The following is a 144,179-nucleotide window of genomic DNA, read 5'->3' as shown; positions in this document are numbered from 1 at the left end:
AGTTCCACTGGACCAGTCAGACCAGTATAATTTTAACTGGTAACTCTGGAAATTGGAACATCAGTTTACTGGTCTAACTGTCATACTGGTCCAGTTAAAATTTTACTGGTCCAGTTAAAAATTAAACTGGTCTTTAATTAAACTGGTCTGGTGGTTGTTACTGGTCTCACTGGTCTTCATACTGATCTAATTGGTCCTCAAACTGGTCGAACTGGTCCTCGTACTGGTCTCACCTGGATCAGTTTATGTTGTTGTTGTTGTTATTTTGAAAAGGCAAACTAGTCAGTTTTGACTATTGTTGCCTTATAAATATGCTTTTCTTTTTTTCAAAAATATGATAATTTCTTTGTTCAAATTATGTCAGTTTGAAAAGTAAAAGAAAGAAAGGAAAGAAAAGTTCCCAGGAAATTGTGCAAGACCACCTCTCCTGCCCTGTATTAGTACGTTATCCTGACAAGCCCGCTCGAGGTGCATTTCGAGGGCGTCTCAGGAGTACAAAAAATTGTATTCCCTATGTCTCTCAAACGTGAGCAGGGGGCGCTCTATCCAATACCTCGTGGAACTTGATTTAAATTCCGCAGGTGCAAATTTATGTCAAATCGATCGGAACCATATCAACATTATTATTTTTTTTTTAAACGAAAACATTTATAGTAGAGTAAATACTGACATTTAAGGGCCATGTGATAAAGTGAAAGTGACAATAAAGGTGCACACATAGATTAATTCGGTGAAAACATCATAAAGAATTACCCCCGAAAAATATGAATAATTATAAAAACTTTGCTCAGCAAGGTATTCTGGTCACGAAAGTAATAATTTGCTAAAGTTTAGAACTCTTTACTCTTGACTACACCCTGTTAAGATGGTTGCCATCCGGGCAGCCAATTTGAAATCTATGAGTCCTTTTGAAATATCTGATTAGAGCACTTTGTGTCTTAAGTGTGAGATTCTCCACTTTACGTTCCGCATCAGGGATATTGTTAACATTTAATTCAGCAAGTAATAGGGCTCGTTGAATAATAAATTTAGGGCAAACATATAAGAAATGGTATATCATTTCTCTTTCATTACAAAATTCACACAATCCAGTCGTGTGTCTTCCCTTCTTAAAAAGGAAGTCATTTAAACCCAAACCTCCCAAACGTAATCTGTGGATCATTTTTTCACCTCTTTTATCTGTGCAGAGATAATCAAAGGGAGTTTTTTCGGAGACAGCTTTCTGGTATTTTTTTAATTCTGAAGTTGACTCGTCCCATCTCTTCTGCCATTCCTTTCTTGCAAGAACTCTTACAATCTTTTTTGTTTCTTGGATATTCAAACCATTATTAATCTCTATTTCTTGTTTTAGGGCTGCCTTTGCATAGAAGTCAGCCGTTTCGTTTCCACAAATGGAATCCACCGGGAATCCACTCAATGCAAATTAATATACCTTTATATTTTAGACAAGTAGCGGTAATAATGATTTCTCTAACGAAATTATCCTCATTGTTTTCCTTCACCGCTTCAATAGCACTTAAAGAATCGGTAAAAATTACCACTTTATTATAAACGTTCAAATTTTCCAACCACTGCAGTGCCAAGACTATGGCGACCAATTCCGATCTATACGATGAAGTAAAATTTTGCATTCTTTTACTTTCGATTACCCGCATAGCAGGCACGTAAAAACAAGCAGAGGCATTGCCGTGCGCCGGGTCTCTAGAACCATCAGTGTAAATATGGAGATTCTCTTTCCAAGTTGTATTAATATACTCCACAGTTGTGTTGTATTGATAAAAAATGTTGTCACTTTTGGACACAAGCTCATGCAGCTTCAATGACACTTCTGGTGGAGAGAGATGCCAAGGAGGCATGGGAGTATAAGACTGATTCAGTTGTGTAGAGTATCTCATCTTCCAAAACTCTTAATCCAAAAGGTTTTCGTGCTTTCTTATTTTTTTCGTATTCAAATTGCCAACAGTTCTTCAATGATGATTGGAGTGGATGTTTGGCGTTTTGTCTTATTTTTGCTTTGTATACCTTGCTAAGCATATATCTTCTCAGATCAAGTGGTAATTCACCAGTATCTACCTGTAAGGATTCCAGGGAGGTGCCCGGCAACGCCCCTGTGCACAGTTTGGTTTGTTATATACCATGGCCAGTGAAATGTGATGGAAAAGATGGTTAGTAAATTAATCTTTCTGCTGTTATTTTGAATGTGATGTATAAAATTACACATTTTCATTGTGAATTAGTTCACACAATTATTTTGAAGGTTTTCAAACAACAATGAGTGCTATTGCAAAGATATTTCATTATAAATCCTTATTTTTCTTAAAAAAACAGGAAATATGCAAATGAGGTAAACCACGTGATCAGCATCATCAGAATTACTGGTCTTGACCAGTTTAATTTCAAACATTGAATTACTTTAGACCAGTTGACTATATATCAGAGGAATACATCTTGCTTTGATCTTAATCATGATTAGAGGAAATAATTATTTTAATGATAATATCAATAATTGATAATTATGATAATATTAATAATAATAATTACAATATCAATAACAATAACAGTAATAAGAATGATTACAAGAATGATCATAATAACAATAATTGTGATAAAAAATATGAGCAATGATGATAACAAAGATAAATGATAACGATAATAACTTTCTCTGAATTGCAAGATTAATTTTTCATAATTTGTTAAATGATCTGACTTGAAAGCCATTATTTATTGGACCAGTAACCAGAATGCAATGTTTGAACTGGTCTCCAGTTCATTTTTACTGGTCTAGTTAAAAATCAACTGGTCCTGTAAACATATACTGGAAACCAGAAAAATCTACTGGAAATCATTTATTGGACCAGTAACACCAGTTTAATGAAAAACAATTTAACTGGTATTACTAATTGCTTTAACTGGAATGAAATTGTTGGAACTGGTCTCCAGTTAATTTTTACTGGTCCAGTTAAAAATCAACTGGCCCAGTAAAAATATACTGGAAACCAGTAAAAAAAATTACTGGTCTAACTGTTTTTTCCTTCTGGGGCCGCGGAGGGGACCCCCATTTTTACACTCAAATTTCAGTTCCAAGGCATAGCATTTTTGCCTTGTTGAGAAAAAGAACAAAGAAAGCCGCTCCAAGGCATAGCATTTTCTTCTTATCGAGAAAAAAGAAGAGAGAAATCCGCTCCAAAGCATCGCATATTTTCGTTACGCCGCTCCGTTCGCATTGAATGAGCTGCAATTTTGGTGAAAAGCGGCCGCAGAGCTCCACCGGCGGAGGCCGCGCTATCTGCATCATGCACGCATGACCGTTCCATAGGGATGCATACGCACTCACACGCAGGCGATCCGTTCCAAGGACCCCCGTTTTCACAAACATTTGTCGTTCCGAAGCCCGTTCCGAGGACCCTCCTTTTTACAATAAGCCCGCTCCAAGGCCCCCGTTTTTTGTCTCGCCCGCGGCACACCCCCACCACTTTTTTGGTCGAGTGCCCCCCCCCCCGGAGTATCGTTTTGTTTTCAATACTTGTTAAGGGTAGGGTTTCACACGCCAATACTTGTTCAGGGGTGCATTTTCATAATATGGAAATTACGTGTTTAGGGTGCTTTTCCAGACCCCATGGTCGCGCATGGTATCCACTCGTGAATGGAAGTGGCCCCCCCCCCCGGGTTTTGAGGTCGATAAAATGTCTTATATGGGGAAATACTAAATTAAGAGCTACTTCATGAGTTCATGCAAGAAATTGTTTCAGTTTAAGGTTGAAATTCCCTAAAAATATTTATATCTAAATAAATAAGAGTAAAATTCACAAAGCAAAATACTGAAAATTTGATCAAAATCGGATGATAAATAACGAAGTTATTGAATTTTAAAATTTATCAATATTTTCTGAAGTCAGTTATATGCATATCGTCATAAATATTCTTTAGTTGGGCTGATTCCCTGATTATGTCACATCTTCACTTTCCATTTTCTTATGTTATTACATGAAATCATAAATAATTCATTTAAAAATGATTCATTTTTTCATGCATTGTGTAAATGATGTGTCTCCATTCTGATGAAATAAATGGCGGCAGTAAATAACTAATGCACTTAATCAGTTGTCAATCCAATTGTTACTAGTTCTTGGTAGATTTTTTTTAAAAAAACCTAATTTCATATAATAAAATGCAAAAGAACAAGTGGGGATATGACATCATCACCCACACTAATAAATATTCATAAAGACATGTCTAGATCTGTTTCACCGGAATAATGCAAATCTTAAAAAATCTTTTTGTGAATCTTACTCTATTTAGAGAGATATCTCCAGCCTGGACCATCCCTTAAACATACAAAGGATTTTTCAATCCGTATCAGTGACAAATTCCCAGAGTGGTCAACTCATCCTAGCCCAGCTTAGGTTTTAAAAAATCCTCATGGGCAAGGGGCCGCGGAAGCGGGGGGGGGGCTTCAACCACTCCCTTTTTCAAAACCGTATAAAAATGACCATATACAGTGGCGGACCATAACCCGGAGGAGACAAAGCATTAGGGGGCACACAGCATTCACAGTAAGCTCCAATCATTTGTCTCCTTCGAGTCACGGTCCATCACTGTCTGACCATGATTGTGATTGTTTGCATGGTCATGGGGGAAGGGAATTTGGGGCCATATGGCCACAAGCGAAAAAAATCCACAAGAAAAAGGGAGAAATTTAAAGAAAAGGAAAGATAAACGTTTACGTGAAATAAAATTAGTTTTTAAACATGTCAAAATCAATCACAAAATTAGTTCTTCGTGAAAAACTGTCTAAATTTTTGTCCCATGATTTTTATTTTTGGGCTCATAATGTCCACTGGAAATAGAAAGGGGTAATTAGCTCTTTTCAGAGATATTTTTGGTTTACAAAATCATCTTCCCAACTATCAATCAGGATTATTTTGCGAGCTCTCCCAAAAATCTATTAAGGGGCATCATGTCGCTGTCTTTCCTTAATTCCTATAAAGCCCGTTATTACAGGTTCGGTGTGCAATTGATCTGTAAGTATATTCGCTTATTTTCCATAAACTAAAGTTCTGTTATATTATAACATTATTATCTAAACTTCCTGTCTTATAAACACATGACCGTTATCCCGGGAGGGGCACTTCCATTCACGAGTGGATACCATGCGCGACCATTGGGTCTCGAAAAGCACCCTAAACACGTAATTTCCATATTCTGAAAATGCACCCCTGAACAAGTATTGGAAACAAAACGATACTCTTGGCAATTATTCCCTGAAATGAACCCCTAAACAAGTACAGGAATGTATTATTGTTCCGGGTCCTTCGGTCGTCGGCTTTACAGTAGTTTGGTTTAGTACGATCCCACCTTCTACACCTCGCGCAAATCGGACTCTAAACACGAAGTGTTGGGGCAAAAAGGACATCCTTTATGAAACATTTCAATTTTGTTTCATCATCCCCGGAAATTCGACCCTAAACACGTAATTTTCCTAGCGAAATAGATACCCTTTTTTCATTATTTTTGTGTTTTTGATACCCTTATCACGTTACGTACGTAACGTGCCTTATCGTGAAAAAGACATCCTTTTTACGTGTTTTTTTTTGGTCGCGCATGGTATCCACTCGTCAATGTAAGTGCCCCCCCCCCCCCGGACCGTTATATATATTTTTTCAAACCCAAATGGAGAATTCACGCTGGGGATTCATTTTGATTTTGACTGAGTTGCTCCCTCTATCGTAAAGGTTTGCTTATAGAATTGCCCATATAAATTACCTATATGAAAAGTTATATAAGAAAGCTTTAAAAAATACATTTTATGCTTATTAAGTGATTTTTACCAGAAATAAATAGATATGCACAACTATTTTTTCTTCTTATTTTCATTGTGGGTATAATTATAGTAAAAGACCTGTCATTATTGTCTCTCAATGAATATGATAATAATACTGACACATTAATGATGATCCGGGGGGGGGGCGTCAAATAGATTGCTGTGCACATGTGTGACAAAAAAGTGTTTAATGGGTATTTTTTCAGTTTTGGACGAGGGCCACGCGTGTACTCATTAAGGGGATCAAAAACATTGATTTAAATGGTGGTTTTGAAAGACTGGTCAATGGTCAATCGCAGGGTCAAACATGTATTTAGGGTATGTTTTTTCCAAAAATCTTTTACCCGGGACTTTTTCCTCCTCGTTTCTGAAAACGTGTTCGGGTTATTCCCGATTGTAATCAATGACCCTGGGAAACGGGGAAAATTGTTTGGGGCCAAAATGTGTAAATGTAAAAAGGTGTAAAAACTTGTTTTGGTGTTATTTAGCACACAGAGAAAAACTTGTTTAGGGGGTGTTTGGAAATAATTCGGTCATGCATGTGTACATATATTTGACTGTAAATGATAAAGTGCTTATATTAAAAAAAATAGTCTCTATTAAGCATTTAAAAGGTGTCAATGAATTTAACATGATATAAAGACATGTAATCATAATCATAAGTAGGCCTATATAATATTCATTAAAACTTTATTTTATGGTGAAGAGATGACCATGGCCCTGTGAAGCGGGGGACGCTGTTAGCACCCCAAAACTTGGGGGTGCTGTTTGTACTATTCTCCATATAGGCAGCACCCCCAGGTATTCTGGAAGATGTGTAAAAGGGCCGGGGAAAATGTAACCAAAATTACGTTCAGTTTGTAGTAAAATACTCCCCCTTTTTTTTGGGGGGGGGGCTTTCGAATTTCTTACGAGCAATTCTATCTCCATTTTGTAGTGATGAAAACCATTTTTTTTTTGGTTTGTTTTTCAAATTTTCATCAGCACCCCCTGTAAAAAAATGTTACCGTGGCCCTGAAGATGACATACTTTGAGTGACTATTCTGGACTATCATTATCACCTCGAGGTCATCCTGCCCCTCTAAAAAAAAATATCTGGCATAGACCAGACCCCCTCATCCTAACAAAAAACCCAGTATTTCACTCAAATAATGTTCACATATGTACAATGAAATAGAACAAGCCAGAATGGATAGAAAATTAATTCTTTGACATATCTAATGCAGATTTGTCTCCTGAACAAGATGGAAAACAAGTAATATCACCTTTTTTAATATACAGTGCGTCCCAGAAAAAAACAAAACCGAGATTTATCGATCATTTATCATTATTTAATCATAAATAAAATAGACAAATGACCTACCAATTTAAAGCTTAGAATCTCCTCTTTCATCTGATATTACTTAGATTATTTATCATTCACGCATGAGTGAGCAAATGCAATTTGAAGAAAGGATATCAAAAACTCATTTGGCGGGGGGTATCTGGGTTTCAAAAAGAAAACCACATTTTTGAAAAGTTCAATATCTCCTCTTTAATTTGATACCTAAATTACAGAAAATGATCACGAAATAACAAAGTTCTGGTCATTTGAAATAAGGCTTGAATTTCAATAATTTCATAAAATGAAGAGTTTCTCCAGGATGGCTTTCAAACTCTCTCGACACTCTGTTTTGTTGACGATCAGCCATGCATTAAATCTTTTGTTCACCATGCGAAAGCTTCTGTGGAAAACCGGTGAAAACACGTTTATCTCATGAAATTATGTAAATACAAGCCTTATTTCAAATGAACAGGACTTTTTTATTTCTTGACCATTTTTTGTAATTTTGGTACCAAATTAAAGAGCAGATATTGAACTTTTCAGAAATGTGGTTTTCTTTTTGAAACCCAGATAACCCCCGCCAAATGAGTTTTTGGTATCCTTTCTTCAAATTGTTTTTGCTCACTGATGCGTGAATATGAAATAAGCTAAGTAATATCAGATGAAAGGGGAGATTCTAAGATTTAAATTGGTAGGTCATTTGTCTATTCTATTTATGATTAAGTTATGATAAATGATCGCTAAATCTCGGTTTCGTTTATTCTGGGACGCACTGTATATATTCTGTTGGAGACAGGGACAGGTTTTACTTTAAAAATTTTCGAGTAATAAGAAAAAAAAAAGAATGGAAAAGAAGGAAAAATAATGAGTGTAAAAAACAAGACATATGAAGAGCTTGATTCCAAAAGGGGCTAAATCTACTTTGCGCCAAAATTGATTTTTTGATAGAAATATATGTATCTTAGACGTGAGAATCATATCGCATTTGAAAAAAAATGGAAAGGTTGGTAAAAATTGATCACAAATTTGAGTTTTGTTCCAAAAGGAGCTAAATCCAAAACAGTTTTGTTCCAAAATGAGCTAAATCCACTATACGGTTATCTAAAATTGGTTATCTTTCCTATTTTACATTAAGTTATGCATTCATTTTTTTTAGATACATGTTATGGATACACATTCGCACCATCAGTGCAATTTTTGGTGAAAATAACATAGTTTTTCAATTTTATAAATACTTTTTTGAATTAGCTCCTTTTGGAATAAGATATCGAAAAATTACCGTCCTTAGAAAAAGATGACAAAATATCCTTTTTTTTGGTAATTTTCAGTGGATAAACATCAGAAAAGATGTGGAATCTACTCTGCTAGCCATACTTACGTTTTTCATGTTCAGTTTCCAATATCAAACATGTTTAAATTGGCTAAAATTTACATTTTACTAAGTTTTGTTCCAAAAGGAGCTAAATCCATGAAAAATGAAATTTCAAAAGTTGTTTAGAAATTGATAATGCTCGATTTTTGAAATCGTTATTTAATTAATCTAAGATGCTAGCACTATCATATATATCAAAGTAGAACAGCAGTGGCTAAGGGAAAGTGGTGAATTAAAAAACCTTGATTTACAGAAAAATACCAAAAGTGGATCTAGCTCCTTTTGGAACAAAACTCTTCATATGACCCACGTTATTCCATTATTGTTTTTAAATTAAAAAATCCTCTGTTCACATGGACATCCCTATCAAAATCTCCCCCCCCCCCTCTCTCTCTCTCTCTTTATACCCCTCATCTGCACCCCCTTCTTTCTTTCTTTAATACTAAATTAAAACAATGCGACTTTACTAATTTCTTTTCAAATTCAATCAGGACAACACTGCACAGAAAACAATGACTGCATTCATTTGACTTGCCACTTCAAACACATTTAATTACAAATCTTTGAAATTGATCATGCATGATCAATTGAAAATGTCACTTCTTATCTTTTAAGTTCAATGACATCAAAATACTTTTCTCTTAGAATTACTATGCGCTATACACATTTGATGACGTTTTCTATTACCATATCAATACCAGATACCAACAAACAATGTTTCCACTTTGTATTCATGATTAAATGTAAATCTGAAAATTAAAGTGCGTCAAGTAATCTCCACCAAAACATCTTTACAATGGAAAAACTGCTTCAAACATCACACTGCAAGTTTAACGTCATAAAACACAATACCTTTGCTATTAATGGTTTCTTAGTCCAGTTCAAAATCAATGAGTTTTTACTCTGTAATGGTGTCATCCACATCAACATGAATAAATAAATCAATAATAAATAGAATAAAGTCCCCAGTTTTCTGTACATAACAGAATAAAAATCAGAGAATACAGAAAGAATACAGAATTCATGGAATTTTCAAAGAAAACACATATTTTCCAAGCCCAAAATTTTGAGAATCACAAAACCCAGAAAAACAAAAGAGAATTAAATGAATCAAAAGTGTGCATAAGTGACAGATTTGCCAATCAAACATTGCCAATCATACAGATTGGTTTATTTTTGCAAAGCTTAATCTGCACAGAAAACTTAGCATTTCTCAGATTTCATCAAATTACAAATTGCTCTACCCTATGAAGAGCATGGAAAGTAATGTTTACAACACCAGAGCACACAGAATTTGCTTTCTTGAAAAACAGAAAACTGGGGTCCCTATTAATGAGAACAATGTTTAGTGTCAGAGTTCATGACATTATATTGCATTCTAATGAGAATATTTCACAGGGTGGTCTCATTCTCGTAAAGCAGTTTGTAAGGTTACATACAATCTTATAAACAAATGGAGAGTGGTAGAAGAAATTAGTGTCTCAGTCTCATATTGCAATGGAAAGAGGGTGAGTAGTGGAAGCTGCATGTGGGCGATTCCATACGTGTCGTACGGGACATTTTGTCAACAATTTCTAGTCTCTTAGCCGATTGCTTGAGCGATAAAAATTATTTTTGGTCAATCATAAAGTTATAGTGGGTAGTCATGTGAAAAATTGATTTTCAACAAAAAATATTTGATTATGGCTAAATTAAGGGCAAAAATGTGTGTCGTACAGGACTCAGAAATGTCCCGTACGATGCGCAACATTTTCACCTATAATTCCCCCATGGACAGCATATTTTTGTTGGTTGCCAATTTTTCATATGTCTATCCAGTAGTACTCTATTATTACCACAAAAAAAATTGAAGTTCTTTGTTTTTTTGGACAATAGGTTGAAAAATATTGCGAATATAGCTGATTTTTCTAGCATGGAATCGCCCATGTATGGGATAGGTTCAGAAATACATTAAATACATAACAAGCAATAAATACATTTTCACAGGATTGATTTAGATACTGGATGCAAGGTGGAATGTAAATTAACCATTTCTGTCAGAAATGTTGAAATGATAATGGATTAATCACACTTTATTACGACTATGGATACAACGCACATCATGGTGATTCCAAGTCTATAGAAAAAGAACAATATACTGGAGCTAATACACTGTTGGAAAATTTATCCTGAAATTAAAAGAAGTTCCTGCAGCAGTCTCGAGAACACCTGTAATCTTACCAAATTGCGTAATCTTATAGGAAATTGGTATTTGGTGTATGGAACCTTACAAATTTCCTTTAATCAAACACCCTTTTCCCCTTTTTAAATTGCAGAAAAATTCCTGTTTTATGAATTTACAGAATGACTCTGTTATTGCTTTCTACAAAATCTTTTTTCTGTAAAATCAGGGTCTTTTTAACAGAGTAAAAGATGAAAGTGGATTTATCCTGAGACAACCAAAAATATTATCATCTTGGAAAAGAAATATTTTGATCAATTGTGAGTACACTATCAATACAGAATATATTTTTCAAAACATCTTTAATGGTAAATGATTATAATACCTGTGTCACATTGATGTCTTATGAATACTGAGCATAATTGTGCTTTGGTCTGTGGCAAGAAACACATATTATTTCTAAAATGTATACAATTGTGCAATACAAGAACAAACAAAAAAACAAGTGGAATGCCTCTGGCCGTCTCACCTGCATCACGCGGTTCAATATAGCAGCAGTGCTCACTTTGAATACTACTCTAACTCGCACAAGATGTTCAGTGATACATGGTTACTCTTATTTCCCTTTTTTATGAACTAGACCAATAAACTTACAGAGATATGATGGTTATTCAACAAAAAAACCCAACATGGCCAAAGTTCATTGACCTTACATGACCTTTGACCTTGATCATGTGACCTGAAACTCGAACAGGATGTTCAGTGATACTTGATTACTCTTATGTACAAGTTTCATGAATCAGATCCATAAACTTTCAAAGTTATGATGGTAATTCAACAGATACACCCAATTCGGCCAAAGTTCATTGACCTTTGACCTTGATCATGTGACCTGAAACGCGCACAGGATGTTCAGTGATACTTGATTACTCTAATGTCCAAGTTTAATGAACTAGACCAATAAACTTTCAAAGTTATGATGGTAATTCAACAGATACCCCCGATTCGGCCAAAGTTCATTGACCCCAAATGACCTTTGACCTTAATCATGAGACCTGAAACTTGCACAAAATTTTTAGTGATGCTTGATTACTATTATGTCCAAGTTTCATGAATCAGATCCATAAACTTTCAAAGTTATGATGGGAATTCAACAGATATCCCCAATTCGGCCAAAGTTCATTGACCCTAAATGACCTTTGACCTTGGTCATGTGACGTGAAACTCATGCAGGATGTTCAGTGATACTTGATTAACCTTATGTCCAAGTTTCATGAACTAGGTCCATATATTTTCTAAGTTATGATGACATTTCAAAAACTTAACCTCAGGTTAAGATTTCGATGTTGATTCCTCCAACATGGTCTAAGTTCATTGACCCTAAATGACCTTTGACCTTGGTCATGTGACATGAAACTCTGATAGGATATTCAGTAATACTTGATTAACCTTATGGCCAAGTTTTATTAACTAGGTCCATATACTTTCTAAGTTATGACATCATTTCAAAAACTTAACCTCAGGTTAAGATTTGATGTTGACGCCGCCGCCGCCGCCGCCGTCGGAAAAGCGGCGCCTATAGTCTCACTTTGCTTCGCAGGTGAGACAAAAATGGGAAATGGAATTTAAGAGTTTTAAGACCTTCAAAAATAATATTTCAGTTTACATACAATTATGTATTTCTATGAAGTTATGGAGGAGAATAAAAAAAATATATATTCACTCAAGAAAAAAAATGGTTTGTGGGGTTTTATTTCCTAGTTTTTCTATACTTCAGGAGTCTTAAGTAAACATTACAAAACGAATATAAAAGCAATACTGCAATGGAATTATCAGATTGTTATCAAAGAGTATTAAAATTCAATAAATTTCAGGCAAAGTTCCCGGAAGTTATAGTAACAGATAACTGTACTCCATTACATAATATTGCATCACTCTAAAAGATTGCCAAGATAATGAGTAAAAACAAAAGAGAAAAATGTTTCTTAAAAATCTTATTCTTTCATATAAGCAAATAAATGAAAGGTATTGACAGAAAACAAAACAATAGTAAAGTACTGAAAGGGAACACTTAATGATGATCTCCCACCCCCACCAAGAAAATAAGTGAAAAAAATTATATTTTATACACCTGTCTTTTCTGCATTTAAACATCCATCCCTTAACCATTTAAACCTCGTTTTGCATCTAGATTGTCTAAAAGCCATTACATATCAGGGCCTAGTCTCACAAAGAGTTGCGATTGATCCAATCGACCACAACTATGGAAAGCCAGCAATTTCAACATCTAAAATGCATGTTTGTTCCAAACATTTTCTAGATATGGTGTACAATCAAACATTCATGTTTTTTTTTAATATTCAGTTTGCTTCTCTTTGTTTACAAGGACATTTCCTGAACAAATATTTACGCCACTGATGGATTTCCATATAGTAGCGGTTTATCGGATCAATCATAACTCTTTGTTAGATGGGGTCCTGCACAGTGTGTTTTAGTTAATTAATATTTCTGTCCATTACTTTGCTGATTCCCCGGAGAAGGTTACTCCGCGGAGTCGTCTGTACTCCTTCAGCCTGCAGGGGAAACAATCATAAAATATTAATTGAAAAGACTAATTCAATGCATGTTAAACATAATTTTGTGCAATTCTACATGAGGATTTTCCTCCATTTGAATAAGCCTGTTCACGGTTGTAAACTGCGCATTGAGCAGAAAAAGGTCATTTGAGATAAACCATGAAGCAGGCTTTCAAATTCACTGACATAGGCATTTGTGATTTGATGATTATTCATGTATTCCTTTCAAAATATTCATTTTATCACATCCAAGCTGAAGAGTAATAAATATAGCCTTCATAATCACTGGTATTCGACAGTAGCCTAAACAATAGTGAAATGTGCCAAAGGCAGACAGATTCAAAACTTTCCTTTCCAACTTTCCAAACTTTATCCCTGATGCACTATTCTAGTCACCTGGTCTATACAATGCCTTTTGTTCTTAGAATTTGAATACACTCTTACCAGTAAAGCTTACGCAACATCTACATTTGAAAATGATAGTGCTTATCCTAATGAAAAATCAAAAAGGTCATTTGAGAAAAGTTGATCATAAGCTAACCGTGAACTGGCTTATTGCACTTTTGTGTTTATACAGGACATAGATATATCTTAAAATAAGTAGAATGATATTTTTCTATACTTAGTTTTCATGCAGGCAGAACTTAAGTGAGAGATTTTCACAAATTTACGCAAGATGATTGCGATAGCATTTGCAAAGCCACTTTTATTTGGTGCACAACTCTGTGATACAGAGCCGACTTGGAAAAGAACACAGTTAAGACAAGAGAAAGGAAACAGGGTTTTCTAATCTCATACTTTGATGCAAAACTTGCGGATATTTCATGAAAGTTGTCAGCCCCAGGGACCCGTTGCAGAAAGAGTTGCGTTTAAACGTAAGTAAAAAAATAAATTGCAAGTCCCAAATGCGTGCTGTTGATTGGTTGAATATCAAGTTGCGCATGGTTTTTAGAGTTGCGATTGATTGCAACTCTTTCTGCAACGGGCCCCTGACCACTTCAGTGAAATCCTTAGTCCTGATTGGCTGAAAACACTGGTCTCTGAATGTTACTATGGTAACTGTCAAAGCTGAAAATTTAGTCAGTGCTGACAATCTTCATGAAACACCCCCGGGGGGGGGGGGGTCTAGAAAAATCTTAATAGAATGGATCTCTGCCTTACCTGACTGCATTGACCTTGATGAATCCTAGAGCATCCACCGGCTCATAGTCTCCTTTTACATCCATACTGTCAAGTGAAGAGATGATCAAGTATAAGTTAAAACAAAGATGTCACAGAGACATCACTCAAAATGATTCAGAGAGCAACTCCACCTACTTTTCATTTGGAACTGTTTTTGTTCTCTCCTTTTTTTTCTTTGATATAGAAAAACGACCCACCTCTTCTATGTGATGTGGTGATTTTTTTAAACCTGATTACTACGAGAGCATGAATGATTGCTTGTATTATAGGGAACGCAAGTCCAGAACCATGACGATATTGAATCGTACAAAATTTGCAATAGGCTAATTTTCTTACACATAATTTTTTTCATTTTTTTTTCAAGATTTATTAAAAACATGTGATCGCAGCTTAAAAGCTGAATTGATAGATGATTTACAATTAAAAAACAACAATGAAATTAACAAATAAGGAATATAACAAAACAATCAAGAAATTTACAGAAATTACAATATGAATTATAAATATCATGGTATCCTCAAGGTAATAGTGGTAATGTAAGATAATTTTTGAAAAAACAACTGTGAGAAGATGCATATTAACTAAAGATGTGAAAGACAGTCTGAGAAGTTTGAGCAGAACTTCAATAAGAAATTATCATGATGCCAAATCTGTTTGATAAAAGACAGAAGACCGAACTCAGGATGGTCATTTACTTCTCAACAATCCCAAGTTACAGTCTTTACAGGTCTCATATGTTAAAGCCAACAACCATGTTGAGGGGAAAACTTATTTTATTTCTTGCTGACCCGGCTAGTTGGTGAGAATATCATCTAATCCTTCCCACACACTACTCGAGATATACCAATGCCAATTATGAAAAAAAAACCTTAAGGCTTCATCTGGGGTCTATGTGTGATTGCTCTTCAGACTTATCACAGCGCAAAATTTGAATGGTAATGATGTCACTTGCATAGATTATTTTTGTACCGAATATAATCTGAGTAATGCCTGCGTATTCCCCCCATGACTCCTTGCAGTTTGGTTGTGTTCAGGTGGGCTACCAGAGGACCTCTCAGTGGCACCAGCTAATGAGGATACATGGTTTACCAAAGGACTTGGTACTTTAACCTTGTCACCAGATAATCATCACTCTTGCAAACAAGCTATTGCTCTCCTTGGCAAAGTCTTTGTGGAATACCCGTGAACCCCCTTTTAATGCCCTTGATCCACATGAATTTGAATCATACCTGACCCCTGAAGACGGACAGTCAACCTGTCTGAAACGTAGAGTCTCTCTACAACTCATCATCTCTACTCGCCGACTCAAGCCAGCATCTCCTCATCAGCTCTACTACTCAAGCTGTTCTCACTCAACATTCCTTCTGGTTTACAGTCCTTTTCAGGACTACTTTCAAGAAAGAATACTCTTCTCTCAAATCTCCACTTTCTCACCTATCCACTTTTTCTCTTCTTCTATCCACTGTTTCTATAACACTCCTCACATGGTGTACCGTAAACCACATCAGCAATCATACCTGACAAGTTCCTCATTGTAGAGACTCCGAGCTGACTCTCTGGCGTTGATGTAGACATGGCCTCTGTAAACAGTCACTGTCACCTTGCCTTCCACACACTCCTGGCTGCGAGCTATGCAGTCTCGGGTGAATTCACATTCTGGGCTGTACCAGAAGCCTAGGTATCAAACAAAATAAAACAAACAACACAATCATCGCTGCTCAGCTTGAAGATGTGGAATGCAAATGTTATGAATTCAGGAATGGCACTTTCCAGTCAGTAAAGGGGGAGAGGGAATTGAGAAAATAAACAAAACAGCTCCACAACCAAGCATTTTCCTAATTTATGCCATATTTTTCATAATCTTGGCAACAAGTGCGTGTGACACACACACACACACACTCTCTCTCTTCATCTCTTTTTTCTTTTCCTTATTCCCTTCTCTCCCATACTAATTTCTGGTTAGTCAGCACTCATTGTTTTTATGTTATATGGCCGTATGTATTTTCAATGTTGGTTTTTCATGATGGGGATTCATGTCATAAATTTAATACATCCGTCCCCAACATGATGATCAACCTTCATATGTGTTTTAATGTTTCATATGATGTAGAATTTGTGTAAATTGAAGTTTTTTATTTGATGTTGAATGTATTTCATGTAAATGTTTGTAAAGGGTAATGCAATTTGACTTTTCAGCCGCTATAGATACCCTTGTTGTAATAAACCGTTTTAAATAAATATCAATAACGAGTGGTACACCTCTGGCAATCTCGCCTGCATTACGCAATTCGATATAGCAGCAGTGCTGCCTCTGAAAACAGCTAATGAATAATTATTCATAGAAGAAAACACTACATATGATAATAAAATATGTCCATTCACCCAAAATGACTTTTGACCATGATCATGTGACCTAAGATGTGCAAAACAATCATTCATACTTGATTACCCTTATGTCGATGTTTCATGAGCTAGATCCATAAACTGATGCCAATTCAACACATACCGGTACTCCCAACACGGCCAGAGGTCATTAACATTTAAATGACCTTTGATCTTGGCCATGTTCCTGACATGCTCAAAGGGTATTCAGGGATACATTGCTGCTCTTATGTCCAAGTTTCATGAACTAGATCCATAAACTTTTAAAGTTATGACAATACCACAAATACCCCCAACATTACCAAAGTTTGTTGACCCTAAATGCCCTTTGACCTTTGTCATATGACCTGAAACTCGCACAGGGTGTTCAAGGATACTTGATTGCTCTTATGTCCAAGTTTCATGAACTAGATCCATAAAATTTTAAAATTATGACAAATTCCTCAAATACCCCTAACATGGCTAAAGTTTGTTGACCCTTAGTGACCTTTGACCTTGATCATGTGACCTGACACTCACACATGATATTCAGGATTATTATTCATACAGACAATTTTAGAGCCCAAATACAAGTGTTATTTTGTTGATGCACTCGACCCACTTAAAAAGTTTGTTGAACTCGCCTAATATTTTTTTCCGAGGTGACACAATATTGAAAATATTGGACGACTAGAAGGGGAATCCCCGAAGTTTGTATGGTAGGGGGTCCTAAAGCTACGCACCACTCATCGCGCGCGCATGCAGTTTTCAATGGCAAATGCGCACTCTGTGTGTGGAACTGTGACTGCAGAGTGATGAACAATTCCTATTAAATTTTTTCTACAGAGGCTGCAGTAAATCTCTAAATGCAGAGAAAACCAACAACTGTTAGGAAGTTTGGAGTTATATTCGCTTTAATTTCATTTTATCCTATAATAATTTGAATATATTTTAGAAATTGAGGCACAGGAAATACTATTTTTTTGCATGATAAATCGAGTGCGTAGCTTTAGGACCCCTTCTACATCGGGCGGCGAAATCAAGAGGTGTTCGAAAAACACGACAGGATTTTCGTATTAGTGAGTTTTGTGATATTTTCTACTTGGTTAATGATCTTTAGAATGTTTGCCACAAATTAGTGAAATATAATTTGTTAATTATTAAAATATTAAAATTGGGTCAGTTTTAATTGTTTGAAAACAAAGTGCGTAGCTTTAGGTCCCCCCATCATACAGCAGAGTCAGAGTCTCAGGGCGGGAGGGTAAGTTAAAAATTATTTGCTAAAATTCTCTGTATGAATAATAATCATAATACTGGATGTCCCATTTTTCGGTCAATACAAGGAAATATAGGACTCGCTTTGCAAAATATTTCCTTGTATTAACCTCAAGGCCATCCAATATTAAATAAATATTTGATTGCTCTTATGTCCAAGTTTCATGAACAACATCCATAAAATTTCAAAGTTATGACAATTCCTCAAATACCCTTAACATGGCTACAGTTTGTTGACCCTGAGTGACCTTCGACCTTGGTCATGTGACCTGACACTCACACATGATATTCAGGGATACATGGTTGCTCTTATGTCCAAGTTTCATGAACTAGATCCGTAAACTTTTAAGTTATAACAATTCCTTTAAAAAAAAACATGGCCAAAGTTTGTTGACCCTAAGTGACCTTTGACCTTAAACATGTGACCTAAAACCCAGGCAGGATCTAAAGTGATACATTATTATTACCCTTATGTCTAAGTTTTATGAACTAGGTCCATATACTTTTGAAGTTATGACAACATTTCAAAAACTTAACATTGGTTAAGATCTCAATGTTGACGACGACGCCGTCGCAGCCGGAAAAATCGGCTCTGCTATGCAGGCAAGACAAAAACAAAGACTGAAAAGAAAAAAATATTAGTTCAATGGTAAGTGAGGCAATTGTGTGACAATCAGGGACGTCATGCTGGGATGGGGGGCTGAGGATCAACAACCGACTGTCCAGTTGGTAAGGATTAAAGGGGAAGTTCACCCTGAAGAAAGGTTATGTGGTCTAATGCTCACTTAATCTTCTATCATCTGGCAATCAGTATGATGTCCAAGAGGTCTAATTTTCACTTCACCTACTCCATATTTTGCATTTCTGTCAAATGAAAATTAGTTTATAAACAGTCAATCTTATCCTACAGACAAAAGTGAAGTTAGACCAAGTGGATATTAGATGCAATGGGCATAGCCGAACTGGAAATAAGGCGAGATTGTTAAAGGACAAGTCCACCCCAACAAAAACTTGATTTGAATCAATAGAGAAAAAATCAACAAGCATAACACTGAAAATTTCATCAAAATCGGATGTAAAATAAGAAAGTTATGACATCTCAAAGTTTCGCTTATTTTCAAAAAAAAATAGTTATATGAACGAGCCAGTTACATCCAAATGAGAGAGTCGATGATGTCACTCACTATTTCTTTTGTTTTTTATTGTTTGAATTATACAATATTTCCATTTTTACGAATTTGACGATTAGGACCTCCTTGCCTGAAGCACAAAATGTTAAAATAATGGAATTCCACGTGTTCAGGGAGGAATGAAACTTCGTTTCACATGACAATGACGAGAAAATAAAAATATTTCATATAATAATATACAAAGAAATAGTGAGTGATGTCATCAACTCTCTCATTTGGATGTAACTGGCTCGTTCATATAACTATTTCGTTGAAAATAAGCGAAACTTTAAAATGCCATAACTTTCTTATTTTACATCCGATTTTGATGAAATTTTCAGTGTTATGCTTGTTGAATTTTTCTCTTTTTATTCAAATCAAGTTGGGGTGGACTTGTCCTTTAAAAGATGAACTGGTTGTAGATGGACTAGTATTAGACCAAACGAGATGAGACCAAATGGACGAAGTGGGTGCAGAACAAAGTGGCATTTTAACGCCTTTTGATGACAATGTCAATACAAACATATTGAAATACCTTCATAGCACTGCTCTGAGAAGCGTAGAGACAAGGTCTGCTTGATGCGACGGACAGCCTACAAAGAAAGACAAATTATTTCTTATTACATAAAAGTAGCAATCTGGATCCTAATAAAAATGATTGGATGAAATTCATCACATATCCAGTCATTAATTTCAGCTCAAAAGAAAATTTGCTGGTATTTATGACTAAAAGACCCATATCACTACCTAATATTACATATCATTTTGCTCGAGTATATGAAATAATTAAGTATACCAAATAATTAAGAGAGACAATATTTGGGTGTTTATGATTAAGAGAGACAATATTTGGGTGTTTATGATGGAGAGACAGCATTTGGGTGTTTATGATTAAGAGAGACAATTTTGGGGGTGTTTATAATTAAGAGAGACAATATTTGGGTGTTTGCAATTAAGAGAGACAGTATTTGGGTATTTATGATTAAGAGAGACAGTATTTGGGTATTTATGATTACGAGAGACAATATTTGGTTGTTTATGATTGAGAGAAAATATTTGGGTGTTTATGATTGAGAGAGACAATATTTGGGTGTTTATGATTAAGAGAGACAATATTTGGGTGTTTATGATAAAGAGAGACAATATATGGGGGTTTATGATTAAGAGAGACAATATTTGGGTGTTTATGATAGAGAGAGACAATATTTGGGTGTTTATGATTAAGAGAGACAGTATTTGGGTATTTATGATTAAGAGAGACAATATTTGGGTGTTTATGATTACGAGAGACAATATTTGGTTGTTTATGATTAAGAGAGACAATATTTGGGTGTTTATGATTGAGAGAGACAATATTTGGGTGTTTACAATTAAGAGAGACAATATTTGGGTGTTTATGATTAAGAGAGACAGTATTTGGGTATTTATGATTAAGAGAGACAGTATTTGGGTATTTATGATTACGAGAGACAATATTTGGTTGTTTATGATTGAGAGAAAATATTTGGGTGTTTATGATTGAGACAATATTTGGGTGTTTGCAATTAAGAGAGACAATATTTGGGTGTTTATGATTAAGAGAGACAATATTTGGGTGTTTATGATTAAGAGAGACAATATTTGGGTGTTTATGATTAAGAGAGACAATATTTGGGTGTTTATGATTAAGAGAGACAATATTTGGGTGTTTACAATTGAGAGAGACAATATTTGGGTGTTTATGATTAAGAGAGACAATATCTGGGTGTTTACAATTGAGAGAGACAATATTTGGGTGTTTATGATAAAGAGAGACAATATTTGGGTGTTTATGATTAAGAGAGACAATATCTGGGTGTTTACAATTGAGAGAGACAATATTTGGGTGTTTATGATTAAGAGAGACAATATTTGGGTGTTTATGATTAAGAGAGACAATATTTGGGTGTTTACAATTAAGAGAGACAATATTTGGGTGTTTATGATTAAGAGAGACAATATTTGGGTGTTTGCAATTAAGAGAGACAATATTTGAGTGTTTATGATTAAGAGAGACAATATTTGGGTGTTTGCAATTAAGAGAGACAATATTTGGGTGTTTATGATAAAGAGAGACAATATTTGGGTGTTTACGATTCAGATTTTATTTACACATACAAAATATACATTTCACTATCAAAAGATGATAATTTTAAATACGAAAATACAATCATAATTATCTGACCTTATCCATAGTAAAGTTTTCAATATCCATGTGAGCTGTAATTAGAATCTCCCCTGCTGGACACTCATAAACACCTGTTGAAAGAAGAAAAAAATATATACAGTATATCAACCTGTTGTCTACTGAATTATATAAATCCCATATAGTTTGTACATGGATCACCTGGTTCAAGTAGGCAGTGGGTTAAAGGTAAATGCCAGTTTTGGTAAGGATCTCAAAATGACTTTTTACAGAATCCAATTACCACCCAAGTGTCTGTTTATATGAATAAAAAATATGTGCCGGAGGATTCTGGAAAAATTGTGTAACTGCTGAGAAATAAGCAAAATAAGTGCGGATTCGGGCACTTCCATCGGGTCTTTATTCCAGCAATATAATATACACTGTCCCACGTGTGCCTATCTGTGTTGGTGATCTTCAGTGTGATTGATTTTCAGCTTAGATTTAATGATTTCCCAAAGTTCAGTTTATGTAACTGTACCAGATCAAGATCGACGATGATATAGTAATACTTAACCTTTGTTTTACAGGCTTTCTCACGAAATCAGTGTTTTACTGCAACTACTGTAATTTAGCTTTAACGGTCAACTATTGACTAAAAAATAATAATTTCATTTGTTTAATAATAATAATAATACGACGTTGCTTGTGTAGCACATATCACTACCTATGGGCATCTCTATGCGCTTATGTATTGCCTCACACTGTTTCTTTTCAGAAGTTCCTAAGCACTCGATATTCATGTAGCATAATTTTCCAGCTGTAGATGGGCAGCCAATAAGCGCTCAGCATTTCAAGGAATAGATTCCTGTCAGGTATCCAGTTAAATCTTAAGCAGAGTAGCTGTTACATGCTTGGCATTCCAAGGAATAGATTCCTGGATTATTATATTGCTAAAAGAAATTTGCAACAAACATTCATTCTAATGATAAAATGTGGGTACAATGCCAAGAAAAACATCAGTTGTATGTTTCCTAATGGAAGACAAACTTGTCTAATGGACAATGAATACATTCAACTAAATTTATTCCCTTTCTTTACAAATACAATATTCAAAACCGGGAGATAGTTTTAGATAAATAGGAGTAAAAAAATCTTTCCTGTAGTTCTACAGCAGAAATTACATAGAAGACATCTTAACTGACCTCTTGACTTCATCCCGATATATCTATTCTCAACGATGTCAATCCTTCCAACACCTTGCCTTCCACTAGAAAATAAAAATAAAAACATTGAGATCAAATAGTATGAATGATTGTTTGATTGAATTTTAAAAAGAGTTAAGACATAGTGTAGTAGGTTTCACGGTAACCTATGTATCTTTCTTGGGCAAATGTTGGTCCTGAAAAGGACCACCCAATTTTGACGTTTCGACAAGTGTGTTCTTGTCGTCCTCACGAGAATGAGCAAAGTTTGTAAAAGCAGGCCTTATATACTCTGTCGAAGTGCCGTACGCACGGTATCTCACAGGGTACATGTGTCTGATTGGCTAGATAAGTCACATGACATCCACATATGTGGATGTGGGTGACAACACACAAAATTGGGCGCGCAAAACCAACGACAACCGTAAATGCCGTCAGTTATCATTCCCGCTAGGATTAGTATGAATGACAAAAGCCACCACTTCCGCCCGTGCACTGCAGTGCTAACACGTGTGTGGAAAGTCCCGGTAGGCTAATTAGGCAAATTAGCCTCTTTGTCTAGAACGGTAAGCCAGATATTGCTGAGTTGGAGGCCGCTGTCTTGAAGAACAGTCTCCAACGCTTCTCTGACTTTCCGCTGATGCCAGTAGGGGACACGGGTGACCAGTCTACTCTCATCCCAAAGGATCCGGTGATCATGCGTATGAGCATGTTAAGTTAAGACATCTTTATCAAAAGTCAGGGTTGCATCTTTCATGCAGGAATCACAAAAGCAGCTTATTGTTGCTGACCTTCAACATCATTTAAGTCAAAAGCCACTTTGCAAGATCAACAGCAACTGTTTTGCATGACTCAAATGCAGCAAGCGTCTTTTACAGCAGCTTTCCGCCATTCCCCATTGCTTTGTCTACGTGAAATGTGAGGATTAGCGATGAATAGATGCTCGTGGGACTCCTGCAGGTAAGAAGCAGCTCTAACTTTTGGTAGGACAAAGACTCTTCACTGCAATGTAGACTTACTCTTCTCAAAGGTGATTTTTTATTTGTTATTAATAATACATTGCAACATTTGTCATTTTACAAGTTACCTGGCATTGGCAAATTTTCACTTCTTTTGTATGTTCTAGTGGATTTAAGTATATGGGCTTATCAGAAAATTTAGGCGATATTACACCCAAGAGATAAAAAATAAACTTCTTTATAATTATATTCCATCATTTCTTGAATCCTGGACACGCCCTAGTTCCATGACATCAGCCTTAAACTGATCTCAACATGCACACCTCACTGTATTTCCATGATTTATAAATTCAAGCTGTGATAACAATGTAACAAGTGGAATGCCTCTGGCCGTCTCACCTGCATCACGCGGTTCAATATAGCAGCAGTGCTGACTTTGAATACTACTCTAACTCGCACAAGATGTTCAGTGATACATGGTTACTCTTATGTCCACTTTTTATGAACTAGACCAATAAACTTACAGAGATATGATGGTTATTCAACAAACAAGTGGAATGCCTCTGGCCGTCTCACCTGCATCACGCGGTTCAATATAGCAGCAGTGCTGACTTTGAATACTACTCTAACTCGCACAAGATGTTCAGTGATACATGGTTACTCTTATGTCCACTTTTTATGAACTAGACCAATAAACTTACAGAGATATGATGGTTATTCACCAAAAAACCCCAACATGGCCAAAGTTCATTGACCTTACATGACCTTTGACCATGATCATGTGACGTGAAACTCAAACAGGATATTCAGTGATACTTGATTACTCTTATGTACAAGTTTCATGAATGAGATCCATAAACTTTCAAAGTTATGATGGTAATTCAACAGATACACCCAATTCGGCCAAAGTTCATTGACCTTTGACCTTGGTCATGTGACCTGAAATGTGCACAGGATGTTCAGTGATACTTGATTACTCTAATGTCCAAGTTTAATGAACTAGCCCAATAAACTTCCAAAGTTATGATGGTAATTCAACAGATACCCCCGATTCGGCCAAAGTTCATTGACTCTAATGACCTTTGACCTTAATCATGAGACCTGAAACTTGCACAAAATTTTCAGTGATGCTTGATTACTATTATGTCCAAGTTTCATGAATCAGATCCATAAATTTTCAAAGTTATGATGGGAATTCAACAGATATCTCCAATTCGGCCAAAGTTCATTGACCCTAAATGACCTTTGACCTTGGTCATGTGACGTGAAACTCATGCAGGATGTTCAGTGATACTTGATTAACCTTATGTCCAAGTTTCATGAACTAGGTCCATATATTTTCTAAGTTATGATGACATTTCAAAAACTTAACCACAGGTTAAGATTTCGATGTTGATTCCTCCAACATGGTCTAAGTTCATTGACCCTAAATGACCTTTGACCTTGGTCATGTGACATGAAACTCTAATAGGATGTTCAGTAATACTTGATTAACCTTATGGCCAAGTTTCATGAACTAGGTCCATATACTTTCTAAGTTATGATGTCATTTCAAAAACTTAACCTCAGGTTAAGATTTGATGTTGACGCCGCCGCCGCCGCCGTCGGAAAAGCGGCGCCTATAGTCTCACTTTGCTTCGCAGGTGAGACAAAAACCCCAACATGGCCAAAGTTCATTGACCTAACATGACCTTTGACAATGATCATGTGACCTTTGACAATGATCATGTGACCTGAAACTCGAACAGGATGTTCAGTGATACTTGATTACTCTTATGTACAAGTTTCATGAATCAGATCCATAAACTTTCAAAGTTATGATGGTAATTCAACAGATACACCCAATTCAGCCAAGGTTCATTGACCTTTGACCTTGGTCATGTGACGTGAAACTCATGCAGGATGTTCAGTGATACTTGATTAACCTTATGTCCAAGTTTCATGAACTAGGTCCATATATTTTCTAAGTTATGATGACATTTCAAAAACTTAACCTCAGGTTAAGATTTCGATGTTGATTCCTCCAACATGGTCTAAGTTCATTGACCCTAAATGACCTTTGACCTTGGTCATGTGACATGAAACTCTAATAGGATGTTCAGTAATACTTGATTAACCTTATGGCCAAGTTTTATTAACTAGGTCCATATACTTTCTAAGTTATGACGTCATTTCAAAAACTTAACCTCAGGTTAAGATTTGATGTTGACGCCGCCGCCGCTGTCGGAAAAGCGGCGCCTATAGTCTCACTCTGCTTCGCAGGTGAGACAAAAATGAGTTCAATTAGAATCCAATTAAGTGATCACCAAAATCTTTGTATTAGTAGGGAAAATATATGTGGCAAATGATTCTTGTAGAAAATGTGTAATTGCTGAGAAAAAAACAAAATAAACACATTCCATCAAAGTGCTGGTTATGATGAGTATACACTGTCCCAAAGTACTTTAATCTGATACGAGATCTTCAGTGCAATATATTTTTTTAGCTTAGATTTCATGATTTCACAGAGTCAGTTTTATGTAAATGAACCACATCTAGATTGACACCGATATGGTGACAATTGACCTTGATTTTTTGAAGACTTTCCCATGAAATCATTGTATGCTGCGAGTATAGGTACTGAGTTTTAACCTTACCCAATCTCATTGAGGTATAAGTAACCTTACCCAATCTCATTGAGGTATAAGTAACCTTACCCAATCTCATTGAGGTATAAGTAACCTTACCAAATCTCATTGAGGTATAAGTAACCTTACCCAATCTCATTGAGGTATAAGTAACCTTACCCAATCTCATTGAGGTATAAGTAACCTTACCCAATCTCATTGAGGTATAAGTAGAGTTCTAAAGGATCTGTCTTCTCTGTGCTGTCACCTAGATGTTTCACCCGGACAGGAATACCTTTTGAAAATAAAAACACAAATTGAGAGAAAAAAGTTAATATTAAATACACAAAAAGGGTCATTTAATAATAATACCCAATATTCATAATGCACTTTTCCAAAATGGCCCAAATGGGTGTCTCACAAAGAGTATGTATGACTTAGAATCAAGGTTAAATGCTGATGCACACATGATATGCAACAGGTAATCTTATTGATAAGTACACAGTAATGCACATCAACTAAGTATGATTTTACCAATGCGGTGATGCCTTTTATACCTCGTGCAACTGGGAATTAAGTAATAATAATAATAAGTAATAATCCACGTAAATCAGATTGAAAGACAAGATTCTTAACTAGACCACGACGCCCCCACACAGGGTGGCTCTAAGTCACGCTTGAAACTTTGTGCAATACCCCAAGGCATTCATTTTGCCAATCACGTAACTTCATCAATGACCGGTGGTTCTGAGCAGTCATAAGTGACTGTTATTGTTTTGAGATGAGGATGGTATACTGAAATAACCAATACCCACATCACTAACTTGTATATAATAAATATCCTTTCAAATGAGCTTTAGTATAATACCAACATTCTTAACCTTTGAATCAGCTAAAGGTACATCATATATGTAGTTCCTACTGCTGGTTTGGCTTTACAGGTAGTCACAGAGTACATGCACTACATAGATCTGGGCCCCGTCTTACAAAGAGTTACGACTGATCCAATCGTAACTCTATGGAAATCCATCAGTGTCATAACTTTTTCTACAGGAAATTTGCAAAATGTCCTTTGTAAACAAAGGAAAACAAACCAAATTGTAAAGAAATTTATGGATATACATTCATATCTAGAATTTTTTTTTACAAACATGCATTTTATTTGTTGACTTTGCTGGCTTTTCATAGCTGCGATAGATTGGATCAATCACAACACTTTGTCAGATGGGGCCCTGTGTATAGTTCATTGATGCACTTGACTCTTAATCATCAGACAGGTACAGTAAATCAGAACAGAATTTTCAGAATGAGTTTTACAAAAGGTGTTTGTGTGGCTTACCTTTCTTGAATTCAATTTCCAGTTTGTCCGGTTTGCTAGAGTTGTCTGGGTCAGAGGTCATCTGGTAGATATCCACGGGAGCTTCACACTGTACGTCATAGTAGAGAAGACATGTAAGTTGTTTGCCGAAAGAAAATTACCAAAATTACCAATGATGAGCTTTGCACTGTATGCATCAAAGAAGATATTCATGGCAGTTCAGAGTAAATGCTCATGCTTACCAATGTAATCAATGGTAGATCATGCATTTTATAATGCATGCACAAAATCTGCAACGTTATTGTGATGTCATTCTCTCTCGTTAATCTGGAGAGATCGGTCTACTAAATTGTACTCAATAATGCAAATTTATCAATGTTTCTCTTTTGAAGTAATCACAAACCTAATTTAAACACAAACACTAGTTTTGCAAGGATTCCACTGCTTGTTCTACCGATTAATCCTTTTTCTATCAGCACCATTTCTTTTGTATTTTATGACGTAAAATATAGAATATTTTAATTTTTCAGATTTAAAAGGAAAGGCTTCATCATTGAATCATAGTTAGTCATGGCAATGGCAATTCCAGATTCATTTTGCATCCAATTTTGATGAAATCTATAGTGTTATGCTTTCTTATTTTTCTATATGTTTTTTTCAAATCAACCTTTGTTATGGTGGACTTCCCCTAATAATGACAATTTACTCATGAGATAGAGTGACTGAACTGTGGCTAAATGACCAGAAATAGTTTTTTTTTTTAATCAATATTTTGCTATAGCAGGGGATTTTTTTCAAGAAGAGTTAAAGGATATTCAAATGCAACTTTAAAAATCAAGCACAACTTGATTTTTAAACCAATGTTATAAGTTTATTTAGAATTTACAATTAATTTTTTGTGTTACAATAAAACTGAACTCTTTCTTTTAAAGATTTCAGATGTTACCTACATATAATTGACCCAATATTAAACAAACCTTGGGGTCTTCAAGTACGCCTGCCTCATAGCTGATGTGCATAAGGTTCCCATCCATACTCCAGGGGGCGCTCTTCGTCACTGGGAGAGGAATGTTGTGGGCACTGGCAAACTCAAAGAGGTCGTTACGTCCCTGGAAACGTTCATAGAATTCGGGCATCTTCCATGGGGCTATGATCTAAGAAGAATATGCAAAAACAATAACAAGGCAAAAGCGATTTTGTGTCTCGCCCACGTATGAAAATAACCAGAAATATCGTGATTCGCGAGGGCATGCAACAGAATTGTATCGAAACTTCACTGTAATATGACTGGGATGGAATAACACTTGCCTTAAGAGCCTTGCACGTAAATTTTAATGTTGACCTGAAAATGACCTTTGACCTTATTGTGTGACCTACGACTACAGCATAACATGCAGGTCCCCTAAGTCCATCTACCATCCAAGTTTGGTTGAAAAGCACCATACGGTTGCGGAGTTAGGTAAGGTTGACCTGAAAATGACCTTTGACCTTACCATGTGACCTCCGATTGCAGCATAACACACAGGTCCCCTAAGTCCATCTACCATCCAAGTTTTGGTGAAAAGTGACTTACAGTTATGGAGTTATGTGTCATAAGGTTTGTGACGGACGGACGACGGACGGCATTTGGATCCCTAAGTCTCGCCTTCACCTGTGGTGGGCGTGACAAAAACTATAAACTAGCAGACACTTTGTATACTTGTAACAATTGAAAATTTCAACAACAGGTTGTGATCTATATAAGCTTAAGAATGAAAATAATAAAATTTGAACTACTGAAAGATAACATTGTACAGCTAGAAGCGTTCACAAAGAAAACACATATTATTTTAACTCTTGTTAACAAAAACTATTCATTGAAATTACAGCAAATAACAGCAAGAGACAAATAATGTTTGCTTTTGTATTTTAGATTTCACATCCTACCTCCTCTACCTTTTAAGTACAGTACACTGGGTTTCTGTGATATAAATTAATTTCCTAGAATGGGTTCACCTTTGAAAATAAAAGAGAATATTTTCAAAAGGTGAGCTTACAATGGCATAAAATGAAGCAAGCTTATATAATATGCCAAAGACCCCATTGCATAAAAGTTTCTATCATCCTATCTTTACCATCCAATGGTAACGTGTCTCAACAGCCAATCAAAAGCAAGCATTCTCTAAACGTTACCACTGGAGTATAAAGTTTTATGCAAAGGGACCCTTCTCAGAAAAAAAAACTGCTTGGTCCATGTTCATATAATAATTACTTGGCAACTCTAGAATCAGGAAGGATAAATTATTTTTTTTTCGTGGCTTGCAACACTATTATAGATTGATTGATTGGTGGGGATTTTTACCTGATTGCTAAGACAGCATGAATGCTTGTAAGCAAGCAACCAGAGGACCGACAGCTTATTAAGGTCCTCTCGGAATGACCTGGTAATGAGGATTAATGCCTTACCAAAGAGCAATAGCGCACCAAGTGGGAATCGAACCCGGATCACCTGAATACAAACCCGTTGCTCTACCAACTGAGCTATCGCGCCTCCACAAGATCAGACTAAGCTTCAATTCTATACATTAAGAAACTCTTGAAAACAATATTCACCATGAACTCACCTTAATGGATGGATGTAAGGCATAGCAACTCAGCTCAAAACGAATTTGGTCATTTCCCTGTACAAAAAATGTAATTTTTAAGAATTCATATCAATTACCGGTACCATGAAAACTAAACACATTTAACGTGATCTGAAAATTAAGTAATACAGTTGAAATATTCCCTTAAATTTTCTTGGAGGAAACTCAACAGGAGCCTATCAAATTTGTTATACCGTTCAATTCTAAAAGTACCAATTCTTTAAAAGCATTCACTATTTTTTTCCTAATAAAATTAGGTACTTGTGAGGGTTATTGTTGATCAATTTGGCAAGTTATATATCTTTTTTCTCTTTTTAAGTCAATAAACAACAATCATAATCAATTTTTTGTGACTTATGGTTGGTTTTGGGATGGTATGTCACATGGCTTGTCAACCAAGTGAATATTATAAACCATTGTCTTACTTTCCCTGTAGCTCCGTGTGACACAAACTGCGCATTGTGTTCCTTCACGACCTGGATGATGCCTTTAGAGATACAGGGTCGAGCCAGAGCAGTACCCAAAAGGTAGCGATCTTCATACTTGGCGTTGGCTTGGACGGCAGGCCAGATGTTCTCAACCACAAAGTCACGCTTCAGATCTTTCACCACATACTAAAATTAAAATTCAGAAATGAAATGAAAGTTCAATACCAATATACCATACCTCATGCCCTGATGTCATTGTGCTGCCATCTTCGAGGCTGAAGCCATTGTCTTGCATACATGTACATTGATGATCTGCAGGTGGCCCATCTCTGACAACTCTCGTTTTCGCGTATTCCGATATCCTCTAAGGGAGGGCGCCATGAGATTACGACATCACATGCATAGTATTACAAGATTATGAAGTGGTTCCTAATCAAATGATTGGTTGCGCGCACACATGACCCAGCAGTTATTTTGCCTTATAATACAACCATTTTTTTCTCACATGTAACTTTCAAAAGTTGATGTTCCATTAGTCGAATAGTCACCCTCAAAGCCAAGCAATTTTAAAACCAGATTAGGCAAAGTGTGTGTTGTAAACATACCTATTCTAAGTCATATTTTTCCTAAATCAAAGAAAAAACAGATTTCTGACTACTGATTGATTGAACTGTATACAGTAGGTGAAGTATACCAGGGTGCCATTTCATAAAGCTATTCGTAAGTTAAGAGCGACTTTAAGAACAACTGGTAATTACGTAATGACGATACATAAATTCGCCATTTTCGGATGAAATGGATAAGCGTTAACAGATCGATTGACCATTAATTTGGGCCGCGACACATAGCCACAGTCACCAATTCATGCCACTGGCAGAGTAGCAGCTGTTGCCAACCTCATTCCCCTCATTCAAACAGCAGTAAAAACAGTTTCCTGGTCGATCTTTTTTTTATGTAGGCTCAATTCATTTGAAAAAAAGGAGAAGGAACTGATGATGTATCATAATGACAAAAGACAACGTTAACGTAAACGTTACATTTAACAATGTTAACGTAATTCTAATTATGAAGTCATCGAGACAGTTATATAAAACGTCTCCACTATATTGGTGATAAGGGTTATTTTTCAGCTTATGATAATTTCAAATTATGATAATTTCAAATTGAATTGGCTTTTTAATAAATACCAAACTCATAATTTTCATAGTTTCATTTCATCGTTGTTTTTTCGCTATGACATCACTATCTGTCAGTCTTTTTTCTCATCTTTTCCACTTCCAGCCTAAAAATACCTCCCTCTCTCTCATTCCCGCTTCCCCTCACGGCCTCACCCACAACCCCTCTCCAAGCCCCTACCACACTTTCAATTCAATTTCTTTCTTTTTTAATATAGAACATTACAAAATAACGCACATAATATGATTATACAAACAGAATAGAATAATACTAAAAAAAAACAAGTATATGCTTATAATGATTATGTGTTTATCATTCATGTAACAAAACAACATAAAATGAGTGAGAGTTTTCAATTTCAAGCTATCCTCAGAACCTGCTCTTTAATCGATTTGTGGTCTCACAAAAGATTAAATCATCGCTTCCTCAAACATGGTTCGAGGCTAGGTCCGAGGGGAAGAACTATGATCTTTGCTTAAAAAATAAGAAAAAAAACATATTCCGTTGCTAGCGGTCAGCAGCTCCCCTAAAGCTTTGTTTATGTTTTGGGGCGGCCGGCGAAGCGAAGGTCGGAGATCGAGAGTTGCGATGTAAGTCAGGATATCAGGGCGAGATTGATGGGAGAGGTGGGAATTGGGAAATTCATAAAGACACGCTTGCCGAATAAGAGAGATTATTTTGTTTACAAACTTTGCTAGACTGTCGTGCGGAGGTGATGGTAATATGATTTACGTTCATCGTACTCGCGTGCCTGTGCAGTTTTGATTGTGGGCAGTTAATTCATTCATGGTTCATCACACCACGCCGGTGTGTTTTGACTTGGCTGCAGGGTTCTTTGTGTGGCCACGGAAATAAAAGGAAACTATGTGGGTGGTTCGCGATGCTCGAGCGCGAGCGCAGGCATGAAACTTGACTCACGCTTTGACGAGCTTGATGCTGTTTCGTCGTCTCCACGCATTAAATTCTTGAATATATTTCATTTGTTTTTAAGTGTCAATCCGAACCGATTTTTACTCTCAAGCATCAAAATCGGAAATCGGAAAAATGTAGGAAAAAAGGGAAAATCGGTTCGGATCGGGAATTGAAATAAAAATCGGTTACAACATTACTGGTAACCCTTTCTTACATGCTACACCATCGCTAATGAATATGCCATTTACCATAAGAAAGGATCATATATATCTTTAACTAAATTTAAACATTTGCTATTGATGAAATTTGCAATGACATGATTGTTTATTTCCTATTCCTTCACATCAGCTTGTTTTGGGGATAAGCTTGGCCTTTATAAATTAATAAAAACGGAGATGAGAGAGAGTTAATTGCAACACTACATTTCCAATAAATAGAATATTTACTAATTTCTCTCTTTTCAGAAAATATTTTCATTCCATTCCTCATTACAGGAAATAGGGAAACTGGGGACCGTTTCATAAAGCTGTTCGTAAGTTAAGAGCGACTTTAAGAATGACTGGTGATCCCTTCTTACGCGCTAAACCATAGCCAATGAATATACCATTTACAAGTCGGGATCACAAGTCGTTCATAAAGTCGCTCTTAACTTACAAATGTTCAGCTTTATAACAACCCACCAGCTCTCAACTACAGCCCACATACATACATGTATATAACAACTGGATATACATGTATGTTAAATGAGATAAAATCTCTTCAGCCTAGTAGGGTCCTGCATACTAAATTGCAATCTCCGCTTTAGATCTGTTGCATTTTCTTTCAATTACACTGGGCCTGCTCTTGGCAAAATGCATAAGATCAAATTCATTAAATGATATTGCCATAAATTGAAAGCTTTTGATATGGAGCTCGATGCCATTTCTCGTCTCTGCATTAGTCTCTGGAGATGTTTTACATCTCAAAAGAGACATTTACATTAGAAATGGGTCCTGGTTATCTTTAAAATAGCAAATGCACAATTTCAAAAAAGCAAATAGCCAACCAGATTGAGGGATTTCAGTAGCTTTTAACTGTTGAAAATTTCTCATATTATAACAAGTTTTATGAAACTGACTCCTGGAAATACGATGCAAGAAGGAACGCGCTGTGGCCTGGTGGTTATGACTCTCTCCTTTGAAGCAGAGGGTCGTGGGTTCTCAACCAAGCCATGACAACTTCCTTCAGCAAAAAAAAAAAAAAATCACCCACATTGTGCTGCACTCAACCAAGGGTGAGGTGAAAAGGTATTAAACTGGCTGGGCTTATTCCCTGAATGTACATGTACTAAGCACCTTTGGAGCTTAAGTGAACAAAATATAGCATTATCATAGACAACTAGATAATTGGCATCTCATGAATGCTATACTAATGCAAGAGTCATGTTGCTGTCTTTACAGAAACTGTACCCAATTCAGGTTGGTTTGAGTGCAAAAAGTAAATAACCTGTGATATTTAGACCAGAATAAATTCTCATAATTACAGATATTGCTATAGTCAGACCGGTATGCACACACCGTATCAGAATCTATTGACTTGCACTTTTTTATCAGGGTCATAAACTTTTACAAATTGTTCACAAATTTTTCACACATTGGTGAATTGCAATGGGATAGCAATGATGCATGCATACAATTGCCAATAAAGATAATTCCATTGTCATTGGCAGAGATAAATCGGGAACAGAATGACAATGCTCACTGTTACGAACTGGGCATTCGATCCTCAGACTGTGAATATTCATTTTCAGACAAGCAGAATGAATTCATCAAAAGAAAGGCTTTCTGCTGAGAGGTACAATGCACCTGTATACTCAAGGCTAAAGGAGGCATGATCTTGTATTTTATAGTTTGTAGGCTTACACAGCCAATAATACAGGTACAATATTTTTTTGGTCTCTTGTCACTTCCAGGGTGCTGCATTGTTGATTCCAAATTTGAACAATGCTACTCACATGAAAATCCATAATTTATTGTTCGAAATAGACATGAAATGATATACTCCGGAAATTTGCTTTGCCCCTTTGACTGTGGGCCCGGCAGCCGCTGTGCAGCGCTAGATCGACGAGGCTCTATCCCTTTAATCGTTGAACGCCAAACAAAGTAGTAGCACTAGCAACTCCCATTCTTTTGTCTTTTGGTCTGACGCGGCTGGGATTTAAATCCTGGGATTTAAATCCCCCGACCTCCCAGTTGTGAGACGGACGCTCTACTAACTGAGCCAACACACAGGTTGATACATGTAACCTTGAGCATTTTCAAAGAAAATTGTCCAACTCCAATATGGCAGCTAAAATATGCAAATTACAGATGGAAAAAAATGCATACACCTCGACTATAAAATGCCTGCAATTGTGACCCATGAGTGAGATAATGTCTGAAAACATGATTTTTTTTTACAAAATAATTATTTTCTTGATATTAAAAATAGACCCCTGTATGTACAGTACAAGAACAAAATGAATGGGCAAAAAAATCATTTTCACAATGAGTGAGCACAAAAATTATGTGATCTACACTACAGTATGAGTGAAGTACTGTCTGAAAACATGATTGCTAACAAAATATATCATGACTTATGTCATTGTCATGTATGTCATAAATGCTGTATTCCAAATGGCTGCCATATGTCCCTATAAACTGAATATTATGACCAATTTGAGTGGGGGCAAATATTTTTGACAACAAAATTTGAGTTTGACTACACAATGCCTATAATTGTGATGTAAGAGTGATACTGTCTGAAACATGATGTATCATTTCTTTATAGGTGATAATGCTATATTTTGAAATTCAAAATAGCCATCACAGGCTCTACCAGTAGCCTATCACGCACAATGCAAATGTGCAAACTGCTTTTTCACAAGAGTGGAGTGGGCACACTATAAAATGCATACATAATTGCGACCTACATGTACAATGAGTAAAATACTGTCTGAAACAGGATTTCTCACAAAATACATAATTTCTTCTGCCATGTACATGTATGTGATGAATAATGTATTTTGAAATCCAAAATGACCACCATGGGCCCGAAGAGCATTGAATGAGAAAAAATTTTGACAGAATTTGGTTTTGCTTGACGATAATATTAATTTCTATGAGTGAAATATTGTTTGAAAACATGATGAAATAAATAATTTCTCCTGCCACATGAGATAAATACTGTATTTTGGAATTTAAAGGTAAGAGAAAGTACAATTGCAGCAAACAATCATTTCATGAGAAAGCCTTTACACTCCAGGACAATTAACACCATATATCATAAATCTAGATCTGGTATATTGAAACCAACTCATCTTTGTGAAATCATGAAGTCTTAGCTGAAAACTGATATACTGTTATTGATAACTAACACAAAACAGCTTTTGGGACAGTGTATTCATATTGCTTGGAAAACTTAAAATACCAGACATTTTATGGAATTCTGTGCATATTTTGCTAATTTCTTGGCAATTACACACTTTTTTCCAGAGCCAGGTGGCACATATCTTTCACAAGTGGATACAATGCGCGACCAGGGGGTCTCGAAAAGCACCCTAAACACGTAATTTCCATATTCTGAAAATGCACTCCTTAACAAGTATTGGCGTGTGAAACCCTACCCTTAACAAGTAATGGAAACAAAACGATACTCTTGGCAAATATTCCCTGAAATGAACCCCTAAACAAGTACAGGAATGTTTTATTGTTACGGGTCCTTTGGTCGTCTGCTTTACCTTATTTGGTTTAGTACGACCCCATCTTCTACACCTCACGCAAATCGGACTCTAAACACGAAGTGTTGGGGCAAAAGGACATCCTTTATAAAACATTTTAATTTTGTTTTATCATCCCCACAAATTCGACCCTAAACACATCATTTTCCTGGCGAAATAGATACCTTTTTTCATTATTTTTGTGTTTTTGACACCCTTATCACATTACGTACGTAACGTGCCCTACCTTGAAAAAGACATCCTTTTTATGTGTTTTTTTGGTCGCGCATGGTATCCACTCGTCAATGTAAGTGCCCCCCCTGGGATACGTGTAGCCTACATACAAACACCTGGGTGGTAATTTTATCTGATTCTGTTCAAACTCATTTTGAGATCCTTACCACTACTTGTATTTATCTTTAAAATGGCTGCCATAAGCCATAGCAGTATCATGTAGCATGCGAATGGGGACGATAGTTTTCACCACAACGAGGACTATTTGACCATACATTAAATACATCATGTAATGTTCATGTGTGAGTTAAATGGAAATATGATTTCTAATGGGTCAGGTGCAGGTGATAAATTTTGTATGTTGTATTTTGCAATTCAAAATAGCTTTAGCCACCATACAGTAGGTCTTTACAGTATACAGTATGTACAATATGAATGGGAACATATGATTTTGAAAGAAATTTGCTTTGCTTTCAGATTATAATTAAATTACAATTACGTTGTATTCGTGAAATATTGTCCAAAAACATAAGTTTTATTTAATGAAATATATCACATCTTGTGAGGCCTAATCTTGAGTCATTTATAGGTGATAAATGCAGCATTTTGAGTAAATTTGAAGTTAAAAAATACAATTGTCATGTACATGGCACAATAAATTATAGATTTCATGGGCAATCATGGTTTCAGACAATATTTTCACAATTGTCACAGCAATAGCCCAGTGCTCACTTCTGAACAAGAGTGTCGCTAAGACGAGCACATAATACGCCCGTCTGTAACGCGGAAAATGGAGTTATTGATCAAGCAAGAAAAGTGGAAGGTGGCAACTCACCTTTGACCATATGGCCTCAAAATCAAAAGAAAGATCTATACTAGTATCATACACACCAAATTATATGAGACTAGGTTAAGTCAAACTGAAGTTATCGCGTTTACAAGGACTGCAGAAGGGTACTAAGATAAAAACATGTCATTGTGACCTTGAACTTTGACCTACATCTACTGACCTCAAAATCAATAAGCTTCCTGGGATCCATGCTAGTAACATACACACCAAATTATATAAGCCAAGGTTAAGTTACACTAATGTTATCATGTTTACAAGGACTGCAGAAGGGTAAGATGAAAACATGTCACTGTGACCTTGATCTTTGACCTTTTGACCTCAAAATCTATAGGCTTCATGAGATCCATACTAGTATCATACACACCAAATTATGTGAGCCTAGGTTAAAGGGGAAGCTCACCCTGAAGAAAACTTTGTAGTAAAAATAGCAGAAAAAATAGTAAAAAATATTGGTGAAGGTTTGAGGAAAATCCGTTAAAGAGTAAGAAATTTATTAGAGTTCAAAGTTTTGGATTTGTGACATCATAAAGCTGCCCCATGTGTTAGTAATATAGAATGCATGAATTTCAAATTTTGTATGGTTCATGATGACTTAATTTTGTTTTGTTTTCATGATCGGGTGTGAAATGATTTGTCTATTGATAGACAAAAGGTACAGTGAAAACCATTTTCAATTTTCTGAGAAAATTACATTTCATTGATTTTTTATCATTCGCTATGTAGGAATGCTGCTCGCATATGACGTCACAAATCAAATAATTGAAATTCTAATAACTTTTTAATTATTTGATGAATTCTTCTCAAACCTTCCGCAAAATATATATTTTTTTTTCCTGCTATTTTGACAATAAACTTTTTGTCAGGGTGAACTTCCCCTTTAAGTAAAACTGAAGTTATCACGTTTACAAGGAAAAGTTAACGGACAGACAGACGGATAGACACCGAACGTGATACCATACTACGTCCCATCCTAGTATGGGTGTATAAAAATTATTTTCCCTATTCAAATTGTACATAATAGACTATACAGGGGTGTATGGCAGTCATTTTGAATATCAAGGAAATCTCATTATTTTGTAAAAAATTGTGTTTTCAGACTTTATTTCATCCCTGGGTGGGTCATAATTAAAGCATTTTATGGTTAACCTCAAATAGTCTGGATAATGTGGCTAATAGATAAAAGCAGTTCAGAAATAAAACATTTCACCTTTGCAGAATAGGAAATACCCCGTAGTATACATGTAGCTGATTGTCATGGTGAGAAATGATACCTTCAACCACAATATTTGAGTCCCATTCATGAATTCAATAATTAGAAGTAATAAACTAAAGCAAATAGCATACTCCTGAGAGCAGCACTTATGTCTTATAGTCCTTGATGTATCATGAATTGAAATAAACCACATCTATGATTTTTAATGAAACCAAAAATCCATCTTTTCATCAAGGCACTCAAAGCAATTTTCAACACTCCTATGAAATATCTTCCCATTGTTTTATCTACAATAGTGGTGAGGTCACTCTGTTTTATTTTCAAAATGTTTATTCATGGTTCAATAAAAATTTGGGTAAATTTTATTCAACAGAATATTTTTTTTAATTTGGTCCTGGGATATTATTTATACCGTGTTTACACGCTGCATCGGCTTGGGGTGCAGCCGGTGCAGACTCGCCTTTGTTTATGAGTGTAATAAACACGATTAACTTGCACTGGCTCAGACACGGCAACTTTGCTCTGCCAAAATAGTAGGATCAGAACTGCAAGCCGGTACAGACAGAATTTTTCTCTGTGTAAACACGAAGCAGACTCTGCACTGGCAATTAGCGCGCTTTTCATGATGTAAATTCTATCCACTGATCTGTGTTTTTGCCCTGTGAGCCGATTCTGACCCGCGAGCTGGGGCAGCATGTAAACACAACAGAGAAAAATCCACTCGCGTGTTAGCATGGTATAGGCTACATTTCACATTTTCATTATTTTTCTAATCAATTTTCCATATACTTGGTTTCAAATCCATTTTCATAATTTGGGGTCACTAGTAGGGTGATTCCATACGTGTCGTACGGGACATTTAGAGAACATTTGACAGTTTTTGACAAGAAAAAACAAAAAATATTCCAGTAACTATAGGTGGTCATCAACTACTACCAGAGTGTAAGAAAAACCAAGACTTAACATGACTTGAATTCACATCCTGTATAATACAGATTAAAAATAGTAATGTGTCGTACGGACGCAGAAAAAGTGGCTTTTTTAGAAACCTCAAGTTTGTACTCAAAATTCTGTGAGTTGGGCAGATAAATTTCATAGAAACTGAACTCAAATTGACACTCAATTACCCAAGAACAAACACATTTATAAAAGAAAGCAAAATAAACATTCATGAATAAATAAAGCAAATTATAATTTTCGAGAACATTGTGGCGTACGGGACATTCAAAATGTGTCGTACGGGACATTTCTATACTGAAGCCAAACTTTCTTACTTTATGTCACTTTGACTTCTTCAATCACATTATTTGGCTGATGATAATGATAATCCTATCAAACTAAGACATTCATTAGGTTAGAAACCGCTATTAGGTGAATATTTCTGTCAATATATCATAAACAAAATAATGTGTCGTACGGGACAATTGTGTGTCGTACAGGACACTTGTGTGTCGTACGGGACACTTGTGTGTTGTACAGGCACTTGCGTGTTGTACTTGGCAGCCTGAATAAATAAACATGAACTTTTTATCAATCAGAAGGAACATTGCCCCTAAATTTTTGCTTATTTATGAAAAAATCTTTTGATAAGTAGTCATTCAGGACAATACAATTAAGCAACCTCAATATATACAATTGGGAGCAATATGTTATAATTTTTTCATGATGGGAAATGTACAAGTGTTCACAGCATTTTTACGAGCTGAAAAACTTCAGGTTTTGTGTGAAGTTATTTAATTGATGATTTACAAACACTAAACAATGAATGAATGAAATTTTGTGTAAATTATGGGGCTAAAATGTTATAATTCTTTTTAATAAAATGTATATCTACATGATATATGGCACAACTGTCACTTTTTTTGCTTTTTTTTTGGTCACAATTTTTCTTTCTAAAGAAATGCGGTTCTACTTTTTCAAACCCATCTGCATTATTTCATGAAACCATATGGTTTGTCTTATTTTTCAGATTTTTTTTACAACTTGAAAAAAGTAAGGAGTTTCAATACTGTATTTAAGAAATAGTGGTCATCAAGGGAAGTCCAAATAGATGATCATGATGATCGATATGTATTTTTTTATAATAATTCCACATTAGCATGCAAGAGGAAGTCATCTTCCAGGCTAGGTTGAAATAATTATAAAAGTTTTCTTTTCATGCTCAATGAAAAGAAATTAACCTGCTCTGATCAGTGAAAATCACCAGTTTAGCTGAAGGGATTCACAAAATAATAAGCCTACATGAAATCAATTAAAATGTTTAGAATCACCTATTTCATGTTCTATGGAGATAAACAAAGTACTTTTTCAGTTCACTTTATGTTAAATCAATTAAATGAATTTAAATATGCCTGCTATTTTTGGTTTCTGAATCCAAATCCTGCAATTAAATGCATTATTATATTGTGTGTCGTACGGGACATGTCCCGTACGACACAGCGTGTGTCATACGGGACAACTTTTAATAGGACAATAATTGAAAAATGAAGGGCAGTAATTAGATCCTTATGGGATAAATCGATCACCCATGGGTCAAACAAAGAGAAACTGATTTTATGAAATTGCATCATCAAAAATAAAATTGTAGGAAAAACTTTTGCATTGTCATGTGTCGTACGGGACATTGCCAAAAATAGGTTCGGAAAAATCAGGGCTGCCCCTATTATGGATCATGAAAATGTTGTAGATATTATTTGGAACCATCAATGATATATTATTCTATTGACCTGCAATACTTTCAATCTTCTCTTGCTTTGCAAATAATTGTTTCAGGCGGAATTTTTACTTGACTATTCATTGAGCAAAATTATTGAAAATTTAAAATTCCATTGTTCTCCCCCCAAAAAAACTATATCTGTCTTCACTTTTGGTTAAAACTCATAATTTTCATAAAATTTAGGTATCATAGTAAAATATTACACTACTTATGACTTATTGAAAGCATGTTGAAATTTATGATATTTTTGAAGTTCTAGTGTGGAATCGCCCAGTAATATCCTTATTTTCACATACATCCCATTTCATTTTTGTTTTCATACAACATATTTAGTGGCTTACTTTTCTTACAACTTTGGTTTCATTTTAGTATTATCCACGTTTTGGATATCCTTATTAACACACTAGTAATATCCTTATTTTCACATACATCCCATTTCATTTTTGTTTTCATACAACATATTTAGTGGTTTACTTTTCTTACAACTTTGGTTTCATTTTTGTATTATCCACGTTCTGGCCTGTGTGAAATACCCCTTTTGACCCATAAAAAACCCATTGGGTAAAAGTACAATCACATCAAGCTATTTACTATTCTCTCCAAATCAGGATGGTAGAAAGGTTTTAGATTACAGCCATTCGTGACTAATTGGTGTGAATTCCGCTCAAATCCTTTCCATTTGTCATCAATTGGAAGCAGACCTAGAGTTTACATACTTTGCAAGTTGTATTCAGGCACTGGGAAATGAGGATGGGCAACGACAAGAGCGGATGAAATCATATACTCACTTTTTCTTTGATCTATAAAAAGCAATTACACTATCCATTTTTTAAATATAAAATTGCTTCGAAAAGGAAGATTTAAAAAGGCCGTTTTAGGAATTCATAGAGATGATAGGTACATGTATCTCATTAAATGAATCAACTGATACAAGGGCGAAGTGTGAGCCCAATTTTTTTTTTAAATATTAAGATCTTAAGACTGAATTTTCAGAGCACTTTTTGTAATCATTATGCATATATGCATAAAGTGTGGGCTGAAAATTATTAATATACTTAAATACATGTATTTAGACCTGAAATTGGGATTTTTTAAGAAGTAAAGTAATCCCAAGATGCGTATCTTAATGCAAGCACAAGGGGTGAGCTGAAATTTATTTACATATCTGAAAGGGGAAAATTTTAAGGACTATTTCTAGGAATTCATGAAAAGGACACGTATCTCATCGGCGTAATGCAAGTGCGAAGAGCATAGTGCTGTTGTCGATAGGCCTCATATCGACATTGATGTCGACATACGAAGGATTTTCAATGTTTCCGACATGTCGACATGCACGCACCCACATCGACATGCAAACATAAAATAAAAAGGGGTCTAGCCTAAAGTCACGAGTATAAAGCTTAGCTGAAAAGTTGGAAGCTTTTATCCACAGTAAGTGGCGCGATTAAAAGGTTTATTCAGCTATAAAGCAGCACATTAAATGAAAAAAGAATACCTGCGAGCTGCGCGGCAGCAGAAATACGTCAGTGCCTGATTCGAGTGTGGGCCGGCTTGCCCGATCGAGCTGCCGCGCCCCTCGACTCGACGATCGTGAGCGTAGCGTAGCCGTAGTAGCATTCACCATACCCATCCATATGTACCCATCGCTATTCACCGTGCTTGATAATACTTTGCTCCTCAATGCATTACTTTTCACATAAACGTTTTTGTCAAAGTTGTGACCGCCGCAATTGAGCGCTTAATTCAAATCACGAAGTCACAGAAAACTTCCCTTCCTTCGTTTGGAGATCGTTGCACGGATCGCCGCGGAAGTGATACTGAAATTATCGGTCGATTTTCATTATTTTTTACTGTCAATTTGAGGAGCTTGCGTTTGCAGCACATGTGTACCAGCGTATAATACGCAATGATCACTATTATAATTGGTGATTCTCAAATTGGCTCCGAGTGTTATTGCGCAATGCTTTCGAGACCGGATCGTGGTATAAAACTTGATTCTCCGGCCAGAAAAAGATGTGGATTAAATCGGTGATTTTGAAAGTGAATTCACTCTAGAAAATATGTTTTCCCGAACTGAGCCTGTATTATATAGATATAGATCTAGTGTGGGGATATTCTTCGTGTCAAGGTGAATACGTTTGATTGAGAGTGTTATGTTCCATGATCGAATGATTTTTTTTGTTAGGGAGCTTAGGCTAAATTACGGTCCCTTTTTCATGTCGACATTGTCGATGTCGGGATTAATTTTTAAGCGACATGTCGACATGGATTTTTGTTCCCGACAACAGCACTAGAAGAGCAGGCCGGTTTTATTTGTGTATCCTCACCGAAAAAGGTATATCTTAAACTGATTGTATTTGAAAAATAATGAAGAGTAACGCATCAAAAATGCAAAACTTCAGAGCAAGGGATGAAAAGTTATGATACATGTATTTTTGTTTGAAAAAGGATTATTTGTTGGAATTAATGAAGAGAATAAACTATCACTATCAAATCAAAAGTTAGCATGAATATATTCATCCCTGGGTAAAGACATGCAAAATTCATTTTCTATATGAGTTGGAAACTGCATTACCATGGTAATAGCATAGGATGGGGGTATTAAATAATCTCCTTCAGTAGTATTCCTTTTCTGCAGCTTTATCCCTTTGTCTTTTCCCTTCATTTTTTTTCTTTTCTTTATTTGCGCCCGGGACATGTGTCCCCTCCCCTGCCTTGGCATTCAGCCATTCATACAGTACAATTCTGAGTTGCTACAGCAACACATGTTTTTAGCATGTGTTAAACCAGGAACGTGAGAGGGAAAACATACACCATTGTGTTTCATGTAAACTGTGATATCAAAATATTCAAAACTGCTGTAGAACAGTTGTAATCTGTTTCACTTGCACTTTGATACCTTTGCTCCACTGGAAGTCGAATGCATAGCCTATTACTTTTTCTTTTGGTCATTAAAAGAACAAAATGGAAATTTAATATTAGTGCATGCATAATGAGAAAGTTACACAGCTTTTAGCTTTAATAGTTTTAAGTTTGATCATTTCACAAAACAGTCATATCATTACTGTAAATTTTGCAAATGAGGAGCCAATGAGAGCAACCATTTTCACACTAGAATATGTTCTGAAAGGTGTTTCAAACACTTAATTGCATTAAAACAATTATTTTATATAATAATAATAATTGTATATTGACCAAGATACTGTTTTGTAAAAATAAGCAAAACTATTTACAAAAAATCATAAATTTCTTGTTTTACATAAAATTTTCATGATATTTTCATTGCTATATTTGTCTGATTTTTTTTCTATTCGTTTGAATCAACTTGTTGGGGGTAGACCACCTTTAAAGCCTGTGTATAGCTTTGGTAAAGGGGTCAATAATGTGATTGATAATCGAATATTGTCTAATATGACAGTCTTTCTGAAGCGTAGAGACCGTTAGATATTTTTCCAACTGCACTTCTCTGAGAAAATTTCAAATATTCAAATCTTGGATATATAGCGCCCTCTCTCGGCGATGCTTGTTTTAAATAAAAAAATGGGCATTCAAGCACTTATCTTATAAATTTAGTGATTAGATATCCACAAGTTACAGACAAAGAACATATCTTGAAAGTTTCAGCCCATTCCATGATTTGGAATAGGATTTAATTGAAAGACAAAAACACACAGATATTTTAATTTGATCGGGTGACCCGATCAAGTTAAATTTCCATGTAAAATCGCAAAATTTATCCTGTAAAACACATTTTCATTTCATATCCTCCACATCATAACTGTTATAGGGCATATCCATTCATATTAGCTAGCAATGAATTGGAATAGTGATAGGTGCATTTTGGTGGATTTACCAAAACTATACACAAGCTTTAAAGGGGAATCCAACCCAAATAAAAACTTGTTTTTATAAGAAAAAGAAAAATCAAACAAGTTGATAGGTGAAAGTTTGAACAATATTGGACAAATAACAAGAAAGTTATGAATTTTTAAAATTTGTAAATATTGGTAATCACTATACCTATGGAGACTTCAAATTGGCCGCTTATGTGATGTCATAGTGATGTAAGGCAAGGACTACTCTTCCATGTACTTCAATACATATTATGGCTAAAATGTCATTTTCCCCAATAGTTTTATTTCAAATTGTATTTTTCTCTCATGAGGACATACAATATACTACCTGGGTTATATTAAGATTACTGCCCCAGGGGAATGGGTAATTAGGAGAAAACCACAAATCCCTGATAATAAAGTACATGGCCTATGGGAAAGTTGTCCTTGCCCCTTGTCATAATTTACTTACCCAGTTGCCAATTTGATATCTACATGGTATTAGTGATCTCAATTTCAAAGCAGCTATACATTGCTTGTCCGATTTCTTTCAAACTTTCACCATTCTGTTTAATTCATTTTTCTCCTTCTTGACACAACATTGTATGGCCAAGGCTGGATTCCCCTTTAAAAAAAGTTTTGAACACAATATGGAGTAGCAATACTCCTGATCAACAACAGTCATTAGCTTCACATATTACTGCCTGCTAGCTTAATATAGAGAGTAAACATACAGAATTGCTGCTACATGTACATGAATGCTTGTCTGGTTTTCATTATTTGTTTAAAGATGAAGTTCACTCTGACAAAAATTTTTTGTAAAAATAGCAGAAAAAACAATATTGGTGAGGGTTTGAGGAAAATACATGTATCAAAGATTAAGAAAGTTATTAGAAATTGGATTTGTGACATCATAAACAAGCAGCTACCCCATAAAATTTAAATTTTTGATGGTTTGTGATGACTTTGTTTTCTTTTTAGGAACGGGTGTGAAATGATTTGACTATTATTATACTGACGGTAGAGTAAAACTTTTCTTCGAATATGACATTTCATTGAATTTTTACCATACGATATGTAGGAAAGCTGCTCACATATGATGTCACAAGTCAAATAATTAACATTCTAATAATTTTTTCTCTTTGATGGATTGTTTTCAAACCTGCAATATTTTATATCATTTTTTCTGCTAGTTTTGCAAAGAAATTTTGTCAGGGTGAACTTCCCCTTTAATAACAGAGCTAGAACACTATGGACTGGAGTCCAATCTCACTCCTGATCAACAACAGTCATTAGCTTCAAATCTTACCATCTGCTATAGCTTAGAGAGTAAACATACAGGAGTGCTCTAATCAATAGACCTACAGACAGTAAATCTTCAGGAGGAAATTGGAGAAAGAGGGTGGATGATGGTCTAGTGGTTACCATGACAACAGTGAATGATGTCAGCGAGACCTTGATGGTCATCCAGATACTTGCTAGTAGTACATGCATTTATCAGACTTGTGCATCTATGGGATAAAATGCACATTCCCTACCTAAAATCATTGTCATTTAATGTCATTGTAACATTTGCAATTCATTGGAGAGCTTCTTTGGAGTAAACCAACACAACTACAGTAGTATGTTGATCTTTGAAATTTCAAGACATAAATACAAAGGAATAAGGAATGACTTGTATCATTTTCTCTTCAAATTTACAGGCATACATACACGGAGAAGACCTCCATGTATATGTTTTTTATTAGCATTCAAATGCAAAGGTTAGTTATTTGTAAAATTTGATTAGGGTTTAATATTGCTGTTTTGTTAAAACAAAGAAATGTCAGGTATCTCATTTAACACAAGAACATTTCTTCAATCATTCATAAAGTGAGCAGCTTGCCTTTATGACCCAGACTCCTCTTATACTGGTAATGAGAACTGTATACCATCTACAGACATAAATAATCCAGACCCGTATGATAGACAAAGAAGCAATCAGCAAGATTAGCTCTTCTTAGATTTCAAGGGATGATTACCTCCACCACAATCTCTCTACCAATCTGCATCGATCATCACTCTGTTTTAGAAACATCTATTTTGCTTATTGGACGATTTTGTACCATTAAGGGTAAAAAAAAGGTGATTCAATGAAGACTCTCTTGAAAGTCTGAACAAATTTTCTAAAAAAATGAATAATTTTTTTTATATCACCTCTTCTATTCAAACATCCAAATACATGTTGATTTTCCCCCTTTTAGTTTTTCCTGTCAAAATCTCTAAAACACGTTTTTTTAGAATGGGGATGTACATATGAAAAGTTAATTTTAGATTAATTGAAACATGATGCAGACTTATTCTTTTTGAACATTTGAATGTGTGGGAAAAGTAATATGGGATCCTGAAGATATTAAAATTCAAATTACATTTTTTATCTCAAGGCGGGAATAGAGTATCCTCATATGTCACAAGGAGCAGATTTGTAATATATATGTTCAAAAGCCTTTATAAGAAAAAAAATAACACATTACTGAGGGCACAAATAATTCAACCAACTGTGAAATTAAAATTGCCAGAAGTTTCAATGGATGAAAAGAAATAATAAAGGATCAACCATTTTTTTAAACATGTACAAAGGTCGAAATGTCACAAAATACTCGAACATACATAGTTATTTCACTTTGTCTCTACCAAAGCTTAATAATAGGCAGGCTTAAAACAAAAAGCATAAAAAATATTCAAACTTTCAATCCACTTCATCAACATCATTATTCTTTATTTCACATTTGGCTTGCTGAAATTAAATGAGCATATTAGATCTTAGATACATGTACACTGTATGTAGATGATAATGATACACCTTTAAAGCTTATCTCTTGAAATTTCTGCCCATTTCAAAAGGAAAATACATGTATATAAACCCAAGAGAGGCCTTAGGCAAAATTGTATAGATTTCCTGTTGACCTAACTGCAGATGTTCTTCCCTGGAAATCAAATTAAAATTCAATCCCAGAATTCATATCGCTCTATTATCTTGCCAGAAGGTTGAGGCAGAAGATTTAATTACCTCATTGCTATTCACCTCACACACTGTTATCTTTTTAAATCAATTTGTTTGCTGGAATCTAAAAGTGCACTCCTCAATTTGACATCAAAACAAGCAGATTACTGATCTCCTCTTACATTTTCTCAATCCAAGTAAAATCATAAAGTCAATAGATTACGTGAACACTGATCGAATATTGACAAATGAAATAAAACCATCATAATACCCACAAGGTATCTGAATCTTATACATGTACATTACTACTGTAATTCTTGTATGCCCTACCATTAACAAAGATTTTTTGTTTTTATACTTTCTTGTATATTCTTTTGTGCGAAAAACGAGGGTCTGTGCCTGCAGACTAGGGTCAAAGAAGGTGGTTTCAAACCGCCTCGATCATAAGAATCCCTGTTAAATTACGAGAACTTTTTCAGGCTAAAAAATACCCATTAATTATTCCTGCATTCACATCGCCCCGAAAGATACCCTTCGGGATAAATTCCTGAAGTTAGGAGCATGCGCAGTATGGTCTGATAAGCAGGCAAGGCACGAGATTCAAAACCACTAGCTCAGCAGCCACCCATGGCGCCCACGCCCAACTACACGCTGGGTTAAAGTTCCCGTACATTGCTTTCACATTGCCAAAATACCTGTGACCTTGGAAAATCCCCGCAAAAGTTCTCGTAATTTTGCCAAGTACCTACATGTACATGTACTATTTAGGGGGGATTTTCTTTCGGGGATATTACGCGTAGTTTGCTTTCACATTGCCAATATTACCTGGTATTTTCTGAACGGGTAAATTTCCTGATCAGAAAATAGCTAGAACTGATGAACTTTGAGGCGGTCTGAAACCACCTACATGTAGAGAGAATGTATAATCAACTTACATCAATGGCTCCACATTTCAATGCTTTCTCTCGGATGGCTTCATAATCGTCTCCCTGCCCAACATCAGCCTGTACAAAAGACAAACAAGAACATCACAAACAGGGACTATAATCTGATTTTAAAAGTACTTTTATCAATGAATGTGCTTTTATCACATCCAACCCAATCATGACAAGGTATATTACATTCTACCCTGATTTATTTGCATAATATATTTGTTACTACGGCAACACAAGTATGTGACAATTTTTTTTTGTAAATGTCTAAAAAGTCTCATTATTGAAAAAGGGAGGAAGTATTTTGCTCTGGAATAGAATATGAGAGAAAACACTGAAAAAATCCATCCAAATATTACCATCATGTGCCATACGATGTAAATAAATAAAGACTGTTAAATCATGAAGCTACATGTATGAAGACTCATTACACTCATTTGTTTAAAGGTCAAGTCCACCTCAGAAAAATGTTGATTTGAATCAATATAGAAAAATCATACAAGCACAATGCTGAAACTATCATCAAAATCGGATGTAAAATATGAAAGTTATGACATTTCGAAGTTTCGCTTATTTTTAACAAATTGGTTATATGAACGAGCCAGTTACATCCAAATGAGAGAGTCGATGATGTCACTCAATCACTATTTCTATTGTTTTTTATTGTTTGAATTATACAATATTTTAATTTTTACGAATTTGATGATTAGGACCTTCTTGCCTGTAGCACAAGATGTTAAAATAATGGAATTCCACATGTTCAGGGAGAAATCAAACTTCATTTCACATGACAATGATGAGAAAATCAAAATATTTCATATTTCATATAATAAAATACAAAAGAAATAGTGACTGAGTGATGTCATTAGTTCCGTCATTTGCATACAACCGAGATGTGCATATAACTGTTTTGTGAAATGAAGCGAAACTTCAAAATGTCATAACTTTCTTACATGTATTTTACATCCCATTTTGATGAAATTTTCAGTGTTATGCTTATTGAATTTTTTCTTTTTATTCAAATCAAGTTTTTGTTGGGGTGGACTTGTCCTTTAAGTATCACATGATCGAAGAAAAAAATAGAAAATATGGGTTAATTTTGTTGAAATTATGACATAAACTATAAAAGGCCAAAGTCAAACTAACAATTATAGCCAATATGTGAATTGAAAACAAATGAAGCTAATTGGATAGTTGTGTACGGTACCTTTATCTGAATCTTGCTAGATAATGTACTTCAACTCAATAATATCCCAATAAGTTACAAAGGAACTTCAGAAGATGTTTGTACTCAACTGTATTTTGTCCTTTTTAAAGTGTCTACAAATGTTAGGCATGTAAATATTTACACTGTTCACCAAATACAAGCACAAAAAAAAAATGTAAATTCAGCAGAAAATTGTGATTGAAACAGCAATAAATATTTCAACTCAAACCTTGATATGCTGTTATCTTCTGGACCCACTGATGGATATTTTTAATACTTGAATTGCCTTTTGATAACATTACAGCTGTTACAATGAATTAGCAATTTTCAACATTGTACTCGGTTTTCAGCTAGTATGCATTTATGTAGCAACTCATTGTAGTACATACATGTAGTATGAGAACAATCCAAACTTCACTAAACTTTGGCTCAATATGACTGCTTGAGTTTGGCATTTTATAAACTAATCTATATCCATCAGTCAAAGGTCCATAAACTAAACTCAGCCACTCAGGTGTAACTTACACAATGTATAATTGTATGCATAAATTAATCTGAATTTTCTGGGGCTACCTGCCTTGCACGGGGGGGGGGGGGGGGGGAATTACAAAATGTCCAGGAGAGATCCCCCCTGTATTAGGATTAAGATACTAACTGTATATGCCACTACATCATATCCCTGTTCAATGAGCCAGACGAGGATGCAGGACGTATCTAATCCACCGCTGTAAGCTAGCACAACCTTATTGCCTCCATTGCGTGCTCGTTTGCTTGGAGATTCAGCCATTGTATACTTGGGTTGACAATGGGTCCTTCAATTTGATTCAGAAAGCTTCTACTATGAAGTAGATTTTGATCTGCAAAGAAAGGAGAGGCAAATTCATAGATAGTCAATTTGTTGATAAAATTTATTCTTTTCGAAAAATAAACCTGAACCATACATGTATGAACGGTGCAGCCCCCAAAAAAGGAACCATCCGTAATCCAGCTTGCAAGTATGTATTTCAAATTTGACACGAAATATGTTATGAGTGTGTGTATGTCTCTATTTATTAATATTAACTGTCACTTAAGTGTAGAACTTTAGAGATATCTTGAAATATTACCATAAATTTTATATGTAGGCTTTACAAAGGTTGATCTTTTATGCATGTAGGTTTTTCTATTAAAAAAATAGTGGAATATCCCCCTAAAAGGTGGTAAATTAGAGATGGAAATAAGGATCCATGTCGCTGCACAGGACTGATCATGAAACAACCAAATTTTGCAAACTGAATAAAGGCAGCACACACTGTTCAGTCATTCAGTCCGCAGGTCCACAAAGAGTAGATTAATTTCATCCAAGCATCAGTGATATTCATGACTAGAGGTTTTTTATGAATTGACCCCAAACAGGACAAATATTACAAGCACGAGCTGAAAATATTTGAAATTCACACCTGAAGGGGCATTCTAAGGCTTGTTTTTATAGGAATTCACTAAAATCATACGCATTTCACTCACAAAATCATGCAAGCCCAAGCTGAACATTTTGGATATTCAGACCAGAAAAGTGGACATTTTGGGGATTGTTTTTTAAGAATTCATGAAGAGCAGACATATTTCACCAGTTCACTTATTATGCCAACATAAGCCCAGACTGGACATGTTTTATAATATTCAGACCTTAAAAGGGGGAATCATTTTAAATATTCATGTAAAAGAAGCATGTCACTACCAAAAACAATGATAACTCGAAGTGCGAAGAAATATATTTGGTGTATATTGACTTGAAAACGGGATGTTTTTAATAGTACAACAGGATTTTATCTCAAATAGAAAATGCGAGAACCAGGAATGAACGCATAGGCCCTAAGCAACCTATGTTTCATAAAGCTACGAAAAAAAATTCTTCTTCCCCACGTTTCTCCTTCTTTTTGCATTTTTCTCCTTTTCTTCCGTTCTTTTTGCCAGCCGATGGGGGGGGGGGAGGCACATGCCCCCTCCCCATAGTTACGCCACTGCTACTGCTAGCAATACTGAAGGGGTCTAGTGATCGTAAGCCGATACTTCGACTAGTCTACATGTAGACTTTCAGACCCTTCACTAGACAGGAATAACCGTCGTTTCTGGGGATTTATTCAACAATTTCTGACATTTTACTGTAATCCCCATTCACCGACGGTAAAGTGTCCGTGTGGGCTCCCATTTGTTATAACACCAGCACTTTTGTCCGACCAGAGTCCAAAGTTTGGGGTTATATAACACATCGAGGTTAAAATCTAAGGATATGTAAACTACAAATTAAAAATATTTAATTATTCAATTTTAAAATACTTTAAATGATATAGATGAAAATGCATGAAAATTATACTTTACCGATGTTTAGTTGGGAAAAGCACAGCTTATCGATCCAAATTAAGGCAGCCAAACTATGAAATATTTACAAACGAACGGAGAGGGCGTCAACAATATACGAATGTGATATCGATATTGCATTCCACCAGCACACCTACAAGGCAATAATACGATACGATACACTCACGAAGACAAACGATAATAGTTATAATCGCGATATATCGAGACATTAACGATAATGACGTCATTCAAGATGGCAACTTGCAAGAAAAACCGTCAGGTCAGGAGAAAATGTCTTAGATGACAGATTTCTCAATCATCCAGTGGATTTTTTTCAACTACTCTGGTCCAAGGTATGCAATTACTTAAAGGTCAAGTCCACCTCAGAAAAATGTTGATTTAAATCAAAAGAGAAAAATCAGACAAGCACAATGCTGAAAATTTCATCAAAATCGGATGTAAAATAAGAAAGTTATGACATTTCAAATTTTCGCTTATTTTCAACGAAATAGTTATGAACTAGGCCTGAGTCGAAACGGTTCCCCGACCGGGCCCCGCCCGTCGCCCTAAAACCCGGTTTTACTTTTTCGAGTTTCGGGTTTTCCACATACAATAACTGCCCATAAAATCCTTTATCATTCCTCAGTGTTTTGATTTCAAACATTCTCCTACCTTCTCAAATCACTGTCATGTACTTTGTGACCAGTTAACCGCCTTTGTGCTCATGCGAAAGCAGCGAAACTTGTAAACTTCATGACCAAAAGACAGAAGTATGTCAACGTCAAATCAATTTGGAAGAGCCGCGCCGATCTACGGCCAGCTGTGCCAGCCTTGCCTACGCCACATCGCTGGCGCACCTACCGTACCCACGCCTGTATCTCTGGCCTGAGCACGCAGTTGCGCTGAAGCGGCAAGTGTGTGCGGCCGAATGAGTAACATTATCTAGAAATACGTGTAGTTTCAAATCTAATGCGAATAATGGAAGAATTTATCATTCCATTTGACAATCAATTGCAATGACTTTGAACTTGAAGGGCCCAACGTCTAAACAAATTTGGTTTTAGATGAAATAGACTAACAACGGCCTATGGGAAGTTTTGTAATCATGCTTCTCGTCGAAGAAAATGGAATATGATAAATTCGGACGAGAAGGAAGAAGAGTATAAAAGAAAAAATCTGTGACCCTATGCCAGACGAGAGACCTCGCTCAGGGGAGCTCAGATTACGAATTTAGGGTCGTGCTCAATAATGCAGCGGGCAGACATAATCCATATGTTTGGCAAGACAGAACAAGCGGAAGGCGTTCATGTTAATGTCTCCCCTTTGCATGAACGCACGTGCTCTGCTTGTTCAGTCCAGGGACCTAACCTTTCTTTTTTCGGTTTCTGGAGTGTGGTTTCGTTCTTGGGGCAATATTATGTAATGTGTTAGGTCATGTACTCTGTTATCATGTTTCGTTCAAGTTCAGAAGCGTTTTGCCCTGGCTTATCACGAAATTCTTTATTTCTCTTCACTACTATTTTGATCCTATCCTAGGCCCTAGCTAGAAATGCAACTCTGACACTACTTATTTTTACAATGGCGATCGTATTCGTTTGATCATTTTGATGGTATTCATAAGTGGTTTTCAAAAAAATAATAAAATTTACTAGATAACTAGTATATTGTTAATAAATGAGTTTTGACTTTTGAACAATGGCAAATTGGCAATGATTAATGAAAATGACGAATATGATGATGATAATGATAAGATAATGATGATGAATGATGGTGGCAGCGGTGGTAGTGATGATGATGTTATCAACTGAATCATGGTTGCAATGATGATGGTGGTCACTGCCTGAATGGTGAAATTGGTGATGATGATCATGAATTGTGATTTTGGAGATGGCCATGCGTGGAAAGTGATGATGACTGTGATGAGAAATGAGAATGATGATGATGTTGCAAAAATAAAATCAAGAGCTACATGTGGTTTGGAGTTTGGACAAAGACAGTCATTTCAATGACGGGAAGGCAAAAGTTGAACATGAGGTGCATGGCTGTTAAATCAAAGGGCAGACATAATCCTATTCCATTGTTTATGTTGTGTGCAAAAAAAAATCTCTTTCGTCCATGTGGTTTTTTCGGGCCTTTTTGGCACATCCCGCCCCGCCCGCCCCCCTCTTTCTCCTCTCCCCGCTCTCTTGCACTCTGCTCATTGCACTGTGCGATATCCAGAATCATGACTGGGCGAGTTTAATTTGAGGTCGGTGTGTTTGCTAGCACATGCGTAGATCTTTCTCCTAGGTTATATTATAACCTTGTTCATTGAATGAGTGATGGACCCCCAACCTCTTCAGTCTATGTATGGTGAGTGGAGCTCAGCAGAACAACCAAAATACAGAGACTGAAGCTTTTGGTCTAACCCTTCACTGACTTAATAAACCAATATGGATCCACTCATTCAACGAACAAGGTTATAATATAACCTTGTTCTCAGTTATATCTCCATGTGTGGCAAAATAAGGGTGGCAATGTTTGGCTTATTTTCTCTTTTTCTTTGGGGCAAATGCTTGATTGTTTTACACTGACAGTTTCCATCACACTTATCATTCATCCAACTTGGCTCTTGTTTAAATTTGATTCTTTAAAATATTTTTTTCTTAATTAAAAATAGAGATTGAAAAATGTAAATTTTCTTTCCATATTACTTTCCACCAATAGAGGGCGTACACAAAATATGCCCAAAATTCAAGTTTTTGAGCGCACTGGTGAATACAAAAAATATTCCCAAGTTACTAATGAAAAAAAAATTGCAACTGTATGGAAATTAGTAATTTTGGTCACAAAAGTGATATTTCAATGATTTTTCAAAGTGTGTGCTTTCTACAGCATATATTGGCATACCCATAGTCCTACCTGTAGATTCCCCACAGGCAGGATTGGTTGCAGCAGGGAAGTACTTCCCTGGTTGCAGTAAACAAGTGCCCGTGGCAAGACTCGACGTACTTCTACTATTATTGAAGTTTGAACCTTTGAACCCTTCTTGTGTCATGTGAGTGACTGTCGCATAATTTTAAAGGAACTCTCTCCCATTCACTCACTGTTGCTATATGACCTTTATTGGTTAGTGTTCAGCAAAAGCCTTTTGAAAACGTATTAAACAAATTTGCAGTATTATTGTAATTTTGCACTAATCTGGCCTCTCACTCTCAGCTCAGGCGATGAGCACACTATGATAGGGCAAGTCTACAGCAGCGCAATGGGCAAGCACTGCCTTCGCTTCGGGCCGCGAGGCCAGGTGCGAAGCTTCTTACATGTTCGCTGGTGGCCGTGGAACAGGACGAGCCCGGACTCCAGAAGTAGCTGTAACTTGTAAAAGATCATGTTCATGGACAAAATAGGGCTAAGATTAGGAATAAGGTAACAGAACTACGTCTACGGTAATATTAAGTCTGGCCAACTTTACCTATCACGTGTGATCCGCAATTGAAGATTCTCTCAGCTGCTTCGACTTTCCTAATCGTGCAAATTTACAGAAGATGATGCAACGACAACGAACCGTAAACCACTGAATGCTGGTACAGTGCCGCCGTTCGCGTTGTCGGGCGCGGGCCGGGCAGCGCCGCCGGGGCCGCGCGGGGGCATGCACAGCGCGCGCTAAAGCCAAGCATGTCGTCCGCCCGGGATGTGGGAGGACCTGTGCACCTGGGGAGGAATAAACCCCCGATCCGACAGACCCCCGACCACGTGGGCGAAGCGCAAGCAGCCCAGCTGAGCGTGACTTTGGTGTGTCTATATATGGGTGGTGGTGGTGACCCGGGGGGGGGGGGGCCACTTCCATTCACGAGTGGATACCATGCGCGACCATGGGGTCTCGAAAAGCACCCTAAACACGTAATTTCCATATTCTGAAAATGCACCCCTTAATTAACAAGTATTGGCGTGTGAAACCCTACCCTTAACAAGTATTGGAAACAAAACGATACTCTTGGCAAATATTCCCTGAAATGAACCCCTAAACAAGTACAGGAATGTTTTATTGTTACGGGTCCTTTAATTGGTTGTCGGCTTTACCTTATTTGATTTAGTACGACCCCACCTTCTACACCTCGCACAAATAGGACTCTAAACACGTAGTGTTGGGGCAAAAAGGACATCCTTTATAAAACATTTTAATTTTGTTTTATCATCCCCGCAAATCAGCCTAAACACGTAATTTTCCTAGCGAAATAGATACCCTTTTTTCATTATTTTTGTGTTTTTGACACCCTTTTCACGTTACGTACGTAACGTGCCCTATCGTGAAAAGGACATCCTTTTAATTAATTTACGTGTTTTTTTTGGTCGCGCATGGTATCCACTCGTCAATGTAAGTGCCCCCCCCCCGGGGGTGGTGATGAGTGATGATGATGACGACGACGATGATGATGATGGTGGTGGTGGTGATGATGATGATATCGATGCTAAGTAGTGGTGGTAATGGTGGTAGCGCAGAGGATGATGGGGCAAAATTTGGATTAAGCATCTTTATCTTCTTTTCAAACATTTTCTTCTATAGAACATAAGATTTGTAAAGAAACACGTAGGCCTATTAGGTTTTGGAAACTTATTAGTTACATTATCATGAAACTTTCCAGAAACGTTATGAGATGCGGTTAAAAGAAATCTCCTTCGGCCCCTCCTGTATTTTAAAAAATTATTTATTCATTTACTATCTTATTTACAATTCCCCCAAAGTCTTATTACCGCAACAAACAGATGCAGATAGTAAGACCATGACAGGGGCGGCGGAACCTAGGAAAAAAATAATAGAATAAAAATCCCCGTACTACGGGGATTTATTTCAAAATGGAAAATGCCCTTTTTTCAAAATGAGTTAAATGTCCCCTTTTTAAAATGAAATATACTTTTTGAGGTAAAACATAATACATTTTAGGTTAGAATTTTTTTTACTCGGGCTTCGCGCTCGCCGCATTAAGTTATTCGTCCTGTTCATGGTTACAAAAATGCATAGAATGTCTAGTTTTCAGGTTGGAATGTTATACATTTATGGCTCGTGTTTCGCGCTCGCATCAATTATTGTTCATTAAGGTACTCTTCTGTTCCAGGTTATACAGTGCTTAGAATATCCAGTTTTCAGTTGAGAAATCACATTTTTGGGCTCGTGCTTCGCTCTCGCATCTTGTTCATACAAAAATGCCTATATTTAATGTCCAGTTTTCTGGTTAGAATATCACAAATTTTCAGCTCGCACTTCGCGCTAGCATTATTCGATTGAATTAGTCCGTATCCTATTCATGACTCACTAAACGCAGTCTTTAAAAGGTTCCTTTACTGGTCAGTACTATTAAAAAGAATCAGCTCGCGCTCGCGTTATTTTTTATTTTAATTCACATCCTTTGTTTTCATGATTACAAAAACTGCTCGGAATGCGAAATTTCCAAAAGTTTGAGCTCGTGATTCGCACTTGCACCATCTCGCAAGAGTGACTAGTAATAATAGGTCCATCGTATTGACCAAAAAGTGAATTTTACAACTTCAGATTAGAAAAACTTTCGCTCGTTGGTAAAACTTAATTACTACAAAACACAAATTACTTCTTCACACAGATGACAATCTCGTGAAAATATCCGTTTGTACCAAAATGCTCTTTTTGGCATATAAATGCCTTTTGGGGGGCTACCCCCCCCAAAAAAAAACCCGAAGAAACGTTTCGCCACCCTTGCCATTTGAAGCTCTGAATACGATCAGAGTAGTAAATAAACCAGTGACGACATCGCGGTAGCGTGCTTTGATTGGTCAGATAATTTCATGGAGCCCCTATCATAGAGGTGGATTAATCCACCTTTATGGCCCCAATGTTCCCTCTGCTCCTCTTTCTGCTGTTGTGATCTTTAGCGCCCCCACGTGAATATTGTGAGACAGTTTCCATGTTTTCATAATCTACTTAAGACGGGAATTTCCGCTATAGGGTTGATCCTTCTGAAATTGGTGTTTTTTTATTGTCTTATACCTACATAGCAGAGCGATAATTTAGGCGCCGCTTTTCCGACGGTGTCGTCGTTCGTAGTGAAATCTATAACCGTTGAAGGTTGTTCATGTTGTTGCTGTTGATTGGTTTTTAACGGCGTTTTCATTAAATGCACCAATCTAAATTGTCACTATCATGCACTAGCGTACCTATTGGGGGGGGGGGCAGACTGACGAGTCACAATTTACTCATGTAAGGGAGGTACCCCTGACGAGTCACAACTGATCCCTGACGAGCCACAAGTGCCCCCCCCCCCCCCTTGAAACTTGATGAGACTTTTTTTCGTGCGAAATGTCCTTTATTTGCGGTTGAAGACCTTTTTTTTTCGCTTGTCAAATTGTTTGGCGGATGAATTTGCCCCCCTTTGGAAATCCTGGGTACGCCACTGCTGCCATGGGGAGGGTATGATGACTTGTTGGTCCAGCAGCAATTTCTTAGACACTTAAGACAATATTTTAAGGAAATTGAATTTAATTTCAATCTTCAAATTCACGTGTTCCTTGGAACAACAATAAATTACATCACTTCAAGACATAAAATATGGAAAAGTATTCAAAATAAACCAATCATCGAATTCAACGGAGATCAGACCTTGAAATACAATCCAGTAATGCAGCCATTCCTGATTATTCCTGCATGATCAATTCATCTGACTAAAGAATTATCAATGTATCCAGATATAGCCCATTCATTTGGAACATGATCTGGAGAACTTATAGGTAATATTAAAATCAACTCGTTGACCGTCTAACATGGTCGAAGTCCTCCGACGTTCGCCTTGACTGACTCAACTTGACTAGTGTAGACCTGTATACATCATACTGTATTATAGCTTATATCGGGTCTATACACCTCTACGCTTGAGAAACGCCTTCAATCAATGGACATAACATGACATAACGTCGTCCTTAAAACTGTCGACATCCACGTCAACGCCATCTACAGATAATAAAATACCAAGGTATAAATGACAAGAACAATCAAGAATATTCAGCCTATTTCCATAAAACAACTTCTGATTTCTAGTTACATTATGACAAGCAAAAGTTGATACAAAGCAACATTCACTTTGGACATGTTGGAAAAGGAACAATTAATATCTTTGACAATTAAAGATAATATCAAACTTACAATTATGTTCTTTAAAATGTTTGCAATAATATACCTCAGCTTCAAATCAAATGGCCATTTAGATCATCTCCTTAATCCATTTAAAGGAAAGCACAATCCTATAAATGCAAGTCAATCATTAATGATTTATTTGAATGATTGCAATGTAGCCAAAACGTGATTTGCTTCTTCATATAGCTCTTAAACAATTTCCCTAATAAAACTATTATAAAGAAGTAACAATTCAAATTCACTTACAGTTCAACTGCATGGTGACAAGAAAGCTTAGGAGACCGGAGCAGCCCATGTCCAGTAAAGACAAAAAATGAGGTGCAACATATAGCTAGAAAATTAATAACTGCAACGCCTTGTTTCTAGATGTACAGCCTAAACATGCTGTCGTCGCCCGACCCTGTCGGCCTAGCTCATGAATGTTTTTGTTTGTGTTATCATTGTATATACTTTTAAAACAAAATATTCATGCGATATGAATGAAGTTTGTTAATAACTTCAAATCCAAATCCATGCTACCAAACCCTTGCAGGCTATAGCTGATGTGGCTGCTCCGACATGTTAAGAGAGAACTCGGGAGGTTTTGCCTCCGGCTGATAAGCTTCAAGTGACATCTAAGTTCTAACTAGTTAGGGTTCCTCTCATATAAGAATTCCAACCATCCTAGCATTGAATAGGGATCAGAATTTAGAACTTGCAAGAGAGCCTGAGTTATGCAAGGTTATGGAACACACAAAGAGACTATGCTAAAAGCCAACTGCACTGCATAACTCTGGGCCCCCCCCCAAAAAAAAAAAATTCTTGACCAAGACAAACTATTTGGGTAACTGGCATAGATAGACATAGCTTGCAAGAAAAATGATCTTGTAATAATTATCACCCTAATGCTTTTTTTTAAATTTTAACTATTTCTAGTGGATAAGGCCTTATATTTAAGGAGATTTTGAGAAATATAAGGCTGTTAATTTATTGGTAAGAAAAAATGTTTGCATCACCCAATCAAAATTATAGCTATAATTCATTATTATGTATATATGGATTCTGTTTTTACTTTGAATTGCTTATGATGTTGAGTTATTTTCTTGAGTTGCAGGGCGCCTTTGGAAAGCAGTTTTGCATAACTGAACAGGCCTACCCTGCAATACAAAATAAATAAAACTAATTAATTAATTAATCAACGGACCCCTTATGCAATAAGACAGTATAGTCATCATCGAAGAACACACAAATCAATGCATAAGGTGGAACTAATGGTATCGAACATTAAAAATATAAGCAGAAAAGGATTATCTTAATCATCCAAAGTCAATGACAATTTATAACAATCTGTTGTGCCACGAACGCACAATATTATCATTATGTGAATAAGATACTGCTGGTTTATGTTTCTTATTCATAATATAATCAAATTCCAGGCAATAATTTTGCAAAATAATCTGTAAAATATTTACATTAGATTTGCAGATTTGTCACTCTATTTTTACATAGCGTTAACCCTGCTAATAAGCATCTTTTGGCCGCTTTGCGCATTTTCACATCGCTGAAAATCAGAACACCAACTTTACATATCCACAACAGTATTGGAATATCATAAATAAACATAACGGTCTTAATATTCACATTATCTGGTTGAAAATAGATAATACATGTCGCTATGATCGTCGAAATAAGTATAACCGAAGCCAAGTTCAGAAGGTTTAACACATTCAGGAGTCCTCTTAACTTCACACGGTTGCGATCTTGTTCCTCTCGGGTTGCAACTCCATTTTGGTCCATTTGATTCGGAACCATTGCTGCCAATCGCCGATTTACCCGAGCATGTAATATGGCAATGTACATAAGTGCAAAGTTTAAACTGATGGTTACAACGATAGGCACAGAAACACAAATTATGACAATGACAACGAACATAAATTGAGCCGATAAAGCGATTTTGTGAAAATGTCGCAGGTAACCATCTACAGAGCAGTGTTCGATATCCGCAAATGGAAAACCGTCGAATGGGATAATACCAATTACCCCCACCATGGAGAGAACCCCTCCCGCTGCAACGATCCCTATCATTCGTTTCTTTGTAACCATGCTGTAGTACCTCAAAGGATACTTGATGAAGATGAATTTGTTTAAGGCGACAGAGCAGAGTATCCAAGCAGACAGTTCAAAAGCGAGGAAAAACATGGCCAAATTACTCACACAAGCATCCGCGTCGATATGAAAATAACCACCCAAAAGTAATGCAGAAAAGTTGACGTTGTAAAGGAATGAAGAAATTATATCTACGTAAGCTAGCAGTTTGTAGAGATATGCGTCGATCTGGATGAAGTCGATGTCGCGGTCATTGGCAAGGACTACGAGGATAAAAACGTTGAGAGCCACCTCGATGCAGAAATAAACCTGCAAGACAACAAGTCGAGCAACATCGACGATGTCAATGGCAACCATCCCATCCAGTCCAGTAATATTGTTTGAGGTGTTCATCATGTCCACCATTATATCCCCTTACCTTCTCTGACTGACAGATTATACAAATAGACTGTCCGAATGGAATTAGCTGACGAGTTCTATAAAATAATGGTGACGAAAACATTTCATCTAACCAATGACATTCTTGTTTAAGTACTCTTTACGTTGCATGCAGTCTTAACAGTAATCATTTGACGAGAAAACTGAATACATGAATGATATACATTGACTTATTCAAATGCTTGACACTATATGCTGTTACACCGCACATCCAACTTGATTAGTACAATAATCGAACGAAAGTGCGAAGGTTAGATAATGTCACTGAATTTTAAGGAACCTTCCTAAATTTGGTGAGTGGTGCGATTTTTTTTACCCATAGGCCGGCGGGAGCGGGCTGATGATCACTCAGAGGAGACTAGCGACATCATGATCGAAAGATCCTGCTATAGACACTTTATGGTATACTCCGATGGGCTGGGGATACTTCCTAAAAACAGAGAAAACTGGCGCTCAGCTGAGGCTTCTTGCATCGCCAAGAAGAGTGTGAAGAGGATTGAGTTGAGCCTGGCCTGTTCGCTTTGTTGTGGTACAGTTTCAATTTACAACCCTTGCAATAAAGTATGATTCAAAGAGGTTTTTCGATATTTTGTTTGGCAAAAAACAGCGGAAAATGAAAAAAAAAGAGAACCGACGTCATTAAATCCCCCGCTTAAATGACTGTGAAAGAAGAGATGAAAGGTAAATGAAATGTTTGAAGATCGACTGACCCTGTAACTTGATAAGGTTGATGATGGTGATGTTCATAGATTTTTGTTGTTTGTCATATACTTAATTGTCGATGCAATATCCTGTTCGAACTAATTATTATGTCAGATCGCATTGGGGCTTATGACAAGCCTGTCAGCATGGTCAAGGTAAACAATCTAATGGGTAATATACTCGGTGAAAAGCTTTCTGTCTGAAAATGAATAGAATGGATTTTATGAGCGATGAGACATGGCATCCTCAAGGATTTCTATCATTAAGGGATATTAATTCACACAGCCCTCAAATACTAGGCCCCGTCTTAGAAAGAGTTGTTATTGATCTGATCAACCTCAACTATATGGAAATCCATCATCGTCATATTTTCAACAGGAAATTTGCACATCGTCCTTTGCAGTTGCGTACCTATAGGATTTTCCACACGGGGGGGGGGGGGGAAATCGTCCGCCCAAAAATTTGACAAGTAAAAAAAAAGGTCTTAAACTATAAATAAAGGATTTCGCACCAGAAAAAAAATTGACATACAAAAAAAAGGAAAAAACAAAAGGTCTTCAACTTCAAAGGAGGGGGTCACTGGTGGCTCGTCAGGGAACAGTTGTGACTCGTCAGGGGGGGGGGCAGGTATACGTCCCTTGAATAGGTTGTGACTCGTCAAGGGGGCAGTCTGCCCCTCATAGGTACGCTAGTGGTCCTTTGTATTCGTAGGGGAAGGGGAGCACACTGAGTTGTCAAGACAGCAATGTATACACTATCTGCAAAAAAATTGGAAACAAACATGAATTGTAGATGTTGACAATACTGGCTTGCCATAGTTGTGATTGATGGGATCAATCGCAACTCTTTTTGAGACGGGGTCCTGGTCTGTGTCAAAACAGGATGGAAGTTAACAATCGATCAAGTTGGAGCGGGGGCGGTTATTGTAAAAAGTTTTCTCAAATATTATACGTATTAAAATGTTGCTCACCGATATAGGATTAAAGACAAAAGGGAAAAGAAAGTAAACAAACAAACAAAAGTTGAAAAGCGGGGAAAAAAACAAGGGGAACTTCGGAGAAAGGAAAATAAAAACATAAGGGAAAGGAGAGGAGAAAGTGGGGAGGCAAGACAAAATGAAAAGGGGAAAGAGGAAACTTGAAAAGTAGAATAGGAAAGAAAGGGGAAAAGAAAAAAAAATGCGAAACAGTGGTGTAATGGGCAAATAATTTTGAGGGGGCTTGATCCTTGATCTGGTATATCGCATAAAAAATTTAAGCAGCTGCAAGCGAAGTAAGCAAGCAATTTTTTTCCGACATTTTTAGTAAAAGTATAAAATTTTGTGATAGATTTCGACGTAATATTCAGAGAATGATAATTATTATATTTCACCTTTTCTCCTTTCTCTTTTTTTTCTTGGTCGTGAAAATTTTCGGGGGCGTGAGAGCCCCTATCCCCCTCCCGTATGTACGTCACTGGGGAAAAAGGGGGAAGGGGATAGGAGAGAAAAAAAGCGGGAAGTAAAAAAAGGATAGGGAAAGGCCTAAATAATATGTAATTGAAAAATAAATGAAAAAGAAAGATCGTGAGGAAAGCCTTTCCATCATCCGTGAGAGGCAGGGAGGCAGGCTAGAGAATCAATGAAGATCCTATAGCGAATCGGGGTGAAAAAAGCGTAGGACGAAAAAAGGGGCCATCCTCGCAATAACTTTTTTTTTTGGGGGGGGGGTGATCGTTTTATGCTCACATGCATTGCCTTTTCTACTGAGGTAAATAAAACGAATATCCATTTTATTTCGTCAGATACTGATTATTCCTACGATTATACCAACAAAAAATGCTTTATTTTTTTAGAGTATGACAACGAAAAGCCACCCATTATAGCCTAATTGGGTTGTATAGGTCCTCCAATCAGGGACGGTGCCACAGGGGACGGGACAAGAGTGGGGACAAAAGGAAAAGGTCAAAATGAGAAGAAAGGAAAAGAATTAGGGGCAAAATGATTATTGCCTCGATCAGGCGTGGGATCCTTGTCGGAAGAAAGGTCGGACATAGACTGTTTTTGGTCAGAGAAAGCCCAGTCGGAAGAAAGGTCGGAGTAGTACCCGTCCGGACAGAGTTACTCCGACCAAGATATCAGATTTTCTCCGACTGAGATACCACGTCTGATCGAGGCTGATATAGGCATATAATCTTCTTGCCTGGGCCCCGTTGCATAAAAATATTTTTGGTAACTTTGCCATCCAGTGCATGGTAACTACAATGCTCATTAGCCAATCCAAATCCAAGATTCCATGAAAGATAGCATTATGGTAACTGTTATGCATCAGGGTCCAGTGGCTTACCTAGGATTTTTTTTTACAGGGGGGGGGCAATTTCGTCCGTCCAAAATATTGACAAGCAAAAAAAAGGGGGTCTTCAAGCTCGTCAGGGGGGGGGGGCAGGTATACGTCCCTTGCATGGGTTGTGACTCGTCAGGGGGGGGGGGCAGACTACCCCTGCCCCCCCCCCCCTCCCCCGTAGGTATGCTAGTGTCAGGGCCCAGGTTGTATATTTTTCATCAAACTCGCCCGACAAACCCGAGATGAGATCGTTTTCTCCTGAAAGGAACTCAAAAAAATCGGTCTGGATTTATTTATGTCATTTAGGGTGCAAATTGGAATTTATGGACTTACTCGGAGCCATGACATGCACTAGTGTATCGACAAAGAAATATGGGCCCATGCACAAGCATAATATAGAATGGGCCCCTGACGTCCTTTGTATCTGATGTTGGATACGCGCCTGCCATGCGTATATTTTTTGTGTACATAATTATGCGTGCTCAAACGCTCATTCCATCCTCTTCAGGCTTTTTCTTTTAAATTTCTCTTGGTGAAATCAAATAAAGGGGCTGTCTCATCGCCCCTTATTTATATCATCGTCCAGGGTTTTAAACGAAATGATGCGCACTATGAAATAATCTCAAACCTTATTATGGAATTCATTTTTCATGACGATGTCAGGATATGGACCAAACAAACTTTTTTTTTGTTCTATAGAATATAGACTCAATAATCTGGCAGGCATAATAAGTTAAACTCTGTCAGAGTTTGACTTTAAAGGAATATGTAGAGAAATGTAATTTATAAAAAAAAAATTGGAGGGGGTGGTAGCAATCATTATCATGGATGGCGGCAGACCGAACTGCCAGGCGCGGTTCTATGGGAGCGCATTGGGGAATCCCCCCCCCCAAAAAAAAAAATCGACCACAAAGAAATAAATACTTTTAAATAGACTATAGGCCCTATGCGTATTATGCAATACCCCATTCTTTATCATCAAGCGCTCTAAATTAAAGCTTCTAGTGTTCAAATTCGAAAATTTTGACTAAATAAATCATGAATGCTCTCTTTGACTAACAAATCAGTGATCCCCTGCTATATAGAGTAGACTGCCTTGTAATGATTTTTATTTTCAAAATGATCTCCCCTGACTTCACCCTTTTACCATGAATATAACAAGAATAATGAATTGAAGTTTTAACTCTTAAATTTGTATAATCATTTTCGTCAAAATCGCTCTCATTTAGTCTATGGTATGTTTTCTTTATTGAGAAAATGGCTCTGTCGCTATTTTCTCCCTGATCGAGGCTAAATTTATTTAAAACATTATAGTATAGAGTCAGGGATGTCGATCCCTAATTCAGATGGGGGGGGGGCTGAATTAAGGCTCTCTCAGCGCTTTTTTTTATAATTCTGTTTTTATTGAAAAAAAATCTTGTTTGCACCTATTAAGGTCAAGTTTAATGGTTTTATATTGCTTTCCGATGCTTTTTCAAACAATATTTTTCAATTCATTAAATCATCAGTTGGTAAAAATTATCATCATATTTTATTATCATTATTATTTTTTCATTTCTTTTTTATTTATTTTTTTTTTTTTTTGGGGGGGGGTCAATCGATATGTCCCTCAATGTTTTCATGGGGGCGATTGCCCCTGCCCGCAGGGTCGACGCCTCTGTTAGAGTGATTTGACTCTATTCTTGACAATACAATATTTTGTAGACTAATGTGTTTACATGCAGGGAAGCGACCCCAAGGCAAAAAAAAGTTCTTTTGCAGCCTATTATCCTTAAAATAAAAAAGTTCCTGCAGCAGAGTCTCGAGAACACCTGTAATCTTACAGATTGCGTATAATCTTACATTATATCATGATTATAGGACATTGGTATATGGAATCTTACAAATTTCCTTAAATAAAACATCCTTTTCCCCTTTATACCTGTTCTGTTAAATTGCAGAAAAATTCCTGTTTTATGAATTTACAGAATGATTCTGTTATTGCTTTCTGCAAAATCTTCTTTTCCCCCTGTAAAATCATGTTTTTTTAACAGTGTATATGTCCATTTTGAGTATCCCATTAAATAATTTAAATATGTTCATTAATTAGGGAGTTCATAAGAAAATACCCTATATTCTAGGTTTTATTTCGAAAAAAATCTCGGCGGTGACTACATTCCCTCGTAATACTTTTTAAGGGGATGGGTGCCCAAGTCACGGTGCCCTTAGATTCCCTGCATGCATGCCTTATTGTATTAAGTTCATAGGTATCTACAATTTGAAAATATTGCTCTCTCGCATGGACCATGTTCACTCGACCGGTATGAATGAATTAAACACTTTAAGAGACTAACAACACAATCCCAAAGCTCCATCTAAATTATTGCCCCCCACCTAAATGGTGTAGATTGGCATACACATGCAGGACCCTAGGAAAGATTTTTCAGTTTAGTGGGGGCCGTGCTGATGTAAAGAAAGAGAAAGAAAGCAAAAAACAGGGGGAGTGATCAGTATGAAAAATATTTGAGGTCATTTTGGTTACATTTTTTCCATTCTTAATCTTTGGGGGACCACGCAGCACCCCCGCTTCTCAGTGCCATGTGCATATGCCCTCATCGTCCCCTGATGGGTGCCATACATGGAGATGAAATGATTATGAACAAAATTCTCAAGCATTTTTAAAGGTCAAGTCCACCTCAGAAAAATGTTGATTTGAATCAATAGAGAAAAATCAGACACAAAGTACAATGCTGAAAATTTCATCAAAATCGGATGTAAAATAAGAAAGTTATGACATTTCAAAGTTTCGTTTATTTAAAAAAAATAGTTATATGAACGAGCCAGTTACATCCAAATGAAAGAGTCGATGATGTCACTCACTCACTATTTCTTTTGTTTTTTTATTGTTTGAATTATACAATATTTCAATTTTTACGAATCTGATGATTAGGACCTCCTTGCCTGAATCACAAAATGTTAATAAATGAATTCCACGTGTTCATGGAGGAATGAAACTTCATTCTACATGACAATGACGAGAAAATAAAAATATTTCATATAATAAAATACAAAAGAAATAGTGAGTGAGTGATGTCATCGGTTCCTAATTTGCATAACGACCGAGATGTGCATATAACTGTTTTGTGAAATGAAGAGAAACTTTAAAATGCCATAACTTTTTTATTTACATGCGATTTTGATAAAATATGCTTGTTGAATTTTTCTCTTTTTATTCAAATCAAGTTTTTGTTGGGGTGGACTTGTTTTTTATTAAGGGATTTTTCGTTCGTTACCTCGCATATTATTAGAGAAAAAATCGGGGTGATCGATAGGGGGCCGGGGACTATCTGCTAGTTCAGAAGTATGGTACGTTTCGCAATGTCGACAAATTTTCAAGCCCCCAGAAGCCCCATCACCCTCCAATATAGTCGAGAGCCGCGCCTGCGAACTGCGTTCCCAATATTTCTAATAATTTCCAAAGTGATTTTAAAGTTTGCAAAGGTATTTCGACTTGCAAATGAGAGCCCTAGAGTTCTCTAGAGAGCCTAAGTATATAGAGTTCCCGTATTTAACTCTACAGTGCGTATCCAAAAAAAGTTTACACTTAGAAAAAATCCTGTAAAATTTTACATTTGTAATATCCTGAAGATTTTTCCACATTTTAAAGTTGGTACAGATCCATTTAAGCAAATGACGATATAACAATACTGTCGGAAAATATTTCCGCTTGAGTGAGCACTGAGCACCACTTTCTTTTGAAAAGTTAGTGAAAAATGATTTGCGCAGAGCTTTGAAATATTTATGCGAATAAAAGTAGACCTTAATCATGAAGACACCTTCAAGATCAGACTCAAAACATATCTATTCAATGGACTGTAGTCCGATTCACTAATTCCATGTCACCCATCTGTTTTCTTTGTTTATTATAATTTCTTGCAATGTAACTTATCGTAATGTAATTTAATGCAATATTATGCAACGTAATGTGATATAATTCATTATGCTCTTAATAATCTTTATACTTGTATTGCTTTAAGATATAAATATTAAGCGCTTAGAAACTATTGTAATAAGCGCTATATAAATGTACATTATTATTATTATTATTATTAAGAACACGTGGAATTTAGCTAGTACAATTGATTTGAAGATATCTTTACATTGTTTAAATGGTTTCCTTGCCCAAAACACTTCGAAGAGTGCATTGCGCCCAGTGGCATACCTAGGATTTTCCACAGGAGGGGGGGGGGAATGTCCGCCAAAAAAATTGACAAGCAAAAAAAAAAGATCCTCAATCACATATAAAGGATTTCGTACCAGAAAAAAAAGGTCTTCAAGCTCGTCAGGGGGGGGGGGGGCAATAAAGATCTTCAAACTCGTCAGGGGGGGCAAAAAGGGTCTTCCAAACTCGTCAGGTGGGGCAGACTACCCCCCGTAGGTACGCTAGTGATGATTGCGCCCCACCCCCGGGGGCCACTTACATTGACGAGTTGATACCATGCGCGACCAAAAAAACATGTAAAAAGGATGTCCTTTTCACGATAGAGCACGTAACGTGATGAGGGTGTCAAAAACACAAAAATAATGAACCCTTACATTCGTAATTCCGAAGCTTCGTAATTCCGAAGGTTCGGTTATTCCGAAGGTTCGTATTTCCGAAGGTTCGTTATTCCGATGGTTCGTAATTCCGAAGGTTCGTCAATCCGAAAACGAAATAAGGTTCGTAATTCCGAAGGTTCGTTAATTCGAAAACAAAATAAGGTTCGTAATTCCGAAGGTTCGTTAATCCGAAAACGAAATAAGGTTCGTTAATCCGAAAATTAAATAAGGTTCGTATTTCCGAAAATGAAAATAATTCATTTTGGTAACAAAAACGATGTTGTCATTACAAGATTACACGATATTATGCAATGATAGTAATAACGATCGATGATACATGCGTGTGTTGGGGCCAAAGCATGTATTTCATTAAGAATGGCGCCCTGATCAAGCATAGGCTAATTTCGATTTTATCTGAGCAATTGCTGCCTATAAGCAAATTGTTTAATTAAAGATGCAGGGGATCAAGTGTGTTGAAAGCGTGCGAGCAACCTCTAGATAATAGGATTTGTATTGGAGGGGATGTCATTTTTAATAACAGCTTCTGCTGGTAATAAAAATAATACTAATAATGATCCTTGTGAGATGTTGAAAGCGCGAATCGCAAGCTGAAACTAGTAGACATTTCATATAACAAGACGTGAAGTGAGCATTCGGAGCATTTTTTGTAATCGTGAGAAAGATGTGTATCTTTCTAAAGAATTAATGCGAGGGCGAGCTGTAATTTGTTTATATACTGACCTGGGGCCCGTTGCATGAAACTTTTTACCTGAAAAAACTCAGGTTGTTTTTACAGGAGTTTTTGCCCTGTGCTAAAGTCAATGGCGGAAATCAGACTAACCTTAGTTTTCAGTTTTTACCACAGTTTTCTCAGGTAAAAAGTTTTATGCAACAGGCTTCAGAAAGAAATCTTTTAAGGACTGCAGTTAGTGACTCATGAATAGAATGTATATCTCACGAACTAAATAATGAGAGCGCGAACCGCAAGCTTAAAATTTGTGATATTCCAACCTGAAAACTGGACATTTCATACTTCTTTTTTGTAACCAGGAATAGAATGAGTTGCTCAATAAAATATAATTGATGCGGGCAAGAAACGTGAGCCAAATTTTTCCGATTTTCCAACCTGAAAACTGGACATTCTACGTGTTCTAAGCATTCTTGTAAAAAAAATAATAATAGCTGGGAGAATAGTTTTCAGAACTGAAGTGGCTTCCCTGGGTAAATGATATCTATATCAATATTATCATTCTAGGCCCACATGAAATTTCCAAAAGTTTGAGCACGTGATTCGCTCGCAACATCTCACAAGGATGCCCTTTTAACAGTAATTGACCAAAAAGGTGAATTGACATCTTCAGATTTGACTTTTTCCCCCAAACCGCTTGCTCTCTACGCTCGCAGAAATGAAACGTAAATATATAACTTTAGTGATCATTTAAAAAATTGTGCTCAATTTAGTTACTACAAAACACACAACCTCTTTACACAGATGATAATCTAATGGTGAAAATATCCGTTTGCACCAAATTGCCCCTATTGGCCCCTTTTTTTGCTCTGCACCCCCCCCAAAAAAAAACGTTCCGCCGCAATTGGTTAAAACACGCATCGTCTTCATGGCTACCTGCAAAAATTTCTTAAAATGTCCCCTTTAGATCAGGTCAGAGCTTATATATTTAACAATTCTGTTCGCGCTTCTTGCTAGCAGTTATTATCTAAATTTAGTTACATAGGCATCTCGCTTTGAAGATCACAAACATATTGCCCATCATATTAACAAAAATATATAGCTCGCTCTCGCATTATTTAAAAAGGGTTTATCATGTTATTACATATTTACTTTATTTTAAAGCTAATTATTGACTGTTAGGACTACCCTTTCAAAGAAACAAAAAAAAATCAACTTTAAACTGCCGATCAAGGAAAATATGGCTAAAACAAATTGCCCCCCCTCTATATGACGAAAGTTGGATCCGCCGGGAGGGAGGCAGGGGGCATCAAAAATGAAATAAAAATCAGGGGAATTAATATTTTTTTAAAATGGGAAAGTTCCTTTTTCAAAAATAAATATGCCGTTTTTCATGTTTTTTCGAAATAAAATACTCTTTTTAAAGTATACAAGTTAAGTTTTCAGGCTGGAATATTGAAAAATTTCAGCTTGCGCTTCGCACTCTCATTCGATTGGTGAAATATGCATCCTAAAGAGGTCACTAAATGCTTTTTTTAACAGGTTCCTTTTCTGGTCAGTATGTTTAAGCTTGCGTTTTGCGCTCGTGTTAATTCTTTAGTTAGATGCACACCTTTTTAATGACAGCAGAAATCTGCTCGGATTTTTAAAAACTAATTTTCATTTTTTATTTAAATAACCTAACTTGAAAGTTTTAGCTTGTGATTCACGCTCGCAACACCTCGCAATAATGCCATTTTAAGAATAATTGACCACAAAAAACGTTATACAACTTCACCTTTGAATTTGTTTTACCAAGCCGCTCGCTCATATAAATATACATTTTGCCATAATAAGAAGTCACTTCAAGAAAGTTTTTCTCTACTTAATCCCTATCAAACACACAATGACTTCAAGCAGATGATAATCTTAAGGTGAAAATATCACCAAAGTGCCCATTTTGACGTATGAGTTTCATTTTTTGGCTTTACCCCCAACGAAAATTCGTTCGGCCGCCCTTGCCTTCCCATCCTCATATGATAATTGAACGGCAACAGTGTCCCCCGCCCCCCTCCCCTTGCCTATGACTCCCGGCTATGACTCTGCTTTCCCGGTTTTCATTTTTCGGATTAACGAACCTTATTTTGTTTTCGGATTAACGAACCTTATTTCGTTTTCGGATTAACGAACCTTCGGAACAACGAACCTTATTTCGTTTTCGGATTAACGAACCTTCGGAACAACGAACCTTATTTCGTTTTCGGATTATCGAACCTTCGGAATAACGAATCGTCGGAATTACGCCACAAATGTTCGGATTAACGAACCCTTTTTCGTTTTCGGATTAACGAACATCGAGGTATAGGCAATTTACGTGTTTCGGAATTACGAACCTTCGGAATAAAGAACCTTCGGAATTACGAAGCTTCGGAATTACGAAGTGTAACCGGCTTTACCTTATTTGGTTTAATACGATCTCACCTTCTACACCTCGCGCAAAATGGACTCTAAACACGAAGTGTTGTGGAAAAAGGGACATCCTTTATAAAACATTTTATTTTTTTGTATCATCCCCGCAAATTCGAACCTAAACACGTAATTTTCCTAGCGAAATAGATACACTTTTTGGTTAAGCCGACGACCGATCCAAAGGACCTGTAACAATAAAACATTCCTGTACTTGTTTAGGGGTTCATTTAGGGGAATATATAATTTGCTAAGAGTATCGTTCTGTTTCCAATACTTGTTAAGGGTAGGGTTTCACACGCCAATAGTTGTTAAGGGGTGCATTTTCAGAATATGGAAATTACGTGTTTAGGGGTTTATTGTACTTGTTTAGGGGTTCATTTAGGGGAATATTTGCTAAGAGTATCGTTTTGTTTCCAGTACTTGTTAAGGGTAGGGTTTCACACGCCAATACTTGTTAAGGGGTGCATTTTCAGAATATGGAAATTACGTGTTTAGGGTGCTTTTCGAGAACCCATGGTCGCGCATGGTATCCACTCGTGAATGGAAGTGGCCCCCCGGGGCCCCGGGCCACCCCACTCCCCCACACACCGAGGCCATCGTGACTATATTTGCTTTACACTGAGCTGTGATTTACATGAAGTGGCTTAGGCTTCATTTTTAATTTGTTAATTATTTTTAAGCTTGGGATAAGTGTGGAGGAACAAGTATTAAATGAAAAAGAAAATGTAAACCCACTTTAAATGATAAAAACTAAAAAATGCTGGAGATATGTCTGATAAAATCTTTTGTTCAGATTCGGTTATGTCCTGAGATTCAGCTGGCACAAAAAGGGTAAAGGTTGTGCTTTGGGTGGCAATTTGGGTGGCAAAATTGTTACAAAATGCTTGAATGTATCCGTTTTATTGACTAAAAGTGCAGGGAAATGTATGAGAAATGTTTTGCAGGGTAAGTTTAATTTCGCCCTTATTGACACAACGTGAAAACGAGTATTTCTGCGCAAACAGATTTCTGCGAACTTTTACAAAAATGGACAGTGCTCACTCAAGTGTATGATTCTGTCAAAACTTTTACTTTCATTAGATAGATGAAACCCAAACCCAAGATGAAATGTGAAAAAATACCCAGGTGTTGTATATTTTTTAATTCCCAGTAGGGGCTTTTCACAGTGTTGACCTTTTTTTTATACGCACTGTGTTCTTGTATTAGAAAGCACCAGAGTTATCAATAGTCTACTAGTATTGATAACTCTGGAAAGCACCAAGCTATGGCGCCCTCAACGGTAATTAATATGTTCATATCCGATATCGAACGGGCGACGATTGCGAAGGTAAGACAGAAAAGCCTGCCGAAAAGTACTTTATTTATTAACTATCTCTGTTAGTAGTGTTAAAATTTGCAGAAGAAGACATTGTAGGAATCTAGATTAAGAAAAAGGGAACCATAATTCAGTTATAACTGAACGCTTCTCGTTACACGTCTCGTCTTGATCATGTTGATTGCCGGTTGATTGGTTTCCCTTTTCTATCGTCACTGCACGCAAATGTGCACACAGAAGGCTGTTGCTTTTACCATCACACGCAATTTTTATGCACGCATATCCAATGGGGTCATTCACAATCCTGTGATACGAAGGTGTCTCTGCCATGCGCCCCCGGAATTGAAATTAAAGATTAAAATGAATTTCCTTTTAATTCCCCCAAACTTTTGGTTAATACTGTGGCTTGTATACTCAATTTGTATAATAGAGAAAAAAGCCAAACTTTTTTAAAAATTAGAATCGTGAGATTTATTTAAATTAATTGGATCTAGCCTTTCTAGGGCTAGGCTCGGGCCACCCATGGGCATGGGTTCATATCGTCTCGCGAGTGAAGGATTATCAGTCATACGCACGCGACACACCACTACACTTCGAAAATACAGTGGGCTTTTGCCCACATAAAATATTATGTTTAAATAAACATTCCACATCCTGCTATGACACTTACCGAATCATTTAGATCCTTCCGTGACTTCTCCTTGAAGTTTCTTTCTAAAAATATGTATATTTTCTTGATCTTTAGTGAAGATTTTACGGAGATAGAAATCAGTCAGCGTTGATATCAATTTTCTCCTGAAGAGGGCGCGCGATTTATATTCATATCAAAGACACGACAAGGGAAAGAATAGGCACCTACACTATTTTACACGCATATCGACGCAAGGCATTACGCAAAGTCCGTGAAGTGTCCAATCTTTTCATTGTATAGACTTTGGTACACCGTATACGTATTATTGACGTTCGTCAAAGCTTGTACTGCTGGTTTCTTTCCAGGCACGTATATTATTTTCATTTTTTTTTTATCAGTCATCTTTTTAAATTAATGCAAATGAGTGTTATCATCACCAATAATAATCATTAATTATGTTTTTTGAAGGCATTTCATTAATTGGTGCCCATAATTACAGTACCAGTCAGCAATCTTTGAGTACACTCGGTCACGCGGCGAGCCATTTCCGGCCGTCGCAGCGTATTGACACGCCAATGTCACGCTAGAGCACACTCTGCCATGTATTCGAGTGTTCTGATTTTTGACACGAGAGGTGCGTCCATTGTTTACAGAGTGACAAGTGTAGAACTGACACTCGGTCGGCGCTTGTGTGTCCGCTCGCTCTAGCCGAGTGTCAAGTGTAAAAATGACACTCCGCGCGAATGATATCATGTTATGTCGCACAGCAGATGAACCGCTCGATTCCGCTCTCGAGCATGAAGCGGAGCACGGTCCGCCGCATGATACGGGCCGCGCTAGCGGTGCGCGGCGACTGGCATGGCTGCTCCGCTCCGCTGATACGGTAACTGTTAACCGCCCGGTCGTAGCTGCGTGAATATTTATGATAATCCACCCAGAATTGAATAAATCTACTTACAAACTATTCCCAGTGCACCTACAGAATGTATATTGTGTAGAGTTCTGCACTGCTTTATAATTTCGTCTTCACGAGACATGACTTGTGCCTCGGCTATACCTGTACAGTATTTATGTAATGTATGTCATATGGACTGATAAATCCAAGATTTCACTTGTGTCTGGATCGCATATCGGAGTAGTTTTTTTTTTGTCCTTAGCTAGCTAGCTGCGCCGGGTTCCTCGGCGATCTTACAGAGTTTGTATCAATAAGGCATCTACATGTACTGATTTACAATCCATTACATACATTTGTTGAATTGATTTTTATTACAATCTCTATATTGAGGTAAGATACATGTACCTTTAAAACTTCCAGTGTGTTTAAGTTACACCTTTTATTGAACTCTGTTCTTAAATTAATTGTATGGCTTAATAATCAAACATCAATATATTATACTTAAAAATAAAAACTTTGGCCGACATGTACAATCGATTCAACCACAAGAAAAGTTGATTGCAATGCCATATCTCTGTTTTCTGTTTATTCATTGTTATTCACGTAACCTTTAAGTTTTGTAAAAATAAAATTGATCCTGAATTGATCTCATCATTTATCTTGCCAAATTCAAAATGTATTACATTTCATAAGCTTATGCTGTTATATATTTGATATATTAATTGTTTGTGTGCATTATATTGTGTTTCTTTTGATTATTACAATGTATTTTAAATTGATGATAATTCGGAATTTCAAACTTAAATTTGAATGGAATTGATTTTTTCGTGGTTCGCCTTTACATGCATTACTGATATCGCCTCTGACCTCATTCAACCAACACTCCTCACCCGTCTGCCTACCGCCCTTCTAACTAGGCTCTGATTTAATAGGTTTACGTTTTTAAACCAAACATTACATTCACATAAGTAAAGAAAATCTTCCATTTTCATTATCTTCGGGGGGGGGGGGGTGATTAAAATGATGGAATTCATCTGCAATATACATGTATATCCAGCTAAAGCAGACAAGGGGGGACAAGGGGAGCCGAGGGAGGGGGCGCGGCCGGTCTTAACAGTTTCAGCCCCCTTCACACCAAATTTTATTTCTACTACCTATACCTCTTTGCTTTTCCATATTCGATCTTTCTTTTTTTCTCCTGCCTCCTCTCTTTGCTTTTTCATTCTCGGTCAGTCGGCTTTACATTTTTTTTATATCTCTGAATTACCTTCACTTAAATTTTGTTATTCATCCTCGATCTTCCATTTTCAACCCCCTCTATTTGCTTTTTCATTCTCACAGCCTGGCTCCACTTTGCTTTTCATTCTTGGTCTTTCACACTCTTATTTTATTTCTCCTAATTTACCTCTTTGTTTTCCATATTCGATCTTTCTTTTCCTCCTACCTCTCTTCGCTTTTTAATTCCCAATTTTTTTCTGTATTTATTTTATTTCTCTTACATGTACCTTCTCTCTTTGCTTTTTTATTCTCGGTCTTTCATCCCGGGGGGCCACTTACATTGAGGAGTGGATACCATGCGCGACCAAAAAACACGTAAAAAGGATGTCTTTTTCATGATAGGGCACGTTACGTACGTAACGTGATTAGGGTGTCAAAAACACAAAAATAATGAAAAAAGGGTATCTATTTCGCTAGGAAAATTACGTGTTTAGCGTCGAATCTGCGGGGATTTTAAAACAAAATTAAAATGTTTTATAAAGGATGTCCTTTTTGCCCCAACACTTCGTGTTTAGAGTCCGATTTGCGCGAGGTGTAGAAGGTGGGTCGTACTAAACCAAATAAGGTAAAGCCGACGACCGAATGACTCGTAACAATAAAACATTCCTGTACTTGTTTAGGGGTTCATTTCAGAGAACATTTGCCAAGAGTATCATTTTGTTTCCAATACTCGTTAAGGGTAAGGTTTCAGAATATGGAAATTACGTATTTAGGGTACTTTTCGAGACCCCATGGTCGCGCATGGTATCCACTCGTGAATGGAAGTGCCCCCCCCCCCCGTCTTTCATAAATCATTCCACCTTCTCTCATTGGTTTATAGTCGATCTTTCATATTTCTCTTATCCTCCTCTCCTCGGTTTTCCATTCTCGACCTCTTTTTATCCTACCTTAATCCTCTCTTTTCCTTTTCATTCTGTCTTTCATACATTATTATATATCTCCAACGTTCTCTCTCTGGTTTACATTCATATTATTTCCTACCTTCTCCCTTTGGGTTTTCATTCTCGGCCGGTCATTCATACATATTTTTTTTTTTGCCTACATATACGCACTTCCTCTTTTTTGCTTTTTCATTCTCGGTCTTTCCTTCCCCTTTTTAGGGGAAATGATTTTGTGAATTGGACCCCAAGTTCAAAGGTATTTTCATATAAAAAAAAATAAAAAAACGTCAATTTTCCGATGCTTCACTTGCACTGTGCATGGTGTCGGCCAATGGGTAACGAGTTAATCGGAGTTAAACATAAATATTTATTGTAAGCATTAATTCTTCACTCTATTTTGAAGTGTCAGTGTGTCTGTGCTTGGATAATAATCAGCCTCCATGAGGATCTGAGCTGCTTCTAATTGATATTGTTCAAGATGTGTTTTATTGTATAAAGACCCCAATGCACTTGAGCATTCATTTAGGAAAGATACTAACTCTTAATATCCTTTTTATAACAGCAGAAGCTTTGAATTGAACGCCCCAAGCTGTAGCGACTTGAATGGGGATAATTAATTACATCGTCTCGCACGTTTTGTGAACAATGGATGAAGGTGTGAATTACCGCTAACAGCTGACAATAGGAAGAATCTGTTGCAACCGAAGTTACGCCACGGAGTCTTTTGATGTTTTATTCAGCGATGACCCCCCCCCCCCCCCGGCCCATTGTCCAATCACGAACAGTCAGCATTTGAGAAAACGGAATGATCGAGGATGAGGATAATGGTAGTGATGTGATGATGACGATAATAAGATTGTTTTCTTATGTTATGAACTTGATATGGTGGTGACGTCAAGAAAAAAAGTAAATTTTCTCTGTAGAAATAAGGGTTGTCTGCATATAACATACATTCTTTGGGGGATATTGTTTATTTTACTTGTACTTGATTTTTTTCTATCGTGATTTAGTTGATTCAATAAATACACAAGAAATGATGTACGACATAGAGATTATGACGATGGGTTGTGATTAATGCCTGATATTCGACAAACTGGATATCAGTAATGCTTGACGATTTGGGCATGTACTGTACTTGCCAAGGCCAGGTACGTTATACAAAGCCAGGATACAACAAAAATCGAATATGCAGCATGCAATGACCCAAAGCTGAGAATTTTGCAAACTACCTTAACATATTCATACGTATGTAAGAATTATGATGAAAGAAACATGTCTGTGAGCTTATAATAGCAATGTCGGTCACGTGTTGTTGATGCCAAGGAATATTATTTAAATCATAATCTTGGTCAAGCTTTCGATTTGTAAAAAGCTTTTACCAGGCTGTATAATGAAATGCAATAAATTATAATATAATACTACTTCTAATGAAAATGATAATTAGAGTAGAACACATGCAACTCTCAAGTACTGAAGGTTTGTATTGTATATACGTATGATAAGACCATCGATAACGACCAAAATCATAAAGTTGTACTGGGGCCGCGGAACAGTTGTAAAGTGTTACGGAGGGGGGACCATACAATAAATCTGCAGCTTGTTATGACGTACCATCTAAGTTCTCAAATGATATGAAATGTTAGAGTGCCGTCTCGTTCCCATCAAATCTTAAAACAATTTTTGAAATGCCTCAATTTTGAAAGTATTTGATCATTTCCTATTTCATTACAAGTGTTGATCAAGTCTCCATTTTGAAGGGGAAGTTCAACCCGAAGAAAGATTTGCTGTGAAAATAGCAGAAAAATAATAATAAAAAAGGCGAAGGTTTGAGGAAAATCAAATGAATATTAAGAAAGTCATTAGAATTTTAATCTTTTGATTTGTGACGTCGTAATCGAGCAGCTTCCCCATTATGTTATGTACATGTTATAAAGGATGCATATTAGTAAGTGAAGTAACTTTTTAATGATGACTCCTTTTGGTTTCCTTTTTACGAACGGGTATAAAATTTATGATTTGTCTACTGATATACTGAATGCTCAGCCGGGATGCTCGGGAAAAAAGCATTTCATTTTTCTTAGAAAAACATTTCATTTATTTTTTGCTATTCAATATTTAGGAAAGCATTCTAGCACATGTCACTAATCAAATCGAAATTCTAATGAATTTTATTCTCTGATGATTTTTTTCATCAAACCGTCGGCAATATTTTTATATTTTTACTACTTCGCACTAAACTTTTGTCAGGGTAAACTTTAAAATAAGAATAAACTTTTGTTCTGGTGTGCAGGCCTAACTCCTAATTTTTGTAGGTAAAACAGAAAGGGGACGCAATAAAAAAAGGTCATAAAGCAGAGGAAGAGGATAGTTAATGATCAGATAAGAGTAAGAACAAATTGCAGGAGGAAGAAAGATGAACAACGGGAGGGCTCGCGGGAGAGGTGAGAAAAAAGAAATAAAAATCTATGAAAACGTTCAGGTAAATAAAAACAAATTCCGTTCCCACCCAATAACCCATCTTCCATCCAATGACGAGAATTAATATGAAGCCGTATAATACGCAATCATGTTCGTGAACAAATCAAATAGCTTACAAGTTAATAGAAGGTTCTAGGGGTAGTTATGCCCCTTTTATTTTTTAGTACCAAATTATCATTTGCCCCAGTGGCGTAGCTCCAGCCCGAAGGGGGTGATAACATTATCTTGACCTGCTTGGATTTTTTTTTGAGGGGGGGGGGGCGTCCCCCATTATGCAAGGAATTTATGCCATGATTGCTTTGTCGGTTCATTTAAAATAATTTTGTTTGAGTACTGGTAGTTATCATTCTACCATTCCCATTGCCCAATCTCGACTCAACTCCTTTCTAAAAGTTTCATCTTATGGCTTCATAGTTCCCTATCTTTTTAAACAAATTCCTTTGTTTCATTTTTGCCTCTACTTTGTATTGAAAAAAATCTGAACGTCAATATAAGTCCATTTGCCTTTATCTTATGGCTCACTGTATGACTCTCCTGCATATATTTTTTATTGGAAATTTGCGAATACCATACCATAGTATCGCATTATTTGGGAGCAGGTCAACGTTAGTTAGAGAGTTCTGCAAAGAAAGGGATAACCCGTCATTTATTTAAGTTGATACTTATTACAAATCTGTGCATTGTGCATATTGCCGATTGTATTGTACTACTTTAAGACTGGCTTCAAATCGTAAATAATTTGCATGGAATTACAAATATCCGAATGAGTAATTTTATCTGCGTACCACACGATACCGGTACATACTACATGCATGGTCTTTCGACACTAGCTACATCAGCCAGGCTCTGCTTTAGTTCCCTGGCCTGGTTAGCTCTGCTTCTATAGACAATTAGAAGGCGAGGCTCGAGTACTGGTAGTGACTTAATGTTATCCGTTTTTTATCACCTACATTATAGTTAATTTCTCATTGTCAAAACATATTCTGTTTATTGTGATGAACATTGAATGAAAACAGGCAAACCACCTATTTTTTATCATGACGAATTCGAATCTATACTCTAGCCTTATACATTGTAGGCCCCCGCGTCGCCGAAGTTCATGGTCTTAAAAAAGAATATATTACCGTCATCGTCACAACCCACATCATAAAAATTCATCATCATACCCCTCATTATCATTAGAATTACCAGCATCACAACACAGGGGCCATGGAATGGTTTTAAGGGGGGGGAGGCTTACCCTGCAAAAAATCACGTCACACTCACAGTGGTAATTTTTACGTTTTTGTACATGGTTTTGTAAAAACAAGGGGGCTGAAGCCCCCAGCCCCCCCCCGATACCGCGGCCCCTGCATCATAACATCATTATATCACGTACCCATTATTCACAATCAAATTTTGAATTGATCCCCCTGCCCTGGAAACTCCACCCCTCCCCGTATGGCCTGGCCCATTGTTCACTCTTCTCACTTTGCAATTTCGGTATTTCATCTGAAACAAGAAAATCTTACCTGAGCGAAGACATTCATGCTCCTATGTGGTATGGTATCCAATAGTCACAAACAACGCGAATTATCTTTGGTTGATATCAGATACGTTAATCACGATGTCCAGGGATCGAGCCTCGCACAAACTGAGGAGGGTTGCAGCTCTGTCAGCGTCATGGATGATAATTCACATGTGGAACCTCTTCAAGTCTTAGCTTTTAGTTTTTCTTGATGAGAAACACTCAAAAACCTTACCACTTTTTAAAAATTAAATTAGGCTATTTATTCCGATGATGTAATCAGAATGAATCACACCAATCTCAACAAATCCTTTATTACCGCTGATATTATATTCTTGTAAACATTTTTTTTAAATTTCTTTTTACATGCCCATTCTCCATCAATAGGGCCGTCTGCACCATCCCGAGTTTTCAAATTAGCGCGCTATTTCTGATCCGGCAAATTATCCCGATCTGAAAAATCTCGAGATTGTTTGTAATGCAGACGCAATTATCGCGCTAGTTCGTAGGATTAATCTCGAGATTGCAATCCCAAGTCAACTTGGGTTTATTTGCAAAATAGCGCGCTATTTACGAATTATCGCGCTAATTCGTAGGTGCAGACGCACTCGGGTTTGGACTCGGGTTAATTTATTCATGACCTTCAGTCCATAATGCAATTCGCGTTCCATTTCCGCCTTGGTAAAAACATAAACAGCGATTATACCGAACGCATATGCGAAAGTCAACTTTATCATAGCGTTCATCAATTCCCCAATCAGCAACGATGGTGTCAAGCCCCCCGTGAATGGATTTTGGGAGAGACCAGACCGATGGGGGAGGCGCTCATTATCGACGATGGTCATAGTCAATAACAATACTGACAGCATTGTCGTCTTATTCCTTCGCAAAATGTGAGCAAATAGCATTTCTTTCCTCCCCTCTCTCTCTCTCCCCCTCTGTCGTTGCCTCGGAGTCCGCCATCATATTAAACGAAGAATACTTCACTCGCTTATAATTATAGCGCGGCTGAGCTGAGAGGATTGTTGCATAACAACGGTCGAATTCGGCGAAAGAGTACATGGACTTGATTGCATATCGCGGGAAGTTATTCAAGAGCGCGGGCCGTTGAAACTCCAAGATCGAAAGTGCGCATGCTCGGAATATCGGGCTTGTTGCCTCGCTCGAGCAAGAATCGCTCTTCGTGCGATGGTGGAGACGGGGTTTCTTGAATCTCGAGATTAATCGCGAAGAGGGCTGATCGGGCTAAAATCTCGAGATTGAGCAAACTCGGGATGGTGCAGCACCGCCTAAAGCCATGTCATATTCACTATCGCCACATTTCATCATTATATCCATCTCTGTAATTATCGTTGTTATCAACACGGGATCAACATCATCGTCCTTATCACCACAATCATTACGGTCACACCATCCTCATCATGAAATTGTCATCGTTTATAAGATTATCATAATCATCACCACCATTACTATCATTATCATCATTCAATGCCATTATCGTGATCAATTTGTATGGTCGTACTTTATTTAAAAAATAATGATGATCAAGAGAATTCATCTGTAATAAAATATTTCATATATAGCGGGGTACATCATATTACGTTGTAAGTAAAATATTGAATGGAAACTGACAACAGACCATAATGGTGGATCAGCGGCGTACGCAGAAGGGGGGTACAGGTGTTCACCCCCCCCCCCCCCCGCCAAAGTTTTTTATTCCCACCCCCCCCCTCCCCTGAAGAAAAGTCGGAAAAAAGTGCTTGTCAAATTTGTGTTGGGTACGAAACGTAAAATTTGTGGTGTAGACTTTTTTTTGCTCGTCAACATTTCATTCAGCTGGGCCCCCACCCTTTCAAAAATCCTGCGTACGCCACTGTGGTGAACCTTACCACTTAAAAAAAAATTGTAGGCCTACTTATTCCGATGCTGTCATCAGTATCCATCATAACAAATCCCTTTTTTACAGATGATAGAGTATAATTGTGTAAAGATAAAAACATGTCTTTAATTTACATGCCCATCCTCCATCATCGCCTTGTCATACTCATTATTGCCACATGCACAGGCGGCAGAAGCCTAAATTTTTAGTTGATAATTTGTTTTTTGCTTGTCAATTTTGTTTCCTGTGTTCCCCCTAAAATTTTGGGTTGATAATTTTTTTTTTGCTTGCTTGTCAAAAATTTTTGGTGCCCCCCCCCCCCCCTGAATTGTTTGGCTTCCTCGCCGCCAATGGCCACATAATCATTATCATAACCATCACTCATATCATCGTTATTAATACGGCATCGACATCATCATCCTTATCCACACTCATCAGGGGCCGCGGACCGGTATTCAAAGTGGGAAGGGGGGGGGGGGCTGAGCCAAAAGTTGGGAAGCTGACCATGCAAAAAAATCACTAAAAATCACAAAAAATTGTATGGTCATTTAAAAAAAGAAGGGAAAAAGACAAATCCTCAAAATAATAGAGAGAGGAATTCAGATTATTAAAACAAATGATACTAGTATATATCAACAATGACAATATGAACAATAGTAATGAATAATAAATCATCATGCATAATATCTCCGAAACCGTATTATTACGGGCCTTGACACTAGAAAAAAAAATCACAAACATACACATTGTACATATGAATCTTGGATTGTTTGGGTCATTGAGGGACCGGTGAGGAACGGGAGAACAATGTGAGTAAAATCCTAGATCTTATGTTCTCTTGATGTAGGCTCCTGTTAATTCCTTCATTCACATTTAAATTCTGAATTGCTTTTGCTTGACCGGAGCATGATCAAGCACGCAAAGCCAACCACAAGCTGTCGCACGCCGGAGAACCGGGCCAGTAACCGGGAGCGCCGTGCCAGTGGATCAGGTGGAAGTGTGCATGCAGCGCAGGTGCTCTCCGTCTTCGTGCCGCATGGCGCAGCAAGAGCAGCGGCGCGGCCGGTGCCTCCCTGTCCACCTCGATCGCATAGCGTTTACTATCAAAACGCAATACATTAACATCTACTTGTACGCAAAAGCAACTCGAATTAGACCTCTTTTGTTCGGATTTGTCGAGTGTAAAAACCGCGTATGACACTCTGGTCACTTGACCATGACGAATGGCTCGATCACAAAAGATCGACGCCGAGTGTAACACGCTATTGACACGAGAGCAAAATGACACGCGAAGAGAAATAGTAGCACCTGCTCTCGTGTAGTCGTGCGTGTGACACACATCCGGGTTGGATGGCTCGCCGCGTGTCCGCGTATGCTCAAAGATTGCTGACTGGTACTGTAGTAAATTAATCATGAGGATTGCGCATTCAAAGAATTTAGATACAGTTATAAAATTACCGAGGAGCTGAATCAAGGTTGTGAAATTATTAGCGCCACCAACGGGCTTCCTTGTATTTCCGTGGAAGAGACAAGCGAAGTCACTTTCGAGGCCGAGGTAAGCAAAATGTGCTTTTTTTTATCGGATTATTATTTTATTATTTTATATTCAACAAACTCTTGCTACTTACCGGCAAGAGCCCCGGTGCGTAGCGAGAAGGAGCTTCGGCAAATATTACTTCAGCAATGAAGCGATGTTTGCCGACTACTTCGAAATCCAGGGTCAAACACGGTCTATTGTACGAGGTTAGTACATACTAACCTCGTACACTGTGTGAGTGGGCTCGGGCTAGTCTTGAGGACGCAATGATGATGATTTTTTTTAAATATGTCATATATTTCTTCATCATTGACGTCTTGACACTCTCTCCATAGTCATAGTGCCTTCACCGAACGACCAAAACAAAGATGGATTCCCCCAAAAAATCCATCCTTTTAAACCGAATTAAAGAGCATTCATTTAATTTTATTAATTCTTACACCTTCCTACGCCTAATGCGTAGGAAGGTTTTAAATATTACTATTTAAAAATGTAAAAAAATGAAGATTTCTTACCTAACTGATGCCACGTAGACCCCTCGTTCCACATGTAAACAACGGAAATACAATAGCGTCGACCCTTGAACCGCTTATGTATGACGTACTTCCGGAAAGCAATGCCGTCTTAACGAACAATTTAGAGATAAAAAATCTTATTTAACAAATATTAAAATTTATTTTGTGATCAGAAATAATTCATATCAATATATATAAATTATTTATGATCACAAAATAAATTTTAATATTTGTTAAATAAGATTTTTTATCTCTAAATTGTTCGTTAAGACGGCATTGCTTTCCGGAAGTACGTCATACATAAGCGGTTCAAGGGTCGACGCTATTGTATTTCCGTTGTTTACATGTGGAACGAGGGGCCTACGCGGCATCAGTTAGGTAAGAAATCTTCATTTTTTTACATTTTTAAATAGTAATATTTAAAACCTTCCTACGCATTAGGCGTAGGAAGGTGTAAGAATTAATAAAATTAAATGAATGCTCTTTAATTCGGTTTAAAAGGATGGATTTTTTTGGGGAATCCATCTTTGTTTTGGTCGTTCGCTGAAGGCACTATGGAGAGAGTGTCAAGATGTCAATGATGAAGAAATATATGACATATTTAAAAAAATCATCATCATTGCGTCCTCAAGACTAGGCTCGGGCGAAGTTCATGCAGGCTCCACTTTTTACTTCACTACTGCTACACTACGCTCCACCTACCTGATCTTCGGGGCGATGAACTTGATCGGATATTCCGAGTGACAAAGGTGGGATTAGCCTGGAGGCGTTTGGGAGTAAAAATTATAGTAGGCCTACTATCCACTCACACAACATGCGAGGTTCAGGTTAGTAATACTAACCTCGCACAACGCATGTGATTTCATAGTGGACTTTGACGTTTTCATTCATCACACGAATGTGAGGGAAAAAACACGCCACACTTTTCAATATTTCTCCACTATGACTCTTGCAATTGAACATTTGTATTTTAACTTCATTTTAAAAAGGAATTATTTATAAAACTGTTTTTATCACTTACCTCCAAAATATCAACCGTTCAATCCGTCCTTAGTTATCCTTTATACTGCGGTGGAAAGTATGCAAACAACAATCGAAAAGCAATTTTTCCTATCGAACATTCTCGATTCAAGTCTTCAGCGCATAATAGGAAATTGTAACAAAAATCAACACGTTGCATCTCATGTATATACTTATTGGTAGAGTACGCCATCTTTTGACAAGATGATGATGAAAGTGGATTGAACGAGCAAGAAAATAATGCTGATCGCCTAGAATGCAGCTAGCTTGCAAAACCGTAAACAAAGTTATACCGTAAACAAACGGTAGGCACTTAAGAACCAAGTTTGAAAGGACACTCGTAAAATTACGTCACTCTCGCCGATGAATATTCATTAGATCGTGGTCGTGCGTGTTCAATAAAACTTTCTGCATGCATGCACTCAGTGTGTATTGAACACGCTGCTACTAAATTCTGTGTGAAAGGAAGACAAATAAGGAGCAGCGAAAAGCAGGTGCATGTGATAGGCCCAACAGGAACCCACTGTGCGCCAGGCCGGTAGGCCCGGCTAGCTTCGTGAGCCGTGTGCGCTCGCGGCCGCTGGATTTGTTGAGTCGTGCGGTGGAATATCGGTGCGTGATTTCGGCGTGTTGATGGGTTGATGTTGACATGAAATGGCCGAAAATCAACAAAAGAAGACCAAGAAATGGTCTCAGGGGGATAAGACTGAATACAGTCTCTAGTACCTGTGTATTCGGAAAGAGGAATTTACCATGCATTTTGCACAATTTGCAGTGTGGACATTTCAGTTGAGCACGGAGGTCGTGATGATATTCGGAAGCACTGGGAGCAAACGATATACGGACATTGCGAAGACAAGATCTTTACAGGTAGACGTTACCCGCACTGAGCTTTTCTGTACTGGATTTATAGTGGAACATAACCTGCCTATCGCTGATAATTTCTCATTATTATTATTGTTGAACGGGTACTTTTCTTCTATTGTCCCCTCTTTTTTTTTTACATGTAAAAATGCGTATTTTATATTTTTTATGTTAGAAAGTGGGAACAATGTTTTTTTAAAACATGTGAAATGCTCCAAAATAAGGGTCAGATTGCACCAGAGAGCATCTAGGAACCCAGAGCTGGACCCCGGCCGCAAGGGTCGAGCGCTCCGCGCTCAAGATGTGCGCTATGCGCACATAATTTGGTGTCGGTTGCAAATCCTTCCTAATTCTGATTTCCAAAAGTTGGCATCTCTGGCTCAGTGACATGAGTAGGGCGACAGACTGGAGATTCATTGTTCTGCAACAAGAGGTTCGAATCCAAGTTTCAATTGGAAGTAAGAAGGAAAAAAAGAAAGAGAACAAAAGTAGTGGGTTTTGGAGAAGTATTTTTTTTAATTAGTGAAGGGGACAAAGGAAGTCTTTCCAAATTTAAAAATCAGCCTGTCACCTGCCAGTAGAGGCACATGGCCAATATTGCAGACTCTCTCCAATATGGGAGACTTGCTTTGCAGAAGTATAAAGAAACAACACCAAGAAGAGCGTAATTTTTTCCACCCAAATTTTGTCTCACTGAGGTCCGAAGTAGATCTCCTAGTAGCCAGGATGCTCCTAGAGAGTAAAAATCATTCACTAACGTGTGCTTTTCATGCAGACAGGGATTGCGTCCCATTCATGTGCGTGTACCGCGAACTTTCCTTCAAAAAGATCTAGCCCTAAATCATGTAAAAGGGATACAACTTCATATCCGACAGTTCTGCAATATTAATTTCATTTTTAAACAATGAATTCATTTAAAAAAAACAAGAAAAATATTATAAAAAGACGGGGTGACAGGACGCATATACATGTATATTGATGTATATGGTTTTGGTTGAGAATTTAGGGTGCAGTGTGTTACTCTATTGCAGATGTTCAGATCGTGGATTTCAGCTCGTTTTATTTGAAATGCATATATATGTATACACAGATCCTGAAGTGATTTCATGAAATTGGAATGTAAATTGTGTCAACTGAAATTCAGCAAAACGCAATAATGCCAATGTGGCATAGGGGTACAATTACAGAAGAAAAATTATATCTTTCATCAGCTTTCTCATACTTTGTAGGTATAACATTGTAATATTGTGATACAATGTGTTGCTAGGGAAAGCACTGTCAGGTTTGAGATCTTCTGTTGCCAATGGCAATGCCTGAATATATGAATGGTAAAAAAATACTGTATTCTGAATTTAAAGACTTATTGCTTCAACTAGCTTTCAATGTCTCATATCTATTACCTTTCCAGAATCAGCAGACTAGCCAGTGAGACTTGAACCCTTGATAGAACTCCCCGACAGTGTGTACCATGCCACCAAAGAACAACACACTACCCCAATGGGGGAACCAGCAGTCCATGAACCTGAACCCGCTGATTCTAACAAATATCCAATCATCACCGTACTTCAAGAATGATCTCTTTAAACTCAAGACATACCATGAGGTCATTGATGAGATTTACTACAAGGTAAGGGGTGGAGGTAGGTGCCATCATCTTCTATCTTTTTCCTTTTAAAGTACCCCTGCTACCAAATTCAAGTTGATGCCCATGGATGCACAGTGCTGACCATGGAAACTGGGGGAAGGGGGGGGGGGGCGGTAGTGCCCTCTTTTGTGTGTACAAAACCATGAAAATGAAGAGAAAAATTCAGAATACCTGTAATTTAAATAGACATTATTTTTATTGTCTCACCTGCGAAGCAAAGTGAGACTATAGGCGCCGCTTTTCCGACGGCGGCGGCGACGGCGGCGGCGGCGGCGGCGTCAACATCAAATCTTAACCTGAGGTTAAGTTTTTGAAATGACATCATAACTTAGAAAGTATATGGACCTAGCTCATGAAACTTGGCCATAAGGTTAATCAAGTAATACTGAACATCCTATTAGAGTTTCATGTCACATGACCAAGGTCAAAGGTCATTTAGGGTCAATGAACTTAGACCATGTTGGAGGAATCAACATCGAAATCTTAACCTGTGGTTAAGTTTTTGAAATGTCATCATAACTTAGAAAATATATGGACCTAGTTCATGAAACTTGGACATAAGGTTAATCAAGTATCACTGAACATCCTGCATGAGTTTCACGTCACATGACCAAGGTCAAAGGTCATTTAGGGTCAATGAACTTTGGCCGAATTGGGGATATCTGTTGAATTCCCATCATAACTTTGAAAGTTTATAGATCTGATTCATGAAACTTGGACATAATAGTAATCAAGCATCACTGAAAATTTTGTGCAAGTTTCAGGTCTCATGATTAAGGTCAAAGGTCATTTAGGGTCAATGAACTTTGGCCGAATCGGGGGTATCTGTTGAATTACCATCATAACTTTGAAAGTTTATTGGTCTAGTTCATTAAACTTGGACATTAGAGTAATCAAGTACCACTGAACATCCTGTGCACGTTTCAGGTCACATGACCAAGGTCAAAGGTCAATGAACTTTGGCCGAATTGGGTGTATCTGTTGAATTACCATCATAACTTTGAAAGTTTATGGATCTGATTCATGAAACTTGTACATAAGAGTAATCAATTATCACTGAATATCCTGTTTGAGTTTCAGGTCACATGATCAAGGTCAAAGGTCATGTAAGGTCAATGAACTTTGGCCATGTTGGGTTTTTTTGGTGAATAACCATCATATCTCTGTAAGTTTATTGGTCTAGTTCATAAAAAGTGGACATAAGAGTAACCATGTATCACTGAACATCTTGTGCGAGTTAGAGTAGTATTCAAAGTCAGCACTGCTGCTATATTGAACCGCGTGATGCAGGTGAGACGGCCAGAGGCATTCCACTTGTTTACTTAAAAATCACCTGTGACATCAAGTGACAAACTACTCTTGTTAAAGTCTGAATTTTGCTGGGATTATTTCTGAAGGCATCATAAGGGGAAAGTATTATTTTTTTTCAAGTTCTTGTACATATTATGAGTTCTACTTTGCCGTTAAAAAGAATACATAATTTTGTGTTGCAATATCATGTATGCGTCAGCATTTAAGTGCGACTATTATACATGTAAGTCATTCTTAATTTTTTTTCATACTTAAATCTTTGTGAAACACCACCCAGTTTAACTTTATGACCAAAGTCAACTCTGTTAAATTTGTGGAAAGCAGAAAATGTATAAATTCTTTTTACATTGCATGTTATGCTATACAGTTATGAATGATTTGAGTGCAGTCAATTTAGTGCCAATATGGCCTGTTATAGATTTAATTTGATCTGTTCGAGATTTTTGTCAAAATTGGCTATCCATACTTATATACAAGTTAAGACCAGAGTATAAATTAAACCAGAGTTTAAAATATAGTTCATTGGCCCGTATTCTGAAGTCAGGTTTAACTTAAACTCAGGTTTAAAGTTGTGGTTTAAGTATGGACAGCCAATTGTTACATAATCACTAACAGTAGAGATATCGTACTTTCAGCTCATTCGGCTCTCAAATCATTCATAATTGTGTAAGGCGTATAAATAGATGATTGTCTTCACCATCGATGAATCAGGAAAGAGCACAGTAAACATAAGAAACATATAACTTAATAAAAATTTTGATACTTTTGGCTTCCCATACTTAAACCACAACTTTAAACCTGAGTTTAAGTTAAACCCGACTTCAGAATATGGGCCATTGTATCTACATGTATATCCAGCTTAGTGAGTACAAGGAAGGATTTGTCATGTATAGTAGCTTAGCTTAATTTTGCACCAGTACTAATTGTCAAATGATTACCGGTAATCTTTCTTGGATAATATTTAATTTTGTTAATCAGGTTTCTCATCTTGAACCTTGGGAGCGAGGTAGCAGGCAGACGTCAGGACAGATTGGGATGTGTGGAGGGGTAAGTCAGTTGACATCTAACGAGCATTTTATGAAACAATTTTTTTGTGTGTACTAGTGATATTCACTGATTACAATTTACTTTGCCTCAGTCAATCCTTTCGGGAGCACGGACATTTGTTCGACTCAGAACTACATGTACAACTCACGTTCAACTTAGATTGTAAGACATGTTTTGCATAATCTCCTCAACAAAATTGTTTTGACTTGGTCAAATTCAGACTAATCGAAGGTCGACAGCTTTACCTGTACTGTTAAAAGCTACCAAAATCCTTGCATCTGATTGGTTGAGAACAAATGACTGAAAAGTAATAGAGAAATAGTGTAGTGGTTTTTAACTTGTTTTCAGACATTGATTCTTTGTGGAAATGTAAACTTTGCCTGTCTGTTTCCTTGTACTTAGGCAGGAAAAATAGTTGTTAAATGGACATTTACAGATGTAGCTGTATGTACATGCTTCTTGCCTTCTTTAAAGTTAAAAGACAGTAGTTGCAGCAAACAATTATTTTGCGGTCTTTTAGATTTAGGTTAATTGTCAAAATATCATACATCTAGATCTGGTTCATTAATGTAAACTTGTCTTTGTATTAAAAGTCATGAAATCTTAGCTCAAAACTGATAATTCTGATGATCACTAAGACAACAAAGCATATGTGGAACAGTGTATCAATATTGCTTTAAAAAATATCCGATATTTGATGGAATTATGTGCTTATTTTGCTCATTTCTCAGCAATTTTCTTCCAGAGCTATTTGGCGCATATTTTTTATTCATTCTCATATACAAATAATTTGGTGGTAATTTCATTTGATTCTGTGTGAACCCATTTTGAGATCATTACCACACCTGGTATTTATCTTTATTATGTTCAAGCCTCACATTGGAGAAGTTGGTATTGTGTCCTTGGCATATTAAATGTATTACATGAATGCAGATCTGTCAACTAAGACAAGGTGTGGAGCGCTGTGGCCCAGTGGATTAGTCTTCGGACTTTGAAACAGAGGGTCGTGGGTTCGAATCCCAGCCATGGCGTGATTTCCTTCAGCAAGAAACTGATCCACAATGTGCTGCACTCAACCCAGGTGAGGTAAATGGGTACCGGTAGGAAGTAATTCCTTAAAAAGCTGTGGGCGCTATTAATGCCTAGCTTTGCTGGGTGATATAGGAGCACCATGAGGACCTAACAAGGTGGATATGTGCGCAATATAAATACCCTATATTATTATATCCATAATTGTTATGAATTTTGATACACGAAATATGCATGCTCGGTCATTACAAATTTGAGCATGGATATAGATATCAATAATTGCATGAATCTTTTCAAACTTTGTCCTTTTACTTCTTAGGTGCGTGGAGTCGGAGCAGGTGGCATTGTTTCCTCAGCGTACTGTCTCCTTTACAAATTATATACATTGAAACTGACTCGCAAGCAGCTGAATGGTCTACTAACACATTCAGATTCACCGTATATCAGGGCATTGGGATTCCTTTACATTAGGTAGGCAGGGGCTGGTTTCATAAAACTGGGGAGTGTTTCACAAAGAGTTAAGTATGACTTAAGATAATGCTAAATGCTGATACGCGCATGATATGTAACGCACAATCTTATTGATTATTACGCAGTAGCACGCATCCTCTCAGCATTACTTACCTATGCAGTGATAGCTTTCGTAAAGCATGCAACAGGAAGATTAAGTGCGACTCTTAAGTCATACTTAATTCTTTGTAAACCACCCACTGGTCTAGTATTCTGAAAAATATTTTAAGTTTTATCTTATCTTCTGTATTGTTTAAGTCATAACAAATTTTTGATGTGCACTTTTTTATAGGTTGAATTGACAGAAATTCACCCATGGACTAGCACACATGTAAAAACTGTGTGAGGTTAAAGCCAAAAGAGCCCCTCTTTTCTGAACACTAAAAATAAAAAGTTCAAAGATAAAATAGTTTTCAGAATACCATCCCAGGTTGTTACAGTTATGCTTGAATTTAGGAATGATTGGTATGTGTTTGAGCCATTTTTCAAATGTGACCTCTATCTCAATATGATCAATTATTTTGATAACTTTGGAAGTCAATTTCTTTGTTTTGATTCAAATTGACAGTGCCAATTCTTAACTTTGAAATGCTTTGTCTTGATGAAAAGATATTTTGAAATAGTGGCCCTTTTTCCATTTTTTCTAATGTCTGACCTGTAACCAATTAGAACTGATTTTAAATGATTAGCAATTGTTCCTAAACCTTAAGTAATGAAGGGTCTGGGGTTATGTCCCTCAAAGAGTTGTGATAAATTCCATGTAGGTATGATACTCCTTGTAAGTGTTTTCTCTTTTCCTCCCCAACACAGATACAGTCAACCACCTCAGGATCTATGGGATTGGTATGAAGAATATTTAAATGATGAGGAGGTTTGTTAAGCTATTTTTTTCTTTTCGCAATTGCAAGAACATTTGTACATCAGAATAAGTCTTATTGTATAAGTATATTGTTTATAGTTATTTTGGAGATGTAGTTGATTGCTTTTTGCAAGTCATGAATGGGAATGTTTTTCATAGGAATTAAAGTGATTGGTTAACATTGGTTTGACTTTTAAAATATCTGAGCTAGAAGATCACACTTGTCACCTGTGTCTGTGGTATGTTGCAAAAATGAAGCCCAGAAAAAATTGCGTTCGAAAATGATTATTTAGTGCTTCAAAAATTGAAATATAAAGTGACCTGAAACACCATCTTAATTTCATCCCATACAAAATCGGGGTTTGCCTTGTAGTTTTAACTTTTCATTCTCAATAATGGTTGTTTTCAGGGTTTATTAGTTCTAATACATGCACTTGCACACATGTTTCATCTTGGTTTGAGAATTTTTTAAATCGGCTGCTCACAAAGTTAAACAATACCTTTAACACTTTATTACAGATCAAAAATCAGATTTCATCATCCTCTTTAATCAGTTTAAGTGCTACAATTGATTGTAAACTGTTTGAATCAACCAGATTGCACCATTTCAGTAGCTTATAACAGAAGGTTGTATTTTGAATTGATAGCAATTTTCAGGAGTCCTAACCCAGGTGTCTCAAAGGTATACAGTTCAGACCAGAATAATTTCTTCAACACAGTTGTGAGATACTGAAAGCTAGTGTCTCTTTTTTCACCCAGTTATCAATGTAATTTATTATTATTATTTATGTAATCTACTCACATTAAGAGTAAGATCACCTGGTAGGATATTCAAAATATCTGGAGGAAATGTTATAAAAATAAAATCCCACAATAAGTGTTTTATTTCTTGTTGAGGGGAGGAACTGAGAGTCTTGGTGTCGCCATCTGCCTGGTAAGAATACTAATGACAATTGATTGTTGTCTTATTTGATCAACTTTTATTCTTCAAATTGGCAACTTTGTTATTTAATATTCTCTTAGCTGCAAATTTTCTTTTAAAATATGATTTTTTAGAAATAATTATTGATTGATACAGTAAACCTAAAAAAGTATTTTTCAATTTTTCTTTTATAAGAATGTTCAGTGCTTTTGATGTTTTAAATTGAATTGCTAATTTTAGTGATACTTGTACTTTCTTTAATTCTTAATTGAATGAAAGATACAGACACAATTGATATGGACACTGTGTGTAGGATTTATTACTCCCTCTCCTAATTGATTTTGAATGCTGTTCTAGTGGTCTTCATCAAGTTGTTGAGCCAAACCATATTGTTTGTTAATTACTCCTGAATGAGTAACAAAAGGAAAAATTGGTTGTGTCATTTGAAAGAACTAGTATATATATATATATATACAAACCCTTCGGATGCAGCAGAAGTAAGCCTTTTTTGTAAAAGTTGAGTAATATGTAACAACTCATTCATCTTGATAAGAAACTTTAACAACATATATAGTTTACATTATTTAATAGATGTAATGCGTAAGGCTTGGATTATGAATGAGTTTCCCTGAAGGGTGGAGTGATTGTATATTGTGCGGGCAAGCTAGTTTCCGATCATCGGTTGATAGCATGTCTGTAAAGTGCTTAGAGACATTAGTGTTATGGTTTAAACACTATATGAAAAGTGGAAGATATCATTATCTTTTCAAATGAGTTTGAGTTATAATACTAAGTACAAAGCACGTGTGCATGATTTTTATTTGTGTGAAATACCTTTAAACATTAATATTATAAACTGACACATTTCATATGTTCTAACCCAACTATAGGAGATGGCAGGCATCACAGACACGAGTCCTCCCTTCTCAATCTCTCTTTCTCCCTCACTCATGGCTACGTGCTTCATTGGTGGGCCGTCTGAGAGCGTTCGTAAGCACACAGTCATATCGAACGAGTACAAAAACCCCTCTGTCCCTCGTACATTACCAAGAAATATGTGAATTAATCATATTTCCATTTATCTTGCTTACAGTGAAGAAAAAAATAAACTTTCATTAGTCTGTTCAATCATGATTATATATGTTTACCAGGAAATTAGGAACTTAATGAAATTATCTGTTTATGTCAATGAACATATAAGACTTGTTTTATGTAAATAGAGTCAATGTATCAGTCATGAAATTAAGCACATTTGCAAGATTCACCAATGGCGTAGGTTTTGAAAGAAAACTGAAAAAATTTCAACTCTGGCCACCCAGGATTTACCAATCAGTTGATATATATTTGTTGTGACTTACAAGCTCATATGAATTTGAGATTTAAACCATTTGAGATTGCAGAAATTAAAGCAGGACATTTTAAACCATAATAGAGATACCAAATAAACAACTAGATTCAAGTTGTATTTTGCAAGAATTAATATTTTTTCTGTATATCATTGGGAAAGTGAGCTTTTGCAGTAGAGATGGTGAATTGTAAACTCATGCCCAGTTTTCTTTTTTTCTCTCCCAATCTTCCTCCTATTTTTTTTAGGAAGTTGATAGCAAAGCTGGTGGAGGAAACTGTATCACCATCGGCCAAATGTTGATGCACTTCTTAGTCAAATTGGACTGGCATTCAACTCGCTTTCCTCGTATCCCAGTTCCAGTCATGAAGGTATGGCAGACTGTATGGAAATGTAGATCTAGATCCAAGTTTAGAATCTATTGGGGGCGGGGCAAGCTACTTTGCCTCAAGACAGCTCCACTGCTGGAGGTGGCAGCAGTGTCCGGTCCTCGGTCTGTTTCATAGAGACTTGTAATGAAAAATGCACCGTGACAAATTCACTATCGGCCAATCTGAATGAAGGATTTGAGTAGCTCTAAACTGTATTGCAAATACCTTTTTAACATGCTTATGAAACGTGGCCCCTAGAACTGTTCAAACAATTAAAATCACTTGATTTTTTATGAGAGTATTTTGTATTTCTCCCCCTTAAATTCTTCTTCATTTTTGTAAAAAAAAAAATCTTAAGTGAATGATCTGTTATGCATCAGCGGGTGCTTAACAAAGGAAAAAATACCCAAAATACGTGTTTTCCATTTCTTGAAATCTCACTTGTTTTGCAAAACAAAATGTTCACTTTATTCTAGCCATATTTAATTCCTTATCTTTGGTCAATCAGGATATAGAGAATAAGGTATCGGCATGGCAGTACGCTCAGCGTCAGAACAACCCAGAAGAAGAAGGAGGAGGAGGAGGAGGGGAAGCAATGGATGATTATAATACACAAGATGATAACAATGAATGGACAGCAAACGATAAGTGGGTATCAGAATAATTATATAATATTGACTGGCCTTGAGGGGAACATCAAATATGTTACCTACAACAGTGAGTCTTCTGATTCAGCCCCCCCCTAGACACTTTTCGTGATAAATCTGCCGCCCGAAATTTTTTGACCACGCTGCTCACTGACTTTTTACATTCAAGTCTCGCGCAACTTTTGAGACCAAATTTGCAACCCCCGGGTACGCGGTTCCAAAATTACGCAACATTTGGTAAGTGCATGCAGACTCAAAAAAAAAAACGTGAATTTGTGTACAAATCCAATGCAAATAGAGTTTTTAGCCAAAGTATCATTATTTAAATGTATCATTATTTTTCCTTTTACTGATTGAAATCAATTAATTCCATCTTATTTATGGTCCAAATAAAGTCCCCGACAATTTCCATTGAAAAAACAATGAAGAACAGAAAGTAAAAAAACAAAGAAATACATAAGAAAATAAATGTGATTTTGAAATTTTTTTAGTACATTTGATCAGATTCATATAAAGTGTCTGTGTACCCAAAATTAGCATTTTTAGGAGCATTATTTAGTTAATTAAAGCGAAATTTTGATTTTACGCATAAATTAGCATAATTAATGAGATTTTTCGCAGAATTTGATCATGTAGTTTTGTAGATTATGCCATGGGTAACGTGCGTGCCAAGTTTCGTCGCGATCACGTGATCGACGGCCGAGTTCATAGGGGGGGCTGAATCAGGCCCCCCCCCATCTTAGGCATCGAAATAGCCCAGTCTATTTAGGGTTAAGGGCAATGTATTTGATGTTCCCCGAAAAAAACAGTCAGTATTATTATTACCTACAGCTGAATAATGTGCAAGTCAAGCTATTATTTAGAACAACTTATATGCCTGTTTGCTTATCACTACTTCTGATATCAGGTTATTCACTAACTTTACGAAGTAATCCTTGCTATTAAGCAATTGTGACCTAATTGTTACCACGCAGTTGCGCATCATGCATGGCGCGCACATACACTTAACAAACATAAAAATCTTGCGCTTGGGTTTGATAAGGTGGGAATGCGTATGCACTGGCAACGCTGCGCATTATCTACAATGCGTTAGTTTACAAACTGTTTCCAACCAGATTTCGCAAATACTGAAATTAGCGATCAAAATCGGCTCCTACTGCGCAATCGCACTAGCAGAAATATGGCCAATGTTGCCCTCTTTTTTGTACAGTATTCCTATGGGCAAAGCCCGGAGAGGGCAACATGGCAAATGTTTACCCAGTTCTTGGATTGAAAGTAGCAAGAGAATTATGAAATATGTTCATCTGCTAAAATGCCTTGTGTAGGTTATAATTATATTATATTGGATGGCTCAGAATGGAATAAAAGAAATATTCCAAGAGTTGGGAATATTGGCCCTAATGAGGGGAATATTTCATGGAATAACGCTATCCAATATTATTATCATCTATCCCACCCCCCCAAAAAAAAAAGCGGGAGAAATTTGATTTAACAAGTCATATCACATGCCATAATAACTTCATAGGACCAATTTTGGTCACTGACATGCAACTTGCATGTAGTTCATTATGACGTCAATTAGCGTAGTTGTGCTCTATGCTGTGCATCTCGTTGCTCTTACTGTATGCGTTGTATATTCTAAACTGTTGAATAAGCAGAGTTGCTAATTTTCCGGATTTTTTACTTTGCTGAAAAATATTCCGGAAAAAAAAATCGATTGTCAAAGTGAAATCCGTAAAAATTTCCCCTCCAAATCTTGTCACGGAGTTCGCTACGGAGAGCGCAATTTCAATTTTGGATGGCCAATTTGCGCAGACGGAAAATTATTAGCGTTGTGCGCAGCATGAAGTTTAGCTGGTACTGTACTTGCACGGTACGCGCGAGCAATACATTGTAGCAGTTGCAAACGCCGCCCTATACCCTGCAGGGATACGGGTGTCAGCGCTATCCCAGTCGGGCAATCGCCCGGTAGAACCGCTCGAAGCACGGCCCGGTGTGGCTGCAATTGCCTGCTGCTGCGTGAGTGATTGGTTGTCTGCCGCGGGATTTCAGCTAATCGGCGTGGACTGCATTTCGACCCTGATTTCCCATGTGTTCTCTGGTGCGTATTCATCAATTCATATGTGTGAACTATCCATCATTTTGATAGAAATTGTGATTTATGGATTTTCAATAGTATAGGATTGTCTTGTTGATGAGTACAGTGAGTGAAAAAGGGCACCCCAGCTGCTACATACACCCGTCCCGAGTCGCACCCATTGGCCGCAGCATATTAACCCGCAGCAGGTTAACCCGTACCGTAATGAGTACGGGTTACATGATTTTTTTTTTTGAGCACCTTTCTTGCCTATGATATGAAGTTTATTATGTCATTAATTATTTGTTATGTACTACTGTAGATTAATGATTTCAGCCCTCTAAAGAATAAGAAAACGTTCCAGCTTCAGGGGGCTTTGCCCTTGACCCCGCCAGGGGCCCTGGGCGGGCCCCTGGACCCCCGGCCTGGGTTTTCAGGATTTTTTGAGCTATCAGTTAGCATCTCTGAATAAGCTCTCATATTCAGTAGCAAATTTTGTACAGGAGTCTTGGGATATTCTTTGGATTTTGGTCCTTTTTAGGGATACGCTCTGATATACTGCATGGGCGATTGATGCAGACCAAAATATGCGTTTTTGATGCATCGTTAGAACACTCTATATAGGTAATAATAACAAATGATGCCTTTCTTTTATTGATAAAGCAGTGTGTGTTTTTATGTGTAAATTGCTCATTAGAAGTGATGTGGGGGAAACTTGGGAAACCGATATGAAATAGTATCATGTTTTCTGGTGAAGTCCTTTGTAAAATTTTTGGAATTATCACGGACCAACAATTGTATCTTTGCTCCAACCTACACCAAATTTCTACATTTTTTAAATAGGCATTTATAGCATAGACTTCATATTAGTTGTAGAATTCAAGCCCACAGACTACACAGTCCAACTCCACCCAGATTTTGTAACAAATGGTAATTGATTAGTTTTAAACATTTTGGAGAGTTTTAGCAAGGAAATTATTTCATTTGACATTCAATTCGTTTTGAAAATAGGACTCTAATATTGCTGTTTTATGAATGTTTTGTTCAGACAACAGTCATATTGACTTGAAATCATTGCCAAAATGAAAGATTATTATGAATTTGCTAAAGTTTTTAAAAAGTTGTTTTGTTCCATCAAGAATGCTTGTAGCACAGCATTTATTTTGAAATATAAATCAATTTTAAAATATGGACCATATGATTTTTGGTATTTTATAGTTCACCTAAAATTCAATATAATATTTTCTTCCAGAAAAATGAGATAGATAAATGGTCTTGTAATATGTTGTAGGCTTTAGGCTGTTGCAAGTTCATCACGGAAAACTTCCAAGTTAATAAGTACTTTTTATTTTACTTTCTTAGGAGAATGGAAAGATTCCAGGATGAAAGAAAATCTAGCAGAGACCGAGATGATGACAGCCATAGAAGGGACAGAGATAGACATCGAGATCAAGATAGAGATCGAGATCGGAATCGGGAAAGAGATCGAGATAGGGGGAGTAGTCGTGACAGTCATAGGGACAGGTCCCGCAACAACAGCAGAGATCGTTCCCGCGATCATGACAGACACCGCGACAGAAGCCGAGATCTCGACTTTGATACAGCCCTGCGGAAGGAACGCGAACGACAGACGAGAGATCACGCCCGTGGAAGCAGCCGGGATGACAGACATCGACGATCACGCAGCAGAAGTCATGAAAGGAGAAGGCGGAGCCGCTCCAGAGAAAGGAGAAGGAGGTCTCGATCACGATCACGTGATCGTCATCGCCATCGAAGCCGGGATAGGAGATAACATGTTCTTTTTTTGTTTAATATGTATGATATGTATACATGTACCTGTTATATGGCCGTAAGCCACTCCTTTTTATAATCAAAATTCATGTGTATATATTTTTTGTAACAAGTGCACATGTCCTGCTTAATTACAATATTGTCTTGTTTGAAGACTTTTTATACAAATTTTGATAACATCATAAAAAAGTAATAGTAGAGCAATATTGACTGGCCTCGTGGCGATACGACATATATCGCCTAAACTAGATTTATATCGCCGGAGTTGTAGACGAGGGTGATATCAATTTAGTGAGGGCGATATGTGTCCTTTTGCCCCCAGGCCAGTCAATATTGTTATTATTAACCAAATCAGACATCTAGAGCAAAAATCATTAAAATTCAGATATTTCAAATCTTTAGAATGAGAATCTAGTTTCTCATGTTGAGCAGACTGGGCGTCTGAACTTTACCATTGTGACGTAATTGAAATGACGCGTCCCTGGCCTAGGGACACAGTATCCAGCATTGTCTCAACTTGATTACCATTATGACGTATAGCACTGCGCGGTTCAAGGACGCGTACAAAAGCTTGTAGAATACCCGGATGTTAGTGCTGCCTTTTGTTGCCCGCTACATTTCCATGAATTTTCTCATTGACTTTCCTGAGCGGACAATAAATTGGGCCCGTGGATAAACAATTGGAATTTTATTGACCGGCCATTTGATCCCAGTCTTGAACAGGCAACGATGTTTTTCAAAGTTGCCCTGCTCAGATGTCTGATACGAGTAATAATAAATATTAGCGGCACAGCAAAGTATTGACTATCTCAAAATATTTGTTCAATTTGTTGAGACATTGATTGTAATGAACCTCCCCCTCAAAGTTGGTATTTTTGTTTTATAGTTTGACCCCCCAACATATTTTGCCGCTACACGGCCGCGCAAAATGTTTTTACCGCGCAACTCGCTTTTTACTTCCAAGTCTTGCGCATCTTTAGAGACCTTATTTGGGTGTGCGGTTCCGAAATTACGCAATATTTTGCAAGTGCATGTCAGTCCCAAAATTTCTCAAAAACTTGATTACGTATACAAAGTCAATGCAAATTTCGTTTTTCATCCAAAAATCATATATGTATGATTATTTTTACTTTTGTTGGTTTGGATTTATTTTATGTTCTTTATGATCGCAAAAGGGTCCCCAACAAAGTTCATTGAAAAAAGCATTAAAAAACAAGGTTTGAAAAAACAAAGAAATACATGAGAATTTAATAAACAATAAGATACGTAGGAAATTAATTATATGTTCACCAAAAAGTAGCATTCTGCTAGGTATATGAAGTGAGTTAAAGGTAAAAACATACACAAAAATTCCAAAATTTGGGCAAATTTCATACACTTATTTGCATAATTAATAAAAAGATATAAGCAATTAATTTTTTGAAAATTTTACTATAAAGTCATGTAGTTTACATCCGGCTCTGCGCGCGTGCAAATTTTTGCAGTGATCGCGCAATCAACGGCCGAGATCTGAGGGGGGGGGGGCAAATTGACCCCCCCAGTATATGTTGTTCTGAAAAAGCCCAGTTAAAGATAGGGTTAAGGGTCAAGTAACATAGTATTTTATCATTATATGAATGGTGTTTTTGTAAATGATTATTTTATAGTTGTTTTCAAAGTCAAGACTGCTTCTAAATCCTTAATGCATTTTATTGACTTGGTTCCAAACTTTAAAAACCTCTGCACTACTTAGCTTGTCTGTATTTTATATCTTATACATTCCTAAGTAAAGAAAACAGGTTTGAACTATGTCTGTACAGCGAGTTTTATGTAATCATCCTGTGTTTTTGTAGCTTACAAAATTCAGAGTCAAAATTTAATTGAGAAAGCCTGAAGCCAAATTCTTAATTACCACACTACATTCAATATAAACTAATTGTACAGATCTACTTGCTATGCCTTAAGACAAGTAATCAGTTGAGATTATATTTATGTTATATTTCGTAAATGACAACTTGTTTTTCTTCCTTTTCAATAAACAGATGTGGTGAGACGAATCTCGGCAAGATAACAATATTCAAACATCATGCTAGTAAATTGGAATTGGTATGCTTGAAGTCGAGACAGGGATAATAATAATAATAATATGCAATTTCTTATATAGCGCTTAATACAAATGTTTCTAAGCGCTGCATACTATTACCCCGGCTTTAGCACGGCTACCCTGATTGGGCGCATCAAGCATTCAAGGAATTCCTTCCTACCGGGTACCCATTTACTACACCTGGGTGGAGAGTGGCAAATGTAGATAAACGCCTGGCCAAAGGACGCTACTGCTGTGATGGGATTTGAACCCAAGACCTTGTGGTTCACAGTCCGGAGACTTATCCACTGAGCCGCAGCACCATTACATCCTTATGTAATGGGATGTAATTTCACATCAATATTTTTTATTAGCCTATTTCCCTCTAGACATTACAATGAGGTGCACAGGCTGTGTACATGAATGAGCAGGCAAGTTGTGTCTTAGACACTGGATTTTATTCGACCTTTATTTTAATTGCTAACGCCATTACTTCTCTTAAAGAGCAGCTGTCATCTTTATACTCCCAATGAAAAATTGCCAGAGAGTTTATACTAGTATGTGGAAAGAAGATGGAGAGAAGTTTAGAGCTAAGCATGTGCAGGTCGATTCCTAGCCTCGTTTCTCCACTATTTCATTTTTTTCAAGAGCTCCAACTTTGAATGTTGTTTTTGCGTGTTTATTTCATTCAATGAGACTGTTTTTGGGATTGAAATTACTGCGAGTCACATGTTTGAAATGTTCAGTATGTATGCTATTCCATCCATCAATAGTAGTGACTTATGTTTTTCTTTAAGTCTGTAGTTATAATCAATCCGATTGATCTCAACCATGGAAATTCACATCATAATCTCATAATTCTAGGAATGTACACTGTCCCTTTGGAAAGCAGAGAGGCAGATTGATTTGTCAATGACGCGTGCTTGATTACATTGAAATTTAGAAAAGACTTATACTATAACAGTCAGTCCTATACATGCTTCATGGGGTATTCACTGAATTTCCATAGATGTGAGTGTTAGGATCAAGACTTGTGAAATAGGCCCAGTAGAATGTAGAACATATTAAGATTCATGAACCTGGGGCTGTTTCATTAAGCTATTCGTAAGTTAAGAGTGACTTTAAAGGTAAATGCCAGTTGTGGTAACAATCTCAAATGACTTTTTACAGAATCCAATATAATGGCCACCCAAGTGTATGTTTATATGAATAAAAAATATGTGCCGAAGGATTCTGGAAGAAAATGTGTAATTGCTGAGAAATAAGCACGGATTTAGGCACTTCCGTCGGGTCTTTATTCCCGCAATATAATATACACTGTCCCATCTGTGTTGGTGATCTTCAGTGTGATTGTTTTTCAGCTTAGATTTTATGATTTTACAAAGTTCAGTTCATGTAACTCTACCAGATCTAGATCGACGATGATATAGTAATACTTAACTTAACCTTGGTTTTACAGACTTTCTCACGAAATCAGTGTTTTACTGCAACTACTGTAATTTAGCTTTAAGAACGACTGGGGATCCTTTCTTGTAGTATATGATATTCACCATTAAATGGTCATTAGTGATTATTTAGCGCATAAGAATGGTTCACCAGTCGTTCGCGAAGTCCCTCCTAACTTATGAAGAGCTTTATGAAATGGCCCCTGGATTTATACATGTAATTCTTTCCAGGTTTTAAACAACACGCTGCTTCTATCTGGTGCTGAGATGGGATGTTGTCATCTGCATTGTAAGTCATAAATTCGAAAGCATGTACCATATGCAATTATAATACATGCATACTTTTTGATGTTTGATGTAATTGTTAGGATGGAGGTTTCAAATAAGCAGCACGCCCATCCATGTTCCATCCTACATCCCAAGAAAATTTGAGCTCATATTAATTATTATGCACTGTGAAAGGTGCCCTCATGTCATGGGAATACCATGTGCTACTGGTGCATTGAAAATGGAATCAATCATAAAGAAAAGCAATGATTGTATATTAAGATATTTACTGGTTGTTACTTATGTTTTGTCACCAATTGTAAAATCAGTCTGTTCCTTTTCATGAAAATAAATCCTTGTTACAAAGTTTATGATGAATTTGCTTGTATTTATAAATTTGAACCTGTACACTTGGAAAGCTATTTCATGTTTAAAAGTGTCTGAAAGATTGATAACGCACGTTAATTCCATTTATAATCTGTCCCTGACCAAATTGATGAAACAAGAGATGTCTGCTTCATGAAGAAAATAACTCTAGCTTTGCATCTTGATTGGCCATTGAAGCCCATTGCTATGGTAATTATAAAATGGTAGCATAACCATAAAATGTTAGTTCTGTATGAAGTAGGCTGCATGTCTATCCATATGTCAATATAACAGATCAAAGTTAGGCTGTTAACACAGAAAAGAGCGTTAATGAGAGATGTACGTGTAGTTTGATGATAAAAAAAGGATGAGTAGTAATAGCACCATGAGAGAGTGAGAAAGAAAGACAGAAGAGGGGTGGGGATAATGAATGGCAGATCATGTGCAAGGCAAAGAATCAGAGCGAGAAGGGAAATGAATGGCAGATATGTATGTGGGAGACGGGGTAAGAAAGATATATCGAGAGGGAGAGATCAAGTGGCAGAAATGTATAAGCGAGAGAGGGAGGACAGGAGAAATGAGTATGAAAGAGAGAGAAGGGGGGGGGGGTAGAGAACGAATGACGGATGGGTAAATCAAGAGAAACGATGGTATAGGGAGCTCCGTGATATAATGACATTGGTAACAGTTACATGGTTACAGTATTCCAAAAACGTGTGAAGACATTTTGCTGAAAAATATCCAGTAATAATTTTTTTTTACAGTTAAAGATGAAAATGATTCAAGCTTACTGAACCATAAAAATTGTGAATTGTCAGGAGACGTATAAGGCAGGGGCCGTGGAGCGTTTTTGAAAGTGGGGCGGGGGATTAATTAGATTTGGCACCCTCAGCTTTGCTCGAAGATGGAAAGCTAACTTCTGGAGCTTCCTGTGACTTATTTGGTGTAGATGGTCCGGGATAACGGGATGACTTTCATTCGATTCAGCTTGTTTGGGATTGAAGAAATTCTTTATGCTAAGCCGAGTTTTGGGCCTTTTAGGAGGCGACCCCAGCATGACCTATCAAAATTAAGGGAAACGGGAACCGATTTTCAGTTTCTAAATAAAACCGAAAATAAAATGGCATAGACAAATTTTATATTTCTAGCACCATGATATCAGACACAACAGAAGTTAAGATATTGTATCACAAATCTCCCAAAATTATCACTTTCAGTTTTGGAAAGTAACACTGCAGCATTTCTGTATGTACATGTATACTCTCCCGATACTTTCTGACGCATAACTTGACTGAGCACATATTTTGTTACAGCAATCAGTTATGAGTGTTGGAACAGTATTCTTAAATCACTTTGCTAAAATTGTGTGATAAAAGAAACAAAAACCCAAGGAGAGAATCATGAGAATTTAAATCAAGCAAAATGTTTTATCAAAATCAGTGTGAAATAGAATTATAGAAGTTTGAAAAGTCTTGTGCTTTCTGTGGGGATCCTCAAATTGGCAAACATGCAAGCTTCAAAATTGCTGATTTTGTAGACAATTCTCCATTTGTTTTGTACACAAATTTTCAGATTTTTCCAGTTATCTTTCAAATTGTACTTTGCCTCCATCAGAGCACAATATATGTCATGGGAAAATTATAATTCACACCACATATGATAATTTGAAATACATGTATGTTAAATGAAGGGAAAAACTTGTTTTGAATTGCTCCTCTCATCTTTACTCTTTCCATTACGATTGATTCTCTCCTTTAGTTTTGGTTTGCTTTAAAATGTTAAGCCAGTAATACCGTTTTTACACAGGCTAAAATTTCCTTAACCCCGTACTATAGGTGGGGCTACATTGCCATTTAGCCCCACCTATAGTACGGGGTTAAGCTTAGCCCACTTTCTTTTTACACAGCATTTTTGCAAAGTGGGCTAACCCCACCTTTAGTACGGGATTATTTGGCCCTGCAAAAAAAGCAGGGTTATCCCAGCAAATGCGGTGCTAAGAGCGATAGTACGGGGTTAAGATCGCTAGTGTAAAACGAAAGTGGGCTAAGCTTAACCCCGTACTATAGGTGGGGCTAAATTGCCATTTAGCCCCACCTATAGTACGGGGTTAAGGAAATTTTAGCATGTGTAAAAAGTGTACGAGTGAAGTACTTGTACTACGAATGATCGACAAAAACCACTAGTCCGGGGTTAGCGAGTTTCGTGTGTGAAAAGCAAGCATTCCTTATCCGGGGTTAGCAATAACAATTTGGCATGTGTGAAAAGGAAAAAAAATAGTACGGGGTTAAGGATAGTACGGGGTTAGCGATAGTCCGGGGTTAAGAAAATCCTGTGTAAAAAGGGTATAATATGAAAAAGAGGAGGGGGGGGGGCTCTCAAATTATATTTTGATGGGGGATGTGCCTCACGAAACCCTGCAATGGGGTCTAAGGAACTGACCACAAGGTAAAATGAGGTTTTGGGAACTATACACGGTACTGGGCGGTGTCTACTGAACAGGTTCGCGGTACAGTATACGGTGAACGCTAGCACTGTAAATGTATATGTGGGTGCTAGTGGTGCATAGAGCTCGTTTGTTGAGTATAAAGAACACAAAACACCTGAGAAAGAGAAAAGAATGAACAGTTTCATCTCACGAGTAAGACACTTCTTTTTATTCTTCAAGAATAGAAGCAAATAAATACATAATATACATATAGTTGATCTCTGTAAAACGGGTAAATATGGAAAATAGAAATAATGCTAGGACGGACATGGCAATCAGTAATCTATACACATATATACATGAAATATTCACAAGTCAACTGGTAAAAGATGTTGCAAAAGTTATACAACTGATATCAAGGATTGAAAGTAGCTCATCATGGAACCTGTACAAAACAGTACCTATATACCAGCTTGTACATTGTAAGTCTGCACCAGACCAGTAAATACTTAGGGTATGTTAATGCTTCCATTGCGGAGACAGGATCAGCGTTTTCAAACGTTACAGAATGCTGATCGCAAACATGGTTCTGGAGATGCTGTTTATGCTTAATTTTTCAGAGGCGAAATTGCAATCTGCAGCTTGCTTTGCATCGTAATTTTCATTGAGCAGGAAAGTGAGGTCAAATTGGGCGCGCCCTCCTTTGGAAAGTTCTTTTTTCGAGTGTTGTTATGGTCGACTATTATTGAATAATTTCTGATCTTTTCATAACATGGAGCTACTTGACATAGCCGTAAAATTTCTATCATGGTGAGGATAATAGTAAGACATAATGAAATATATAAGTATACATATATGTATCAAGTGACTAAACACGTTCACGATCGTGGTTCTGTTTATACTTCCCCAGAATCCCTGATTCTGGTCAAACAACGTTTAGAAACGCATCTTTTCATAAGTTTATGATCGGCGTTCTGAAACGTCGTTTAAATAAAAGTAAGCATGGACACAACCGTGTTTTGGACTGATCACGTATGAAAACGCTGATTCTGAAAAGTGGAAGCAAAAACACACCCTTCGTTTTGTTTGAAAGTGTCACTATGACACACAATCTATAAATTTGTTCTGTATAACTGCATCAAAATTATCTCAAATATTTTACTCCTTCATACTCTCATTAATAGTTTTCACAGGAGTAATATATATGTTATGTTCTCTTCTTTCAATCAGTTCTTATCATAATTCCGAAATGAACATCGAGGCTTAAGAATATTCTTTTGTAATTTTCAAAATCTGGATATCCATGACATGGACATTTTTTTCACTGTCTCGTATGTTTCACAATATCTCTACACTACAGTACATGCTAGAAGCATTCATATACTCTAGCTCCTACTGCATGTTACTAGTACAGCAAAGTGCTTCCAGAATATAAGAAAATACAATTAGAAATACATACAGATTACAAGATAGATAGAGGTAGATATATTTACAATATACTATCCTATATGTTGCACAAAATATTCAAAATATAGTAAATATAACATATGTGGAATATCAACATAGAGCCACAAATCATCAAACTTTCATTTGCTTTTTGCTCTTTCAGCAATCTTTAATATATAGGGATGCCAGTTGGAATTGATCAGAGGGCCTGAAAATTACCTAGAAGACAATATTTTGTACACAAAAATGCTAAAACTATGGCCTGAAAATAAAATGCCAGAGCCTGATTTCAGGCCTTTGCCTGAAAACTGACATCCCTGAATATATGTTCAGTATAGGCAGTTGATCATGTTTATGATATGCAGTTTATACCGTTTATATCCTACAAAGTCAGATTACTGCTCAAGGCTTAGTGAATTTACAGCTGCAATCAGAGGACAGACACATTTTGTATTTATACAAATAAAGAGGAAGAATAATTGGTATATATTACAGGAAGAAAGAGATTGAAATATAAATAATCATAGAAATACATGAATGCAATAGGCACAAAATTATTCTACAAAATGTTATCTGTGTATATCAGCAATTAAGGCATATAATTAAGAACTTAATCTCCTATTGCAATATGAATTAAGAGAAAAATATATACATGTATATGTTGTTCGATAGTGTACCTAGTATAGTATTTATACATGAACAAATTATCATGGAATGTTACTCTATTAGTGACATTTTCAAACATACAGTATGTATGCCACCAGACTGAATTCATTGAAATGGTATCTCTAATATTTGAATAATTGGACAACTATATACAATGTATGTATAAGTCAAAAGATTTGAGTACATATGTACATGGTTCATGACATCATGCATCTCTATACACGTTAGGCACAATAAACATATTTGCATAGAGAATAACATTGCATAGGAGAACCTTCAACCATTTTCAAATTAAAAACTCTATGTCTCATAAACTGCTTGAAATTTTATTCTTAAAGAATATGATTTGAATTTAAAAACAAAAGTTGAAGAGGGGGGGATGTAATTACTCTTCAACATCTTTTGCAATAAATTCTCTGTGCCAGAAAGTCTACTCAAAGCTAGATAGTTTAACCTTTACTGTACACTAGTTAAAATTTTCACAAGAATTATGTTAATTATGCTTATAGATTCAGACATTTACAAACCCCAAAATAGGATCTGCTGATCACCAAAAAACTTCATTCAAATATTGGTAATATGATACCTAGTTCTGTTATTTTACAATACAGATCGGTAGATTTAGCCATAAGACAGAGTGGAATGTTTACTGCATATGAATATAAAACAAGATATTCTCAAGAGCCAAACATGGTTAACTGCCTGACAGTAATAATAATATGACACTAATAATAACAGGCATTTATATAGTGCCATCTATCTAGTTTTTGTTTAATCATGATAATGGCATTTAAATGACAAGTATTCACTTACATACAGTGTCTATACAAACAATGGTAATACAATATATTTGTAGATACTACTTTGCATGCCAAGTGTAATATAGGCATAGCATATCACATGTTACAAATTATTTCAGTCAAAATTTTGCAATACAATTCACACAATATTCAACTCTGAAAGATAGAAAATGGAAAATTTTTATTTGTATTTCTCTATTTTTTTGTTCAGGCTTTAGCTTTACATACATCAAATAGATATGTATGGGGTGTGATAAATCTACATGATTACCTTCTTTCTGGAGAACTTTCTTGTAAAAAATTCTGGAAAATAATAAAGACCTACACACATTAGTAACAATCTATGCTGCAGTGTGAAAGTTGAATGGTGAAATAGTCCAAGATCAAAGAGCCATTCCCAATTCTTGAGGAAAAAAATAACCTATTTATCAGATTAAGTGAAAATAAAATTTTACACAGTATCTGGGATTCTATGAGCAAAAGATGTGAATATACAACCCTGCTTCATGAATCAGAAGACCTTGACTCTAGGATAGTCACATAACCTTTATTTGCTTTGAAGATTTATCTCGATTATCAGATGATAGATTTCTTCACTTTTTCCTGGACTTAGCAGAGCCTCTTGAACCAATGGATGTTCTGGACGTCGGGCGAGACAAAGAGGCGTTTGAGCTCGACGTCTTCCTCCCAGGAGTTGGTGGGGGTGATGGGGTGATTGTAGGGGTGGGGAGGGGGCCAACGCCCGCTACCCCAGGCCTCATAGGGGGTGTTGACTGTGCCCCCATGGTATCCTTGGTGAAGGTAGTCAGCGGGGTTTCCGATGGGGACATCATGGTGGAACCTGGGGCAGTGGTGGTTGCTTCCTCGGTGATGGGCGCCTCTGGGGCCGTCTTAGGGGGCTCGGTCGATGCCCCTACCACAGGGCCGGGAGTCGCAATTGGAACGGCCGGAGTGGCGCTCTTTCGCTCCAGGGCACGCGCATGTTCCTGGATTGTCTTAAGCTGTTCTTCAAGTTCTTGGACTCGCTCTTCTGCTGTCTGCGCTCTCTCTTCAGTTGCACTAGGACAATAAAGGGAGACACAAGATTGCTTTCAAGATCAATCATCCAGATTCACATTCACTGTGGGTATCCATAAATTGGCCTTTTTATGACTCATAATAAAATCTCTCTAACGGCAAACTAACCTTCTAACCTAACATTTAACTCCTATCCTCATATTATTCTGAACAAAAAACAACAACAAAAAAAAACATATCATTACACCTAATCCTATACTCAGAGAAATAAAGACAAGATATAAATGCTGGGTCACCACTGAACAGGTTACTATTGCATATAAATCCTGCTACTGCATTAAATATCATAACAGGGCTCAGCAGCCAATCAACATCTAGAATCCATGGTAATTATAATAGTGACAAAGTAACTAGAAATATCACCCAAGGTGATAACTGGCAATACCCCTAACATGACAACCTGAACATACATGCATATAAATTAAAACAAAATCCCCCCCCCCCGATTTGTTACCATTTCACACCATAACATCGATCATCACATTACAAGATACTTTCATTCTTGCATGTGAAAGATCAATGTGTTTGCCAAGTCTTATGAGCACTGACCAAAAACTAAGGAAGTAACTTGATTTGCATGATATTCAACGGATCAACCACATGCTGATTACTATTTACTGTTCAATATTTGTTTGGCGGGGTTGTTGTTGTTGTTTTAGCTTATACGGCGTCTATCATTCAGCAGTGAATATTTGCACCAATATAGTGTAAATATAGGGTATAGTGACTTACAGTAGCTGTTGTTGAAGGCTCTTGACGGCTGTCAGCGCCTCATAAGCTTTAGATGTATCTGGCGTCTTAGAGGCAGAATCCAACAGCTTGGCAGGGGTTGCTTCTTTAGGGGCCGACTAGGAACAAAATACATCAGATAATACTTTATCGTTATCAAGAACTAGTTAGATACAAGTGAGCTCTTAATGAAGTTGGCACACTATAATTTTTAGGCACATATAAAAATATTTGGCAGTTGTAAGTTGTTTGGTTCTGATGAATTCATTCATTCAGTGACCAAAGAGTTCTGACCTTCTCATAATCTTCATTATTTTATACAAATATATGGCTTTTTTTGGGGGGGGGTGGGGGGAATTCTGGTAAAATTTGTATTGTAGCCACTACCGCAACTTAAAACTTTATATTATATCAATTCAAAAAGAGCCAATCAAAATCAGCAAAGCTGTCAGATTTGGGAACTTGTCAGATAATAATCGTTGATGAAATACCTCCCAAATTGTGAAGTACAATGGCCTGAGAATAGATAAGTTAAATCAAATGAAAATATGTGAATGCCATGATATTGGGTTAGACGGTACCTGAGGGGGTTGGTCTTTGTTCTCCTCTAGACTCTGAGTCCAGACGTTCTGATCAAATCCCAATACTTGCATCTCATTCATATTAACAAGGTCATCTGCACCTGGGGTGGAGCCGGGCAAGACAGAACGCTGGCTATTGGCTGTTGATGGAGTCTAATGAAAACAGAGAAATTTAATAAATCACTACAGTACATGCATGAGCAAGATAATGTGTTTGCATAAAGATATTTCAATGAAATACCACGAAAGAGCAAATTTTAAATATTTAATAAATCTAAATAAAAACAAAACAAAAAATTCAATATTCATGAAAAGAATCGGCTGCGGTCTGTAATCTCTTCAGAATGCAATGATGTTTTGGTAGTTGTGTGCTGGACTGAATAGTTAAAAAAATCTTGACAATCATGCCCATATCCAAAATAGCTTCATTTCTCTTTTAATCACAACTTTCAGAAACCAATTCCTTTATTAAGTGAATTGCAAATGTTTAAATCTCCCAACTCAAAATGGTTGGTTATTCTAAAAACACTCTTGATTTACTTTTTTTTTTCTACAAAAAAAAAAACGAACACCCACCATGAGCTGGTTTCCTGTCGCTGGTCTAGGGGCAGGGGCAGCCAATGGGGCAGCTACAGGGGCCGTGGATGGGGCACCTGATTTAGGTGTATCCAGACGTTGGGTGTCAGCTGTGCCAGGCGGCCTGTCTACCATTGTCGTGGGGGTTTCTGTTCCAACAAGCTGTTAACATAGGAATCGAAACGGATAGAGTTCATGAATTTCATTCTAAAAGTGGGCAGGTAATGTTTTTTTATGCATGGGGGGGGGGGAGTCGAAACCTCTATTTTTCTCTCCCGCGATCAAAAAGTATTTCTCTCCCTATTCCTTCTTGATATTCTCCTCTAAAATTCCCTTCCTCATTTCTGTTTCAATATCTTTCTTTCCTGTTATACATTCTCATCACTTTCTCTATGTTAAAGGTCAAGTTCACCACAGAAAAATATTCATTTGAATACATAGAGAAAAATAAAACTAGCATGATGCTGAAAATTTCATCAAAATTGGATGTAAAATAAGAAAGTTATGGCATTTTAAAGTTTCGCTTATTTTTCACAAAACAGTGATATGCACAACTCAGTGATATGCAAATGAGAGAGAAATGATGTCCATCACTCACTATTTATTTTGTTTTTTATTGTTTGAAATATACACTGAATGACTGAACTCTATAATATTAAACAATGCTAATTCCACGTGTTCAAGGAGGAATAAATCATTGTTTCACTTGACAATGAGGAGAAAATTAGATTTCATATAATAAAATACAAAATAAATAGTGAGTGGTTGACGTCATCAGTCTCCTTATTGCATACTGAACAGGATGTGCATATAACTCTTTGGTGAAATTAAGTGAAACTTTAAAACGTCATAACTTTTTTATTTCACGTCCGATTTTGATGAAATTTTCAGTGTTATGCTTGTTGGATTTTGCTCTTTTTATTCAAATCAATTTTTTGTTGGGGTGAACTTGTCCTTTAATAATGATATATTTATTGTACCTTTATCTCTGTCACTCTTTCCCTCCATTCCTCAACACTCCCATTTCTGCTACATCAATTAAAGTGTACACTGGACAATCATAATAACAAAAGTCTGCATTAGGCCTACTATTAATTTGATGTGATTGCCACTCGGTCTAATAACCAAATATGGCTAACAGCTGGTTGAAACGGTTTCCACTACGCCTCAGAAGTTTTAGGATTGTTCCAAAGGTATCTCTTGGGTGTAACTCTTACATACGCTCTAAATACTATTTGTATACTATTTCACCTCTCCTCTGTCTGGCATGCCTGGAGTAAAGGGTGCTGTCTGGCTATCCTCCCTAGGATCAGAGCCCTGCATCCCATCAGGGACATGGAGTGGAGTCGGTAGGTCCTCGCCCCCAAGCCGAGCCATCTCAACGCTTCGAAGCTCATCCATCAAGATGGTTGCCATGTGGATCCATTCGCCACATTCAGATTTAATCTTCTTCAGGTCACGGTATTCCTGGTCCGCATTCGGTTCCCCGTCATCAATCTTCTTCTGCATCTCGGTCGATACTATGCTCGAACAACAGCTATGGATAAAGTCATTGTCACATTGAGTTATTAGGTTTTCTTTTGACCTTCTGAGCCAGTGTCATTGAATCTTGTCTTTCTTTATACCTTTAATTAGAAAAGCTGAATAAATAAATATTGATAATTAAAGTAAATGCTCAGCTCAGATATGCAAAACATTCTGAATGATAAATGGGAATGTCATGGTATCACTGATTCTATAGATATTTTTTTATCTTTTATGAAATAAGGTCTGAATGACACTGATTCCAGAAAAGAAGATATCATTACCAAGCATTGAATGAGTTAATAATAAAATAATTTTAAGAACAAAGCCAATAAGCTGGAGTTAAAAATCAAATCAGTGCAGAAGTAATCAACTAACACACGTTCGCTGCACTGTATCTCCAAACTCTACCCTGTGAATTACTTGTTACCTCCTCACGATTCATACTTTACATATATGACCATCATTTCATAGTTCCCCTTGACTATCATAAATATATGAGCATTAAAAGTATTATGGTGAGAAGAAGTGAATGAAGAAAAAAGTTGCTGAAAAACCATGAATGTAGTCCTGAAAAAAGAATAATTTTCTTTGACTAAAGCATGACAAAGAAGAGAGTCCATCGTTTAAAAAAAATCAGCCCCTTTACAAACTCTTTTTAAGAGCTAAGAATAAAAACAGGAGTGTTTCACACAAAGCTTTGTCAGTAATTTTCACTGAGTAATTGGTTTTCAGCCAATCAGATACAAGGATTTGCAGTAGCTTATAACACTGGTCAGTGAAAGGCACTGACTATATGTTTCATGAAACACTCTCCAGTCCTCTTCAGGTCTACATAATGGTATTTCTGAAAACCTGATCCTCATCCTCACACCATATTATACCAGTCGGTCATACCTTGAAATGTAGTTTGAGAATGCTGTAATTCGATCGAATAGCCCCACAGCCTTCTCCTGTATCTTAGTAAGACTCCAAGCGCTGGCCATACAGGCATCGATCACTTCCTGTGGACTCTCTGGAGGGTTGGGAGCTAGACGTAGTAAGACCTGGATCATCCAGTGAACCATGTCCGCATGCAGGACAGACACCTAGTAGGCAAATCACCAATGATGACATCAATAATAATACCAGCGAAACACCTCTGTAAGTCCCATCTGCATCACGCAATTAAATGCAGGCAATACAGGTTTCCTTTAAAAAGTTCAGAAAAACTGGGATTTCCTGACATTTCACCAATATACTGAAAGCTATCACAATTTGTCACACAGTTGGTGACATATCAGGAAACCCACTTTAATTGTACTAAGTTCTGCATAAACTATATTTCTCTTCATTGACTGTAAAATGTACACAGGAAAAAGAAGAAAGTTATCTGTATATGATTTCAAAGCAAATTGAGTGATATACAACTAAAATATCAGAGATATTCCAAGAGCCAGGAAAGTGACTGCATGATATTGTTCATATGTTAACTGAATATGAATGCCCTTGATAAGCACTTAATAGCCCTTATATGTGAGTTGGAGGCTCAAGAACTGTTACTTACCTGTTCAAGGAGTTTAGAATCCTGACTATCAATTCCATTGATCGTTGCTGCCACCCACTTCTGAGCAAGTCTAAATACATCCTCCTGTATCATCCTGTACAATGAAAAAAAAAATGGAAGAGCCGTGGTGTAGTAGTTCTGACTCTCGCCTTGTAAACAGAGGGTCGTGTATTCGAATCCCACCGCAGTCTAGCGTTCTTTGGCAAGGCATTAATCCACACTTTGCCACTCTCAACCCAGGTGCTAAATGGGTACCCGGTAGGATGTGAAAGATATTGTATGTTTGATTTTGCCAGCGCCATAATGAAGCTGCAATGAATGCAAGGAATGCTCCCCAGGGAGTGAAAATTGTGCACTTTTCGTGCGGGGTTGAAATGAATCCAATGACCGGGGTAATAATATGCTGTAACACGCTTTGAGTCATTCTGGGAAAAGCGCTTTATAAAAATTGGCTATTATTATTATAATAAAGACTTAATTATAGTTTACATAACATGTTGGACCAAAGGAAATGAAAATTCTCTCTCCAAAGTCAATTCTATGTAAAACTTCTTTTAGACCTGACTAATAGTAACAATCATATTTTTTCACTTCATTTACATCTCTTAAACTTACTAATTCCTATCATGAATTCAAAAGGTTGTATTCAGGCACTGAAGACTAAGGATGAAATCTATGGACCTGAACCAAGAGATCAGTGGTTCAAATCCCATAGTGGCACTTGTATCATTTGGGCTAATCATAAGATGCATATCTGATGTCAAGTCTAGCAGGCCCCTGAAGAATTATCTTACGGAAATTCTACAACCTAAATTTCTGCTTGGCTTTAATACCATTTCATATAAAACATGAGCTCCCCTTTCAGAGAGGCTAATGTTGGCTCAGTTGGTAAAGTGTCCGTCTCACAACCGGGAGGTTGGGGGTTCAAACCCGGCCATGTCACACCAAAAGACGTTAATAGATGGGAGTTGCTGTTACCCTGTTTGGCGTTCAACGACTGAAAGAATAGAGCCTCGTCGATCTGGCGCTGCACACACCGGCTGCCAGGCCCACGATCAATTTAGGCAAAGCAAATTTTCAGAGATTTCATTTCATGTCTATTTCAAACAATAAAATATGGATTTTCATTTTTTTCTTCCAGGTTTTGGGATGATACAGAGAACTATCCTAGACAACTGGTATGGGTTTGAGAGTTGGGTGGTCACATAATGGTCAATCTAAAATTGTACTTACGGATTGAAAGGTTTGCCTTCAGCCTTGTCATCCTCCGACTGCTCGGAGCCAATACTTTTCTCGACATCATTGATGGTAGTTATCCAATCAGAGAAGAGTTCATAAAGCCGCAGCCATTCTGCTTCCATCGGCATAGCACCCCCATTCAGGATACTGTTCAGTTTGGTGTCCCAACTCTCAAGGGCATTGGTGATTTGAATGAATCCTTTAGCAGTGCCTTCATGTTAAAGTTGATAGACATGATTACACAGTTGCCACGATACATATTCAATTACATGATTTATTTTTATGCTAAATTAATCAATGACCTAAATGAAATACGACTGATATTGACCTGTACTGAAACTGATGAAGAACTTGCTATTGTGTCAACATAAATAATTGATATATGTAATTGTTATTACTTCTTTGAATTATATCTGAATATAGTTTTACATGAGTTACCATTGTGGAGCGTTGTGGCCCAGTGGATTAGTCTTCTGACTTTGAAACAGAGGGTCATGGGTTCGAATCCTAGCCATGGGGTTATTTATATCGGCAAGAAATTTATCCACAATGTGCTGCACTCGACCCAGGTGAGGTAAATGGGTATCTGGAAGGAATTTATTACTTGAAATGGCACCCAGGGGACGCATTTGGCAGTGATATGCGCTATATAAGCATGTTGGTATTATCATTATTACAACAAAATGAACAAATAAAAATAACTTGCCATTTTCTCCATTCACTCTTATGTGAAGCTGCTTACACATAGCCTCACACACCTGTTATAAAAGCAAACAAAAACTTGGTGTAAATGATACATATCAATACAAAGCACATTAAATAATATATTTTCTGAATTAAAAAGGATCTTTTTTAATTTTCCAAACAGAAACTACCTTTGGGCAAATGGGATTCAAAAACTCCATTCACACAGTCATAAAATAGATCAATAGCTCTTTATATCAAATGAACTCCACTTGGGTATCTAGTCATTATATTGGTGAGTTATAACCCTTTAGATAAATTAAAATAAACAAGCCCTATTATTCATATATTCAAATTATGAATTCCTCATTTTATTAATGGATAATTTTGTCTTCCATCTATTCAATTGCTGTATGTATAAGTCTTGATATCATCGTTACCTGTATTCATTTATTTAATGAAATCATTTGTTTACTAATTCTTTCACTTGTTTATTTATTTATTTACTCTCAATGTGCAGGCTCCACAGTACGCTAGATATACTTTTGTAGGCATATGTTGTAGAAGACAGAGAACACATACTTGACGTTTAGGCAGTCGGGACTAAGACATGCCCACAAAAGAATACTTTTCCCTGAAGCCTCCACACTGATTCATTCTTTGCCATAGAAACCATAAAAAATTACTTCATATACTCTATTGTTTATCTATAGATTAATCCATTAATTCATCTGTATTTCAGGGTAATGTATTTTTTTTACTTCTAAGTAGCTCACATGATTTCAACAATAATTAAACTCACTAACAGAAACTGAACAGATGACAAATCTCTCAACAATCAACCCATAAATGACCCCAAAACACAATATTAAAATTCAGACCCATTTATCAAATTACTTTCACTGCAATTAAAAAAAAATTATACACATATACATACGGGCACTGCATGCTAGGGAATCACGAAATATGTGCAACAAGTTTAGAATTTGAAAAAAAGGAGTGAAGAATATAGATAATGGTGTGGTATAAATCAGAAGAGAAAAAAATACATAAGATCTTTAAAAAAAATGAAAATTTGGTTTATCCTCTAATATACTAGTTCTTTACCTAGATATTTAATTCTACACAAAATAAACATCACTATAAATCATAATAACACTCAATGAAGAAATGACAATGTGAGATTTTGAAATGAAGTGAAATGGGTGTAAAAGTATAAAATGCACACAAAGGAATGATCTTTACCTCTTTCAAGCGCTAACATTGTACATTTGAATGCAAATAAATAAATAAAATAGATTTCTCATTAGCATGTATGAATAGCAAAAATTATCACACTCGAACAATGATGATTAGTGAGCTTTTCCATTAACACATAAAAGTATTAATTCATCTACAGATATGGAAATTACTACTTATAACCTCATTTCTTGTTACTAAAGGAATAGTTATCTTCTATTTACATGCAAGTTATGTTTTGAATAGCAAGGCAAAATATAACATCTACTGTTATTATTAATCATTAACAATATTCTAGATTTAAAAAAATTACATTATATAATATCTGGGGTTTTTTATATGATAAAATTATTTTGATGGGGCATATATTTTTTTTGAACGAGAGCGCCATTAAAAACCAATCAACAACAACAACATAACATGACCGCTTATGATTAGAGAATTGTTAAATCTCAATGCTCAAAATTCATATGTGCTCCAACGTTTTTGTTGCATATCATTTACTAAATGAATAAAATATTTTCTATTACATCAAATTAATTTACTACAATAAAATTTTTTCTAGTGTGTTACTTAATCAATAAAAGATTAATCTGTTTAAATAATATATTAATTAAGTGCATATCATTATCATTTCCAATAGGGAAAAGAGAGATTTATTTGTATTATCATTAACTTTCAATTCATAAAAGGAAATTTCACACAAAATGTACCACCCTACTTTCAAGCAAAAATGCAATAATGAAAAAAAAGGCAACTTTTTTTTCTTTTTACCTCAGTTGTCTGCAGGGTGAAGCCATGATGAAATAAACAAAACAAAACAAATGAACAAAAATATGTCAATACAAATATGGATATGAATGTTATGATAATATGAAGTGCTATGATAGGTTTTATATGGAGTGCTATGAGAAGCAAATTTATATTTTACAGGCTTATTATGCGGTTGCATCATTGCTCTCAACGAGCCTGGGACTCTAGGCTTGATATTTGTATATAATAAATGTCAACAAAAGTTTACTTCAATATACATGTACAAGCACGTGTGATGGGCGAGGTGGTACTAATTCATGGGAATGAAATGAAAATACATGTAATTTTATGGGTCAGTCAGTGTTACGATGTAGCCTAATTAGCCCAGTACTCACTATTAGATATCAGCATTATACACATTTTTCATAACCTTAGCCTACTTATCTCTGTTACATGACTTAATGGATTAATATCAAATGAAGCATAATATAGGCCTATACTCTTTAGATATAGTACAGAATTATAAAACATTAATAATAAAGCGCAAATAATGGTTAGAGCAATGCATATATCCTTTTTTTATTTGAAAATTAAGAATTAGGCCCCATTTGAATAAATAACATAAAATACTATTGCATAATAATACTCTGGAAATAAAATGTGGATTCATTTGATTGATATAATCAAAATATGGCAAATGAAATCATTTTATCTTATGACTACTAACAATTGACACATGAAAAGTTAATATAATGAATTAATTGGGATGAAAAAGGGAAAAATCATGGGTAGAGGGATCAAATCTCAAGTATTCCAATCACCACCGGGAGGACAACTAGTAAACCATCAAACAATAGGATTTATATAACTTTACATGGATTGCAAACTACTTTAAGGTTGCCATTACTGATCAGAATTAAATATAATTTCAATAAGCAAATGAATCCCTCTATGGGAAAGATTCACATTGGTTTTAGAAATATGCATGGTTTTAGATGTTATGACATATTTGTGCAACCGGGTCCTCAACTCACCATGTTCATTTCCACCAGCTTGTCATGGTCAGGGTACTCAGAACCATCGGTAGGCATGTGCCGACTGAAGATCTGGAGGGCCGTCTCTGTCCATTGATCGGTCTGCTTCTTGATTTCATAGAGACTCTCCTCGTGTCCCAGGAGAATATCTCCACCAAACTTCTCTACTTCCTTGTTCAGGTTCTATGTAGATAATGAGAGATACATGTACATCTAGAAAGAGTGATAACAATCATATGATCGTAATCATAAAATTACAAAATATATCAAGTTCGCATATGCTGTAGTTCAATGTTGTGAAATATTTAAACTAGAAATTTGACGTGTCCAAAGGACACAGATGCTCGCGCTTAACGCGATCAAAAATTCATTCAATATGATTGAACTTAATATCGTGCAGATACCGATATGCATATATATACAATGAACAAATTTAGACCTTTGAACCTGCGGACTCCAAATTCGAACTTAGCCTGTATTTTGGTGTCATCTATGTACACACCAAAAATATCTAAATCCTTTAAATAGTTTTTTAGTTAATGTGCGAAAACCAACTCGCTTATGTAATGAGCCGTTTCCTTTGACCTCTTTGACCTGCGGACTCTGAATTCGAACTTATCCTGTATTTAGGTGTCATCTACTACCTACACACCAAAAAATTTTTAAATCATATTTTTCGAGTTATTGCACGGAAACCAAGTGGGGGGGGGGGCGGACTTCGTCTGCCGGGGCATAAAAATAAAGAAAATTTATAATAATATATTTCACACAGCTGTGCCACAAACACTGTAGAGAAATATATTATACAATAATATCAGGCTTTGAGAAAGTATAGTGGGAATTACTTATCCGAGGTTGGACTGGCAATTAAATTACTATTTTCCCAGAGGGAAGAAGCCCTGAGGGAAAATAGTTATATTGCAGGTCCAACCAATCTAATCACATTGACTTTCACATCCTACTGGGTATCCTACCTGGGTGGAGAGTGACAAACATGGATAAGTGCCTTGCCAAATATTAGGGCCGGGTGGGATTTGAACCCTCGACATTTGGTTTAAGAGTCAAGTGACTGAAACACTACACCATGACACCTCCACAGATTTTCATTAGCATACCTCTTCCCATAGACGGATGTCCTCATATAAAGCTTGGATCATCTCTCTGCTAGGAGCTTGAAGGATGGTGTTAATCTTATCACTCGCTCTGATTAAAATAAACAAGTATTTGAACATTATTTTTCATATTAAAGAATTAGATTAGGATCATGTCAAATGCAACAATCTGAACAGAAATTCTGATTAATACTCCACTGCAAAATAGAAAAAAAGAGAAAAATTATGGGAAAAGGACTAAAGGCAATTTCCCCCAAAATTTAAAGGAAAATAAAAGGATAATGTAGTAGCAAAAGAGGCATGTTGTTATGTCGATGGTTTGGATATAGGGTGTATACAGTAATACATTATTTTGATAAACAGGATTTAGAAAGAAGCCCCTACATATTTTATTTTCTGATGCTCACAGCTAATCTATAACTTTGTACCATGTTTCAATCCTTAATGATGTATATAGAAATGAAATGGAATGAATTGATTGATTTATAATTCAATTCTCTGATTCTGATTAAACTTTTGGTTCCTATGATAGTTGTTTTGATTTCATCCTTCAGACTAATGCGGTGTCGCAAGAAACTTGCGATCAATTGCAAGTCTTTTTGGTCCCGAAATCAATCATATGTCATGTAGTTAATTTCAAATTAGTGATGGATTGCTAATCTTCTCCTTGAAACAAGTAATCTGATTTGCCATAACTAACGTTGATCTATCAGTTGTAAAATTGCAACAAAATATTTGCAATTGATCGCAAATATTTTCGTGCAACACCCCCTAAGAAAAAGAATAAATCATGTGACTTATATGCACTATGGTTTAGACCAATCTACATGTTTCAAAATGAGGAGTATTTCTAAATATTGAAAATCTGTTGCAATGCTTGAGAATGAAATCTAACGATTACGATCAATAATGCACCAGTTATTTCAATTTTTTCACCCTGTGAGAATATATTCTAGAAATCTTGCTTTTTGAAAATAATATGCTCACAGTATTCCCCTACAACTTAATCAAATTATCTGATCTATGTATAAATGGCATGATTTCAGATAAAGTGCACAACTAAATATGAATGGTCTAAGAAATAAATATAAATGGCACCTTGGATTTTAACAATGGTATTATATGGTTTCACTGTATGATGAAGAATTAAATACTCTCCTATAGACAGGGCTCCATACTACTGGTCCGACCTGTTCATGTCGGACCAGTAGATACCCACTTTTTAACTTTTTACACTCTTGTCCAAACATGAAATTTACTGGCCCCAAAATAAAGAAAAATATAAAAAAGACTGAGTTTATTTTGCTTTCTTTTATCCCATCCTTCCCCCTCAAAAAAACTACACAACATAGTTCATGAGAGCCATCTCTCCATTATGGAGAGCCATTTTTATAATTTATAAAAGAGGGGAAAATATCAATTGTACAAGTTTGATATATGTTTTTACTGGTCATGTCGGACCACTAGCTCTGGCTTTTTCTGAAAGTTACTGGCCCGACAGCAATTTTTACTGGTCTGGGATGTATCGCCGAACCGGTGCCAGTGCCGTGCGCTGGTATAGACAACAGATTTTGATGTGTATAAAGATACATATGAAATGGGGGGGGGGAGGTGGCATGGGGCAAATGCCTCAATCCCATTTATGTCCCAAAATGTAAACACTGGCATGCCTTCCCCAATAAAGGGATAATATTAACAATACCACTGAGTTCTTTTTCTTCAATCATTTCCCTGTCAAATTCAGGGCACTTGTTGGTTTTAAAAGAATATCCCTCTCTTTTTTAAAGGAAATATTTGAAGGAACCCACCCAATTTATGTACATCTATTAATTCATCCCTGAAAAGATATGCAAATGTGAACAATCCCAGAATAAATCAAACTGAAACTGGTATTATCTTTCACAGCCTAATGCACATATCACAGAAACACATGTTACACAAAGTGACATTCACATGATATGGATTTACTCGTTCCCAAACCTTTATTAAAATATCCACCTTTGTACAACACCACTGAATTAAGACAAATTACTGCAGAATAAAACTGATTGATAATGTACACTTGGGTATAGGAAAGCAAACTTTTTGACAAAGAGGAATATTAATCAATGTTGTACAGAATGAATACAAACACTTTTATTTTAGCTTTACATAAATAGAAATGGGAGAAGATGAGGCAATAACCGCAATGACACCAAGAGTGAAATTGAAGGAGCATGATCTCAACTAAAGGGTGACTGTGTAGGCCTCAATGAAGAAACGGTACTCCAGAAAAAAAGTATACTATGCTAGATATAGGTTCAAGGGACAAATAATGTTCATGGTGCTTATAATAGTGGTGTAATGCACAAGACAGATGTAAGGAGTTCAGTGCTCAATAAAGGTGCATGGTGCTATAGAAAAGGGTGTGGTACTCAAAGGTGTATGGTGCTAAAAAGGTGCAGTGCTCAATATACATGTTTGTCAGAGAGGTGTAGTGCTCAACACAGGTGAATGCAGCTAAATACAGGTTCACAATGTCTCTAGAAAAACAGGATTGAATAGCAACCTGTGCAAACAAAAATAACACATATTAATGGAAAAAACTTTTCTTAGGGTGCTTGTGACAAAGGTGTTATTTGACTTCACCTGGATGATTGACGCCCAGACATAAAGTCTGACTCCACGATGCTGGCTTCAAGTTGCCCGCTATATCAATTGGTAAGATACAGTTACAGAAAATCATGCAATAAGAATCATTATTAATGAAGCATGCACTGATGGACATTACATATTAACATGATGTTTAAAAAAAATCAGAAAGTTAAAATTTAAATACTGAAAATTTGGAAAGTAAAGCATGAATTTTATAAGTTTCATTATTGATGAATAAAGCATGCAACAACTGTTATAACATAATGGCATTATTATTACAATTCACGCAGAAATTTTATATCATGCAAACATGAGAATGAAAGAATCCATTTTAGAGAAAATGATATAACTCACAGAAAATGGAATCTTACATTTAGCCATGCAAGATTAGAAAGGGAACGATGAAATGAGGCATGCAAAATATTAGCAAAAGTAAAGTAACCAAAAAAAAAAAAGATGAGACATCAGGAAGTCATGTACATTTTCAAAAAGCAGAAATATAAATGCTTGATACCTACAATTAAATGTAGATATTTAGCCAACACCAGTATTTCAAGACGCCCCACTTCTTGTGTTCCCAGAAAGCATAGACCAAGACCTCTAAATGCCTTTCTCACACAAATATTGTCAATTTGAAATATTTCCCCCAGACCTCATAACAACCAACACCAGGGCCTCATAACAAAAAGCATGATTATGTTTAAAGCCTTGTGTTATGCATTATTTGTATAATAGAAACCATGGGTAGAAGTTGATAAACAACATCAATATCTTATAATGATTAACTCAATATTTTTGGCAGTCTACAAACAAATTCTTTAGAAATTTCTATAAGAAATATCATTAGTTTGATAATTCAATCCCCATTCTATAAAGGCCAAGTGTAACTTAAATCTAAAGCAGGTTTGAATAAATAGAGAAATATCCAATAAAAAGTAAAAAAAAATCTATTTATTCAAATGAACATCTTGTTTGGGTTGACTTGACTTTTAAATCATTGACCTTGACCATTCAGTATTGTAGAAAAGGAATTTTTCCCAACACCAAGGGAGAGAGACCTTCTAACCTCCATGAAAACTTCTAAACAACCAATATTGTATTGCAGTGAACCTACCTAAGACAAAACCTTGTCTTTTTATTCATTTCCACTGTGTAACTTGAGTTTTCCAAAGAAATAATACATACAAATTAGTTTCTCCTGTAATGACAATAGGGAGCTTTTGTTTTCCATGAAACATCCGTAACTTCCTTTAATCAAAATGTTGTTTTATTCATTACTTTAGCCTTCACCAAGAAAACAGTTTTAAGATCTGGATGGCGAAACTTCAGATTTGACACACGCCAAGATGGTTCAAGCATTATTGGAGGAGCATTCGTCATGCAAAACAGAAGCTCCTTAACAACAAAGGTAAGTTAGGACAGATAATGAACTTGTATCTGGGTCATTCCATGGGGTTGGGGGAATTTTTGTGACATACCAGAACTCCAATACCGTGTCTCTTGTTAAGAGGGCAAATGTATGCACAAATTTACCAGCAAAAATAAAGGTGTCTCATCAAGTTTCACTTCTCAAGCATCATGATCTATTGCAGATTCACACCTGAGAATTTATTATCAATGTTATGCCTATGTGATGTCCATGTAACGGTGGTAAAAACTTTGTATTTGTTTTGCAGCAAATGTTTTAAAGATCCCCAATATCCAACTGAATTACTATGATTGGACATCATCTTTAAATTGACACATCAAAACTTAACCCCATTTGAAATGACCTTCTCTGTGAAATGAAAAAGCTGATATACCATCATTACATGGACGATTCTGTTGCCCCAACCCCATGGAATGACCCATCTATGATACGCAATTCATTCATGAATTCTATAAATAATCTTATACACTTGTCATACATATCAATAATATGAATATGTTCTCTTCACCGCATTGGGATCAAAATTGGATATTGTTGCTTATACATGACCTCATCTTGTGTGTAATGTACATCCTGGAATTCCATCCCAAACTGACCAAAATCATCATTCCGACACACAGCCACACACACACCAATCATTGTTTTTCTTGATTTACTAGAAATTCACTTTCATGGTCTTCCAGATATACACATCCTCAATTAATTTAATCAGTGAATTTGTAGAGTACAGAAAAAAAAAACTTAAGAGGGCAGTAGAATGCATTAAATGTTATTGTTTCATGTCTAACATAAATTTTCAATTTTAGGGTTAAATTAGCAGTGGCATGCTTAAATTTCTCTTACACAAGGACACTAAATGGGATGGACATACATGTAGGCTGAACAAATAAAAAGATCATACTTGGATCCTCCTCTTTGAAAACTCAGTGCTTAGAAACAGTATTTTGTATAAAACGCTATATGTTACATGCTATTTCTTATCATTAATTGTTGATGGATATTTCAGGAGTCATTCACCTTCAATAAATAACCCAATTTGAAGAGCGATAGTATTTTTAAGCAAGTGAAAATTATTTTCATTTTCTTGAAAAAAAAGGTAATTCCTATGTGTGTTCTGTACGTTTAAAGGAACATATTACTCATCACAATGATACAGACAATGACAAAAATATGTGTTCAAGAAATGCTGAATACTTACACAACTGTACCGTAAAAGAGATCCATCCATTTCTTGATCCCTGATCGGATCAATGCAAGCCGCTCCCTAGATGTGATATCTTCTTGTTTGAGTTCTTTGCTGAAATCTATCATCAACAAGCGATGGCGCTCTACCAGAACCTAGTAGAAATGACAATAGGGTATGTAATAAGATCGAAATAAAAGGTTACTGGAATTTCGGGATTTCAGTAATATGTTGGGAGGGGATGGGGGGGGGGAGGATGGACATAACATTCACGTTCATGAGGAATGCCACATTCAACTTTAATTGGTACATTTGCTCATTTTGATGACGATAACGATGACGATGATGACGATGATGATGATGTGGATGATGATAATGTTGATAATAATGATGATGTTGGTGTTGTTGACGATGGTGATGTTGCTGATAATGATGACGATGACACTGATGATGATAGTGATGATGATTATGATGGTGATGATGATGGTGATGATGATAGTGATATTGGTGATGATGATGGTGATGATGATAGTGATATGGGGATGATGGTGATGATGATGATGGTGATGATGATGAAGATGATGGTGATGATGGTGATGATGATGACAATAATGATGATGATGGTGAAGACGATGATGATGGCAATGACGATGATGGTGATGTTTCTTCACCGCAAGTATTTGCCTATAAAAACATTCAAACACAGGCTCCTCTGAAGCAAAATGTTATCAATATGGTGGAAAAAATAAGAGTCTAAAGTGTAGTTTTGAAGTCTTGTTGATTGATAATTTCAGAGACGATAACAAAAAAGACAATCAATGAGAGCTTTACCTGTAGCTGTGAGAGTTGAACTGTGTCTCTGTCACTCAGTACTATCGTAAAGTGATGGGTCAGTTTTGACCAGGCCTTCTCACAGACATGCAATCTTCTTGCAGTGGTCAAGGAGTTGGCTTCAGTGACCTACAAATTACAACACAGGAGACATAAAGACACAAGATAAGTGACTCATAATTTCACAAGAGCTATGCTAATATACATAAAATATAACCCAAATTGATAGGTATTATTTAAGTTTATTTATAGATATATTAAAAAAACACTACAAGTGAATTATATGAACATTATCATATAATTGATTAGATAAATATTTGTTTTCTTCTTTGCTATCAACATTGGCCTTGAAAAATCTACCAAATAATGTAGATTGTGTTGAAGGCCAGGGCTATTTGTCCTTTATAAAATACCTTCCTTTTAAATACTAGTAGTGTAGAACTGGTGGCGTTATAATCTCACAAGGTCAATAATCTATGTGCCATCGTTTTAGATCAAAGTCTCTGATGTTGAATATCATTGATTTCAGCAAACTTTTTACCATTAAAAGGTTTTTCATGATAATAATAGACATTCATACATGTACATGTATAGCGCAGTCTATCTAGAAAAAAATTATATTCCAAGATGCACAAGAAAAATGGAAGGACAAAGATTTTAGATGAGTGTCATAGTGCTAAGAAATTATGTTAGGAACAAAAATAAGATTGAAAAGTCTCTAATGACGATATATTTCTTAAATTTAATAGCACTATAAAAAAAAGAGAAGCTGGAGTGGCAGAGAAAACCTGTTCACCATAGGCTACTCATGCTTTGGGTTTTTTAGAAAAAGCCAGAGATCCTGACCAATGAGAACCTTGACTTCCATAAATATTATAATTTGATGAGGTCAGGCAAACATCTGGGATCACCTCCTGGCAGAACCTCATGCTTTGTAAATTCTATTGTTCCTGTTTCAATCCATGCATCTAATCCCGGGCATTTAATAGCCATACCTAAAATGGTATTACCCCCCCAGCCTGTATCTTAATTTCACTTATTTTTGTTTGTTGATTTGTATAAAGTTTACGTATATACTCATGTAATGATTGTGTGTATCATAAGGCATTCTAAATCATTTTGTGCAAACAAAATGAATTTTCATTTGTACCTGATTGCATTATAGACAACAATATTATCTGAAATCTGAATCTCTAGAACAAGCTGCAGTGACAGGTTATAACAGACTCAGCAAGGAATATTGCCAGCTTGGAATAGGACAACTGTACCTTCAACGCTAGAGAGTATGCAGCGTTACTCCATAGATCTCTCTCAGAGGTTAGATGAAACACCTGCTTCTCAAGTCTCCTCCTCTGAAGCTCATAGAGCTCATGATACTCTCCAAGCAGACTGAACAAAAAATATGCATACTATTGTGTTTAGAGGTCTGAAGATGTATCCACGGAGCCATAACGCATCTATAATACACATGTCTATCATTAACCAGAGACACAATACAATGACATTTCCTTCAACTTCACACATAAGGTTACTTTTAAAACAAAAAAACATGACAATTAAGAGATTAAAATCATTTTTAACTGACTTTTCCATCCTGGTCGGTGCGTAAATGAGGGAACTACAGACATCATCTGCTCACTATTCTTTTTTATTTTATCAAATAAAATATGAAATATCTAAATTTGTTCCTCATTGTATTGAAACAAGGCTTGAATCCTCCCTGAACATGTGGATTGTCATTGATACGACCTATTGCGATTCAATGAAGATACTTCATTACTGTCAAATCTGAAAAAAATCTATTATTTCATATAATCATATACAAAAGAACTAGAGAGTGCATGACATTATTGATTCTCTCATTTGCATATCATCCATGATGTGCATTTAATTCTTTTGTGAAATGAGAATAACTGTAAAACATCACTACTTTGTTATTTGAGGTTTTTCTAACTATTCAAATCCACTTTTTGTTGGGGCAGACATGCCGTTCTAAGGCGAGAACAGGCAAATTCTAACAGTCAAGTGTAAAGTTTATTTATTTTATTTATTTATCTCCTCTTTATTCAACAGGGTAGCCCCATCAGTAATTACAATACTGTTATACTAGGAGGCCCTGCATAACATAAAATACATATACATAAATGAATGAAACTTTAAAAAAAAATTAATGAAATGCCCCCCCCCCCTTACATGATGCAAAGGGGTTTTCTTACCTGGCACTTTTCTCTGATTCAGCAAGAGCTGCTGCAAGCTAACACACAAATGAACAACACAATGAAAACAACCATGAAAATAGATTGATTCACTTTATTTATATTCTCACAGCAAAGTGAATGTTCAAAGAGATATGTGTATTCATTGTAAACATAAGCTCATCTCAACATGGTGTTACTAACTGCCTCCATTATCAAACTTAGTTTTTATACTAAGTAATTAAACGGTAAAGCAAGTACAACAGTGTATTATATGCATACATTATATATTTCAGACTGAACTCCCTTTTCATGCTTCAGCGGTAAAACAAAAATCAAACATATATTGAGGTAACATTGCCAGACAAATGAGCTTATAAATTGAACATCAACCGATCATTTAAAAATTCTGTCAAATTTTGTTTTCCACATGAAGACTAAAATATAAGACCATGCTTGAAAGTATTAACAGGAGTTCAAAATAATTGGGCATTGACTTGGAAAAAGAAAATAGCAGTAATAAAAGTAAATAATGTTGCCAATTTGAAGAAGAATAACTGAATGGTAAACCTACCTGTTCTTGTGCTTGCTGGGCCTGTCCAGTTACAACCTTGTCATGCTCCCTGACATCAGATAGCTCACTGTATAATTGGAAAAAATAAGCATATTACTTTCGTAAAATAGGTTATCTCTCTAAAGTAACAGGCCGTATTCTGAAGTAAGGTTTAACTTAAACTCAGGTCTAAAGTTGTGGTTTAAGTATGGAGAGCCACTTGTTACATAATCACTAACAGTAGAGATATCCTATTTCAGCACATTTGGCTTCATAATTGTCTAGGAAGTATAAATAAATAGATAAATTGTCTAGGAAGTATAAATAAATTATTTTCTTCACCATCGATGAATCAGGAAAGAGCAAACATAAGAAACATACAACTCAATAAAATAATTTTTGATACTTTGGCTTTCCATACTTAAACCACAACTTTAAACCCGAGTTTAAGTTAAACCCGACTTCAGAATATAGGCCACAGAGTCCTATAGTATGGTGATTTGTGCTGTCCAGTTTCTTTGCTTTTTAGCATTACTAGTTTGTCATGTGTTCCCAAAATTTGATTAACCTTTGTCATAACTGACCATAATGATAGACAAGAACAGTTCACTTTGACTTCAAATTAATTCTCTTGAAATTATTTCTAAATGCTACTTTTCTTTCTCTTGATGGATTCATTAAAACATTATAAATTACCCCAACCCCAGTAGCAAACTACAGTGTGGGATTTTCTAGAAGGATGCATGTGCAAAATTTGTGAAAACAATCTAAAATTTCAGCCTCGACTTGGGGCCTAATTTACAGAAAGAGTTGCAATCAAAGCAAATCCAGAAATCAAAGACAACTTAAATCAAAATTAAACACAATGTTATAGGCATCTGATCTGCTTTTACTTACTTTGTGAGATCTGAGATAGTTGACTTGAATCTGAACAGTTCTTCTGTTAGCCTTCTGTCAAGAGCTCTCTGGGCCATTACTTCCTGGTGCAAACTATTAGAAAGGAAGAAACGTACAATATTAATTATTTATCATACAGTCATACAACATCTTGCCAGAACCAACATGTAGATGGACATAACAGAGCTGCCATCCTGAACAAGAACATTTCAGTATTTTCAAGGCTGAAAATCATTATTTTGGTGAGGAAATTAGTATTTTCACAGAAATACCATAGAACACATAAACTGAAACTTAAGAAATCAGTATTTTGCATGAAACCATCAGTATTCTTTTCTATTTTCATTACTAAATACGGAAAATCAGTACTAGTTGGCAGCTCTGACATAACGTTGTGCTTCAATCAATCTCTACACAGTTTTTAGCATATCTTAATTTCATCAAATGAATGGATAGTCTATGATAAAATTCCCACAATAAATTCTTTTTATCCCTGGACTAGGAAAGCTCGTCCTGAATTTATACAAATGAGAAATTCCTGTGTCGTATAATGTTGCAGTTATCATCATAATTATAATTTTCTGCCTTTCAATAAAACTGATGAGAAACTGTTGCACTTACCTTTTGATCTGGCGAGGAACTTTATCAAGGAGTTTATTGTAGAGTTCTCTGACTGATGATAATAGTTCACCTCTCTCAATACATTCCACACTCACCTACATCAAAAAGAATATTAACAAATATATACCTATATATAAATTCCATCTCATAGAAATCATGAAATAAAACGATGGTAACAACACATTGGACATTGCTTCTTGTCTTAAAGAGATCATTTCACTTTGTTCTGATTTAAAAATTATCATTTTGGTTCTTGAAAATGGAATAAACATTAGGCTTATAATGTAATAATACCATCCCAAAAGTTTCAAAGTATTATATATACAGGATCAATTTTAAAACCTTGGAGATGTAAACCAAAGTTTGAAAATAATTGGGAGTTGGTTTCAATGACTATGTGTATAGAGCGAATCTGTGCAACACAACACATTAACTCTAGATGAACACAGCACGACCTACATACAGTGTGTACAAGGTATGCACTGAATGTACAGCGCAGCTCATAGCGGGTGTATAGGAGATACAGGCAGTCAACATAGCCAACAGACTTTTTGAATTGGAGAAAACTGGTCATAAGCTGAGGCCTGTCTACCAGACGGTTCTCAAAATCAAGCTAATAAATTGCTACTTGTATCTAAATTACAGTTTTTCATCCTATACTGAAGTCTGTTTCAGAGTTTTTGAGGACAAATACAGGCACTCATACACATGTTTCGTCTCAGTTTGAGAATTTTTTAAATCAGCTGCTCACAAAGTTAAACAATCCCTTTAAGCTCTCATGAGTACTAGTGTCCCGTTTACTGATCATATACCTCTAATCATACAATTGCCCTGGGGAAGCATACAACGACCATATGTTTCCTGTACAGATTCATAAACTCTGTTGCTTCTATGATTTTATCTAGCATGAATTCTTACAAATGTTAAAAAATCTCAAGATTGTAGCAATTTAACACATTGGACAATGTACAGGCAAAGTCCAATCTTTGTAAAATTTCTAAGAATACTGGTAAGCAAAATCAGAGTGTCAAAGCTTTTGACAGATGGAACCTCTATTATTTGAAATTAGTGTCACAGTAGGCGTTCCATAATTAAACCACAAACTAAACCAGAGTTGAAATTAAAACCCAAGGTTAGAATACGGGCCAAAGTGTTTAATATTAATAGATATGGCATACCTGTCTGATGAGCTCATGAAAAATGATGTTGTAGATATTCTGCTCCTTTTTCACCAGTTCTAGGAGGTTATGCATCTGAAAAGAAAGGGGGGGAATGGATAGATGATGAACATGTGTTCAGTATGATCTGAATATTTTGTGGTAGTTATTTAAATACATGTTGTGACCAAATAAATGAAAAAGTTTTCATCCCCTGACAGAATTTACAACATGAATGAAAACGCAAGTAAATTGCAATCTTGTATTTCCCATCTTGAAGTAAAATAGTGAAATATCAACATTCATGATATACAAATATGTTGATTTTAATTTGATCTGACTTCACAGTTTTTTTTTTTAATAAATATCATTCACTACAGCAATTTATACAAATCATTGTCTTATCACTGTTTTGAACTGTTAGCCTTCACAAGGGATGTGTTTCAAATCTTAACCATATTTCTGACGATCTATATCTTGGCCTCAATACTGACCTGTGTGGGACCTTTGACCTCTACTCCCTCATCGTTGACTCCAGCCTTGTTCAGCATGGCTTGAAGAGATTCCTTCAGCTGCATCACTTCATATCGGCTTGTTGGTTTACTGAGAGAGAGAAAGAAAGAGAGAGACAGAGTTAAAGAAAAAGAAACGATAGGAGGCTTATAAATCACATTTTCTAAACTGGCTGATGGGGTGAATCATACCCCACCCATGTAATTTTGCATGACACTCTGCATGTTCACAATGCCCCAAAAATCTTGACATGGTGCTTCATGACATTTTTTTCTAGACCAAGTCTGTGGCGCTCTTGCATTCAGTTCCGAAAATAAAGTATTTCTATAAAGTAAACAAAGTATTATCATTATAATAACTGTGCAATTAACGAGACAAGAAAATTTCAACAAATTTGATTCCAATTTCAAATTCAAATCAACTTCATTGATAAAAAATCCACAATTTTAGAATACATGCATTATAAAAATATGAAATAGTTAATAGATTCTTGAGAGTGACTACTTACAGTGATGGAAACACAACTGGAGCCTCATCCTCATTCTTCAGGTGTGTACTAAATTTCCTGATGAAAAAAAAAATTGATCAAAACTTTTTGATTGATAAAAGTGTCCAGTGAAATGTAAGGCATCATGTGCGATGAATGAATTGAAACATTTGTTTCTAAAGAACATGATTTTTTTTTTAAATAGCAAAAATTGCAATGAAGAAACATCAGTAACTTTTAAAAATGTTAGTGTGACAAACTTCCCTTAACACATAGTAACCCAATATTTATGTATTTTTTAAAAAGTCAGGCCAATAAGAAAAAGTTATTTGTTTGATACATCGATTTGTATAAAAGTATCATTGAAAAAGCAGAAATAAAAATCTTGTTTTAGTTCTGCTCGGAAAGACAGCTATATCCAGATTTTCACGTAACTGATATTATCTGCATTTAAGGTACATCTAATTACTTTAGATAGTGGAAGAGCTATGGTGTAGTGGTTCTGACTCTCGCCTTGTAAACAGAGGGCGGTCTAGCCTCCTTTGGCAGGGCGTTAATCCACACTGTGCCATTCTCGACCAAGGTGCTAAATGGGTACCCGGTAGGATGCACAAGATATTGTATGTTTGATTTTGCCAGCAGCAAAATGAGGCTGCGATGAATGCAAGGAATGCTCCCCAGGGAGTGGAAATTGTGCACTTTCGTGCGGGATTGAAATGAATCCAATGACCGAGGTAACACGCTTTGAGCCATTCTGGGCAAAGTGCTTCATAAAAATTGGCTATCATTATTATTACTTTACATGTAGGACAAAAGGGTTGCAATAAATCTTAAGATTGATTGTACCTCTTTCTATTACAGGGTGCAGGGATCATAATACTTACTCTTCTTGGAATTCTAAATGCTGGACACCCTTTGCTTTAACAACATGATATTCAGATGGGACCAGTGTGTTAGGAACAGCCATACCCTAAAACAAATGCACAAACATCCAGAAAATTTGTTAAATCACAGAGCCGAAGTAAAACAATTAAATACTCCACAGGTACGTTGAAAAATATTTACTGTCTTAATATTAAAAAACATATTTACAAAGAACATATATTCATCAATACATGTTGAAAAATATATTACTGCATTATAATAATAGAAGATGATAGATATAAACTCAAAGGAGAGCTATGTTTTATGAGTTCAAATTTTTTATCTTTAATTTTGATCATCGTCAGGACAGGGCAGTAAAATTGAATAACGAGTGATGTACAAAGGGGAAATTGGAAAAAATAAATAGATACAAGTGCTTCTTTTGGGGGGGGGGAATAAAAAGGATATATGATTATGAATGGTGGACTCATACCTTATTGCCATGACTCTGCGACTGTTTCTCAATAGCACGTTTTCCACTTGGGTCATTTGCTAACGGCTTCGGGTCATTGGATCCGTTAAGAGCAACATCGTAGAGGAAAGATATGTCTCTGAAATATAGGCAAATGAGAACAGGGGAGCGTTTCATGAAGGACTTGTCAGACGTTTTATCCGACAAGTCCTATTTTATCCGACAGTTACCATAGTAACATTGCTTATCAACCAATCAAAATCAAGGAAAGATGTCAGATCTGACAACTTGTCGGACAAAAATGTTGATGAAACGCTCCCCTGGTGTAAAGCAATAGCTTTTAAATAGCAGGTGCATGTCAGATATTCAAAATCTTTCAACATGCTCATGAAATAATACATGGTGTACCGTAAAACCATTACACTCTTTCAATGTTCACATTTTCAATGTCCATATTTGTGCTATCATAAGAATTTGATGCTCACCTTAAATACGAAATATAATGAGAGAGAATTTTGAAGGATTAAATGCCCATAGATATACATGCAAGAAATTATAGTTTCTTCATTTTCATACTACTAGTAAAAAGAATTCTTACATGGTTCCTCCAATAAAATCAATTTTTCTGTTAAATTCCCAATTGTAGTGATGTCATACAAACTTAATGATCAGCTGCAATTTGGCATTTACTCTACCCTGCAGGCTTGTCAAGAAAAATGTATTATATTTCAATAGTATTCTAAATTAGCCTGAACCTCAAATTAAATCATTAAATTTGTTTACACTTCAAAAGGATATGTAAAATGCCATCATATCCTAATAAGATTGCAGATAAGTCATAAGGAGTGTGGTTGCATTTACACCAATATATCCTACAGACTATAATATTGGTTAATCCCGACTCAAAGACTACTCACCTTCCTGCTCCCGTTACAGAAACAGGTTGATCTGTCAAATGTTGGAATTTCCTTCTCCTGCTTGGAAAGTTCCATACGTTGGCAGGTGGTCCACTCTTAATGGCCTTTAACAACGACAATAATAACAATTAACAATCAAATAAGCAACATACCATATCAAAAGAAATTTAATGAAAATTTTGATGATGAAAAATACAATACAATAATATTCATATGAAACATGCTTATCATGCTTATCAAAAATGCTTATCAAAAATGTTTCTAAGCGCAGCATACTATTACACTGGCTTTAGCAAGGCTAGCCTGGGGGCCTTTCATAAAGCTGTTCATAAGTTAAAAGCAACTTAAAGAACGACTGGAGAACCTTTCTTACACGCGAGGGTAAAAAGACCAAAATAAAGTTGACTGTTGGGCAAAAAGTACATTCTTTATATGTACTTTAACAGTCAACACTACGTGTTTAGAGTTTGATTTGGTGTGGGACTGGGGTGGGGACGTACCAAGCCCAGTGATGTAGGTAAAGGTAAAATTGACGTTCATGACATTAAAATATCGCTGTACTTGTTTAGGGGTTCAATTCAGAGAATAATTGCCAAGGTTATTGTTTTGTTTCCAATACTTGTTAAGGGTAGGGTTTCATACATCAATACTCGTTAAGGGGTGCATTTTCAGAATATGGAAAATACTTGTTTAGGGTGCTTTTCGGACCCCAGGGTCACATATGGTATCCACTCGTCAATGGACGTGCCCCCCCCCCCCCCGGACGTGAGTGGGGCGGTGGAATTTGAACCCAAGACCTTGTGGTTCAAAGTCCAGGACTTATGCTGAGCCATAACAGCTCTACGTACAATGATTCTCCACATACAACCACTGTACCAGTGATCTAACAACACCTCAAGTTGCTTACTGCTTACCTTTTGATCTGTAGGAAAACTGGATTTGGCCTTTCCGGGAGCTTTAAGCTTATCTTTGCTGACTGGTTTAGGGAGTTGTGTAAGTGCATTCAAGATGTCTTCTGGAATAAAATCACTCTGCAGGGAGGTTGGCAATGGTTTGCTTCTGTCGACATAATTATCACTGGATCGCAAGTCTGGGAGAGGACTTCCTCCTGAATTACAAGATTACATTCACAAACTCATTAAATATAATGCTGGAGCAAAGAAATATATATATAAACTATCAATGGCTGAAAAATGTTTCTTTGACTTTACAGTACCAAGGTCATGTTTATATGACAAAGAAGTCTTTCATTTTTAGCCAACTGGATTAAAAGAAAAATATCAAAGCATAGATAAAAGTTTTCATTGACTATGTGATACTTATAATTTTTTCTGGAAAAAATGTGCAAATTTTGCAAAGGATCCATTCTCACTTTTAAATATAAATAGTAATCAAACAAGAAAGAAAAAACAATAAAAAGAATAGCTAAACTAATTTTCACAAAATGATATAAGTTTCATGCATGAAATTTTATAAAGCAAAATAACATCTGTTACAGTTTGAAGGGTACCGTAATCAACTTTTTTTTTAAACATCTCTTCAGTTGGCTGTGACCATTTAAGAATCAAGGTGACCAAATTGTAAGTACAAACAAATATGATGACAAATAACTTGATAAGAATTTAACCTGGTGATATAGGTCAAATACATGGCTCAAAAAGATAGGAAAAGTTCTAGAGACAAACATAAACATCAATGGATGAATATTATTACAATATGGTATAATTGCATCACATGTGAGTAATACCTGTGAGAAAGAGAGGATTCTGGAGGAAAGAAGGAAAACGAGGGGGAGAATATGAATGAAAAAAAAGAAGGAAAACAGAAGCAAAATTAGAAGGAAAAGAAGAAAAAAAAGGAGAAAAAAATGAGACAATTGACCTATGAATGTCTACTACTAACAAAAAGTGAGTATACAAGTAGTAAAATTTTCATAAGCAATCTCATTTGAAAGGTTCATACTAACAACCTTTGAATGAAACCATCTAAGATTCTGTTTTTTTTTCATTGCATGTTACTTACCATTTTCTTGTTTGGAGACGACACCCTTTTCTTTTCTCAGTGCTGGACTATTTGATGCTGTGTCTGCAGGCATAGGGGTGGGGTCAGGAACTTTGGGAAAATCCCCAACATCAGGGGCAACTGCCACTGCCGTCATATCTGTCTTGCTTTAATCTGAAAATATGTTACAAAGAGATAATTATTATCCCACTTCAAATTGATGGTTAGTGAATGCTGAGCAGTGTTCAATGAAAAAAAAATCTACCAAATTTCATAGTAATCCATGAATTGGTTTCTGAGCAATAATCAAATGAATTTCAAATGAAATTTTAAATAGCAAAATGCTCCCAATAGGCTCTGTAGTATAATTTGTCACAACACACACGCAGCTGAAACACATGACCACACACAGAGTGCAGATATATTGTGTGCAGTTTTGCATTGGGCTTTCTGAAGTACTAGTGAGGGAAAGGTATTTTGAAATCGATTCTGACACTTGATCCTAAAGGAAAGGTAAAAAATTAGTATTTCCATTGGATTTGCCATTATCAATACTATAAAAACCCGCTAGTTTACAAACTTATGGTACATTTTTTCACAAGATACGAGACTTTGAACTTCCTTTTTTAATGCCACCGTCAAAATTATGTTAGTAACCAAATGTTATTTGGAGCATTTTATTATCTTTAATTTGATACCAAAATCATTATATTTGGATAATGGGATCGTATGTCAGAAATGCGTTGAACTTTGATTTTTCCCTCAAAACTATATGACCATTTTTGGCTGTGTGAATGCGGTGAAAAGGGCGATTTTTTTTCTGAGTGCAGTCACCCTATTACTAACGTCCATGCGCAGTGAGTCGCCATGTGCATTTTTTTTACTGTTGCGCCACTCACCTGTCACTGCCTGACCAAAATGGTTCTAGAAATCATTTGCAATTTTGAAAAGTGTCTTTTGGCATCTGATATTACTCCTCAGTAATTCCCTGAAACTGCAACGTTTGGTTAAAAGAGCCAGCAAAAGGAAAAGATGTTTAGCGCAGTCAAAGTCAGACTTGCAAACTTGGTCCGTACAGTGCAAATTTTAGCTGCCATTTGTCTCGGGCGACGAATTGAGACGCCCACACTAAGCAATCGATGTTTCCAAAGCTGCCGCTCAAGTTAACAATATTTGGTATCAAAATATAGATTATAAAAAAAGTGATGCTCATGATCAATTCATTTTGAAAGTGGGGGTGACAAATGTTATCAAAATAAGAGGGGGTGGCGTCTCTATGCATATCTCAACCTACAGAGAGGTTTCAACAACACAGCTGAGTCAATGCAATTTGTGTACAATATGTCTGTACAGTACTATTGTAGGATGGTTATTTTCTCATTTTCTTATTTTATTCATTTCTTTTGACTTGTGTTTTCTTCAGCTGTTTTACATTTCTGTTCTGTCTAAACTTGAGCTCTCTTGCATTTCTTTTCAGTAATGCCCTTGCAGTCTGAAACTTAGGTTATTATTCAGTTGTCATTCATTCATTCTACTCTGAATGCCTTTCCTCTGATACTCTTTGTCATCTTCATTCCTTCTCTATTCTCTCTTCAGGTGTTCCACTCATTTCATCCCTTACCTGACTCCCTTGTTTCTAATTCCATTATTACATAATCACCAGACATCTTTGTCATCTTCATCTCATTCCTTATTGGTTTATCTTATGAATTGGGTTCTTACATTTTAGTTTGATCCATCCATTCTTATCATTTTGATTGTTTGACTTTACTTGATTATGTAAATTGTACCATGAATGAGTTTAGCTGAGGCAAAGTAGCCCAGATAATTAAAGCAGAGCACTACCAGACTCCTTCGGTTGCAGTTCTGTTTATTTTTGTCTCCGGCTTCAGTTTAACTTATTTCCCATTTGGTTTGATTATTTATTGATTTGAGTTGCTGCTTTGAACTTATATTATTTTCCTCTACTAAACTTATATTTTTTTCAACCTTACACTAGTATACAAATAGCGAAAAGGCATGAGTGCGATGGTGCGAGATTTCGCATGAGGTGAAAGAAGGATGCTCTATTAGAGAATATAGCGTCTCTTTCTTTCACCGAATGCGAAATCTCGCACCATTGTACGAATAAGAATATTCGCTATTTGTGTTGTACACCTCGGAATTTAGCGAAAATAGTAATCTATGAAAAGGGAGCAAAAAAAATTGAAAGCGAAAAGCAAAATCCCATAAGCGCAAATGACCTTGGGCAGAATTGCGCATAATGCCAGCAGGCTTATAGGGGTATTGCGCCTTCATTTTTGCCGAGCGCCATGAATTAAATCGTATTGTGACGTCACCTCCTTTAGCCGTGCAACGGTACATTTTGGATGGTATGTCTTTCGTGCAACGGTACAAATGATTGACATTCAGCCTCCCATTTGTTCGCGTACAACAAGCTATTTAGGCGTTGTACAATAGTAAATGTATTGGATGTTTTGAATCGGCGACTCACAATTTACCCATTGTGTCGCTGTTCTGGAAGTGCGCAATTCGTCACATTCAATCTTATCTTATCTATTCTTATGCAGCAATTTCAGGAGAAAAAGTTTTCCTAATTTTGAGTGAGGATCTGTGCTGTGCTGTGGATACTTTTCTCATACAAAGTCAACGATTTGGGAAAGAATTTTTTTTTTGGGGGGGGCAAACTGAAGGTTTACGACCGCCGATTATTGCCGATGGCGACTCACTTCGCATGGCCATAGCCATGGCCGGTCATGGACATGGTCGTTAGCACTCATTCGATGAACAAGATTAGCCAGCATGCAGCAGCAAGACCCAAGAGATTTACGACCACACAACACATTTCTTAATGTATGGGGCTAGGCCTACCCAATTTTTTTTAAGGCAGAAATATCCTTCGGTTGGTACGAAACTGCAACTAAAACATCATTGTTACACTTAATCAAATTTATCCGTATTTATATCCCTTTTTAATCATACCTTCATGTTATCGTAAAAAATATAATAAAAAGGATAATTTTATTTGATAAACAGAAACAATTCTCACCGACTTCGTCTTCGCAGCGGCTTGTTGTCAACGAAACAGCGTTTGTAAACATTGTTAACTCCACTTAGTTTTCTAACCCGCGCCGCACCTAGCTTGTGCGTATAGGCTACCCTCGTTAGTCTTTCACGACTCAAGTTAAAAATCTCTTATAACCAGTGGCGTAGCTACGGGGGGCCTGGGGTGCCCCCCCCCAGGTGCCCCCCAGAAAAAAATTGGCAGAGCAAAAGAAATGGGAGAAAGAAGAAAAGAAAAAGGAAAAGAAGAAGAAAGACAGAAGGAAAAAAAGAGAAAAATAAGAGGAGGAAGACGAGTGAATGAAATAATGTGAGGGGAAGACTTGCAAAAAAAAATCTTTCATGTTTACTATATAAAATTTTTGCTTGCGCTTCTTGCCAGGATTGCCTGTTCGATGAGATTCATATCTTGCTCAATAGGCTGATATGGAGCAAGTTTTGAAGTCAATATACAAAACATATTTTAGCTCGGATATCGAGCTTTCATTATTTTTTTCATTTACAAATTTAAGTGCTCTGTAAAATGTCTGTTTTATGGTCTACATATCAGCATTTTAAGCTCACACTGCGTTGTCACATTGTTTGATTTGCCAAGTTCATATTGTCTACGTGTATTCCATAATGTTCCATTAAACAAATGTATTCAGAATGCCCAGATTCTAGGTCTAAATCTAAAACATGCGCGATAGCCTGCATGTTGTTTATTCAAAATGTACTTAAATTATCTGTTTGTATATATTGTGATCCTCGATGATTCTCCAATAAAAATATAATAAAAAAAAAATTCACATCATAATATCAATAATTGTCTGCTCACGCTTCACGATCGCATTATTAATGATACCCAATTAAAATACAAAATATGTCCTGCTTTTAGGTCTAAAATCTCAATTTTCTTCTTCTCGCGCTTCGCGCTCGCATCAATTGTTTAGTTACATACCTATCCGATTTATTAATACAAAAAGTGCTTAGAATGACCATTTTTTAAGTCGGAATGTCAAAAAAATTTGCTTGCGCTTCGCGCTCGCATTATTGAAATATATACAGTCTTCGTGGGTAACTGTAAGTAGTCCTTAACAGGTCCCTTTTTGATAATGCTAGAACAGTTAATACAAATTTCTGCTCGTGCTTGGCGTTCGCAGTAACCATCTAGTGCCCTATGAATCTTGTTCAGGATCACACATAACATTGCCCAGAATATTAAATTTTCGGGACAAAATACATGAAAGTAAAAAAAAATCGCTCGCGCTTCGCGCTCGCACTTTTTTTTATAAGGCTTATGAGATTATTTCATGTTTATGTTGTTTTATAAGAATAAAACTAAAAAGTGACTGATCAGGGAAAATATAGGTGAAGATAATTTCGGGCCCCGTCCCCTATTGGTGA

General features: G+C 36.4%; 3 protein-coding genes across 8 annotated transcripts; 1 reads left to right on the top strand and 2 right to left on the bottom strand.

The window, feature by feature from the left end:
* Window positions 1-13,125: 13,125 nt before the first annotated feature.
* Window positions 13,126-56,238, bottom strand: LOC121428509 (argininosuccinate synthase-like). Its single transcript, XM_041625168.1, has 14 exons — window positions 56,105-56,238; window positions 50,972-51,173; window positions 49,113-49,181; window positions 30,522-30,710; window positions 30,076-30,132; window positions 28,450-28,626; window positions 27,494-27,581; window positions 26,365-26,449; window positions 22,590-22,654; window positions 21,445-21,518; window positions 19,777-19,834; window positions 15,954-16,110; window positions 14,416-14,481; window positions 13,126-13,251 (listed from the first exon to the last, which is right to left on the bottom strand). The coding sequence occupies exons 2-14, from the start codon at window positions 51,101-51,103 to the stop codon at window positions 13,194-13,196; spliced, it is 1,275 nt and encodes a 424-aa protein (XP_041481102.1). The 5' UTR covers window positions 51,104-51,173; window positions 56,105-56,238; the 3' UTR covers window positions 13,126-13,193.
* Window positions 56,239-74,303: 18,065 nt separating this feature from the next.
* On the top strand, window positions 74,304-103,576 carry LOC121428492 (pre-mRNA-splicing factor 38B-like). 2 transcript variants are annotated; one of them, XM_041625124.1, is made up of 8 exons: window positions 74,304-74,378; window positions 89,260-89,478; window positions 91,786-91,854; window positions 93,203-93,354; window positions 94,204-94,264; window positions 96,768-96,890; window positions 97,399-97,538; window positions 100,977-103,576. In XM_041625124.1, the coding sequence occupies exons 2-8, from the start codon at window positions 89,320-89,322 to the stop codon at window positions 101,404-101,406; spliced, it is 1,134 nt and encodes a 377-aa protein (XP_041481058.1). In that variant the 5' UTR covers window positions 74,304-74,378; window positions 89,260-89,319; the 3' UTR covers window positions 101,407-103,576. The 2 variants fall into 2 exon arrangements, with proteins under 2 accessions (XP_041481058.1, XP_041481059.1); XM_041625125.1 differs by lacking the exon at window positions 74,304-74,378 and having other exon boundaries at window positions 89,404-89,491.
* Window positions 103,577-108,189: 4,613 nt separating this feature from the next.
* Window positions 108,190-142,870, bottom strand: LOC121428387 (axonemal dynein light chain domain-containing protein 1-like). Of its 5 annotated transcripts, XM_041624978.1 has the most exons (30): window positions 142,780-142,870; window positions 139,752-139,904; window positions 138,644-138,837; window positions 137,730-137,833; window positions 136,834-136,951; window positions 136,361-136,446; window positions 135,498-135,554; window positions 134,971-135,079; window positions 134,498-134,572; window positions 133,320-133,414; window positions 132,699-132,791; window positions 131,823-131,889; window positions 131,270-131,307; window positions 130,322-130,442; window positions 129,054-129,182; window positions 128,238-128,377; window positions 125,605-125,664; window positions 122,980-123,067; window positions 121,865-122,047; window positions 120,852-120,860; window positions 120,084-120,095; window positions 118,861-118,912; window positions 118,149-118,365; window positions 116,916-117,009; window positions 116,267-116,457; window positions 115,097-115,382; window positions 113,846-114,007; window positions 113,270-113,422; window positions 112,692-112,807; window positions 108,190-111,941 (listed from the first exon to the last, which is right to left on the bottom strand). In XM_041624978.1, exons 2-30 carry the CDS (start codon window positions 139,885-139,887, stop codon window positions 111,476-111,478), a joined length of 3,651 nt encoding a protein of 1,216 aa, XP_041480912.1. In that variant the 5' UTR covers window positions 139,888-139,904; window positions 142,780-142,870; the 3' UTR covers window positions 108,190-111,475. The 5 variants fall into 5 exon arrangements, with proteins under 5 accessions (XP_041480912.1, XP_041480915.1, XP_041480913.1 ...); XM_041624981.1 differs by lacking the exon at window positions 120,084-120,095; XM_041624979.1 differs by lacking the exon at window positions 120,852-120,860.
* Between the last annotated feature and the right edge of the window lie 1,309 nt (window positions 142,871-144,179).

The sequence above is a fragment of the Lytechinus variegatus genome, chromosome 15, assembly GCF_018143015.1.
Source record: "Lytechinus variegatus isolate NC3 chromosome 15, Lvar_3.0, whole genome shotgun sequence".
Taxonomy (NCBI): Eukaryota; Metazoa; Echinodermata; class Echinoidea; order Temnopleuroida; family Toxopneustidae; genus Lytechinus; species Lytechinus variegatus.
This window is presented reverse-complemented; position numbering and strand designations above follow the sequence as displayed.

Excerpts from the sequence above, each read along its gene's own strand:
- LOC121428387 (XM_041624978.1), bottom strand. The coding sequence starts at position 139,887 with ATGACGGCAGTGGCAGTTGCCCCTGATGTTGGGGATTTTCCCAAAGTT. Across the intron at positions 132,792-133,319 it reads GTTCCTCGCCAGATCAAAAG|TTTGCACCAGGAAGTAATGG; the intron begins GTAAGTGCAACA and ends CCTTTCTAATAG. Across the intron at positions 116,458-116,915 it reads ATTCTAAACTCCTTGAACAG|GTGTCTGTCCTGCATGCGGA; the intron begins GTAAGTAACAGT and ends TTTGCCTACTAG.
- LOC121428492 (XM_041625124.1), top strand. The coding sequence starts at position 89,320 with ATGCCACCAAAGAACAACACACTACCCCAATGGGGGAACCAGCAGTCC. Across the intron at positions 91,855-93,202 it reads AGATTGGGATGTGTGGAGGG|GTGCGTGGAGTCGGAGCAGG; the intron begins GTAAGTCAGTTG and ends TTTACTTCTTAG. Across the intron at positions 94,265-96,767 it reads AATATTTAAATGATGAGGAG|GAAGTTGATAGCAAAGCTGG; the intron begins GTTTGTTAAGCT and ends TATTTTTTTTAG.
- LOC121428509 (XM_041625168.1), bottom strand. The coding sequence starts at position 51,103 with ATGGCTGAATCTCCAAGCAAACGAGCACGCAATGGAGGCAATAAGGTT. Across the intron at positions 49,182-50,971 it reads ATGATGTAGTGGCATATACA|GCTGATGTTGGGCAGGGAGA; the intron begins GTTAGTATCTTA and ends TCTTTTGTACAG. Across the intron at positions 22,655-26,364 it reads TTATACCTCAATGAGATTGG|TGGAAGGCAAGGTGTTGGAA; the intron begins GTAAGGTTACTT and ends TTTATTTTCTAG.